The sequence below is a fragment of the Megalops cyprinoides genome, chromosome 8 (genome assembly GCF_013368585.1).
Source record: "Megalops cyprinoides isolate fMegCyp1 chromosome 8, fMegCyp1.pri, whole genome shotgun sequence".
NCBI lineage: Eukaryota > Metazoa > Chordata > Actinopteri > Elopiformes > Megalopidae > Megalops > Megalops cyprinoides.
This window is the reverse complement of record NC_050590.1, coordinates 17,992,793-18,136,971: the sequence shown is the minus strand read 5'-3', so window position 1 is coordinate 18,136,971 and position 144,179 is coordinate 17,992,793. Positions and strand designations below refer to the sequence as shown.

The following is a 144,179-nucleotide window of genomic DNA, read 5'->3' as shown; positions in this document are numbered from 1 at the left end:
AACGTCGATTTCGTGGGCGACAACATTAAGTCCGTCAATAGCGGCATCGCGTTGACTTAAGCTTGATGGCTCTTATCGGCATCTGTCAGCGTGTGTGTGTTTGCGAGTGTCGCGGAGTTCACACAAAAGGCAACTCGTGCCCAAGGAAGGCAGTGGACATGTGCGGTCTCTCCATGACCGTCACAGTTCTAGCTGAAATAATGTCCACAATAAAAGATATGCTGTTTGATTGTGGGAGGAGAGATTGACTATGGAGTTAATTGTCAAGTTTTCTGAAACATTACATTACAATTACATGTAAAATGAATCTGTACAGCTTTTTCATGCCTCATACACCAAAACAAACTGATATTTCAAAATACATGTTGCTGAAACAGCAAGAGGCTGTGTTAACTTTGTTGTATAATCTCAATTGTTTAAGACTGTGTTTTTCATATTCTTTTTCCTGAACATAGGCAATTGGTTTGCTTTCTTACAGACAAACAAATGGTCATGGTCCTATTAATCAAAGTCATAGTCCTATTTATCAAAGAAGCAAGCAACAGCCATGTACATATAGTCCATGCACATGTCTTTTAAATGTTCACACTCCCTTGCACCCACTATGCATATGTAACGGAGGTCGTCTCCCCTCTCCGTGGCACTCCGCGTTGTGTTGTGTGTGGAACAGGGACGCCACAAAGGACCTGATTTTAAGAATTTTATTTCTGACAAAACACAGGGAAGAAAACAAAATCAGGCACGGAGCGAGCCAGGCGCGTCACACTCCTCTGCCTCTGATAAGTCGCAAAAGAGCACAAAACGAGTGCAAACAATTTACACAAAATAAACAGAATATAGGGAAAACACAAAGCATGGCATACCTGACAAAACACAGGGAAGAAAACAAAATCAGGCACGGAGCGAGCCAGGCGCGTCACACTCCTGCCAACACACAGGCAACCACACTTTAAAATACTAGCATCCACAGTCGCATCCACTAGTAGGCTATGCAACGGAACTGTATAGTAATATCCCTGATACCTGCAGCTGCGCTAGCTAGCTGCAGCATGGCAAACTCAATATGCAGCTGAAAACTCTAAAACTCGCGCATATTACGCACAACATCCTGACATTCACTGCTGAAAATTTCCCCATGACAATATACAACAATTTAATGGTTGATTTATTAAAACAACAAAACAGCACAATGACACACGTACCTCTGCCTCTGATAAGTCGCAAAAGAGGCAGAGTAAGGGTAACCTTGTCATTTAGGGTGCCAGCGTGGGAAAACCACACCCAGTGTCAGGAAAAAGATACAATATGTAACAATCCTTGAGAAAAAAAAAAATCACCGTGAGAGGGGAAATTCAGGGAATCACATTGCCCCTGCTACACTCACCCCCACTGACTTCACTGAATTTCATCAACAGACTCCACATGACATAAAGCAAAACCAAAATCAATAAAAAAAATCATTAAGTATGTAGATAGATGTACCCCAAAGCAAAGACATACAGTCTACCAGCCAAGAACGCTGTCCCACGTAGGACTAGAGAGGTGAGGAGCCAGCTAGAGGGGTTAACTAGTCCCACACCAATCACAGTGAAGGTGCCATATACACCTTACAAACTGGGGATACACTCCATCATACAGTAACAGTCTAACGTGATAGACAGTAGATGGCAATACCACTCTCTCACAAAGAGAGATACAGAATGGAGAGGAGAGACTCAAGAAAGAAAAAAAATGAAAGGAACCTTATTATACTATGAAAGGAAACTTATCACAATACCCATGTGACAACCATAAAGAGAAAGTGAGCATTCTCTAATGAGTTCCTCTAAAAAGACTCCCAACCCACTGAGCAGACATGGTCTGTATGAGCCGGTTCACTGGCTTAATCAATCTACCCCGTCTGGTGCGAACCCCTGTCCGGCCTGGTGACACACATGTAGTGGGGACATCCGTGTATGTAGGGGAGTTAACAGACGGCAGGAGGTCAGTTGACAGAGCTTCAGTAGCACCCATATCAGAGGCAGCACATACAGGACTATCACATACTGAGGACACTGAGGTATTTCCTATTCCCACTCCCATCGAGTCTGGAACCATAACATCCCCTCTGTCAACAGCCGCTGGCCCAAGATCGTCCGTATCACAGCTACTTGTGCCCGAGCCACCAGTAAGACTGGCAACCCACCTCACAGTCCTGTCATCTGTGTCAATGTCCACACTGGACTGCAAGCTACCTGCAACACTCATGCTGCCCCCAGAAAATGACACATGCTCGTCCCCCTCATCTGTCTCAGGAAGTGGTAGAAAGTTAACTGGCATGATGAGGTTCCTGTGCACTGTCTTCACACCCCCAGATGAACTCCTGATTTGGTATGTGTGCGTGTCCTCGTTCTTGGAAACTACAGTGTACAGTGTGCCATCCCACTTATCTGCCAGCTTCTTTTTCCCTCGTTCCCCCTTATTAGCGAGCAGGACTCTGTCACCAACACTAACAGGTTGACCCCTTGCTTTCCTATTATAAAGCTCTGCTTGCCTGCGCTGCTGCTTCTCAGCATTAGACTGAGCTAAAGCCATGGCCTCCCTCAAATCCCTCCCCAGAGACTCAACACAAGTGTCCATGTCTACTGTATCCCCATCCAGCAGAACACTCTGAAACATCAAGTCCACGGGCAACCTGGGAGTGCGGCCATACATTAAAAAGAAAGGGGGAAAACCTGTGGTCTCATGCACAGTACATTTGTATGCAAAGGTAAGACTGTTAAGCATTTGAGGCCACTTGACCTTTGACCTGGGTGGAAGGGCCCTAATCATGTTTCCTAGTGTGCGGTTCATTCTCTCTGCTTGACCATTCCCCATTGGGTGATACGGAGTGGTGTGCGATTTTTTCACCCCAGCTAACAAAAGCATCTCTGCAATCAAAGCACTCTCAAAATTAGCCCCCTGATCTGAATGAATACAAGCTGGAAACCCATACACACAGAAAAATTTGTTCCAAAGGACCTGAGCAACCACCTTAGCAGACTGATTGGGACAAGGATATGCACAAGCCAGCTTGGTAAAATGGTCAGTAACCACCAAAACGTCAACAGACTTGTTATTAGAATCTTCTGCAGACCAAAAGTCAATGCAGACCAATTCCAGCGGAGCAGAGGTAGCAATGGAAACGAGAGGAGCCCTAGCCTCAGGTTCTGGAGCCTTGCTAACTACACACCTCATGCACCTGTGCACATAATCCCTGACATCTTTTTCAAGTGTGTCCCAATAAAACCTCTGTCTAGCCAGCCACAGAGTACGCTGCTGGCCCTGGTGACCTGCGTCGTCATGCACTCCTTTTAGAACAGTGGCCCTCAGTGCCTCAGGCACCACAAACTGGAAGGCATTCTTTTTAGACACAGGGTTCTTCAACACTCTGTAAAGCACACCTAACCGTGTTGTGAGTTTACCCCACTGTCTCAAAGTCCTTAGCGTCTCCCGGGACTCATGCACCCGCTCACGCCTGGACGGGCGTCGCCCCCTATCAACAAAGAACCTGACCCTGCTAATGGTAGGATCCTGACACTGTTTGTCATACAGTTCTTCATGACTAAAAACAGGCAAAGTATCCTGACCAGCCATGGACATGGTCCTCAACTCCTGAGCATGAGAGATAGCCCTAAGCTTAGCACCATCCTCCCAGTTACGAGACGACTGCAAAACCGCGGAGACCTCGTCACGTGAGACCCTGCCCCCCGCAATTTCCTGAGTGGCACGTGTGGCCCCAACACACGTGCCAACAGACGCGGAAGTCTCACCCTGACCAACATGCGTGGGCCCAACACACACATTGTCAGATAAGGAGGTTCCGGGGACATGTGTGGCCCCAACACACACACCTTCAGTCACAGAAGTCTCGCCCTGAACAGCATATGTGGCCCCAACACACACACCATCAGTCACGGAGGCAGCTCTCTGCTCTCTCATTTCAGCAAGCTCGGAGGATAGGCGAAACATGTCCTGAACTGAATCCACCTGCAAGTTCTCAGCCTCTTTAAGCAAGTCAACATAGGCGGATCTGGTCAGGCGATGCATGACTCTGTGTCCTACAAACGGCTCCCTGCTCAGCGCATGTGCAACCACATTCTTAGGGCCTGGAATATACAAAATATCAAAATCAAACGCCGCCAGCCTAGCCACCCAGCGTTGCTCACAAGCATCCAGTTTCGGCTTCGTCAAAACATACTTAAGTGGGTTGTTATCGGTCCACACTGTGAACCTGTGACCCCGCAACCAGTGACTAAACTTATCACAAATAGCCCACTTCATAGCGAAAAACTCAAGCCGATGAGCAGGATATTTAGACTGGGCATGATTCAACGACTTGCTTGCAAAAGCAATAGGCCGGGCTTTGTCCTCACCAGGCTGTAACTGTGACAGAACAGCCCCAAGACCACTAGTGGAAGCATCCACCGACAACAGAAAAGGCTTTGAGAAATCTGGATGTGCTAACGGCACACTACTCACCAGTGCAGACTTAAGATTCCGAAAAGCCTCTGCACACTCAGGGGACCAGTCCTGAGGGCAGAGCTTCCTCCTGTGCACAGGCCTACTTGCACCTTTACCTCTGCGCGGTCGCTTAGACCCACCTGTAAGCGCAAAAAGTGGCCTCGCACTCACAGAACAGTTCTCAATGAAGTGTTGGTAGTAAACGACCATGCCTAAGAAGGAGCGGATCTTACACGCAGATGGTGTGACCCCATCAGCCTCCATTAAATCTGACTGTGAAACATTCACAATAGCCTCAACCTTGTCCGGATCACTAGCAACGCCATCCTGAGAAATGATATGCCCCAGAAATTTCACAGACCTTCTAAGAAAATTGCACTTCGCTGGCGACAACTTTAAGTTGTGCTCTTTGAGCCGCTCAAACACCATGCGCAAGCGCTGCAAACTCTCTTCTTCTGACCTGCCAAACACTAGGACGTCGTCCAAATAGCACAACAGGCTTAAGAAATTCTGATCACCAAAGACAGAGAGCATCATCCTCATGAAAGTGGCTGGTGAATTACACAGCCCCTGAGGTAGCCGGTTGTACTCATGCAACCCTAATGGCGATGAGAAGGCTGTATACTTCCTATCATCCTCATGCAATGGCACATTGTAATAGCCCGACGTGAGGTCCATGGTGGAGAAAAATACATTACCACCTAAAGCTGCGAGGACATCAGCTTGGTGGGGGAGCGGGTGGGCATCTTTCACAGTGCGCGCGTTGAGCCACCTAAAGTCAGTGCATATACGCAAGTCACCATTTTTCTTCCACACCAGCACCAATGGAGAAGCGTACTCACTACTAGACTTCCTAATGATTTCCTTCTCCTCCATCTCATCCAAAGTCTCTTTCAACTTTTGGTAGTGGGCTGGTGACAACCTGCGATATGGCAATCTGAAGGGACGATCATCCGTCAACCTAATCCTGTGGCAAAACCCCCGCGCCTCACCACAGTCAAGGTGATGGCGAGAAAAGACAGACTCATACTCTTTTATTAGATCAACCAACTTATCCTTCCAATAAGAAGAGACCTGACAACCATCAATCGGTATAGCACTCAGCCCCAGACTCTGCAGCGAACAGTCACCATTACCTGCACCGCCGCCTGAATCACCCTGGACAGATAAGCTGCCATGAGAACTGCCTGAACTCACCTTAGCCACATGCTGTGAAATAAAATCCTGATCAAAATCCTCCAAAGCGACGCATGGATATACGTCAGCTATCTTCGCATTTCGGCGCAAAGTTACTGCAGCCGATGTAGGGTTAAAAACCTTGACTGGAAGCCACCCGTCTCCCCACATGGGAGAGACAACACGCCCTACCAGCATCTGTCTATTAATGCAGCGCGAAGTGCTGGGCTCCACAACAACCGTGCTGCCGACAGAGATGCGTGTCTTAGGCGGTAACCTACCCCACACCAGGTGCTCAGTCATGGGCTGTAGCGTGACTGCACTCCTCAGCCTCAGTGTGCCCACTTTATCTGGGACGGACCCCCCTCTCCACCTCTCCAGACTGGATAGCAGACGTAAAAATTGACTGTTATCATCCTGGCCTGCAACATCAGGCTGGCACACAACCCGCCAGAAAGCATCACTGGACTTAAACTGCCTAATCAAAGGCTTCAAAACGTTCGTGCCGATAATCAATGGATCCACCTGTCCCTCAACAATTAACACCGGGACCTCAAAACAGAATCCATACATTTCAACTGTCAAAACACATACACCCAGAGGACTAGTCTGCTTACCCCCACAGCCAACCAGGACAATATCAACAGGGGCTGGAGACTCACCTGACAACACACCTGCTTCCCTCAGACGCGGTACAGCTTCTGCACTAAGCGTGGTCGCCATTGACCCAGTATCCAACATCCCCTTCAATTCAACCTTGCCCTGTACTAACACAGACGTGTAAAACAGACTGTCACTCTGCGCAGCTCTCATGGTGTTTTGCATGACTATTTTACTCGATTTCGGCAAAGTCTCACACAAATACGAATAGACAGACTCAATATCATCATTTAAATTGGAGGGTAAACTCAGATGCCTGCCACTGCCCTCCTCCGAATGGAGGCTTTCTAGTTTCCCTGCGCTGGCCACGGCCTCTGCGCCGCCCCCCCAGCAGCAGAGCCAACAGCACGCCCAGCACCCTGAGTCCACTCTGACACTGTGAGCGTGTGTGCCCAGGACTGAAACACAAAAAGCACAACCTATGCATCCTACAGTGAGACTGGGTAGAGTGGTCAACACTCTCACACACGTCACATTTGAAAGAGCGTCTCCTCACCTGTTTAGGGTGGCCCTGCTGAGCAGCCTGGACGTTGCATGCTAATGCCTTCTCTAGCATGCCCAGTAACTTGTCTAGAGTGGCGCCCTCTGTAGTTGCACTCTGGCACGCCCACCCCCACTGAAGACTCACCAGACGACACATTGCCACTCACAGCCTCGTTTACAGGCGTGACAGCAGCAACAGTGTGCTGCGACACATGACCCCTCTGACCCTTGCGGTTTCGTAAATACTCATCCAGACGAGCCTGAACTTCACAGGACGTCCACTCACTCTGAGGCTTGCTTAGAAACACCAAAGAAAGATCACGATCAGGACAATGCCTAATAAACATGGCAGCAACTTCTACAGTCTGCAGCCACACTGACTTAGCTACACTTCCAAGGGCCTGTTCCGCCACTTCTGCCGCTTTATTCAACCTAATCCAGTAATCAAGCGGTTGCTCATTGGTATGAGGTGTGGTTGCGTAAAAATCCGCAAGAGGCATGCCAGAATGCACAACACTGTCAAAATGCTGTCTGAGGATGCAAAAGACAGCATCCACATCACCAGAGGTCGACACTTGGACATTACTACGGAGCCAAATCCGAGTTACATCCCTGGCACGGCCCAACAGTCTGCTCAGGAGCTCATCCACAAGTTCCTTCCCAGTGCAGCTACTCTTACTCAGATACACCCTCATTAATCCCTCCCACTCACACAGAGAGTACTTATCAGTGCTATCACCTCTAAAGAACGGTGGCTCCTTCCTCTCAGACTTTAGGACGAGATTCAACTTTGAAGCATCAATAAGAGTACCACCCAACAAGGAATGGTCTGCAGCGAGCGGCGTAGGAGAACCTGACTGAACATTACTCAACAGACTGGCAGTGACAGACTGACTAATATTGGCACTGATCTCCCTCACTTGTTCACTACTCAGTTTTACTGGAGTGTCAGACTCTGTGAAATTGAATGGCGGGACATCCTGATGCATGGGTGTAACTGGCACAAATCTAGGGCTACCCGGAGTACTACATGTGAGAAGGCTCCTCCCCCTCCCAACACTAGAGTACCCACTGTCCACCCCCCTTGCACCAGCCAGACTAGAGCTATCCAAGGTAAATGTCAGATGGCCCCTCCCAAAACTAGAGCGCCCTCGACTACCACCGCCAACATCCATGGTAATCTAACCATTCAAAACTTGAGAGGAAAAAGAAAGAAAAAAATAGAAAGAAAGGAAATAAAAATCATAAGCTATACACACATATACAGTGCTCTTTCGTATCACCTTCAACAGATGCACACTTGGAAAACTATATATGCAACATCAGTGTCTTTGCAAAAGATACGTGCACAGGAAGACAGTTCGTGCAGACGAAAGGCTCCGATGACGACAACAGCACAGCAGCAGTCAGCAACAGGTCCGGTGGAACGTCCCATCCAAGCAGCAGCAGCAACCCCAGCGTTCGGCTTCAGCTGAACAAACGACGGGTCAAACGGCACCAATGTAACGGAGGTCGTCTCCCCTCTCCGTGGCACTCCGCGTTGTGTTGTGTGTGGAACAGGGACGCCACAAAGGACCTGATTTTAAGAATTTTATTTCTGACAAAACACAGGGAAGAAAACAAAATCAGGCACGGAGCGAGCCAGGCGCGTCACACTCCTCTGCCTCTGATAAGTCGCAAAAGAGCACAAAACGAGTGCAAACAATTTACACAAAATAAACAGAATATAGGGAAAACACAAAGCATGGCATACCTGACAAAACACAGGGAAGAAAACAAACTCAGGCACGGAGCGAGCCAGGCGCGTCACACTCCTGCCAACACACAGGCAACCACACTTTAAAATACTAGCATCCACAGTCGCATCCACTAGTAGGCTATGCAACGGAACTGTATAGTAATATCCCTGATACCTGCAGCTGCGCTAGCTAGCTGCAGCATGGCAAACTCAATATGCAGCTGAAAACTCTAAAACTCGCGCATATTACGCACAACATCCTGACATTCACTGCTGAAAATTTCCCCATGACAATATACAACAATTTAATGGTTGATTTATTAAAACAACAAAACAGCACAATGACACACGTACCTCTGCCTCTGATAAGTCGCAAAAGAGGCAGAGTAAGGGTAACCTTGTCATTTAGGGTGCCAGCGTGGGAAAACCACACCCAGTGTCAGGAAAAAGATACAATATGTAACAATCCTTGAGAAAAAAAAAATCACCGTGAGAGGGGAAATTCAGGGAATCACATTGCCCCTGCTACACATACAGTATGCCAGCAGTTCCCAAACGTTTCACAATGCTGAACCACTACATGAGCATATTTACTGTATTTTCTTTTACAGGAACTACCTTGACACTTCTTACCACCCTTTCAAAATCACATGCTAAACCACTGTTTCATGCCTGGCTAAGAGCCAAGATGTTCCTCAAATAATATGTACCTCTCTCTGTAAGTGCAGAAAAGAAGCTGGGTCAAACATATTTACAATATTTCCCTACTGCTTTAAAAACAGCATTGCGATAATTAGCTTTATTTTAAATATAGAAATGCTGCACCCTTGATAGATGGGTTACCTGGGGGTAGTTTTTGTCAGAGCAATCATGGGAACACAGGGTCAGGCTCACATTACATCTGACACAATGAAAAGCTGGTCTGGTCCACTGAACATATCCAACCTGAAGGAGGAATAGCCACCACTCCCTCTGTTTTTTTGAGAGAGGACATGCTGTTAAGGTTTCTCTCCAGTGGGAACAGCTTGACCTTTCGCATTTACATTAAATATGGTCCTTTCTGATCATTTAATTAAAGATCCTTGGCAGTGTAAATTAAATTCACTCTTGCATTCACAATTCTGTGAGTGACGTATTTATTTAAATGCTAATGACCACAAATGGATCATCTGACAGTGTTGTGTGTGTGATATGAGTCATTATGGCTAGATCACTCTGTACTTTTTACATCTTTATGATGTTAGGTAGTATTTCCATTGATAGTTTTGTACTGTTATTGTGAGAAGAATCAAGAAGTGGGTAGCAGTTTAAATTGAGGACTTGGGTATCACGATCACATAGTCAACAATGTTACAATATGCACAATACAATATACACTAACAAATAGATAACAGAAGTGATTTAGGAGCAACACCTTGGGGGCGGCATGGTCCAGGGTGGCTAAAGTATGTAGGAGCAGAAGCCAGCCAGGCCTGACACCTGTGTGATGATGCTGTGTGATCCATCCACAGGGATGGGCTCCCTCTTTGACTTCATGGGGCTTAAATCTCCCTATCTGCAGTTCCTTGCTATGACAGCACTGGGCCTGCTGGTGCAGGGTTCAGGGGAGGGGTATGTTGCCATGGCAGGTGTGGCTATGCCCCAGCTCCTAGTGAGGGTACTGCACTCCAACAGGAAGGAGAATATAGTGGCTGCCATTAGGACACTGAGACACGCATGTCTGGGAGGAGGTGGATACTGTTTTTTACACCGTCTTGTTTCAGTAAGGGGATGTTGATGGCTTTGTTTTGGGGGTGTAGGAGTGAGGGTTCTCTTGGTCTCTCTGCAGGTTTTGTCCCCACTCTCTGATCCAGGATCAGGTAGAGGGGTCAGGGGGTGGGGCACTGCTGTTTTCCTATGTCTATGTATCCAATATCATGCATAAATACTGGTGTCACATCTAGACTTCAGATACAGGCAGGTTCTATGGCTCCAATGTCAGATCTTGATGTGCGTCTGCTTTTGGCAACGCTATGGCCACCTTTGCCTTCAACAGCACAACCAAGCAAACTGAGATTGCCACCTCTTGGGGGGGCGGGGGGGGTCGTCAAATGGGACCTCTTTGCCCCTCCCCTCTCCTTACTTCCAGTGACCCCTGCCACAAACTCCAAGTTGCCTTTCAAGTCAGTGGATTGTTCCTGTTGTGATTAGGCTTCAGCTGCTTACTCTGTCTGAAGTCTTCCCTGCTTTTTGAAACAGTGAGGTCTAGTCCAAATGAATAGGAGTCAACAACCTACACAACCTTCACCCACCCACATTTTCACTGTAGTAGGAGCTCTTAGCGAACAATGCCAAGGGGCCAGGGTTTCAGCATAGGAAATCAGTGGGGTGCAATTAAACATTCCAGATGGTAATTCCAATTTAAGAGGCCAAATGAACTGTAACACTTACAGGAGAGTGTTACTCGTCCTTTTTCATACCAGGGACCAGGTTACTACAGTGTTAATACTTTGAAGACCACCCAATCATATAACTCAAAAAAGGAAGTGTAAAAAAAAAAAAAGAAAAATCAGCCCCTGCATTGTCTCTCACATAAACTCAACAGCCTGCAAAACAGAAACAGAGGAACTGACCCATAACTTGGATGGTCATCTGTCCATTGTTCAGGGGTTCAGAAATGCCTTGATGGCAGGATAAGGAATGGTTAGAGTGAAGGAGCATTCTGAAATAGGCCAGACATGAAGCCTCTTCAATACACAATAATCTGTACCCGGCATTGAACATTTTGAACCTCTTCATCTGCACAAATAAATTTCCTTTATTGTATTATACTGCAGACAGAGCAAGCATATTTTGTATCAGCAGACTGTGCATCATTTATTTATATTCAACCCCACGGCATATACTGTAGGATTGTTCTTATTTATTGATGATGGTCTTCTGGAAATAGCAGTCCAGAAATACATTCTCTATTTTGGTCATATACATGGAAAAGAAAACACTATCTGGTAACACAAAACGGTCTTTAAATGGGCAAAAAGAATCCACATTGGAAAAGTGTTTTGTTACAGGTCGAAGAAACTAGATCTGTTGTGAATTATTAATGCAGAGGAGAAATGGCAGCAGTTCTGTGGCTTGAAAATTGTAATTTGGAGGAATCTTGGTGAGGGAATAATTAAATATTGGCACATTTATGCTATTATTAACTCTATTGACCTAATGGATCAAATCACTTACATACTCGGTGACATACAAGATAGAGTCCATTGACCTTTTTTCAGATCATAATACATAATGTGACACAAATTGACTAGGTCATTCATACTGACATTTAAAAATTCTGTTTGTAGTGAATCATGGAGTACTTACTGTATATATAAACACAATGTTAGACAGTTACAATAACTGTCCTAAAAGTAAAGACAAATAATGGAAAAGTAATGTAATTCTACCCTCTGTGTGGTCCTTGCTCCAGTGATCTCTAGGCAGGATCCTGCCTGCCACTCTGGTGGACATCCTTCAACAGCACTCCTCACTCACAGCGGTTCTGGCACTAGCCACAGCCTGTATTGGGGGTTAGCCCATGCAAGAACAGGTACTACAGCACCTCACACAACCCAAAAGGGTCTGCTTTCATTATTAGTACAAGTTTTGAAATGCTGCCCAATCTTACCATAAATGGGACTCGTGGATAGTACCAAAAGCAAAGTACCAAAGCACATGCCTGATCTATACAACCATGCATAGGACTTTTCATCTTTACCACCAAAGCATACAAATTAGAGCACTACATGAGATATTTGATACATATTTAGTATATATACTAATTAGAGTTTTAATTCCCTCTAGTCTAGTCATTACACGCTAGTACATATACACTTCAATTAATCTGGTGATAGGATGGTCTTTGACAGGAGCAGTAATCTCAGGCTTTAGTTTTTCTGTTCCTTCAATCTCCTTTGTTTGACCTGTGCAAACTTGTGTACAGGTGGCAGCATGTGCTCCAGCTGGCCACAGCTTTGCTCCCTTCCACATACAGACAAGTTCTCTCTCCACTTCCTGTCTGCTGGAAACATCTGTATGCACTGGTCCTGCCTTTCATCGTGTAGGTGCTGCTAATTTGAACAGTCTAACTGCTGACCACCACTTACTGTTACGGATATACTGTACAGCAGGCTCCACAATTTAGCTTCTGGGCAACACTGAAGTCACTGTACACCTGTGTATCACAGCTTGCTGAAAATTTAGTGTAATGTGGCATTTTAAAAATGGTGGCCTTTATCATATCCTCATTTAAAAATAGTAATACAACAACAACAATAATAATAATAATTCTTCAATAATAATAATTGAAGTTGTGGTGTTAGTATTACATGTCAATCTTCAATCCACTAACAGAGAACAATAGTACAGACTCAAAGCTTCTAGTGTAAATGGGAAAACAAAGGCCTTTCAGGTGTATTGTTTTGCGCTGTGCTATCTACAAAATCCAAGAGAGGTCAGTAGAAACCACTATCTACATAATTTTCTGGTGTCATACTTATTTAGATAATTTTATTCAAATATATAAAAAATAATTCTGCAAAAAAACTGCACCAGATTTTTGATTTCAATGTGATTTTCACCTTGCTTGGATTGAATGCCCATTATCATGTATTTTTTTCCTGCAACTCTTTGAACAATTATTCCATCATTATATATAAGTACCTCATATATTAGAAGTGTTTCTTCTGGGCAGCACACTCACAAAATCATGGAAAACTTCATAGCAGAGAATGGTTTCAATCCATTCACCTCTGGGTTATGGGCCCAGCATGCTTCTACTACACCATTCTGCTATTTGACAACCACAAGAAGAAGTGAAGTACTTAATGAGGAAAGGAACCAAGGAACAAAAAAAAAACAATTCTTCAGCTTTGCCACTTTAAGCCCCGGCGAAAAATATAAAGACACTACTGTTCAGCCTGCAACCACGTGTTTGTCAAGAGAATACAGATATATAAAAAAATTAAACATTTATTTAACGGGGTGTGATATTCAAAGGTTTCCTTTGATATTGCTGCTCTTTTATATGTATACTATTTGTAGTCATGTATGTCATGACTCACAGAATATCAAAAATGAATTGAAAACATCCACCCCCATAGCTGCTTGACTATGTATAATAATAAATGTAGGCCTACTCAATAACCTTTTTAGTAAGACACTGAAAATATCTGAAATGCAATGAGCAAATGACTGTGTATCCAGTAAAAGAAACTCCACAGGTTTTGGCCCTCACCAACACATACTGGGCAACACATTCTTCTACAATTTGTTTGATTATATATGATATTAAAACTAAGAGGTTTACTTCCATTTTAATAGGACCACATTGAACAGGTTCCTCATGACTGAATCTCCTTGACCTCTTGGGATGTGTAGCCTCCTTGAAGTGCTAAATTCATGGTTAGTCATCCTGTTATATTTACTGTTCTATCTTTGATGTTTAGTTGTGATGATGTAAACACATTCTGCATGCCCCACTAGATACAGGTTATGTACTGGACAGCTTCTTGGTTGCTCTAATACAATTAAAACCTGGCTAATAATTTTTAGTTTTCAATACAGAGATCAAGCAGGTCTTTCATCCTGTAAAGGATGTGAAAAATGTCTTTCAAAGGGGAGAGACTGTTCAGTTATTTATTCACAGGAATAATATATATTAATCCACATGTACACATGTGCACGCAGCACACACATACACACACACACACACACGATTAAGCAATAGTTATTTGTCAAGACCGTTCTCATTTGAAATGGAATAAACAGTAAGCATCTGAACACTTAAAACAGGATTTGGCAAAAATAATGTTTATTTCTTTCAAAGCTACAAAACAGCGTATGCATTTGCCTGTTGTAATCCATTGCATTTTAGAGCTAGGGCAGGTGATAAAAGGAAGAAAGGTCTTGTTGGTGAGAAGTGAGGCTCATCAGCTGTTCCACCACCTCACTCATCCCTCCAGCTGCGTGCAAAGAAGTCTTCCTCTGCTCTGAGGTCCCACACAAAGCATCTAATACCAGCAGGATGGCTGCACTTCCAGTTACCTCTCTGCCTCTTCTATCTTCACCTACAGTGAATTCAGAAAGTATTCAGACCTCTTCACTTTTTTCACATTTTGTTATGTTTCAGCCTTATGCTAAAATCGTTTAAATTAACTTTTTCCCTCATCAATCTACACTCAATACCCCATAATGACAAAGTGAAAACAGGATTTTAGAAATTTTTGCAAATTTATTAAAAAGTAAATAAATATAAAAATTATTAAAAATATAAAACTTAAATATCACATTGACATAAGTATTCAGACTCTTTGCTATGGCACTTGAAATTTAGCTCAGGTGCATCCTATTTCTCTTGATCATCTTGGAGATGTTTCTACACCTTGATTGGAGTCTACCTGTGGTAAATTCCAATGACTGGACATGATTTGGAAAGTCACACACCTGTCATATCTGTCTCTCAGCTGACAATGCAAATCAGAGCAAAAACCAAGGCATGAGGTCGAAGGAACTGCCTGTAGAGCTCAGAGACAGGATTGTGCCTCTGAGCTCTCTCTGTGTAAATGGAAGAAGTTTGGAACAACTTCCTAGAGTTGACCATCCAGGCAAACTGAGCGATCCAGGGAGAAGGGCCTTGGTAAGAGAGGTGACGAAAAATCCGATGGGCACTCTGGCTGAGCTCCAGAGATCCTGTGTGGGGATGGGAGAAACTTCCAGAAGGACAACCATCACTGGAACACTCCACTGATCTGGGCTTTATGGCACAGATGCCAGACAGAAGCCTCTCCTCCGTAAAAGACACAAGAAAGCCTGCTTGGAGTTTGAAAAAAGCACCTAAAGGACTCTCAGACTGTCAGAAATAAGATTCTCTGGTCTGATGAAACCAATTCTAAGCGTCATGTCTGAAGGAAAACAGGTACCGCTCATCACCTGTGCAATGCCATCCCAACAGTGAACCATGGTGGTGGCAGCTTCATGCTATGAGGGTGTTTTTCAGTGGCAGGGACTGGGAGACTGGTCAGGGTTGAGAGAAAGCTGAATGGAGCAAAGTACAGATATCCTTAATGAAAACCTGCTCCAGAACACTTAGGACCTCAGACTGGGCTGAAGGTGGACCTTCCAACAGGACAATGATCCTAAGCACACAGCCAAGACAATGCAGCAGTGGCTTAGGGACAACTCTGTGAATGTCCTTGAGTGGCCCAGCCAGAGCCCGGACTTGAACCCAATTGAACATCTCTGGAGAGACCTGAAAATGGCTGTCCGCCGACGGTCTCCATCCATCCTGACAGAGCTTGAGAGGATCCTCAGAGAAGAATGGCAGAAAATCCCCAAATTCAGGTGTGTAAAGCTTGTCGCATCATATCCAAGAAGACTCGAGGCTGTAATTGCTGCCAAAGGTGCTTCAACTAAGTGTTGAGTTAAGGGTCTGAATACTTACTTCAACGTGACATTTCAGTTTTTCAGTATTTCAGTTTCATGTGCACTAATGAAAGACAGTTTAACGCTGAAGACACAGCATTTTTAAAGTGCATGCATCTTGAATGAAAATGATTGTCTGAAGCAGATACATATTACAAAGTTAATGTCTATTATTCACAATACATGTCCCACAGTACACTACAGTGAAGCAATTGCCAACTGGAGAATAGGTGTAACTTTTACTGTGCCATGTATATGTGGTTTCCAGAGATATTTCTCACATTATCAGTATTGAACTTAGACACGGTTTTCATCTATTTGGCACTCTTCACAATATGGTCTTCTCCCTTCCCGGAATAGTCTATGACTATTCCGGTTTTGATTATTATAGGAAATGGATATGAATGAAAAGCATGTAGATGAGATGAAGACCCTTTCCTCAAAGTTTTATATCCACAAATGTGTTCAAAAACAAGTTGCGCTTATGAACTTATGTGAAGTGCCAGTGCATTATCTCCAGAAAGAGATAACTTCTGTAGAGAATTTTGTCCTCTACAGAAGTGTGCAGTTAGGCCCCCACTTTCAAGGGTGTTACTCGGTTTCATTTTTAACTGGTATGACTTCTGAAAAGCCCACACCATCATACCCATCCCTTTTAAGGTCTCCTAGAGAAGATGTTCAGGAACTGTTCATAGGCAGCAGAACTGATTTTTGGTACAGTATCCTCAAGGATTAACAGTATCAGAATTAAAACTGTGATCTCCTGCTCAACATATGCGAGCCTATACACAGCAAGAGTAAATAACCCTTACTATCTTGTCTGTACTGAGAACTGAAAACTGCAGCCAATGACCAGACAGCTCCCCAAAATGACTTGTCCCCGATGTCCCCAAAGGAGGAGACTCTAATGCTGGCTCTAAGAATTCCCTCAATTGCTTTAGCTAAAGGGAGGACCAGGACCACGACTATCTGAACGTGTGCCTCAAGACACTGGCTGTCTTATGGTGACAATCTACTGTAATAGTGCCACCCTGTGGAACTCAATGGGACTGAAAAAAGTGCTTATACTTCAGCGTATTTTTTATGTCAGAAATTAAAATAATAATAAAATGAAATCTGTTTAATTTTGAAACTGAAAGCTCTTATAAGAAGCAGAATGTCTTTAAGCCTTGATTTTTTTCAGCCAAACAACTACCTGTGGCTTTGACATAACTTTCCTTTTTTAGTTTTGTAAACAGCATATAGTCATAAGTTTAATGTCACAGCAACACTATGAGAATCCATAACAAATGGATTCCAGCGCAGTATCCGAGCATTCTGAAAAAATCAACTGAACTGTTTCACTGCCTCTCTACATCAAGGGTATGCTTCCAATTCTGTTCCACTCTATGAACACTATACCCACTACTGTCCCTCTGTTTATGTGATTGGTGTGTAAATTAGTGGTACAATTAGATTTTTCCCATTGGAAGAGTTGTTCAGCATTGCATTATTAGGTTAATTAAATCAAAATGAATTCAAATATCAAATCACATCAAATCATTTTTTTTTTGCTTGATTTTGTTTGACGCACAATGAGTGTCACACCTAGAACTGAAATGTGAAGGAATCTGTCATATTTGGCAATTGAGCATTATATGACTACTCACATACTCCACTAGTTGTCTTGTCACACAGGAAGTGCCCTACCCATTATTCTCTGATGTGGACAGATAGTAAATTCCTAGGAATTAGTCAGGCTTCCTTTCAGATGACAATGAAAATATGAACTCAGATGAAAAAAATAGTTGGACACAATATACAATAAACATACTGTGAAATAGACAATAGCTTGCAATAAAGAAAACATACATCAAAAGTAGTTTTTAACTTATTTTCTTTTGTTCAACACTCACAGGGGAAAATATCAGCTGTTTCAGCTCTCATAATTATCAGTGTGCAGGGCCTGCTACAGCTAGAGAAGGAAGACCTAACCCTAACCCTAACCGCTCTCATCACAGATGAACATAATTGTTATCAGTAAAGCCAATCAAAATATTGTGATCATTAATAACAGGAGAGACAGCTGCTAAAGAAATTAATCAAAGGCACTAGCTGTTGGACTCTAACTAACATTAACCCTCCCCATCTCTCTCCAGTGACTGCAAACCACAGTATACATCCATTTCAAAACCTGACCTACCAGCTCCCCACTACGTACAGTCAATCATAACACACTACATCACCATTACACACCAGCAATACTTCTTTGTTTAGGAATGTCTGGTGGCAATCCTCTCATGAGACCATGAATCCTGAACCTACTGCTTATTCTCATTGGTCCCACAGTTGTAGAATGAGCCACCAGCAGCTATCAGAACAGCAGACTCATTAATGATCTGTCATTGACTCAAACCCCTCTTGTTCAGGCTGCATCTTGCTTGAGACATTCACAATGTGTCCTCTGCCTAGACATGACTCCAATTAAGTACATTGAATGTTAAACATTCATTTGTTACTTGGAAGTTATAAAAAAGCTAAGAAAGGGAGAAAAACAATTATGTTGTATTCCTTGCTAGATTAGGTTGCTAAATAAAAATCTTCAGATAAATATTGTAAGTCAAAAAGTATTTCTTTCTGTACATATCTCCTAAGTATAAGTAGTGACCTTGCCAGAATGAGAAACTAGATCCCACTCAGGGTGAGCAGGGGGATCTGATGGTGTATTGCATCAAGCACTATGGAGTCACATATAAGGCACTATATAAGTAACATAGGAGGAGGCAGGAGGGCTGCTCTCACCAAGAGAAGTGCCTTACTCACAGAATAGCAGTCTCCATGGAGTGGCCACTGTAGAAGCCAGACTACTAAGTGTGCAGGAGGTTGCCCTGAAAAGCAAAGTTTGTCATTTAGAAAAATACAGTTCATTTAGGAGTTTTAAAGAGAAAGGCATGAGAAAGAAAGGGTGAGACACAATGCCCGAAGGCAGCAGGAACACAACCCAAGGCAAGGGGATATTAAAACCAGAGGAGATGAAGGAGAGCAGATCAGGTAGTGTAAAAGAGGGAGGAGAGGAAAGTATTCAAAATAAGGGTGGTCCGTTTGTGGGACAGCAGGATCTGGCAGACATCATTGAGAGGAGAGTAGAGAGGGGGGATGACCAGGTGAGGGCGATGCTGTCTGGAGGCTATGCAGCTGAGGATATCAAAGAACGTACAGATGTCAGCAGCTTTGTCCTTGAAGAGTGCTACAAAGTTATCAGCGTGTGAAAGGAAAAAGGGGAGCAGGAGGGGGTGAAAATAGAGGCCACAGAGAACAATTTGTATGAGTTAACAGCTGTGGCTTAAATTCATGCTGAGAAAAAGGATGTATATTATATGTGTGTACAATTAAGATTATAATACTATTTGTATGCATGCTCTGAGGGTATATGACACATGTACACAGAGGTTGTCACTAATCACTGAAATAAATTGTGCTGTTGAAGACCTACACTCATAATTCTGCCTGCACAAAATGCAGTACAATGCAATGAGTGGGTTGTTGTTTCTCTTATACTTAACTCTACTAAAAGCAAATTTACCATTTCCTGAGACTTCACAGATATGTGAAAAGGAATATGATATTTAACTGAAAGTGTAGAAACATTTGACAGGGCCTTAATCATTGCATAAAATCTGTATTATTTTCATTGGACTAAGATCCAATGAGCAAGGATTGACTTAACATTACATAATCAAAGGCAAGTTTGAACCTGATAAGAGGGCTTGAATATACTCGTATTACTTTCAATACTTTGTGGTTAAAAATGGAGACTTACTACATTAAAACTTTAGACTTGATCTTGACATCTAACAAACAGATTTGTTATGGGCATAGTGTTCATAGAGTGGAACAGAATTTGTTATGAAACAGATTTGTTATATTTATGAGTAGCATGACCAGCAGAACAAGTTCTATTATGTTCTATTATGCTGTGTCAGTAAAACACTGAGCCAAAATTCAGATTATACTGTAAAACCATTGTCATGTTAAATAGAAGACTAAATGACAGCCATCACATGCAAAAAGTTGTGATTGTGTGACTTCAATGATTAACTAACACAGATATCCAGTAGGAATACAAATAATATATTTGTTTGGTGATGAATCTAATTTTAAAGAAAAAAATACACATGTACAAATTACACATCTTCATCGATCAATTTCAGAGTTAAATAAACTGTATGCAATGTAAAATATAACAATGAAATATTCCATACATGTGTAACATGACCTCTCAGTCTGACTGTCACCAACTGAAAGAGAAATTTCCTGGTTTGCCTCATCCATTGCACAATAAGCAACTGTTGAAAGCCTAAGCTAGTTACAACATGAAATACCTGTTTAGATGGAGGACGATAACTCACCTTCCTGCCTCTGTTGGCACTTGCTGTGCCTCACTGTGCATGGATGCAAATGCCTGTAGTGCTGAGTTACAACATCAGCCCAAACTGAAATGTGTCAGGTAATGACAATTCCAGGTTTTTACCAAATTTGCAAATAAATTCCTCTCGTTCATTCACAGATGTATCCATATCCTACAAAGCAGCCTTTTTAACACATAACTGCAGACAGAGTGGGATTCTTATTCTGGGATTTATCAAAGCTATAGACACCCACACAATATATAGTCACAAACCTATTTCTAACCAAGTGTCGAGATAAAGTTGCTTATTTGTCAGCATTGACAGAGGGATTAGGTGGTGGGATGTTTACACAGGTGATCACAATATGCATGAGACACCTACAGTGTCAATAACAACACTCAAGGTATGTGAGTGCTGTTTATCTTTACTGGGTTAAATGCTGGCCCTGCCCCTAGGATAATGATCACTATTCTCTTTATGTGGATTGCACTGACCTGCTAATGTAACTCTTTAGTCAATGCAAAACAAAAGACATGCCAATGGAGGTTAGTCTGTAAATAAACAACAGTGCTTGCAGACAGAATGGGCTTCAGTGATGCACAAGTGGGCTGCTGAATGACAGCTCGGGGAAACACATACTGGAAATGCTCCTACTTCTACAGTGTAGAATATTCTCAGCCCTGGAACCATTGGACATGTGAGGAGTAACTTTTTTGTCTGTTGCTCATGCCTTCCCCATCCTGTTTGTCATAAGGAAGTTTCTATGACATCATTTGACCTGTGGTTGAGAACTCCCTCCAGGGCACACCTCTCTGCTTAACCCAATATTCAATATTGCATACCAAGCCTTGAGCAGTGGCAGGAGCTTTACTCTTGGACGCTTAGCAGTTAAAAAAGAAGCACAGGCGCCAAGTTGCATACAGCCAGGAAGTCTTTTTCTGTATTAAAACAGAGAAGGTCAGCCACATACTCCAATAAATATTTGCTGAACCCTATACAAGGCAGGTTTTTTCTTCTTACTAATTTAGTTCTACTAAGTTTAGCTTAAATATAGTCAAATCCAAGAAAGCCCAGCCTATAGGAATAGTGGTTGGTGAGACATAATTCTACTACCTGGATGGTAAATGGTAAATGTCTGAAGGTTTTGCAGAATAACCTGTTTGTTATACTGTATCCAACCCCTTTAACACCTCAGAATAAGCCACCTTCAAGCATATCTTTTGAATTGCCTTCAGTGCAAATGGTCACCGCCAAAAACCTAGTTAGCTCCAAACCATCATCTACAATACTTTCATATACTAGAGGTGGTGTAATTTCAGCGTTAACATAAGTTTCCTGTGGTGTAAATGTAGTAGGCGATTTTGCTGAGTTGGTGTAGGACATCTACATTCCATGCCTCAGGTATAATGGTGGCAGACCCAGCGCTACAGGGGTGCTTAGGGATGCATTGCACCCCCAGTTGTTTCCTTATATTCCAGTGTCTACATAGTATTTATTAAGGTTTTTTAAGACAATGTTTGCCACCTGTGCTCTAGGCATACTTCTTTATACATTCTGGAAATGCCCACAAATAGCAACGTTTCAGCAATATGTATTGTAATTCTTTCTAAATTGCTGGAGCTTGATTTAACTTTTTCCCCGGGACTTCTCCACTTTGGAGACGATTCTAATGTCCTTTTAAATGTACAAAGGAAGAAGCTTCTCATGACAGGCCTGACAGCTCCAAGACAGCAATTTTTAAAGGTTATTTCAACATTAGAAGGGTCCACAGCTAAATTACATTAAGTTTAGAGTTTGAATAACTGGTCAAAGTGCAAAAAATTTCATGAATGATTATTTTCATCAAATATAATGAGATGTAAAACCTTTTCTTCCATTGTTTCTGTCCAGTTTGTTGCTTTCAATCATGAACTCCCAGAATGACTATTGTATTGTATGTGATTAACTACATTTCTAACTGCAACAAAAAAAATATTAACATAAAATCACAGTAAAAGGCAGCTTAACAAGTGATCACCTTTCCCCCATTGATTTCCATCGTACCCTGTAATAGGCTGGAGTTACTCCTCTGAGCTGAGGTTGAATTTTCACAGGTGTTTCCAGTTAATTAAGTACAGTCCAATATGATCACTTTAAGAAGATTAAGAAGTTTGTAGACATTAAGTCTTTAGTTGAAAATAAGCCCCATCGGAGGAAATACATATAATATTCATCACCAATTTAGTAAATGAGCTGTGAAGTGTGTTTTTTTCTGCTAAAACAAGATCTTTTTCCTTTGCAAATAACAAGATGTACTAAAGGATAAAGCACTTTACATGTTCACCTTCATGTACTAATACTACATGAAGAATGCTTATGGAAGAACAACTGCATCTGAGATTTGAATTCATTCTTTGGCGTCTTTATTACAACTATTGTATAAAATGGAACTTGTGTTGCATAAAATAATTTGAGCATTGCTGACTTGTTTGAAAAAGAAATGACAACTTAAGGCGAAGACCTACACTGTATATCTATGGCTCTGGCATGGACCACGTGTAGATTCTAACATTGAGAAATATTCCCACCACTCACCCTTGCAGCAAGCTAACCACCTGGCCTTATGACACTGCCTGGGAAAGGAATTTCAGATCTGGTCACAGACTCTTCTCACAGTTACATGTTACTACAATGTTTGCTTTACAACTGTGATGTCTTTGTCAGTAAAGGTTGTGGGAGTGAAGGGAGTAATCCTCAAGAAAAGATAGCCCCATATCAAAAGAATTATAAACAAGAATTTTTCAAGCTTCTCTTCTGGCCAGATGTCACCAATACATCAGACATAACAATCAAAGGGAAATTCCATGCAAAAGTCAAATATGGACATGACGTGTTTTATCGTAACATTGTGCTATGTGAGAAATCATTGCTGACTTTTTTTGCCATTAGGAAATCATAAAATTTCATCCTCCGTAGTAATGAGTAAAAGGAGGAATGTCTCTCAGAAACAGAAGCGACTCTAGTGATGTTTTGGGTCTGACTCACGGGAAAGACAAAAACAAGACAAACAAGTGAACACAAAAACATAGACTGTTATTAAGGTAAGAAATATGAAACTTTGGAGGGATGGAATTCCTCTTTAAGAGCAGCTTGGGTCCTCTGGTGTCTGTCATTCTTTCCTCTTTTGATAAGGGAAAGACATTTTTCCTCTATAACAGGATAGCTCTGACAGTGAAATATTAACAGTAACAACTGGAGACACTCAATACATACAGCACATAGTGACAGTATCTTTCCTTTCTAATATGGAGCAAAGAATCTGCCTAACAAGCAATTGCTAAGGGAAAATGCAGTATGGGTGGTGACAAACACGAGTCAACAAACTAAAGGCAAATATTCCACCACAGAAAAGTTCACTCAGAAGTAATGGATGACCGTAAAGATAGCCAAGCTTTATCAGAGAACAATCAGCCTACTATCCACACAGTCATAAAACAAGCACATGATTCAGCCTGTGATTTGTTGAGGTCCAACCATGTCATTAAGGGATTGCTTCTAGGGTTCATAATTAGAATTCAGACAGACATAAACAACACAACACAGTTACTGTTTTTATATTAAACAGACAGGATTAGCAAATATCTTTTTAATAAACTGGGCACAAGAATAAAAAGATTAGCTCAAAAATGTGTAATAAGTCTGCTGTTTACTATAGTATCGATAGAAATGTCTTCACGCACCATCTTTCAACAACAGTATAATGGTTTCAATTCGATAACATCCCACGACATTGAGAACATTTCATGCTAGAAGTAGGTAAATTAGTGCCAAATTCTGCCAATTATTAATCAGATTGCTGTTTTAAATGCTATCATATAGGCTACTGTTGGTATTAGCACAAAACAATGTATATAGCTAAAATGACTAACAACACAAAATACAGGTAAGGAAATAACATCAAAATTTAAAATATTGTTTTGGTCATTAAGGGTATTAAGTCCATGTAGACGTCACATTGTCATAGCCTTTTCTGAGCAAGCTTTCCTCGTTCCCTACAAAAAATTGTGAATCCAGATTGGGTCTGCGCAATATTGATTACCGCTCGTGTGCTTTGACCGGTACTATGCAAATTAGTAAAACAGATAAATCTGGCGCGCTGGCAGAAGTTGAAGTGAGTAGCCTACTTTTCTAATATGGTAGCTAGCTAAATTAATATTAATAACTTTAATCAATACAGGAGAACACGTTGTTAAGTATCTAACAAGCTTCAGACCTAGTCACCTACCTATTTATCTGGTAGATTCCCAGAAAACGTTTATATGCCGTTATAGTTTAACTAGCAATGCAATACCAGGTAGCTACCTACAGCCCCTTTTTAATGTGAAAGTATCTCTTTATTAACAGAACCAGTTGAACCAATCCTGTTAAGAATTACTGCTTACTAATTTGTTTAATGTTAAATGATAAATATTGCTTGCAAACACATATGATAAGAGACAATCGACTGAAATAACTCGATTACCATGATATGTAGGCTACGTGTATGTAACAGTCTTATTTAATGTTGGCTAAGATAACTAGCAAAATGCAACACCACCACTAGGTAGCTAGCGAGCCTTTGCAAAATTCGTTAAACAAGGATGATTAGCGACCTAGCAAGAATTGGTGCTACAGCTAAAGTTAGCTTGTAAGCCAACAGACTGAAGGGTAGTAATTTAAACAGGCACTTCTGACCAGCGAATTGTGTAGTTGGTATAGTACAGATATTCATTAGCTAATTATCTGGTTAATTTACTGTAACAGTTAACTTTAATTTAACCCCAGAAAGATAGCTGGTTACCTAGCTAGATACGTTTTTGATTAATCAGTGGTGCTACAGCTACAGTTGAAAGATGTTATCTATTGATACTTATTCACATGTCACTGATCACACAAAAGTAAGCAAGTCTCAGGGCTATCTTGTACAGGCAGGCTAACTAAATACATATTTGGTTTATGCAGAAGGTCCCTCCACAATTGTCTGCCTGCATCAGGCCAGGTTGAGAGCTCTTGATGCATAATAGGAAACTTGGCAAAAACTGTGATGATTATAAATAAGATATTTGATGTTAGATTTCACCAGATTAAATGCAAATGTGGTTCATAGTTAAGATATGGTTGTTGTAATGTCAAAAGTAGACTGGATAATGAACCCAAAACACGCAGAGACCTGTGGTTTGGATTTCAAACAATTCGATGAGAATGGATTTAGGCACTGTCAAATGCTAGGGTAGGGTAGACAGGACAGGCAGATATCACCATGAGTAGAATTCAGTGTTGTTATGTCAGAAGCCTGTTTTGCCTGTTTTGTTATTTTATTTAGATTCTACACAGTATCTGCATCATCTTCTAGGGTAATGTAAAACCCATATGACATCAATTACAGTTGTAAGAAGGCCAAACGATCTTTGTCTAAGTGGGTAACAGTTTCTGATAGCAACTGATGTAAAAGCACCCACTGTTCTATAGCTATAGTCCTTTGTTGTACATGTTAAACATGCTTTATATAAAGATTTTGGATACAACTGGGTATTTTAGGGGATTGTACCACCCTGAATATATTGTCCATTGGGCAGGAAAATTAAGATATGCTGGTATTTATGTAGCTCAGTCCTAAATGGGACAGGCTTTAGGATCTTGGGGTCTGTGGTCAGAAAAAGGAGCTGAATGGTTCCTTTGAGTGCAGCAGTATGAGGGAAAGGCAGTATAGAGTTTCTTCACATGCTCATGGACTGAATGTCAAGCTGGAGGAAACTGGCAAAGAATACCGACACAACTTGTGGTAAACTGTCTTTTTTTATCACACATATGTGATTTGTAATATTTCATTTGTAAAATGGTGTACAAGTTTTCAGTTTAAACAAAGGGCAAGACTGATTTCACCTTAGCCTGTGCTTGGGGCATGTGACTGTAAGCCAGTACAACCTGAGGATGTGAAAAGCAATGCATGTAAAGCAGCTTACAAGGGTGTGACAGCTTCCTACTTGGAGTGGGTAAGGTTTCTGACAGAAGGAAGTCGTATATGGATGTTTATTGATGGATATGCCATATATGGGTGTTTATTTAAAGTTGACATGTGCATGCAAAGAAAGGGACATATTGTAAATACAACAACAGTACCTAGTTTTAACAGATAAATTAGAATTAAAGAATATTTCTTACTTCTCTTTGATGTGCTATTTGGGGTTTCTGTGTTCTACAAGTGTATGTATTGATACATGGCTCATTTTGATAAGCTCTGGTTGCATTTTATTTCTTAACAGCTGCCATCTTAAGGGGATTGTTCGATTTTCACAGTTGTCTTCCTGTCTTGTGATACACATTGATATATGCTTCATGTAGGAATCCTCTGTACTCTCTTTTTTCGTCATTGCAGTCCAGAATAGAATAGATATTTTTTAAAAGCTTTGAGTAGTATTCAACAAAGAATCTATTACAGAGGAGGTACAGAATATACAATAAGAATCTGTTTTTTAAAGTTTCTTCTTAATTTTGATGCCTTTACACAATCTTGAGATTTTGTTAGTTCTTGCTAATCTGACCATGAGAAAAAACAAGTTTAGCCTAATCAACCGCATTGAAATGCCAAATAGAAATAAGAATATGCTTGTGGAAAGTTGAATCGAGTCCATCTTCTCAAGTTTTGTGGAACATATTGAGATCACGCAACATTTTAGTGTAAATATTTGTTTGTCCATGCATTTCCCAGTTTAACCTATTTTCCTCTTGGGAGTGCGTTGTTACTGAGAAATAGAATTCAAATTAAGACTCATCTTACCACCAACATTACAACGTATTTTTAACGTGTTAGTATATGCAAGTTTCCGGACCAAAGAATTAGTCATAAATGTGATTACTGATTTGTCATAGCGAAATGATGAGTATCGAAAGTAAAATCACTTACCTTTTTAACAGGTGCGTAGAAAACAGATCCATGCGTTATCTTCAAATGGAAGAGACCGCCAACCCGCATGTGTCACGCCCCCCTACCTACTGCAGATCATTAATGTAGGTTGTAGAATTGCTCACTTGAGAGTGCTTCCAAACGTGGACTACATTTGTCACGAAGCGTAGTTTTGATCTGCGTTTGTTCAGCGAATATAGGCTCTAACAAGACTTTAAATCTATGGGAGGTCTCAAGAGTTTGGAGTTAACAGTAACCCTTCTCTTGGTCCAGGTAAGTTTTCTCTTCGTTTGGCGCGGTTTGCGCAGTACTTTTGTAATTTAGGCTTTAATTCCGCAGTGAATATCGGTCAGCGTAGTTAATATACGTAATAATGTCAACTGTTTGTAAACCTAATACGTTGTTAACCTGCTTTATTGTCAAATATGTTTAGTCTGTTTGTCATTTTTGATGCTTTCGATAAGTAAGTGGCTACGATGTCAGGGAATTGCTAAAATTACAATTTACGTATTTTACGTTAGGCTGTATGATAGATTATCTTAAAGCTGATTAATTTATGATAAACATTTAAAATACCTTTCAGTTGGAAATGTCTGTTTACGATTTAATGCATTTTAACGCCACAAATGTAGTTGCCTCTCCCAACGCCTACAATAGTTTTTTGTTTGAATTTTGTTTCAGTCGCACAAGTTAAGACAAGTTTGAGCTACGGAGTTCCATGCTTTGAGTTTAAATGTATATTTAAAGTTTACGTTTGCTTTGTCGAATTGATAATGCTTACTTGTTGCAACATTGAAGGTCTTCACAGCAGCATTTTGTGAAGGGGATGGACCGTGCCAGCCTGGCTTAATATCAGAACTTGAAATATTTAGAGTGAACAGAACGCATGGTCACACGGTCAAGATCCTGGGCCAAGGTAGGAAACCGTAACGTTCTATAAAAATTTCCAGACCACAAGGATTTGAATGTATGTAACCAGTATCATCCAAACACATCTGCAGGGGGCATTTTGACTGAGCAGTCAATGTTGAGATTTCCACCTGAGGAACTAGTTTGACGTTAATGCACTCATTTTTTATGCTCAGTGATTTAAATTAATGCTTTTGAAAAAGGTCATAAATCTGGTTTACACTATGGTAGACATCTGTGCAGGGGTTTTGTTTTCCATGAAAGCGTCCAGTGTGGGCACTGAACAGTGCCTGACATGCCCTTCCAAATATCCATCCTGTATTTTATCAAAATGTTTGAAATGCGCATGCCAACAGCATTTAGTCAAAACATGTTGTGGAGTGCTGAAAATGTAACAAATTGATTTTCTTGGCCTTTGGTTCAGTTATTCCCAGCGTTTGAAGGTTTTTGCAGTCTTCATCAGCTTGTTTTGTCTGCTTCCTTCACACAGGATACACAGTTTTCATACAGTGTCAAAAGGAACAGATTACATTCTAACCCTGGTAGCTCAGCTCTCGAGTGTAAAGGTCATCAATGCCCAGCTGTGAATAAACTACCACACAAGGCTGTGTGTGTGAGAGAGAGAGTGTATGTGTGCGTGTATTAGTATTGTGGATCCGGTGTAATTGTATGTTCATTTTGGGTTGAATACAGGAAGAGATTTGCAAATGGTTCAACACAACCCTTCACCTTAAGGCTGGTTACATGATGGAAAACTTCACATCCACTTGAACTGCATGGGAAACTCAGATCCAGGGAAATTTAGTCCTGGTACAGGAGTTTGTTTCCACCTAAGCAATTAACAAAGAAGCCAATGTGGTTGTTTTGACAATTTAAACTTTCTCTGAGTTCTGAGTGACTGTGTATACACACACACACACACAAACACAAACACAATTCAAACTTTGTTTTGCATAATATAGGTGCATAATATGAGTGAGTAGTACAAATTAAAATTTGGGCTGCTGATTTCAGCACTCGTTATGCTTACATGCATGTGAATGCAAATTTAGTTTGACGGTTATGAATTATGTGCAAGCCATGTAAACATCTTACTTTGATCATTTTAATGCAATTAAGTTCTTAAATGCAGCTAACAATTGTAAGAGAGGTGGAGTACTCTGATCTTCATATTATTTTAGTACGACTGGAACTTGTAAATGCCATAATCACACCTCTTAGTTTGTATTAAAGCTGTGCATGTCTTAGCGAAGAAGAGAAAAGACATTTTCTTTGTGGAAAAACTTTACTGCTGATGCTAATGTTAACAAGGCAGTAAGCTTTGTCTAAGAAAGTGCATGGCAAAAGCCAACATTTTTGGAGTGAACCAGAGATTTCTCAAAGGACATAATCTCAAAGGGAATTAGCTGCATTACGCACGGTAATGGTGACTTTAAGACGGTATGTGGCTGTAGCCGTCTGACCCGAATGAAATTGGTGGGAACAGTAGCATGCCAATTTTTTAGGTCACTCCAGGGCTAAAGCCTCTGTCCCCTCCTAATACCACTGTCTAATGCAGAGGTGTAAATGGATAAATCAGACTTGTTTTAATTGCAGTATTGTCAACAACCATGTTATTGTGTTCATGTTAATTGAGTCAGTGAGAGGTGCTGAACCTTCCTGTTAGTGTCACTGGGCATGTAAGCGCAAGCTTTCATGTTACCTGCCAACAGTGAGAAGTGACATTTTTTTGCACTTTCTCAAGAAAGCAGAAATTCTAGTTTGATTGTTGCCACTTCATGGTGGATGTTTAGAAATGCATCACGAGATGCATGCACAGAAAGAGCCTGAATGTTTAGTCAGAAGGTGAAGTCTGACCTGTGAGGAGTTGTATAGCTTTACCCATGAAATGTGAACATGTAAGCAAGGAAAAGCACAACATAATCCATTCAGAAATTTCAAACTGGCTTTGCTGTTATAGTATATGGCTTGTTGTGTTAAAAATGAAAACAAAGGCTTCAGATTTCATCATGTCATACTAGTACAACTGATTGTTCTATAGCGTCTTGAAACATTTCACAATTTAAAATGCAAGTTAAGGTGTTATGACAAAGGTCATTTCCTTATATTGTAAGCTATTACAAAATCTACTTTTCAAACATTTCACTCAGATTACTGAGCAAGAGATTCAAAGATTAAAATATCTTTGAAATACAGGGATTGATTGTGTGCCAATTTCTTCCTCTTATAGTTAACATGGAGAAAGCTAGTTTGTAGATGTAATTTCCTTAATGTAGCCAGCCTTCCCATGAAAAAAGATTCAACCTTTTATCAGTTTGGATAGATGGACAATATACATCTGGAGTATTGGGATTTCTGTGTGCCAAGTTTAGGTCATGAACCCTTTAAAACCCGTTTTCTTTATACATAGAATGAAATTTTAAAAAAAACTATGCTTATTTAACAACACAAGAATTCCTGCCAACACCTAGTGAAGAGCTCTACCAGAGAAATTGTGGCAGTTTTGCTGCAGGCTTTGGCATGTAAATTAGTTACATTTATGTACCTGAAATCTAGATTTCTGGGTTGTGCCCCCCTCTGAAAATGTGTCTACGCATCAACATCTACCCAAGTGGTTCAGATTTTTACCATTTATAGTACTGTGCTGTTATCTAATACTGATGTTTTTGCCTCAAGATAAACCAGCCCTCAGGGGCAGGTAGCAGTGTCATTGTTCACAGAGCTTACACTAGCTTTTTTAGAAAATCTTTTTTGCAGGCATCTTGAGTACTTAAGGAATTAACTGAAGACATTTTGCGTTATGACTTTGTGTCTCAGAAAATGGCTATTTAAAAGTGTGATGCCATTTCAGGTTAATTGTAGTGCTTAGTGTTTTTAAAGGGAATTAGCTGCATTATGTTGGGCATAAAGACCACTATGAATACATTGATCTTTACTATTGCCACTTATTTGCAGTGACAAAATTTGTCTGTTTGAATCCTTGCATGTGGTATGTTCAAGTCACTTTGAGGTTTTTGAGAGGAATGGGAGAAAATTCAGTTTTGTATAGAAACCTTTTGCAAGTATTCATTCTGTGTTAATGCAGCATATGATGGAAGTTTTAGTTCTGTCTTAAGCATGTGTGCAAGATCCCCAGGTTTTCACTTAATGAACACATTAGATGATAGATGTGTAGATTAGATGTGTATAGAGTTCACTTGCTGAAACTGTTAAAATAGTGCACTCTGCTTATTTGTTCCCAATTGTTTCCCTTGCATTCTTAAGATGCACCTCTTTTCTATTATCTAAGTCAGTGTAGAATGTTAAATGCCCATTTTTCCCAGCTACATATTTTTTGTTGTAAGACTTGACTCAAGTGGGCAGTGTATCTCATTTCAAGACATCTTTTCTTGCAGAATTGACTGACATCATTGCACTTAACTAAACCTCCCTTTTTTCCCCTAAATATTTTGCATGCTGTGGAAATTGACATGAGGTGAAGGATTGACTGCAAATTCTAAACATATTTTTGCTTATAATGTACCATTGCACATGATTGGATATTGCATTACAAGTTGTGAGTGAACTCAGTGATTATTATAAGTGCATTGCTTGATTGTAACAAGAGAATTATTTACTGTAGGACTGATTCTGTTCTAATTTTTTTGTCATGATAAGCAGTTTGTCAGTAATTTTCATATAGTGTGCTGCAGTTTCACCTAATAGTCAAGCACGACCATCATTGTCCTCTTGTTAGTTTAATGGTTAACTTGAAAATGTCAAATGTCTTCACAGTGAATATTTCTGACTGCAACGGGCAAAAGAGAGCCCAGATTCATGTGGAGGATGCCCATTTAAATGTAGACCAAGATGGAACAATCAGGCTGATGAGAGCTGTTACAGCCCGTGACCAACATGACAGCTTCTTGATCCATGCTTTGGACTCCAGGGGCAACAAATTCTCTGCCAGAGTGAGAGTTAAGCATGAACCCACAATCCACCAGCACCCTAACAATCATGACGACCACCATCGTCCTTATGAAGTGGCTAGCGTCATTCATGGTCAGGTAAGAAGACTGGATCTCCACTGTATCAGCTGTGGGGCTGTAGTGATCTAGTGTACTAACTGCTGTTGAAACTTTTGCCAGTTCTTGTCCAGGCTGACTTGGAGGTTTAGAAAATAAATAGAATTATGTTACACTGTTACTCCTCTTTGTCTTCATTTTAAGCCAGCTTGGATCCTTTTTTGTTGTTTAACCAAAACGTTGCACATTAACATTGGCTGCCCAGTAATGAGAAATAAAATATGGAAGGCCAAGCCTGAATTTACAGTGATGTTTTCTAGTACAGTGTGGTTTGTAGAGAATTTATGATGGTATCAAGTTGACTAGCTACTTAGGTAAAAACATTGGCATTATAATGGTTGTAGAAGGCAGATCTTATGGTCGACCCCTCCCCCCCTTGCACTCCCATTTTTAGTGTCTACATTTGTGTATTAGGCTTGTTTCACCATGATAACTTGCTGGAGTGCTGAGCATAGCAGATGCAATCCTCTGATATACTTAGTGACTTTTCACACCTCAGTGCACTATCGTGAAACAAATGGAAATCGGATGAAAGGTGTGTCTCCGTTGACATCATCTGAATGGCTCATAGGCACTTGACGTGTCGCAGGGTTCATGAAAAGTGTAACGAGGAAACAGACGTCAAACCCATGACTGTCCTGGTGGAACGAAGCCAATTGCATTGCTGTGAGTTCCCACTCATTGCTGGCAGATAACACAGCTGGGCTAAGCACACCATGCTGTAGGGCTTAACCTGCACTTGGAACATACACCTTAATTGACTAAGCTACCCGGGAGCACAGGCACGTCATTTCAGTAGCATTTGTACTACAAATCCGGAGCTTGATCACGTTTTTAAGAGCTCTGTGTGGGATTGCCTTTTGGTAATCACTGGAGGAAAGATCACTTTTTTATTATATGATTTCCAAATATGAACTTATGTTAAAAGCTTCCCATTCAAGATCACATGTCCATGGTATGTACTGATTGGCATAAGCTTACTTTTGTTCCAGTTAGCCCTATATCAAGAAAAGCTACCAAAGGGAAAGTGTTAAGATCTATTGTGGCAGTTATCCTTCTATATAGAACTCATTCTGTTGTATATAACCGCATATTAGTTTATCTTTAACTGTTTGTTTCATGAGTGTGTATTGATAGGTGATTACAAATTGCACCTACCAGAGGCTTTGTAGCCAAGTCAAATAGCAGAGGGACTAACAGGGGTGTCTTCTGTCACCCTGCTAAGTATAAATTTTGGAGATTTGATTGCTTGGCTTGGCTTTGGGGCTTTGTAGTTTTGTCCATGTTTTAAAACTTTTTCCTTCAAATTCTCTAATTTGAGAATTCAGTTTGTCTTGGTTAAACAGTTTCTTGAGGTTTGAGGCAATAACTATTGCTTTGTGGGAATTGAACCCATTTGATGGTTTTAAATTAGCTAGCTTTTAAATTGGTCTATCTGTGCTCAAAATGAGAAATCTGTAAGCTCCATCCTTTGGATCTTTTTTTTTTTTTTTTTTTTTTTTTTTGATAAAAGTAAATGGCCTCATTCAGTGTCTTGAGGAGATGATTAGCTTCATGGGTAAATGTTTTGTTGACATGAGAATATTTTGTTACAGTTTAATTCAGATGGGAAACCATCTGGGCTGGGAGCCTTGCCATTTCTGGGAGAGTTAATTTTGGGCTGGGGACCAACAGCAATTAACATCATCATTAGAAAATGATATTGTGATATTTGCTACTTTGTATTGTACCCTAATCTTGCCCAAGGATGCGCTAGTAACTAGTTAGTGCAAGTAGAACTTTACCTGCATATGTCAAGTTCACTTGTCTTTCGTTGCCCATTCACAACCAAGAAATATCTTTTCATTGTTGCTTTCGGTCTGAGCTAACGTTAGCCAAGGATGGTCTTTGCATTACCTATCATACTGGACCGTATCTCCACCACGTCCTTGGCAACGTATTTATGAGTAGCTAATGAAGTTGTGTAGAAGACACTCATTGTACATGTCCCTACAACGCCTCGACTAGTTGGCCTAGGTAGCTGATGTTCATTTCTGTCGCCAATTTGCAGATCGCAAAGATACTGTATGATGTACTTCTAGCCATAAACGAACTTTAGGTTCACACGTGATTGCGTTAAGCAAAACTCATTTATTCTCGTTAATGCAAAAACAAATAGAGTACATAGTAGAAGCAGATATAATAAATTTATACTTTGTTACTTCTTTCTTCCTTAAACTTGTAATTCGACCGAACCGAATTGTGAGAACTATATTGTCCCGTCCCTAGTCATCAGGAAGTCTGAAGAGGAGGAAGAGGGACTGGGTCATACCCCCCATCAACTTCCCAGAGAATGACCGTGGCCCCTTCCCAAAAGCAATGGTACAGGTAAGTTGGAGTACTGTTTGTTTGAATCCACAGCAGAAATTTCAGCCATTTTCTTTTTCATCCAATAATGGTAGATATATTTTGTTTTCAGATCAGATCAAGTAATGACAAATCAGTAAAAATGGAGTACAGTATTTCTGGAGCGGGAGCGGACCAGCCGCCAAAGGGACTTTTCACCATTGACAGAAACTCAGGTGTTCTGTACGTAACTCAGCCTTTGGACAGGGAGAAACAAAGTCAATACATGGTAAGTTGTCATTGCAGGACTCTGAATTTGAGAATAATCACAGCAAACATTGACATCTCTCTCCTCCCACTTCCAGCTTGAGGCTCATGCTATTGCAGTGGGTAAAGGTATAGAAGAGCTGCCCCTGGAAGTTATTGTAAAAGTAATTGATCAGAACGACAATAAGCCTGAGTTTACCCAGGATCCCTTTCTGGGAAGTGTTGCGGAAACTGCACCACCAGGTACGAAATTTCTCTTTTGCTGAAATCGTATAGTTCTAAGCAATGTGTGGAATGTAATTGACAAGGCAAACTGCCTTGTTACTATAGTTTGTTTTCAGTATATCTTGTTTGTGTTCACTCCAAATTTGTTTTTTATCTGTAGATTTTGAAATTGTGAAGATTTCTGCAACGGATGCAGATGAATCAGGATCACTTAATGCTGATATTAAGTACAGCATTCTGAGCCAAGAGCCACAGCTGCCAAATGCCAATATGTTCTCGATCAACCCTGTGAGTGGAATGATTCGACTTAGCTCATCTGGACTGGACAGAGAGGTATGTGTGTACATTTCAATAGTCTGTACTTGCACAAGTCTGTAAAAGTCATTTGCTAATTATGTATGCAATGTAATGCATACGTAAATTCCTGTGCACATATGCGCGCGCACACACACACATGTATAATAAAATATAAAATTATATAGATGAATTCAGATGTTTGACATTTGCATTCCCCTCAGAAACTTGCAAAATATACATTGGTAATTCAAGCTGCTGACCTGAATGGGGACGGTCTCATGAATACCTGCAGTGCAATCATCACAGTAACAGATAGCAACGACAATGCTCCCCAGTTTGAAAATGCTTTGGTAAGTTGTCTTTTGGTTGCATGAATGTAAGTATAAAATATCACTCATGAAATTGAAGTGAAAGCTTTTTTTTTTTTTTTTTGGGTGGGGGTGGAATAGTAGGTCTTCACAGTTGCTCTTTAATACTGTTTGAACTTGTTACATTTTGTGATGGAAAAATTTCTTTTGACAGTACACAGTGTCTGTCCCTGAGAATAAAGTTGGTGCTGTGGTGGTGAAAATGCCTGTAACTGATAACGATGAGCCCCACACACCTGCATGGTCGACCAGATACAAAATTATTCAAGGCAACCATGGTGGCTTCTTCAATGTCAGCACTGGACCCAACAAAGTGGAGGGCATTATTACTACAGTGAAGGTAGTATTGCATATCTCATATGTAGTATATTTGGAAAGGTTTGAAAAACTGTGATGGGCTAGAGTGTTTTTATTTGAAATGGATTTTGTCAAAAACAACGTGTTCCATTACTCAAATGCTATTTGTGTAGTCTAATGGGCATGTTTCATTCCCAACAAGGGCCTTGATTTTGAGAAGAACATGAAGTACACCTTGCTGGTGACAGTTGAAAATGATGTCCCTTTTGCCACTCGTCTGCCAACATCCACTGCCACAGTTATTGTAAATGTGGAGGATGAGAATGAGGCTCCCATCTTTAATCCAGTTAAGAAAATAATTGTCAAATCAGAGGACATGGCTGTTGACAGTGAGCTGACTCAGTACACAGCAACTGATCCAGACACGGCAAAGAAACAGACTGTGCGGTGAGTTCCTCAACCAGCCGTGCAAGTTTAGCACTGGAGACAGTCATAAGGTATAACGTGTACACCCCATGTTAACCCCATGCTTCTGATCAATACGTCTGCTAATACTATAACCAATTACTTGTCAACTTGTCAATCTCAGACTGTGAAATAGAATACAAGAAGGATCGGAAAATAAGAATTACGTTTTTTCCTCAGGTATCAAATTGAAAGGGATCGGGCTGGATGGCTGAATATTAGTAAGGACACTGGACTTATCACAGTTAAGAGCCCCATGGACAGAGAATCTGCCTTCTACGAAGATGGCGTATATGAAGCAATCATCCTAGCTATTGATAGCGGTACTTTTTAACCTTTTCTTGACATTTCTTGTAACACTATCAAATATAATTAGTTATGGCTTTTAAAGGGCTCGTTGAACTGCTCTCAGAAATGTAATTGTTTGAATTCTGTACACCCAGGTAAAGTGTGATATATCAAGCTGATGCCAAATCATCGGTCTTTACAAGGCTGCTGTCTGATTGCCTTGCGGGTTTCTTTTGGTTTGAATTGCCTGAGCTGTCTTAAAGTACTGTGAATAAATGCATTTGTGTTGAATTGATAGATGAAATCCCTGCTACCGGAACTGGGACCCTGCTGATTGAACTACAAGATGTAAATGACAACGCTCCAACGATTAATGAAAATTCATTTTCAATCTGCAATGAAGACTCTCAACCAGTCCTGCTGTCCATTGCTGACAGAGATGGACCAGGTTACACAGCTCCTTTCCGTGTGGATCTCCAAGGAACATCCAAGAAAAACTGGACTGCTAAAATGAATGACACAAGTAAGCAATACTGTACTTGATGGATGGGTTTGGCATGACTGATGGCCCAATTGCCATATATATAAAATAAAAATGTGTATGTATTAATGTTTTTTAATAGTCTAATGACTAATTTGATTTTACTTTTTCCCTGGTCATAGGAACAGGCATTTTACTGACACTTAGGACCAGATTGGAAGAGGATAACTATAGAGTTGTTCTAAAGGTCTATGACAGTCACGGTCTTGCCCAGGAGAGTACAGTTCTTGCTACTGTGTGCAATTGCAAAGGACAGTCTGTTGCCTGTGGGGGGAAAATTGCCAGCGTCTGGTTCCCTGGAATTCTGGGAATTTTAGGAGCTGTCCTATTTCTACTCTGTAAGTACCTCACCTTTGTCCAGCAACAAATATACTGTTACAAGTTACATGGTTATAGAAGACTTTTAAAAACTATTAAAAACTAGGAACAGAAAAAATAAAATTTTTCTATTGATAGATTAATCAACCATTTTACTGATTAGTCGATTAATCTAAACAATTAATTTTCCTCCAAAAAATCAAATTGACCATTTCATTTAAGTTCATTTTATTTTCACAACAACAAACTGTATGTCATTGTATAATGCAGCACAAAACAAAATGTAAACAAAGGTTTACATATTAAAGTGCAAAACTGTAGGTTTAAACTGGCAACTCCAACATAACAATAAATAAGAAAGAGGCCTGCGGCCTCGTGCCTATGACCAAATCACAGCTATGCTGATATTACAGTATAACAGCTCTCCCTCTCGCATGATATTGCTTAATTAACTTACACTTTTAATTATAGTGATCACAATTCAGATATTATCTACCGTATTTATGGCATTCCCTACACAAAGAAATGTGCTTAAAATAATGGGAGAAATAAAATAATTAGAAAAGCTCTCTCTACTAATGGTGTTTTAATAAACACGAATAGACAACACTTGGTGGTTTTCTAGCGGTCCATCATCCAGAATAGCGCCTGTGTGTTTTCTCTTCAGGTGCTCGTGCATAGCGCTAGTGCTGCTGTGGTATGCCATCGAAACATTGCAGTGTACAAACCACCTTTTTGTTTTGTGGAAATTGGAAGTACTCCCATACTTTTGAAGCCTTGGGTCTTTGGAAACTTTTACACTGAACCTCTTTTGCAACCGAGTCGGACTCTGCTGCAGCCGCCATAATTTTTTTAAAACTGTAGCATTGACTGGAGCCAGCCAATGACTGGAACCAAAAACGACTGATGTCATGCACACAACAATTACGTAGAGATATTGAAGGAAGACATTTGTTATAATGAATTGGAGCCTTTTAGAAATCAAAAAGGTAAATTCATAAAAATAAAAAAACGATACGTCGGTTTAAAATATTGATGTCAACGCATTTTCAGCATCGACGTCATCAATTACGTTGACTAATCGCGGCAGCCCTATTAAAAACAAAGAAGTTATTTGAAATGGGGAGCTGAAAATGCTTTCATTGCTTTCTAAAGCATCATGCTAGGCTTCATAGCACAGATATGTGGTGTTTATGGCTGTGTGTTCCACAGTGCTGCTGCTGCTGCTGCTCTTATTCCTGAGGAGGAGGAGGAGCGTGAAGGAGGAGCCTCTGCTTCAGGAAGATGATGTTCGTGACAACATCTACTTCTATGATGAGGAAGGAGGAGGAGAGGAAGACCAGGTGGGCAGTTTACACACAAACCAACCACAGACAACAGGATTACATTTGTGTCCCCAAATTTGGTCACCTGGGACATTGGTGTATTTGTGATGGCTTCAGTATTTTTTGCTTGACATTGATCTTGGTTTTCCCTCAATACAAATCTTTAAGGGAGGGGCATTATTTGGCCTCGGTAGTTGTCCTCTGATCCACAGTGAACTTGCGCATTATTGGCCCAAGGTCTGGCTGAAGTGTGGCCATCCCTTGAAGGCTCATTTAAAAAAAGCAAACACAAAATGAATGACTCATTTTTTATTTTTGTGAGGTATTTTGTTTGTTTTTTTTTTTTTGGTATTCTTTAATGTTTGTGTGTGCAGGGGCAAATTTGCATCTTTGTTTTCTCTTCAGGATTATGACTTGAGCCAGTTGCACAGGGGCCTGGATAACCGGCCTGACGTCTACCGGAACGATGTGGCACCGACGTATATGATTGCTCCAGAGTACAGACCCCGGCCCGCCAACCCTGAAGATATTGGCAACTTCATTGATGATGTGAGTGTAGCTTTTAGTCTGTTGCTACCAAACTAATAACAGCTGTAACTGGGGGGAAAGCATCACTTACTAGTTTCTATTTAGGCACTTTTGGGAAAGAGGAGTTATGTTTAAAAACTGTGAAAACGTATGAAATATAACTGAAAAGAACATTAGGAACACCTGTGCTGTTTCTTCATTGCTTGATTGAAAAATTCATATTCTCATCTCTTTCCTGTACCAGAACCTGAAGGCTGCAGACAGCGACCCTACAGCTCCCCCATACGATTCACTCCTGGTGTTTGATTATGAAGGCGGAGGCTCTGATGCTGGCTCTCTGAGTTCCCTTAACTCTTCCAGCTCAGGGGAGGACCAGGACTATGACTATCTGAATGAGTGGGGGCCACGCTTCAAGAAATTAGCTGACATGTATGGTGCAGATGACGACTAAAAAATCAACACGGTGTACTGAATGTGTGGTCCACCACGCTTTTGACAGGGTCTGCTTGGTTTTCTTGTGCCTTCACATCTGTTGTTTGAAATGGTGATTTGGGTGTAGGACTATTCTGGGTTCAGGTTCTGCACTCAGTTGTTAGGACAGGGAAATGTAATCTTTTGGAGCTGTCACTGAAAAGAATGTGGTCACTTGTGTTCAATGAATTTATTTCCTTCAGCTTGTATTTGTCTCGGTTGGAGGTCTTGTAAATATGATTTCTAATTAAGTTTTGTTACTGGATATGCATACTGCATGCTCAGGATTTCTGTTCTATTGCTGAAATTGAAACTGAGGTTAGGCATCAGTACACAGCTAATAAATGCATTTTCCTAAATGTATGTTTTAAAGCAGGTTTTGGTGTTACTGGCACTGTTTGGATTCGGAGTAATTTAATGCATGTTTAAGAAAAAATCAATTCATCAAACCTTTTTAATGACCCTGTGTCAGTAAATTACCCTGTCAGGCAAAATATCATCTGGGTCAACTCTTATATTTTGGGATGGGTATGTATGACACATTAATTTTTTTTAAATAAACGGACAGTGATACATGCCTCTGCGTTCATATCCCTGCAAAGAGGGATGACTGTCCACTTGCTACTGAGAAGGGAAAAAAACACAACAACTGGTGAACAGGCTCTTAATTTGTGGCTTTTATGAGCAGGCAAGTATTTTGCAAAATACTTTTGTTGTAATGTCTCATGCCATTCTGCTGCTACCTCAGTGATCCCTTCTGACTGCAAGCTGCTCCGACAACACTGGAGGCCTGTCCTAAAGGTCATGTAGTGCTTTATAACTCTACTGGAATGCAACTTCCTAATGCAAGGTTTGATCATTTTCTTCTGGAGTTGAGTCCAGACAATCTGCAGGCGCAGTCTTTTTAATTGTATGTGACATGTTGTTACACTTCAGTGTGTGCATTATCAAAGGATAAATACAGCAAAGGAGGGTCAGTGTTTATTCAAGAAAAATTCCTACAAAGACAGAATAAAAAGGTTTCTTTTTAAATCTCCACCAGTGTATCAACTTCAAAATCCACATTATTGTTAACGATCAATATTATTGAAAGATGCATAAATTGCAGGTGACATGCAGCCCCTGGCTACAGAGCTGTAGCCGTTGCCTCTGTCCTGCTCAGTGCAGCTCCATGTGGTGAGCCACTCTGTCTATCCTTCCACAGGCAACCCTACCACTCTGCAGCTTCAAGCTGTCCATTGCAGGGAAAGCACAGTGTTGCGTTCGCATGCAGCTTCTGTAAGGGCTGTGGTGACAGGTGATGTGTAGTGCCAGTATGGCACAGAATATTGTCCTGGGGGACAAGTGACAGGATAGGCTCCCCATAACAGCACTGCTCACACCAATGGCCAGCAAACATGTACAGGACATGTACTTGGCTTCAACCAAGGGCATATTGCTTTTCTTTCAAAATGGCACGCACTAACCTCTCAGACTTGAGTCAGAGCATATACTTGCGTGATCAAAGAGGGATCTCGCCATTACTCTACAGCTCCATATGGGGAACCCTCAGTCTTCCAGTCTGAATCACAGAGATACCTTAATAGTCTGCATTTGGACGTATGTGACATGGCACACAAAACTGCAGAGACAGCTTGGCCTTGTGATTAACACAGTATACAGTTAATGCAGCACAGCCTGATGGAATATAGCAGTATCACACTGATTTGGATTTAACAGACCTGGGTAAATGCATCTTGGGGCCTTTCACAAAGTTTGTAAGAACCTTAAAAAAATTAATACAATATCAAAAGTTAGAAAACCTACATTATATGGTACAGAGGTGCATACAACACACAAAACACAATTTAAAACAATATCAAGGAGTCAAAAGTGAGTAAATTAAATCTGAAGTTATTTGACATTTTGGTAGAGAAAAGTAGCATCAGTCTTTGCTTTCTGTTCAATTCTTCAGGTCTGTCATACAGTAGCTCAGAGTTTGGATTGGATTGGAGTTCGGAATTTTAAAGTACTGTTGCAACATCAAAAGGCATTTCTAAATGTTTGGTACCCAGTATTCTTAGAAACACTGCTATCACTCCAAATTAGTTTTAAGGGTCATCATTCCTGTCTGAAAACTTTCAATAAATGATTCCACACTTTGTGTTCATCTTTTTTTTTAGCATACTATATGTGGATAAATTTAATCCTAACTTTTGCCACCTCCAAGTTTTCTAAATTTTGACCATCCTTGTTCAACTTTTAAAATTTAAAAAACATTCATTTTACTGGACTATGTTTTATGTTACTCCTTTCCCCCAGTGTTTGGAAGGAGTCTTCAGTTATCTCCAATATGGGCAGGGGTCTAAAACACAGCCCTACTCTCTCCCACACACTTTGAAATGACCTCAGGGGTGATGAAGCTGAAACTTGTTTGTCACTTCTTTAAAAGATGACAGTAAACAGCAGACTGTCCTGGGAAATTAGTTTACTAAAGTGCAATATTTCAGGGTCATCCTCTGGAAAAATGACCTCTGTCATATTAGTCAATGAAGTCTGGAAAGGATCAGTTCTTTTTCTAGTGCAAGTTTTTATTATTATATTAAGAGGAGGAATCTTCCTATGAAAAATGCATATATGTAATATTTTCTATGATGAATTAGTACATTAGTATTATAAAAAAACATGAGATTATTGCAGTGGCTGTCATCTGAATCTCAGCTTTGATATTCATTACGACGCTTAATTTGCTTAGTGGGTGCCCTCATTAAGGGTAATCCATAATTAAATTTTTACATACAATCCACTGACACAGCTGGATGTAGTAGAAGACAAGCAGAGGTGCTTTCATATATGCCAGTCTGAAAAACTGGAGACCTTCACGAAACTGGCTGTGAATGAACATGGGCCGTGCCATGTTTCAAAGGTAGTACTGGAGAGCAATCTAGAGATACCTCCCACAGAGTGACTCTGGACCGTATCAATACTATAAAAACAGTGAGAACTGTAAGTAGTGAATAAGGAGCATGTGTGTTTTGGTTCTCTATTGCTGTATCAACGTACAAAATGAGCAAAAATTGTGAACAGAAATAGAATCACTGATTGTATCATGGGTAGCTGAAGACACCGAACTGAAGTTGGGGGCTAAATACACGTTTTACCTGAAAGGTTAATGTTGGCTACCAGTTGGGAATCGAAGGTAGCTAAACAACACAGCAGGGAGTAGATAAATCCAAAGACCTGTCACGCCTAACATGATGCATGCAAACGAGTGTGTTCTTGAGTCCAGCTCCGATAAATGCATGCACCTACAGTACATGGAACCTCACACTTAGCTCTGCAGCACTTTTTTAGCATGTGAAAGCACCCTACCCTGATCAAGAGGATAACAGACACGCCTCATGTGGAATTCCCACCAGAAACCCTGTGGTTACAAGACAATTTCTCCGATCAACTACATTACGACGACAAGCTCACAAAGGTGCTGCTATTATGAGGTGAAGCCTGACATTCAACTTGATCAGAGAAAAAAAATACATATCTGCACCAAAATGTTTCACATTCAGTGCCTGTCAGAAATGAAATAAAAACCTGCTATGTTCAATAGGTCACTGATCAACTGAAAGATATGCTCAGACTAACTGCTAATATTGCTAATCTGCATTTTATTTTCATACTTTTAAAACAAGTAACAAATAGTCTCAAGAGACAGGTTTTGATATGCAGTGATGCAGCTATTCAAAATATTTGACACTGAAATTTTTAGAATATGGAATATGCCTTCTGCTGCAGGGAGAAAAACAAGTTAGAATCTTTCTCATCGGCCGCCTCTAACTCCTGCTGTGTCTCCAGACCATGCATAAGACTGACAATAATTTATACCTCAGTGCAATAAGGATGTGGAGAGAGATTTTCCAAGATCGCTGTGCAAATGCTGGATTGTTCAGGAGCATGCACTGTGGGAACTGGATGGTTGTCATTATGAACTGGTCATAGGCAGCATGCATCCTGTTCTCCTGATTCAGCACTTCAGGGTCCACTCAACACATGGTCGCTATCACAGATATGCCCAAGCCTTCTGACAGCAGAATCACATAAAGCACTCTCTACCCAATGCATGCATTCACTCACGTACGCACACAATCACTCACTCACTCAGTGGATAGACGATTACTGCACAGTCAGAGGACAAACAATCCGTAGACAAAAACCAGTGACGTGTATAAAATATGTTTACCATTGTGAGAAATAGTGCAGAATAGTTTGTCAACATATAGTTCAGGTGGTTTCCAAGTCTAAAGAACAGTGAAATTGTTTCAAGCCAAGAGAGGTATGTAGTTCCCATGGCTTATGGCAAGAAACAAGAATGGCCTCTCAACCCAGTATTGGTTCCATCTAGCTTCCTCCATCTTAAGTAAACTGATTATTGGACAAAGAACAGGTGTTACTGTGTGTTCACAGTGCAATATTGTACAACTATGCACTCATGTACACTTTAACTTATAGTGCAGTAGCTGTTCATATTTATTTTTATATATCTCATTTATTCCATCCTTACTCCATGTATGTGTCCTGAACTACTGGTGTTTGTTGTATCACTACTGTTGTTGGCATTTGTTGTCACTGTGTAAATCATTGTGTGAACGCACTACAAGAGACACTGGAACCGGAGTCAAATTCCTTGTATGTGTAAAAGCATACTTGGCCAGTAAAGTCTGATTCTGATTCTGACATTGTAGACACACTGTAGACAGAACTGACACTAAAGGACTGATTTAAGCCAGACCACATACAACATGGTCACTTGTAAGACTGCCTAAAGACTCAAACTGATATTATATTTATTCCATTGTAAAACACAATAATGATCTTTTCTATCTGCATTTACATCTATACTGTATATATAGAAATAAATACATCCCTCTTCCTCAGTAAATATAAAAACATATTCAAAAACTTTAGGGCTTTCTTACAATACTGTACATATGGGCATTAAACACAGCAAGCTTCGGAGAAATGTGGATTCTTCTACATCAACCTAAAGCATGTATAGATTCTCAGGACATTATTTCTTAGATCAGGGTGCCCTCTGGTGTTTCAGCTGCATCACTACATACATAGGAATGGAAAAAAACTCCTCAGGTGTGCTCCATTCACTACTACACATCTATAACAACTATTTGATTGAGCAGTGCCTACGGTACATACAAACAATGTTAAGCACATTCCTAGTTATTAAAATTGAGTTTTACTATCTTATTATTAGTGCACCATTAAAAAACATTTTCAAAAATATATTTCTTCCTATCTGATGCTTCATAAAAATACTATTGTAGCAAGTTAAACAGATAACAGCAGTATGAACAATAGCTAAATGCATTACTGTTTGTTTGTTAGTGAACTATAAAATCAGAAGAACACAACACATTATGTAGAAAAATGTGGTAAGTGCAATTACTCAGAAAAATGAGGCATTTATACGCTTTGTGTTGGGATGGTGGCGTTCTCTGTATAACAGCAATGTAAATGTCAAAAATCCTCTCTGTGCTCGATTAGTATTGCCTTCTGCAGGAAGTGACATCACCAAGCCCCCAACCCAAATAATTCAACCCCCACTAAATTTACCAAGTTTAAGCCATTAAAAAAGAAAAAAACTTATTATCACTTAATTAGTTGAAATGAAATCAAATCATGTTGCTTTCTTTACAAATGTACATGTCTGATGTCTTTATGCATTGCAGCATTGCAGCATTTATGGATACAACTCCATAGCTGTGATTAGCTACTGACAGCCTTCCTTCTACGCAACAGGAAGTGAAGGAGCTCAGCAGCTGGGCAGGTAGACATGAGTCAGAGTCCAGGACAGACTGCGTCCTTGGATCTCTGACTGAAACAGGACTAAGGTAGAAAGGGAGAAGAGGAGAAGGGATCCTCATTGGCTGTAACACTGAGGATCTGAGAGGGACAGGGTGATGATGTAACCGAGAAAGGGGTCCTCAGTTCTCAGACAGCGAGAGGGCCAAGGCTGCTTGCAGCGCTGCTTCCTCATCAATGCTGTAGTCCTGTAAGTGCACACACACACACACACAGACATATACATACACATACACACACATGAACACACAGAGTCAGCTGATTGGGGCGAAGGGGTTATCGGCTGGCAAGTGATTTTAAACATTCAAGTTTAGGAGCCCACATTCTGTAGTGTGTCTGAAGGAGAAAACCAATGGTCACCTCTCCACCTGAACATCAAAACTGCAGCTCTCTAAATTCTGAAACATCCTATTAGACCAATAATGTTGTACAACTTATACCACAACTCAAACCTGTTAATATTTTGGCATATTAAATAACCTTGCTCACCACAAAAGTGTCATAGGAGAACTTGTGCCGGTGTAGGAGATGCTGCAGGAAGTTGGAGCTCTTATAGCTGGGGTCACCCCAAGGCATGGCTGAACATACCGGACACACCTATGATGAGACACACAGCCATGAGAGACACTCATTTCATGATCACATAGATTCACTACTGTACCTACCCCTGTCACATGTCAACATAGAGTCATTACTGTACCTGCCCCAGTCACATTTTACTATTGTAGTTATTCCTGCCGCATGACCACATTTGACTACAGTTAAGACACTCCATTTCATTGCTGTACCACACACAGATGAGCACCGTGTGTCCAGCACAGTGCTACCGTATTCAGCAAATTCTAATACATAGGCTGACTTATAATTAATAGGTTGAATATACTTGTCAATGATTGCTGCATGGAGTCATTGTTCCCTGCACCTTCTACCCAGACTCACCACTTTGTTGGGATCATTGCGGTGATTCTCCATGCAATGTTTGACCAATTCCTGCTGGTCCAGGTTTCTGGCCCCACAGTATGGACACACAAAGGTGGAGCGGTTTGGAATATTGCTGTAAGGGGATAAGGAGAGGCAGTTTATTAGTACAGGGCTGCCAGAAATGGCTTGCAATGGAGGCTGATGGAAAGGTAGGAAGGCAATCAACACTTAGCCATGCTTGTGATAAGCTGACATTGGTATTCAGGGAACATGGTTTAATTTCTGCAGTTCACTGTCTAGGCTACCTAGATGCCAAAATAGGAACATATATGCATGAACGGAAATGTAGGGCCTGTTTCTTTTCCCAAATTCCACACTAATCAAACTGTGCCTAACACTATCATAATGGGCAGGGTATGACAGGAGATGGGCAGGAAACTACTGAAACAAGACTAACTATCAGCAAACACACAACAACAGCTTGTCAGACACTGTCTTGTGGTATGTGGCATAAACACACAACGCATTACTTGTATAAACAGGTGACAAACACACGCACACAATAAGTAGCCAACATATACAAATAAAAACAGAGTAACAAAACACACACATATGCACGCGCGCGCGCGCACACACACACACACACACACACACACACACACACACACACACACACACACACACACGAACAACTATACCCACAGCTAGCAAGCCCACCTGTGATAGGAATAGCTGAGGCTGTATACACTCCCCCCTGTAGGGGAATGTTAAACATTCATTTCTGTGGATGGTGCATGTAAGAATGTGTTAGTGAAGTCTCTGTGCAGGGCCTGGGGCTTAATTCTTGGATAGCAGGAAGAGCAACAGACTGTCAATCACTGACTTGCCAGGCATGCCAGCTGGGCATGGTCTGTCATGTTCACGTTGCCAATAAGTGAACCCTCCATGTGTCTCTCACAGCTATGCCAATCCACAGCACAGCCAGGCAGGGACGTTCAGATGGCCACATACTGTACCTGGCTAAGCATATCACCAACATCTTCAAATACCACGCTGGTATTCAGTTTAATGTTTGGCTTTGTCCATATGGTATTTCCAAACAAAGTGAGCCCAGAGAGGGAGGGAGGGATAGAGAGTAAAAGGGGGCTGATACACAAACTGAAATGTGCAACAAGTTAATGGATCTTTAAGAAGTAAATGAATTCATTTCCATTTTGCTCACATTGGGCAGACTAAATGCTGTTTTCTTGAGCATCCATGGACAGCCGTTTGTTATCAATTCATATACTTCTGCTTCTATATGTCAGAGGTATTCTTTCTGTAACATTTCTGAAAGAGCAGAATGTTATAGTACCGTGTGTCCCATGAAGGTCTTTGTTTTCTTTAGCACAAAAACAGATTTTGCCTTAGCAGACGTGACTTTGTTTGTTGCTGCATGTGCTGAATGGATTCTTAAGATGCTTAACAATCAGTATCACTGCTTTTCTTTTCCTCCTGTAAGAACATTTACACCTTCTCAGGATATTTCACCTCACAAAGTGGCCAAAGCACTTTCCACAAGACCTGATCCAACAGCTTACCTGGGGATTGGCTGTGAAGTAGGTACAACTGGTACAAATTTGGGACAGTTAGCCATCTGTTCTTGAACCTTGGTGCATGATGAAATATGTGACCTCATTTTCACCAGAGTCACCTAGAGCCCACCATTAAAAGAGAGATAACCAGGTGAGTGAGAGAGCAGCACTCCAGTGCTTATGTTGTCTAGGTCAAACAGCAGTCTTTCTCACTCATGTTACACAGAACAACTGACACTCATTCAGTGGACAAGAGTAAAAATTGATTAAGAGTGAAGGAATAAGATGAGATTTGTAGAAATGAGGACTTCACCTATTGGGAGCCAAGGGAGTGGTAATGCAAATGCTGGGTGTAGCTGTGGGGAGGGGCCCAGGACATGGTAATAAGTGGGCTACAGGTTTGGCTGTGAGAAGGGGCCCAGGGTGTGGCTATGGGGAGGTCCACAGTATGGTTGCCAAGGCTGGGCTCACTCAAAAGCTAAAAATGTGGGTATGTGAGTATCTGCAGGGTGTTACTTTGGGCAGGCTCCTGGAACAGTTAGGGTGTGTTTGTGAGTATGGTTAGGAGATGGTTGTGGGGAACACGAGGCGATGCCTAACAGTGGTGCACTCTGTCGCAGTAACAAAATCACACCTTCTACATTTCTTTTCCAAACTTACCTTCTTACTGCAGCCCCGGCAGGGAGCCTTATAGGATGACAGCTGTTTCTCGACATTAGAGGACCTGTCCACCTTCTTTGGGTCGAAAGGCATACGACAGAGTGGGCAGAGAGGTGATGTCACCTGCAGGCATGGCTGCAGACACTCCCCACAAAACCTGGAAGGGCGGAAGGGCGGAAGGGGGGCCAGTGTTAGTGCTTCCCCTTCAGCATCCTCAGAACCTGCTGACACAACATCAGTGTGTTTGCGTTTCCCTCTCACTGTCCTCTGAACTTCTAGGATAGTACAAATATGGTTCATATTTTCCACCTATGCAGAGAACTTTTCATTGGTGACTTTCAGGTTAAGTATTTTTCTCAAGGGTACAGGAAAAGTATCCTATATAAAATGACATTTATGACCTGAATTTCAGCACCTTAACCACTGCACACTGTTTAGCAGTATCACAGAATAAGAATGGAAATTTTTACTAAGCACATCATGGTCACATATGATATTTTGAGTTCATCCTAATTGGTTTATAAATGGATGATTTCAAACAGTACAAGGGCATTGTGGTCACTATGACTGAGCATGTCAGTCTTCCTCTACAACTGCCAGTGCATTGTTAGTGATCTCATGACACATTTTTTGTAGTATTTCCCTCTGCCTGCATCACATCAGTGATTTGAAGCTTGACTGTGGTGCAAAAGGAGGACATGTTGGCACTGGTTCTGTATGCTGGCCAGATTCAACGTCAATAGAAAGCTGTGAACTGACTTATTCCCAGCAAGCTGGGCAGTCACTACTGATGACATCACTCAGCACAGAGAATGCAGGCATGTCACCACAGGCAAAGGATGAAGGGAGAAAACTTTCTGATCAATGGAGGCTCCTGGTCAGGAGGCCAGGCAAAAGTAAAACAGGGTGGTTTATAGCCCTGTCTACTACAGAACAAACACCCCGAACGCCCTGTCTTTCAAGAGTTAAAAGAGTTTTGAAAGAGAAGGAGTTGAGAGGGAACCCTTCACATCCTCTTGGAGCAGAGTACAGGTGGGGTCATGAGAGGAAACCGCTCTGTCTAAACTGCACAGCTGCATAGTTCCTGCAACCTGCATGTGTGGGTGAGGAAAGAAAGAGACAGATGGGTACTGAGGAGAAAAATATGGGTGTCTGTGTGATAGAGTATGGTGGCACTGAGGGGTTCAGGGGGTACAGTACAGCCATATGAGAGACTAGGGGGAATGACAGTTACATGGAAGAGACTGTCGGACGGTGCAGCTACGTGAGAGAGACTGTGGAGTGGTGCAGCATTATGGGAGAGATTACCACACTATAGTCCCCATGTAACCAGTCTTCATACATCTCTCTGACTGTCAGACGCAAGAAAACACACTGTATCTGAATTACAAATACACTGTACCTCTTTCAAGAATACAAACCTCCCTGCAGCCTGAAAGAGCCTTATGGCACTATATACAGCATATTGTTATTTGCACTTACCAAAGTTGTCTGCATATAGGGGGAATGAATATGGATCTGGGAACATAGAAACTTCAACTAAAAAGGAATATTTTTGACCATTTGGTTGAATTCAAAACAAATCTGGCCCAAGTTCACACGTACAGCCTTCCAATCAAAGCCTTGGAAACCCAACCCAAAAGCTAGGACACATAGTTTTATCTTTTCTCACTCCAACCACAAAGTTAATAAGTTCTAACCTCCTTGTAGCAACAACAAATCTTACAAGGCAACAAGTGACAATACACTCTGTAACATTTTCCACAAATGCCTTAGTTTTACTTTGTCTCTCTCCATCCAGGGCCTGTGTGGGCTGCAGAACAGGAGGCAAACAAATCCAAGTCCACACCACTTTCTTCTCTTATAACTTTTCTGGTGCTTCCCACAACCACTTTTCCCACGTAAAAATAACCTCTTTCTGCCATACAGCCATTTCCCTCCCTTTCACACCACCTCAGATAAATACAAATGGAGAACATTACACATTTTGGCCAAATATAGCTGTATCAAACTGCTTAACCTCTAGGAAGGAAATAAAGGAAATTTAACTCCATGATTGTCCTGTGTATTTAAGTTTAGTACTAAGTTAGGTTAAAAATATCTCCAATGGTATGTCTTTTTTTTTTAATTTGTCACTGTGAGACCACAGGATAACTGTTAAAATCCCCTGAAAGCAATCAATGTATGAATATGTTCAACAATAAAGGGAGAGTTACAGTGCTATATAGTTATCCAGTTCTATAGCAGAGTTACGGTGTTATATGGTGACCTGGTTCAGGAGTATGGGGAGATTTAGTGTTGTCTAGAGATCCAGTTGTACTTCAATATCATCTCCCCCATGGCTTCACAATGGTGAAAGCTGACTACTAATCTTACATGACTAACAAAAACACACACACACACAAGTGTCACAAGAAGTAAAACACATACAGAAACAGACAACTAATACCTGAAGCAGCTATGTGTTTGACCTCTATTTTCAAGGAGCATGGAATCTGTGAGTTAAACTGACATTCCTGTGCATGGCAAGAGACCCCTCAAGAGACCCCTCAAAAGGAAAAATTATAACCATTGCAGTTCATTAAAGGAACTATGGGGCTAAAGAACTAATAAGGGCAGCTGTTTATTGTGAGAAAGGCCTGAAGGAGCAGTCCATAGCATTTGCATATTTTTGTTCTTTAACTTCTGACTACACTGCAGTGATTAGATGTATGCCATTCCTAATACCTTTCTGTCTCTCCTGTGAGTATTTTCCCATGCTCATTATATTACACTCTCATTTAAAAGCAGACAGTACAAGGACTCTTCTAAGTGAAGACTGTCTACACTACTGCCTTCAGCTTAGTTCACAGACAACACATTTCCTCTCACATAACTTTCTGTGGCCTCCAAAAAATGTCTTTATGACTCTTTCTTGTCATGACATTTTTTTTATTAGGGAGTAATCAGAGAGGTGTCTAAACCTCAGAGCACAATCAGCTGGCAAAACAACACAACACAATAAATAAATAAGGAATAAATAAATATAATGATGAGGAATCATATAAAAGGTTTCAGGACAATACAGCAGAGATCCTTGGAATTTGATAGTAAAAATTTATTTATACGCCTATGGAAAAACCCAAAATGTAAACAGATCCACTAGTCCAGAATAAGACAGGCCACATAAGGGTCCAGAATGCCCCTTCTTTGTGTTCAGCCTCGCCTACAGCATTGTGTCACAAATGGGTTATATAATACAGGACTGCTGGAGGCACGGAAAGATATCACTGGGTTTGCTTGACACAGCATACACGGGGCTTACTTCATCCAAGCAAACCAATTATGCAAATGTGAATTACAACACTATTGCAGTGTGCACCCCTGCAGACTGCCTCTCTGGAAGCGTGGGCCAGCTTTCTTAGGGGCTCTGAAACTAGATCTTACAGACCAGGCTATAAACAATGACATCATCACCATGCACAAGCATACATTTATGCACTGCAAGAATTTTAATATGTGAGGGTTGGTGTGTAGGTGGTCAGAGAAAAAGCAGCCCTTTGACCGTGCTTTTGCTTTTCTCTGTTCTCTCAGATGAAGAACTGTGATGGAGGAGGAGGGCTGTGTTCTAGGCTTAAGCTACAGATGCTCAGTAATGTAAGTACTTGGTCCACATCATAACGTGCATCCACTATTACTATTTGATAGCAGTATTTGACTGCCTTCTGAAAGAAGCATGATGCAGCCCCTCTCATTCTTGGGCACTTCCCTCACAAACAAACCTCTCTCTCCATCCCACTTTTCAATCAAAAGTAAGAAACTAGTCTAGTCTAGTTTTGTAACATTCTCCATATGAATGCTGCTTCCATGTTACAGGTCGAACACTGTTCATGATAGAGTTCTCCATTTTACCACAAATGCAAAGGCACTTACTTGTCATTGCATTTTACATCAGAGGTTTGGCTGGACATCACTATACACCCATAGATTACATCATTGGCAAAGCATTATTTATAAGGAGGATTTGGGTAAACCCATTGCTACTTCTGCTATCTTCTCACTTTTATCCACCAAAAACTCTGCTCACAGAACTTTTTTAATGCTGCAAATCCAAATGATGGTCTTTGTGGAAATATCTTTTAATTATTATGTACCTTGATCTTCTAACATGCATTAAAAGTTAAAATCAGTTCAAATCATTACTACATTTACTTCAATAAGTTTAAGCATATTATTTACAAGAAGACTGTAAATGTTTTTAGTTAAAATATTTAAGTATTTATTTAAGCCATACTATTTTAACCACTGTATTCATTGATGTGTTACATGTGGGAACTTGTATGCCTTTGTCATCTCACCTGGCCAGATCTCTCTTGAAAAAGAGATTTTCTAATGGAACTACCCAGAGAAATAAATATTAAACAAAATATATTAAAAGCTATAAAATACATCAAAGAAATATATCTCTTCCTAAAACACACAGATCTGCTCTCCCTTTATGGCCCAAGTTGCAGTAGAGCAAATGTTACCTTTTAGAGCCACTAATAATCAGAGATGCTCAGCTCTAATGTCCCACTTGGTTACTGACAGCAGGAACTGAATGTCTTGTTTTACTGGAGGCGAAATGTTTCATGCTTATTAAAAAACTTTAAAATTCCCTGGAAGATGTTTGGGAGACTTGTTTGCTACCTTGTTTTCATACTTACATTATGATATTTTTAGAACAAAGCAGAATTTTAAAAGCAATAACAAATTTATTTTATTAAAAAGGGACTAAAAGCCCTTGAATCAGAAAGAATTTCAAACAGAATGGGCTGCAGAATGACAGGTGCAGCAACTTCTGTGCAAGGCCACCAATATCACTTTGCCGTAACAGACAGCTTTCAAATCCTGGCTGAGCACCTGTCACTCTGGTGTGTGATAACGGGCTCCATGCCAGCACCCCTGGAGCCAGACCAGGTGTACAGCGGATCTGGCTGTGTTCTGCGCCCTTGGAATCCAAAAACAGAAAGACTATCATTGGCGGTCATTCATGCCACCTCTAGCATAGGTAGTCATTCCTCTCAGTGTAGACATGTCACATCTCCATACTGTTTCAGTACACAGGACACATGGACAGAAGTAGGAAGGACAAGGAACTCTCTGTGAGCACCTCTGCTGTGGCTGCTTAACTCAGAGTCCATCCAGGAACATGCAAGCAAGGGCTGAAGAGAGTTGTGACATCAGGACACGAGGGGCCCCTTCAATGACAGAGAACAGAGCTCCTAAACATCAGCAGAAACAGATGGAGGACTTGTTGCTAAAGGATTAGGATTTGGATTTTTCACAGATTAGAGGAAATGAAAAAACACACAAACACATGGTCATACTAACGCACACAGCCAGTGCTACAGCAAGCAAGGCAAGTTCTCCACTTTGTGTGCCCCACAGCGACAGACTTGTCTGAGGTCTTGTCCACACAGGCAGAGGTAGAAACCTGCACACTGGAACACAGGATCAATTGAAAAGCAACATCAAAAATGTGGAATGAATATCTGAAATTCTAGATTTGAGATTTATCACAATGGTGGCAGGACACAGATGCAGATTGGTCAACAATGAAATAATGATGACACTGGCTAGAACTGTAGCAGAATAGATAAACTAGCAGGCATAAAAATCATATATGCTGCCACTCAATTTTTGATGTTTTTAATTAGTTACGGGCTGCTCCTCTGAGAAATAGAGCAAATTAACAAAAGAATCAAGATAAGGAATCTTTTAAATAAAGATTGAAAAAATTATGAATATCATGGGCCAACATTATAATTGTAACATCTATAGAAGGACAAAACTTATATTTTGTAAGACAATTAGGTTTTACACTTTAAATTCCGCAAACATGTTTTCTTCCATTTTTAGAGAGTGATAACACTGAACTGAAGACTGATGCACATGTATGATTTTCCAACATGGCACAAATAGGGTTGGAGACATAATTATGTGCTCTAAGCTGCAAGGGCATTGCAGTGTCATGAAAACTGCCTCCCCTAAAAGGACTACCTTCATTTGCAATTAATGCTTTGAGTGCTTTATGTTTGGCATGCCATATGGATATTGCAAAGTTCAACAGAACCGCAAAGTTTCCAGTAAGTTTTAAGAGGTTGTATTTTCTCTGCCCATAAACCATTAATATATTTGTGAGCAACACTAGTAATGTGATGCATGTGCATGCACAATGTTTAAGTGGCACACTATATAATTGTGTTCTGGTGTGAGTTTCAATAGTAATGTGATGTATATATGCATTGCATCCTAATATGCATCATATTGAGTTGAATACAAGGACAGATTCGCAAACAGCTCAACACAACCCTTCACCTTCACTGTGGTCACATGATGTAAAACTTCACATCCACTTCAACAGCATGGGGCAAAATCCAGGGAAATTCAGTCCTGGTACTGGAGTTCCTTTCCACAATTAAAAAAGAAGCCACTGTGGTTTGTTAAGACAATAAAACCGTAACCGAGTTACGAAAGAAAGTTGATTGTGGCCCTCCTGGATCAGAATTGGGCACATCCTGCTTTCAAATCATAGCATGGCAATCTATTGAATGGCAATCTATGTCTTCCGAAGAATGAAACCTGAGGGCTTCAAAGGCATAAGACAAAACACCAGGTCTAATATTACACTCGCATCTGAATTAGACTCTTATTGCCATGTTGCATATTTACCCACTAAAATCTACAGACTACACAAAAAAAGCAATTTTAAAACAGTAGGGAGAAGTTCATTCAGGTGTGTTTGTTGACACTGGCTGCTGAAGAATAGTGGTGATTATTTAGTGATCATTATATCAATAGACTGATTAGTTTAGTAGAATTAGTATACACCGGAACAATGATGATTGTTAGTTTTTAGGTTGATCACAGAGTTACGACCTGTGACCTACATTCCAAGTGATGTTGCTATGTCGAACTAATCATGCACACAGGCATACTGAAAATGTGTACGTGGCACATCCCAACCGAGAGGCCTATGATTTTGAGCATTCATATAGCTGTAGTTCAGTATTAGGTCAGTCACTCCATATTTGACCATTTGGGAATGCATATATCACAACCAAGATATCTTAGATCTTTGCTTCTTATATTAAAAGTTTTGTTCTTGGGTGATATAGGGATTCTCTACCTGGTGGGACTTTCTCCCACTCTGCCTCCCATGTCAGTGTTTGTGACAAAGAGGAGTCGGGTCAGTGTGTGCTCCCCTATCAACCAAGGACACCCTTGAAGCAATGTTTTTCCAATTAGGCGCCAGACTCTAGACGATGCAAGGTCAGTGATAATCAAATATCTGTACAGCTTAGGTCATCAGTTTCCCACTCTTTACAATGCTATAAGATGTTCTTTGTGAAGCAGAGTTGCCAGTTCCAGCACCAGCACCAGCAGCACCCGCAAGAGCAGCACCTGCACCAGCAGCGGAGATGGACTGGGCCGTGAGAGGTTGATGAGTGTGTAAAGGCGTAAGACTCTAAGTGTGAAACTTAGTGTGTGTAACATCTGAGACACTGCGAAGCCTTGCTGTACTGAAGATCATCAATAAACATCTTTTGCCTCTCCTGCAACTACGGTCCAGACTGAAGTTCTTTGTGTAACAGTTTATTAGTTAGCTTGCAAGTGCATCAATTTCATCGAAATCCAACACTGTGAAAGTGAAATTTTCACCTTCACACTAATTAACTAATTTAACTATGTTAAGCCTGCAACTGATACCAGTACAGACAACACACCCACGATAAAATACAATAAATCACCTTCATTCAATTCCACACAGTTCCTGAGTTTATGTACTTCTTCACATATTAAAAGAGTTTGAGCATCTGGAACCAAGGAGTCACTCAGTGCTGTAGAATTCTACAGGTAGGAAGAAGGACAGGAAGGAAGAAGAAATGGGGGATTTGGGGGGGGGGGGATGAGTGAGACAGAATAAAAGGCAAGGAAAAAATCAAACAGATTATAAGTGTTGTAAAAAAATGCCATCTGAGAACAGGGTAGCTTGTTGACACAGATAAGCCCTGGGTTCATTGATTTCTGTCAAGCAGCTCTGTAGTGGGCAAAGCACCAGGCAGCACTCCAGCAAATAGTGAAGTTTGTCTTAATGAAGTTTGGCATAGTATTTGCTCACTTGAAAGAAACAGCCCTTCTACAAAGCCATAATTAAACCAATGTTATTTCATATAGCTTGAATTGGATTTTGGGATCGATAAATGAAACCATTCAAAAGGATCTGATCAGAGTAGCTATCTGAACCACACAAAGCAGACTCTCAGAAATGTGCCACAACTGGACTGAACTTGTGCACAAGACATGGGAAGGAAATTCAGGCCCTCAAAGTATTTTTACTTGAGAGAAGAGTTCTTTCAACATGCATAAATTATGCAGGCAAATGAGAAGGGCAAAGTTAACATCCAACTTAAGCCAAGTCTGGAGGCTGTCTGTGTCATTTCTTTGAAGTAATTTTTCACATTGCCACAGCAAAGTTAAATGCAACAATTTTGTATTTTGAAATAAAAGCTGTCTTTCCAGAACAGATCCAAACACATCACCAACAGAACACACTATATTACTATTTACACTGGTTACTGTGCTTTAATAAATCTTGCGTGATAGCAGTGAATATTCACAGTGAATAGTTGCAATCATATTGCAACAGAGCATCATAAATGCTAGTGACCTAGTTCAAAATCTGACTTCTCTCCATGTACTGAAATGATTTATTTGCACTAAAAACTCATTTCCAACCAACATATCTGGAACATAGACCTTTCCAGTAAATGCCAATCATATTGCAAAGTAAAACCGTGTGTCTGTGTGTGTGTGTGTGTGTGTGTGTGTGTGTGTGTGTGTGTGTGTGTGTCTCAGTCTCAGTGGTGATGGATATCCGGTGTAATTAATGTTTATCACAATCACAGAGAGGTCTGTGAGACTGACTTCTTGACTTTGCGTGTGTTAACTGGCACTAAAACAGTGAGAACTGTTAGGTACTCAGTGGAGCATGGAGATGACAGAAAAAAAAAATCCTTTCAGGGCTACAGAGATACAGATACATTTCACAGAGAGCAGTGGAGGAGGCCAGCAAACATGCTCAGGTCATTCATGTCCAAGGCAAGAGATTTGCAAATGACAGTTCAACACAACCCTTCACGTTCACCCCAGACAAATGATGCATTACCTCATGTACACTCCTTGGACACTCAGGAGATACAGGGAAACTCAGTCCTAGCACTGGAGCTCCCAAGCAAATTCCACCCAAGCACTTAACAAGTGATTCACTTCATTAGCATCTGTGTAATGTAAGACAATTAAACCACTTCTCTGAGTTCTGGACAACTGTCAGTCATTCTGAGCGAGGTGGAAAATTTACTGTGGCCCGCCTGGACCAGGACTGAACATATTCTCCTCAGAATGTTTAACCTCTGAACTGGAAGCAGGTGTAAAAGCCCAAATCACAGCTTGGTGGCAGAACTGCTCGCCCTCCTGGTGTACTCCTTTCATCTTAAAATAATCATCCTAAAAGGGACCATGGCAGATCTGCAAGTTACTATCCACACGACCATGCAGAACACATTTCTAAGGGTTTTAAAAGTGTATTCCACATGTGAGCAGAGGTGGACACGCCAGCTTCAGAAAGGAAAAGTTCTACCATGTATTTGTTCTAGCCATTCACTAAACAAGGTGTTTCATGAGGTGTTTTCATGAATTAGCTCCTCTACCTGGCTGAAGAGTTGTGCTAATTAAATTCAGCTGGTGTAGTGCATAGTGCTGGACACCCCGGCTTTACTTTCCGAAGCCGGGGTGTCCAGCGCTGCATGTGAGGATGCATTTTTTTTTTTTTTTTTTTTGCCATCAGTAAATCCCATTAACCCATTAACATAAAATAAAAAGTTGTATGAATCTGGACTAGACAGTGGGGTGTGATTTGCCTAGGCTTCAGCTACAACTGTATCCTAAATTTTCCCCTTGATTTTATCTCAAGGGTGTAGGTCGAGAAACATCGCCAGTGGGCAGAACGGGGGCGTCAAATTTGACATTGTGATCAACATCTTAGAAGAATCCAATCGGTTCATGTTTTATACAGAACTCGGCGAAATAAAGCCTCAACACCATTAAAACATTAAAACTAGACAAGTGCTTCTACACAAATCATCGCTGTCGTGCAACGGGTTTTGCAGCTTATATTTTGCTTATATATAGCTTTGTTTCATCTCCCCCCTTCTTCTGAACAAGCCAACTAGCTAATGCTGTTATTAACGTTCCACTTGGAATTTTCTTTACAGACCCCAGTGGGCATGCTACCTTTCCATGTACGAGCATTTAAAGCGCCCTGGCTTTGTTCTTTTCCATTAGCCTACATCTGTTTTTGCCAAAATGCGTTGCTCCTCTTGCTCAATGGCATCTATAATAATAATAATAATAATAATAATAATAATAATAATAATAATAATAATGCTAATAATAATATCAATGAGAATTCGGTATTAAGAAAATATCAGTAGGAATGCGAGTTTCAGGTTTTACTATTTTACCTAACGTGTGTAACAAGCTAGCCTACGCTATTTAACTGAGGACATACACAGTTAACAGACTTTTCATATAAACAGAAATGACGACCAAAATGTAACAGAAAACTCAACACTCTGTCCAGACACTTGTTTATTCCTTTCACGATCATCGCCAGCAAACTTGCAAGCTTGTTAACACAAAAAGTGACCTCTTCACCGGTACAAAGGATGTTTCCCTGTTAGTTCAAAGGACCGGCAGTTGATGTGAAAATATTTCAGCATGGGATTCAGTGTCTTCATCGCGCATATGACAAGTGGACAACACAGACTAACAAAATGTTAGTTGTGCATTTGCTCATCTTTATGTGACTTATCATATTTTATCATATCGTAAATTAAACGCTAACGTTAACGATAGAGATCGCAAAACTCATCTTGCCAGGAAATTGTTTCAGTTCTACTGTCATGCTTAAATAGTGATGTTTCAGCAAAATTATTGTCTCAGCTTCTCAGTATCTGCACGTTTTAAGTACAACAAAATTATACGGAGCCCGTCAAGATAGAGAACCGAACAGACTCACGTGTGTGTGCAGCTTGCGATGCTGACAGGTTTGTGGTAGACCTCCAAGCAAATGGGGCAAGAGAACTGGCTCTCGATGCTCTCACCGGGGGCGGCCGCGGCTGCCCCGCTCTGCAGTTGATGTTGATGGTGATGCTGCTTGAGCTGGGTAGCCGACACAAAACTGCGGAACATCGCCATCATGAACGGATTTCAGCTGCCACTTTACCCTCGATTACCAGTGTAATTGTCAGCGTACCACAGATCCGAATAAGCTCTTTGCTAGCTGACTGATGCACTGTAGTGCCGTGTACAAAATTATGTAGAGCAGGGTTAACGCTAGACACGACATCAACCTTGCGACGAAAATGGTTTCCGTTGAAGAAGACACGCCGGACACTAGAGAAGTAAACATTAACCAAAACAAAAATCCTTTAAAGCCGCTTCAGCTGAAATCTTTTGTGGGTATTGCAGTTCAATGGTATGTTCCGTCTGGAGAATAAGCACACATTTAAACTACAATACCCAAGAGTCTTTACTACATCGTACCTAACTTTCTGCCCTCGCTAGCTGGCGCTGTATACATAAATTAAACTTTCATTTCTCGCTTTATTGAATATTGAGAGTAGGCGTTTTGGAAAAGGTACATATAGTGCATATGGAACATAGTGGTAACCAAAATCTTTGCTGTTCTTCATCGCCGTGACTTCTATGTTGTTTGGCTGGCTACGTCATCAACGATAGCGGCACTGTGCCAGTGAGAGTTGAGTTGATATGCTCTAAATTTAGAGTAACTTCGAAGTTCAGCTGCAGTTTTTCTTCGCTATATTTTCTTTTTTTTTTTTTACTCAACATTTATTAAGATATTTTGTCACACGCAGTATTTAGACACGTGACATAGAAAATGTATGTCTTACAATTATTATTCTGTTTTCTCCATTGCATTGCCTTCAGTGCAGCTATAGATTTATATCAGCCCAACAAAAATGGATCCATCCGTGCTGCTTCGAAATTAGCTACCCTCTAATACCCTACCCTAGCTAATTATCTTATAAATCAGGACCAGTGAATGGGACAGACAATCTGAGCTGATTTAAGTTTTTATTATGCTCATCAGTATTATTACAGTTACATTTTATTCAAACCTTTTTTAACCTGCACATATAAAATAATTTTCTTTGCACTCATTACAGATGCATTTAATCCAAGCTGTCTTTTCACCTGTGTTATCCATGGATGAGAGGCTTACATAACATTCTCTTAAATGAATATTGTACTAGTGGTCATTACACAGTAGAATGTTCAGGTGGGATATTTCAATCCAGGCAAATGCTAATTCCCCCAAAGAACATCTTAAGACAGCAATGATGGAGGCAGAAATTTCTCTTTGATCGTTAATGTGTTAATGTAGGTCAAGTCCTCAGGGAAAGCTTTGAAGTACTGCTTGAGTTCTGTGTTTCAGTAAGTAACTACCAATAAGTGAAAAATACCCCAAACCCTCATGGTATTGTGAAGTATTTGGTGATAAGGACATGTATAGTAGCGCCGTCAGTTGTGCCCGATTCTGGGCCCTTTCAGTGAGGGCGATAGTATTTTGGGATGTCTCAGCACAATATTAGTGCACATTTATGGGCGATCTTATAACTGCATGTGATTTGGGGCTGACAATATGTGTTTTGGTGTGGTCAGTAACAATGTATTTTAGAAAGGGAGTAACACATGGCAAAAGCAGAAGTCTGCTTGAAGGTGATAGTGAGAGTCACATCTCTCTGGGTGGATGGACAACACTGAACACAATCATGGAGAGGGGAAAGGTACTTTCACCATTACTTACAGTCTAAGGAAAATGTATTTTCAATCTTCAGTGTTTAAGGCTACCTTGCTTCCTAGTATAGAGATAGTTTTTCCATCCATCCCATGAGTAATGACTCCTCAAAATAATTCTTGCTCTGTAATAAACTATTAAGCATTCCATCAGTTTTCATTCCTGGCTTTGACACCAAGGTGAGGCTTTGTCTCTAGACTAAGGCTCATAATTATCTTATAAATCAGGACCAGTGAATGGGACAGACAATCTGAGCTGATTTAAGTTTTTATTATGCTCATCAGTATTATTACAGTTACATTTTATTCAAACCTTTTTTAACCTGCACATATAAAATAATTTTCTTTGCACTCATTACAGATGCATTTAATCCAAGCTGTCTTTTCAAAGCTATGGTATACAGTTGTAAAAAAAAATGCTCTTCTTAGTGCTTGGCACAGGTGGGTTGAGAAGAGTTAGTCCAGCCCAACTCTCCTACACCAGTGACCTAATCCTTGACTGCTGTAGAGTGTCCTGCCAGGCTGTTGCCAAATGTGGACACTCTGGGCATTCTCCTCTTTTTCCATTCTTTAATAGGATACAATACTCCAGCTGCCTGCGTCTGGACTAGAGGAAAAACAGAGCTGACAGCATTCATTACTTTCAGATCTTCATCTCAACCTGCACAGTGCTGTGATCATGAGGGTGAGGCCCTGGAGAAAGAAACAATTCATCATCACTGCCTGTCTGCAATTAGTCTTCACCCATTAGTCTGTACACCCAAATGAATTTATTTAGGATATGTATTTTTGTGGAATTGCATAACATGTAGCAATTCTATACTTTTTAGTACCTCAAACAGAGAGCATGCACAGGACATATATATTATATTTTGAGGTCATTCTGTTCAGAGATCACGCCTACAGCATTTTCTTTGACAAGTCATTCTGTTTGTTTAGTGAAGTCAGTCTTTTGAACCTTGTTATGCGCTGGTGCACAGCTACTCTGTCAAACAAATGTGGAGCTGTTCCTGGACTGTGGCTGCTGCAGGACCATGTGTCCTAAAAGGTGCTTTTGTGGGAGAGGAGATACAAACAGTGTTTAACTACATTATTTTTTTAAGCACATATGCTTATCTCCTGTGACTCCACAGTGTTTACAGTGTCAGTACACATTCTGTAACATATTAATGTAGTAACATGCCAGACATCTTTTTTCATAAAAAGATGTGACTTGGATGTGATTCTCCTCTACTTCTGCAATGAAGCTTTAAATGATGACAATCCAGATCTCTGGAAAATATCCAACATTATCCCTGTATTCAAATCAGGTATTCTCAGTGACCCAGGCAACTACAGGGGAATAAGCCTTACTTCACTGGTGGCAAAGCTGTTCAATAAGCTCATTCTCAATAGAATCAGACCATTAATTGACCATCATTTGAGGGTTAACCAGGATGGCTTCACAGCAGGAAGAGCAACAGTGAATTACGTCCTTGCACTTTGATGATTGATTGAAGGAGTCAAAGAGTTCAGGCTCCCTGCTGTATTGATCTTTATTGACTTCTGCAAAGCCTTTGACTCTGTAAATCGTCAGAAGATGATAAAGATACTGAAAGCATATGGTCTACCCTCTACGATCGTTAAAGCCATACCAGCTATGTACAGGGGCACAAAGGCTAAGGTTGACAAACCTGATGGTCCGACTGTTCTCTTCAGCATCACTGCCAGAGTCCTTTAGGGAGGTACACCTAGGTCATATCTCTTTGTTATAGTTCTTGACTATGCACTAGGAGGAAGAGTTACGATTCATGATGGAAAGGAGAAGCAGGTGTCACGGCCCTAAAATGTTGACTGACATGGATTTCGCAGATGATATTGTCCTAACTTCAAATGAGATCAAGCAAGCACAAGAACTCCTATGCAGAACAGAACTAGCGACTGGTGATATGGGACTCTCCTTGAGAGCCAAGAAGACAAAGTTTATGTCTTACAATCAGAAGGATGCAAAAAGGATCATCACACTAGAGGGGAAAGATCTCAAAGAAATTTATGACTTCAAATACCTGGGTGGCCATGTAGAAAACGCTGACAGGGACATATCCATCAGGAAGGTCCAAGCTTGGCAAGCATCAAAGAAAATGAAGTCTGGAAGTCTAAAATGAGAAGGGACCTCAAGATCTGCCTCTTTAAAGCCACGGTTGAGAGTGTCTTGTTCTGTGGCTGTGAGTCATGGACTATCTTGGCTGCTGCAGCCAACAGAGTAGATGACTGCTATACCAGGCTGCTAAGAACAGTGCTCAACGTTAGAGTAGATACTATGCATCACATCTCAAATAAAGATCTCTATGTTGAGCTACCACGTCTCACTGACATGATCAGAAGGAGAAGGATGAGGTTCGCAGGATAAAGTAGTGAGCGACCTCTTGTTCTGGATCCCTACCCATGGAAGCAGACGACAAGGGAGACCAGCATACAACTACATTGACCAACTAAAGATGGACACAGAACTTAACGACAAAGAGATCCAAAGTGTTATGGGCAACCGTGCTGTTTGGAGGACCATCATTAATCGAGACCAGAGGATGGCTTGATAAAAGTAAAAAAGTAACATGCCAGGTGGAGGAGGAGTTCAGCAAGTTTCTGTTGATGGAGGAAGAGGAGAAGAAGATGCTGGAAACTAGTGCATTTTAGGAATAAATTTTACATAACCACTGACATGAACAACTGTGGAATTATATCTCACATACAGAAACAGAAGCAAATTGCACTTTTCAGCAGAGCTTGATCAATGTTCGAGGGCATGTCAAGTAAGAAAAAATCATTCAAAGTAATTATAATGACAAAATTGGTAAGTTTGTCTTAAACAAAATGTTTTGGTTGTAAGAGTGGACAATTTAACTGGTAATTATGCTATCAACAGCTACAATATTTCCAATTCACCCTTTTAAATGGATTTAAAAAACTGCTTTTTGGATATAATTAACTGAAATGAGCACTGATAGACACAGCAGGATGGTACACAAGGAACATAGGTCAGGAATACTTATTGCCATTTATTATTGTGTTGATGTACAATATTGACACTGAAATGACTCGCACTGTTAATGAGAAAAATATATCCTTGCATGTGTAATTCTACAACCTAGAGGACTGCAGCTCATGATTTCCATTAAAGCAACTCTGAAGAGCAAGCAATTTAAAAAAATAAAAATTTGTATTAAGTATAAAAATGTTTATTTAGTGTATGTATTTATGTATGTAAGTGAGTATGTGAGTATGTATGTATGCATGTATGTATGTAGTGTGTGTGTGTGTGTATGTGTGTGTTTACACTGGTAATTGTTTAGGGAATAGCAATAAAAATATTGTGACAATTTGGAAAAAAAACAAACATTAAATTAGTCATAAAATTTGGCACTACAACAGTGGAATTGTGCTTTTGCTGACCAGAGTGTCATTATTTATAAAACTATTCCAGCAACTTTCTATAAATCACATCTGTTTTCATCATCCCTTCATATTACATATACAGTTTCCCAGCATGGCTCTGGATAGTTTACTGTTCTGGGTCATCATGGCCCATTATTCTTTACATGAAACATCAATGTTTCTGTACTTTGTCATTAAAACAATTACATTAGACAGTAAATAGATTTTTCTTTTTCAGTTTAAAAGAATTCAAGTCTTTGATTTTTCACTTTTGTCAATGAGCGTACAGCCACATACAACATACAAAATGTTTGTTTTCATCCTATCTTAAGTACTATGTGTAAATGTGTAAACAGTTTTTTGCAAGTGATTACTCAGACAATCTTTTACAATAGTGTTCTGACTGTCAACAGCATTACCTCTCTTCAAAATCTCTCTTTTCTTTTCACACCACCCTCATTAAAACCTTTTATTTGGCTGCTCTAGATTTGTCAGATAAGAGAAATGATACAATCCTTCTTCCATGATGTCATGTGGCCTAGTGCTACATGATTGTTAGAAGGGATGGGAGTCTCCAAAAGTTTGCACAGCCTTGATGTTACAGAGAGAGATACCAGGCTGTTGTTATGGTAACTAGCAAGGCCTTGCCTTGAGAAATCAAGCAAACTGTCAGCAGCTGTGATTCACCACCGGTCAGTCCAGTGCAGTGGCACCAACAGGAGCAACCACCAGGACTGCGTTTGTACATATACAGACAACAAGTCCCATTCCTTGTCAGTGTTTCTTGCCAAAGGGCTTCAACTCACTGGAGCAAGATGTCAGTGGCAGGAGGTTCAGATTACTGCACACAGCAGAGGGACCTTGAACTGAGAGAGGGGCCCTGAACTGAGCTGCTTAGTCTTTTTCCCGAGTCCACTTGATCATGGTCTCTGGAGAGCGGTAGAGGAAGATGAGTTTAGAGTAGAGCTCTTCCTCCAGCTCCAGTTCGCCCGTCTCCCGCACCAGGAAGATGTCGGTGCAGAGCTTGAGGATTCGGTCCACACAAGGTAGCTCCTCAAACATGATGGAGTGGGAGATCTCGCTGAAGAACCCGCGAACAAACTTCCCGATCACCAGCACCACTGACACGTACAAGCCCATGATCCTGCCGACAGAAATGCCAATTTGAACAGTCACACTCAAAGAATAATGGGTGTTACGCTCAGAACTGTGTTATTGATGGAGAGAAGGTAAGAAGGCAAAACTAAAAAGTGTAGTTTTGGTTACAAATTAATAAAATACAAAGACTGATTTCATTTTATGAAGGCAAATATGCCCTGAACCTGTAGGTGACTGAATGGTAGCTGTATGGTGTGAAAGTAGATTGAGGGGAGCTTCTTACCCATATCCTGCCAGGAAGCCCAGGCTGGGCGGGCTGACTTTATCATTGAAGATGACCATGGGGAGAACATCACAGTTCTCTGCACAGTCTGCGATGCTGATGTCCCACCACTCCAGCATCCCACTGCCGTTCTGCAAGTGGTCCTTCATCAGCGTCAGAGTCACATCCTGGTAATCCTCATCACCTGAACAGAATAGGGTAGGGGAGTGAGTGGGTGTAAGATGCTCCTCCATTCTCTACCTGAATGTAGAGACAGCATGGCATATGCTGTTTGATTCTCCCAAACTCCACTCCTAATGCAGAACAAGCATATGCAGATATGCAGACAGCATCCACATCCTCCCTTATTCCACAGGTTACAGAGTAGAATGTGGGACACCCTACCTGACGAACTCTGAAAAACCTAGAACCAGATCTAATGATTCCAGTAATGGTTCCACATGGCAACATACTGAAACATAATTCATGGCTGTTATGTAAAGCATCACAGCTCAAAATTAATTGTTGCATTCACCTTCCTCTTTACTGGGATGTGTCTCATGTATTATGTTCCAGGCTTCCAGATTTCTAACAAAATGTGTCATATGGGAAGGGGGATGGTCTTCTCTCACCTTCATACAGCTGACTGACCGGTTTGGCCTCTGCACCATTTGGGGCCCGGATGAAGTTGGGGAACATATGAGGCACACGTCTGCAGAACAAAGCACATATTACATTACATACAGTGGAAACTATGTGTGGCCATGGTGCTACTGGGGAATTGATCAAAGTGATCTGACGTACACTGCTTCTGTGCGGTTTCCCACAAGCAGCGAGGCCAGGTCTGCCCGGACTGGGTTGCCAGGCTCCAAATTGACAGAGTGCTTGTCAAAAGTGTGTTCCACTGTGCCACCTTTCCCCAGGTCCCTGAGGACAAAAATGGTGTTAGAGATATAGGAGAAACACAGGCAGAAACACAACTGTTTAGTGTCCCGGGACAGCTCACTTCATATGCACACATAATATGTGCAACACAATAATCCAAACATAGTCATAATTAAATACCAGCAGTGGTGACCTTGGGATACATATAGACACAATCTAACATGACATGTGTATATAAATATTAAAAGGAACAACAGTAACAAAAACAGCCAGACCAGAAGAAAGAAGACAAGCCCAAATGTACTCAGAACTGAATCAATAATCAAAAATTGGCCGTTGTGTGAAAACTCAGCTTTACGTCACAATTTTCTACAGTTTAAATAACAAGGCATATTCAAGATAGCTTCCACCTTATACAATTAACTTGTACTATCATGGGCAGTACTGACCAGTAGTCAAAGGTACCACACTCAAGTCCTGAAGGTTGTGGGGCCTTGCTTTGTATCTTTGTTACACCTTTTGTAACCACTTTTTACCCTGTTGCCCTTGTAAAAAGAGAACAGCTGTGCAAGTGGGTTACAGCATGTGAAAGAAGCTGAATACCCTGCCCTGGATAAAGAAGTGTGCCAAGCCAAAAAAAAGGGCAGAGGTACCCTAAATGACTATAACTATCTCTTACACACAGACCTCTGGAAATTCCAGGATAAGCGCAGTGTCATGTCCACAGGGCTACCCAGAAGCTCCTTAATGACTTCCTGTCGGCTAGGAGGACTGATGCGCCACACAGATCCTGAGCTGCCCTCGATTTTGGCTGTCACAATGTCCTCGTAGCTGTACAGGGTGATGAACTGCATGGCCACCTGAGTAGACAGACACAAGACTCCAACTCCAGGAATTCACAACTTAAGGAAAAGGGTTTGGATTGTGAACACAACAGCATTACAATGACATCTCTCCATGTCTTCAGCAGGGTGTGCTACCACATTTGAAATTACTTAATAAAATTACATTATTCATGTTTTTTGATCTTCTGGCCCCTTTTCTACTGGATAGCCTCCATTACATAAACAAACAGGATGTCCAGGTGAAAGTAAACAACTGACTGAACTCAGAAAAAAGCCTGCACTCACAGCATTTTTTCCAAACTGGCTTGTCAAATCTGTGTAGTCCTGCTCAGTGAAGGGCTGGATGGACTGCTGCTGTACACTCATTGTGAACAGGGGCTGTGGAGAGGAGCATGTGTGATTAATCTCTAAGAGAGCTGTACAGATCACTGATAGTCAAATTTCAGACTTTACACAGAACAGACATATATTAGGTAATCAAAAACAGTAGTTAATTGTGGACCCTTTTCATATACATTAATGATTCCACAGAAACAACAGTCACACCACCACTAACTGTTATTCCAATGGTTTTGAAGTTTCCTGTACTCAACTTAACTGCATTACCATCTACAATCTGAACTGTAGGTGACAAATGCCAGTGTGATATTTTAAGATGCAATGCAATGGAAATGGACATCCACAGCTATGTGATTAACAAACGTTTGAAATCAAGCCAGTGTGCTATTGTAATCATCACCTTTTTAGGGAAGGGATACCACGCTATTTATATTTATGGTTGTCTTGATGAAGACAAAAAAATCTGTTGTAAAAAATCTGAAGTCATATTACTGTGGATTGCAGTTCTCTGGATCCTAACTATATGGGGTAGAAAATCAAAATGGTTGAAAAAAAAACAACAAACACTACTCATGTCTCATTTCTTACCTCATAACCTCCTAGCTTGACAGTGACGGTAACATCCACTGGATGGTTGACAACTCCCACAACAGATCTGACCAATGAGATGAAGAGTAGTGGAAACCAGATGATGCAGATCAGGAAGAAGATGATAAGCCCTCCCATCCCATATTTCACAATCTTCTTCTTCTTCTGTCCCTTTGGCTGGGGGTATTTCTGAAAGAAACACACAACAAACATGAGACACACCATTGGAGAGCAGAACCAGATTGCAAGGTTACAATCAGAGAAGACGATCCAATGCTAAAGGGCGGAACGACTCAGAGAGTTGAAGATGAGAGCGAAACCCTACAGATTAAAGAGCAGGACCACAGGTCAGAGAGCAGGTTGACAGACTGGAAACAAGTGTCACTATCACATCACTATCACAAGAAGTTTTACAGGTCAGAGAGGAGGATCATGGGTCAGACAGCATGATCACAGGTCAAATTTTGAAAATCACAGGTCAGAGAGTGGAGTCACAGCACAGAAACCAGGGACACATTTCAGAGTGAAGAACTACAGCTTGAACAGAAAAGTCAAAGGTCAGGGAGCAAGGTCAGAGGTCAAAAGATATTGCCAAAAGCTTGTGAACCTTCTCTGTCTCACGGCTGCACTTTATGATGAAGATGTTGGCATAGATGTCCTCCACACACATCCAGTTTGAGAGAGATAGGGTGGTGTCAGTCCAGACCCAGTCCATCACTGCTCGAAGCTCCACTAAAAACGGGACCAATCGGAACCTGGAAAAAAGTTTAAAACACATCAATGTGGATAGCATTTCTGATGTAACTGGATACTGTCCTCCCTGTGACTGTAGGTGGTAGAGTAAGGAGGATAAACAGACAGCAATAATCACCCTTGAAAAAGGAAGAGATTGAGATGGTTGTACTTCTTGGTGAGGAAGTTGCCGAGAATGCGAGTGGGGTAGCCACAACGGATCTGATAGGCGGAGAGGGCGAAGTAGATACACTTGACAAAATACCAGAGTTGGGCCACCGAATTCTGACTGAACATCCTGTGGGGACAGGAAGTCATGTGTGGTTATTCCTGGAAGTGGTAACTGTAAGAAGTGACAACAGCATGAGGTTTATTGTCAAATGTAAATGACAATAATGGCTATACACAGAGGACATCTGCATTTTGAACATAAGTGATTAACCTGGGGTAACAATGTAGGTCTCACAGTCTTACCACTCCAATTAAGAGCATTTTGTAGAGGAGAATGCAGCATTTTTCAAGATGGGCAGACACTATTAGCACATGTGAGTTTGTTCCAACACAGAGCCCTTGTGAATACAGCTACCTGATGCTGTATTGGACCTGACAGTTGCAAGAGTGTAAAAAAGCCTTTTTCACCTCTCTGTGACTGCTGGCAAGATGAAAAACATCCAGATGTGAATGCCAAAGACCAGGATGATCTGGAAGATCAGCTTTCCCAGAACAGTCTTGCGCAGGTACAGGGCACGGTCAATGATCATGGTGCTGAACTGAATGAGCAGCATCACAAGGAAGGCCTCAGGCACTTGGTCCTCTGACAGTGTGGAAGCGATGTCTGCAGCTGCAGAGTGTTTCTGAGGGTGAATGGCCATTCATCAGATATATTAGAAATGTTACATTCAGATATAGGCTGATGATCACCTCACATGCTTTAACAAATGAATGAAAAGCTCAAAGGGAACATAAAGTTGATTTGTCTGACAATACCATCAAGGCAATGTGGGTATAGCCATAGATATGACTGAGGCAAAGAGCAGCTATGGACTTCATAACGAGTGTGGTGTGAAAAGCTGTAGATGTGCTCACCCCAAAAGCCCAGAATCCAAAAACGATAATGATGAAATCCACCACATCAGTGAGGAACATCAGGGCATACACGTCCGTTGTTGCACGATACTCTGCGTGTAGGATGTCATAGAAGAATCCATAGATCGGTTTGTAGACCTTACGTACACTGGAAAACATTACCCAGAATCATCAACATCATCCACTGTCAGAGATAATAGCTTCTTTCCATTAGTTGCGCCAGTAGATGTATCAGTAACAGCAGCTTCATGTACATAGCATGCAAGTATATTAATATATATAATATATATATATATTATATACAGTTGTGCATACTTCTACATATAACATTCTCTCACAGCAGCGGCATTACAAATTACTTACAATAGATTCTATAGTTAACATACATATACTCTAGTTTATAATGCATTTGCAGAAATGCTGAATGATCCAATTTGCCATGAATTTGCCATCAAGGACATCAAAACTGACCAAAATTCTTCAATGATCAAAATAATGAATAAAATGCCATCACCATGGTATTACCAATAATATAATATAATATAATATAATATAATATAATATAATATTACCATATTGCTGATTTCATTTTAAAGATGATTGATCATTCACAATGGCACTACTAGAAACATGATATTGTATCTCTCAGTATTGTACATATAATGGCTTGCACATGCCATCAGAGACTCAAAATCTTGGTAACATTTAAAACATGTTGCAAGACCGTAACCACTGCTATCTCCCCCTTTCTTTTCCCTGTTCATGATGTCCAAAAAGGGAGTCAGTAGCCTCAGCCCACAGCCAGGTGTGATCCCTTTCTTGGACTCCATGCCAAATATAAGTACTACTATGACCACATTAAATGCAATCTTCACACGTTGATTGTAAGGAAATTCATATCTACTGAATGATTATTAGTAAGTAACATTGCTGCTGTAGCATTTTGTGCCCACAAAGTTTCCCATGCCAGCATTCCAGACTCATTCCACTCTACTAGGGAGAGTACATGCAGCAGTGTGGCTGAAGAGTGTTACTTGTGTTAAAACTATCCTTTACATACTGCATTTCACCGGTTAATTACATAGATAATTTCACTGGATTAAATAGACCAGTGTTGTTCCCCTCATTTTGGACTCCCCTCTATCCATTTTTATTAATTTCTTTATCAGGTCATGGCAAATATAGATTTAGACAGCAGTATACATGGCATATCTTTATACCCACATAGAGACAAAGAGGAGTTTCAGTTTCTCCCCCGCTGCCTTCAGCTTCTTGCTCACTGCCTCTCTGCGTTTTGCCCTCAATTTCTTCTTGGACTCTTTGGTTTCTTTGGCATCTGTTAAGAATTGGATGAAAAAGATCAATGAGCCCTTAGGTATTCATGCTTGACCGTCATTTCACTCACTGTTTAATAGATGGTCTTCCTCACCTTCACTCCTCTGCTTCTTTTTGCGGAAGCGGAGCAAACCACTCTTCTTCTTCTCAGGCTTCTCTGCAGGGGTAGGGGCCTCTGGTGTAGGGATAATATTTTGGTCCTGCTCAGACTCTGTCTTCTCATCCAGGTCTGGCTTTATGTCGTCCAGTTCAGTGAGGCTGGAATTAGGGCTGAGGTGAGGCTTCTCCTTCTCAATGCTACCCCCTGATGGCTGGCTCTTCTCCTCTATGGGACCCTCCTCGTCCCATAGGCCATAACGCTGAGTGGGACAGAAGCAGAGTTACAACAGAGTTACACACATTGAATATCACAGACAGAAACACCATCGGAGTTAATTGAACACACTGAACACCACACACAGTCAAACAGACTGTCAATCACAGTCAAATAGACAGATTAAATTCTCAAAACCACACCAAAAACATTACTCAATGGCAGATAATTCCATATAAACGTGAAGGGTCGAAAGGTGTTTGGTAGACTGTAGCCCCATACCTGCAGCAGAGAACGGTGGAAGAAGAGGGCTAGCAGCTGCAGCAGGTCATACCGGATGTAGTTGTCAGTCTTCTCCAAGCCCAGGATGCGAGGTGGAAAATAAGGCTTGTCTTCATTCAGTTTGGTTTCAAACGCACTGTTCCAGGGGAAGAACCCAAACTGGAACATGTACTTTACCACAACCATTACCTATGAACAGACCAGGGAAAAGAAACAACTGAACTCAGTAAGGAAATTAAGCAAAGCAAACACTTAACATATACTTGTTTAACTGTAAATGAGTATAGTACAGCTTATGCAGTTTGTGACCCATTTTTGAAAGTTGTATTTTTGCTAGTTATGGGGGGCACCTTGTTCAAAGGTAAAGTGTCACATTCATAATATCTTGCACATTTCCCCTTTTTCACCAAACTTTCTTTTTGTAACTGCCAGTTGTACATTAGGCTTATCGTGTGAGAACTGAGATCTAACACAAGAACACTATAATGCTCTATACTGGATCCTCTTTTGACAGCCATACCCTCCTGAAGAGAATGAGAACAAAGGAAACAATTAAAACTCTTGATTTCCTCTTTTGATTTAATCAGACTAGTCACTGAGCTAATCTAATCTACAAACTGAATGTATGTTTTAAATATTAGCAAAACTGCTCCATCACATACTTTGAATAATTTAATTGGTGTCTACCTCACTTTCTTGGTCACTAGCTATGTATTTGCACATGTCAAGATAGCCCATTCTATCAATATACCAAATTCTAAAAGCTATCAAGACATACAGTACATTGACATTTTTTTACTATTAGTAAAATAGTTACTAATAGTGTTATTATTAGTTTGGGTGTAGCTTTAAGAGTGGAATTTTCAGGCTAGTCTTGCCTATGTTATGTATGCAACTTAACTGTACTGATGAAGTTTTAGTTAATGCTTCACATCATTGCCTGTAGGGGGAGGAATGCAACTAGTAATCAAACAGGAGTCTGTAAAAGTGACTCACCTCAGTGTAGACGATAGCAGTCATCCAAAACTTTTTGGTGGGGCGAGGCACTGCCAGCATAGCCCACAGGAAGACGAGAATGGGCAGGACCAAGGAGATGACGGAGGCAGTCACCACATTATTGAGCACGATGATGAAATAGCACACCAGCTCTGAGTGGGCTGCCAGCAGGTTATAGAGAGCAAACAGTAGCTTAAGAGCCCGGTTCTGAGAGGCGTAGAACTGTTGGCTCTGGACCAGCTCCTCCACAAAGAACTGCCTAAAATGACACAAGGAGACAGGAGAAGACAACCTATGAGCACTTAAATTTGCAAAGCAGAGAAGTGAAGCAGGGTAGTAAAGTCCCAAGTAGTAGAAGTAAAGTTCTAATTGTGATCTGCTATTTCAAATTTGTGAATTCTGACATGATGTATACCTGTCCGCTAGTATCTCACTGGCAGTCCTGGTGTGTCGTGATCGCTGACTGGTTGGAGGTTGTGGTTCTGGTTCCAGCTCCAGGGTAGGTTCTGAACAGAGAGTAGTGCTACTGTTGTCATTGGTCTGAGGAGTGGTCTGCTCTGTGTCCATCAGCTCCTCTAGCTCCAATCCACTGTGGAGGAAACATAACTCATATTATTCTACCACTCACATTAATCTTTTTGAAAGTTTTTGAAAAAAATAACTCAGTATTATAGGAGTCAAAACTGATTTAGTGTAAATTAAACTGCCACGGAGTGTGTTGCCAGGCGTACTGACATTTGGATGCATGTTTAGGCTCTTGCTGTCTAAGTTCACCTGGTTGCACTGCTAGTGTTGATGTTCTCAGCGTCCAGCTCATCCAGACAAGTCTCCACAGTGGGGCTTTCACTGCCTTGGGACGCCAGGTCCTCCTAGAACAGAGCACAGTTCAGAAACAGGTCTCTCTCACATTTTTCTACCACTCCTGCATGTTTCCTCTAGTGGCTATGAAAGGCATTAAAAACCAAGAGGGCAGCCACCTGGATGATGTTATGGGTGATGAAGTAGCGCTGATTACAGAGCACAGTGGAGGTGTCCACATACTGCTTGGTCAGCAGATTAAGCCACTGAGTCACACCATCCACCATGGCCAGGAAGAGCACCCAGAGGAACTTCAGGATATCCAGGATTCTCTGTACAATGTCACTCCTCCCTGGGAAAAGGCCGGGCCAGAAATGAAATCGTAATCATTACATATGCTATTACGCATCAAAAGGAATAAGCTCTCATAACAGGTGAAATTACACTGCAGAAACAATACACATTCTAGTACTAAACCAATTTCGTCATATACAATAGAAAGGACCCACATATTGGTTGTTACCTGAATTCTCTTCCTCCTTTGCCTCCTCCTCTTCCTCCATGTCCTCCACTTCATCTCCCTCACCTGTTGCCCAGAGCCAAAAAAAGAAAAGAAGAGTAAGCCATATCATAGAGTGTTGTGCTTCACTAGTTTCCTGTTGAAAATCAAGCCCAGCCAAGGTAAGTATGGGATGACTGATGGAACTGCCTGTGTTGCATGTTTGACCTGACGTCTGGAAGCTTCTCTCCCTCTCAAGCCGCTGCAGCTCCTTCTGGCGCTGCTGACGCTCCCGCAGGGCTGCCTTGGCATTAGTCACCCAGGCCTGGTATGCCAGCTATAGGCACAGGATCAGGGAGGATTTAGAACAGGTATGCAGCCAGCAGCAAACTTGTGTTCATTCACCAGCTAAGACTTGGATATGGACAGTGAAAACAGTCCTGGGCTATAGCCCTCACAGGACGAATTTATGTTGCAACCTTCCAATAGCAAAAATAACTGCATCTCCAAGGTGACTTAATGCTACCTATTTTAGAAATGTACTTTTACTTAACTGGCAATGTAAGTGTATTTCCTAATCATGACCTTGACCACCACAGCGACCTTCCATTGTGACCCTGGACATCTGTTGACCTTGGCTTTCTCCTTTGAGGGAGAGAGGAATAGGGGTGGTGGGGCTGTCGCTTACCTGAGAGGCACTTTGTCTTGGGGGTTTATGGTCCTCTGCCAGTGGCTCATCTTCTTCCTCACTGTCTGACTCAAACAGGTAATACTCTCCTGAGTGCAGCACTGCAAGGAAAAGCAGGTGTACAGACAGAAACATACATTAGTGAATTGGTTTCACTGGTTGTCACACAGCCAGGGCTCATCAGTACATCAGAAAGAAATTAAAGGCCAGGGAGAAATCTGTACAACCAAGAGGAAGAAATTAACAGGAAAATTAAAATATCATAGACCATAAGGACACTTATGCACACGATAGCAGGTTTTCTCTTGATTTGAAATCACTTTCTCCAGCACACACCCGTTGTCTGTCTGTGAGGGCTTTAGCAAATTTCACAGCATCACATATAATGGCATTCAGCATAGAAGGCTTTATTAGCATGTACAATCACAGAGTGACTTTGCAATCATAACAGCTGGGGAAATGGCCACAGCCGAACATATCTAGGGCACATAGGAAATACAGTTTGGGCTGGAAGACAATAATGACTGGAAACATCCACTTCTTTCGACTGTATGAGATATAATAGTATCAGGACCAATACACTGACATACAGAAACTGAAGGGCAAAGTGACTGACATAATGTTTGACTTAATGTCTGTAGTATACTTAGCCCTGTGCTAATGTCAACATCTCTGTAAATATGTGGTATGTAAAGATTTCATGGCCAGCACACATTCTTTAGACACAGGGATAAACCAAGCACTGGCAGGGAAAATAGTACCTCTCAATATCAAAGAGAGTAAATCCCACTTCTCTGTATAAAGTGCACTTCATGGTTCCAGCCCGCATAATTTGACATGGTATTTCACATGAAACACTGTCATCATACTGCCTGGATGTGTATAAACATGGAACCCATCGACTGAGTAAACACATACACACACACACACACACACACACACACATACACACACCACTGTAGTTTTTACCTTGAAGTTTGCCTTTACAACTGCACTAATTGTCAACCTGGGTAAATTCTATTTCAGGGGAACAGTCTCTGAATGGCAGCTAGGGGACCTGTTTCCATGAGGGCAGACAAAGGGAGACAAAGCTTTTTGGATGTTTTGTTTGGGAAAATGACCTCCAAAACTGTCCCTCTTAGTGTGGATGCACATAAGTAATAGAGGCTGACACAAGACTATGTGTGGACATATATACCAGTAGCATGGTCAACCCAAGGACGCCACCACATCTTTTCTTGCTTGGAGCTCTTTTTGTCTTCATGTGATTCTGTCAAAGAAGAGAGGAGCAGTAAGCCCCACACAGACCCCGCTGTTCTCACAATGTAGCACAGTGGCATCGACTTCTACCTGCAACACAGCTCAGCAGGGATGCCCTGCAGTGGGATGTTAATTCACTCTAAAGGGTCTCAAAGTGTAAAGGGCCAATATAATGTTCACAATGACATCTCAAATCTAACTAAAGACCCGCTATTTCTAAATGTATACAGAATACATTTGTGTGTGTGCGTGTCCATCTAGGGGAGTCCGGATGTCTTTTCATCACTGTGCTATTTTGTGTTTTGTGCCATGATTATTGCATCTTTGTTTTTTTAAATATATATTTGTTTTTTTTTCTAAAATGTTTTATACTACATATAAATCCATAAAGGTTCATGGACAAAGTCATAGTTTTTTGTGAATAAGAGGGTACATAGTGAGAATGCTGTAATGTAAACTATTATGGCTTCCAGTAGATGCTTGCATGTACAAAGATCTTGCAAAAAGCTATTCAGTTTACTGGACAGTGAAAAATGATGATAGCTATGTATATGTCAAATGCTCATGTAACACTAATTTTGGTAGAGATCAATGGCCATAGGGGTGTACCTGAGAACTCCTCACACTTACTGCTGGAGGCACGACGGCTTTCTTTGTATTTCTGCTGTTTGGCTCGAATGCGTTCCATTCTACAGAGACACACATTACATTAGATTCTGCTTTACTCATGCTGTGGTATTACTTTACACTCAGCTTCACCACAGTTACTGATACTTAATCTGATTGACATTTCTCTGAGCCAGGGCTCGGCCATCTGTTTCCCAGAGATTGTTTATACAATTAGTATAGTGTCATAAGCATATACAGAAAGAAATGACTGGACTACAGCTTAATGTTGATCCTGGAATGAAATTAAATAGCATGATTCACTTTAATAGGACGTTAGGTTCAGTTGCTATGTGGTTGATGGGTATAATCTCTTTTTTGGCCAAAGAAAGTTTAAGAAACTTTTAAACAGTTGCATCCCAAGGTACTCACGATCTCTTGAGCTGTGTGAGAGACTTCTGCTCAGCCTGTTGGTGGAATCTCATGCTCTTCACAATACTGGCTCTGAATAGTTCAAAACCCCTGGTGAGAGACAAAGAACCATAATTACTACAGCCCTGCAGACACACATACACATACACACACACACATACAGGAAGTTCACAACATTACAGTAGGAAAGACATTTAGCCACAGTGCAAAAAACACTGGGATCATCTACAACCTGGAATAAGCAAAGAATAGAAACAGACTATGCACAACTTAAACAGAGACCAATACACAGGGATCACAGTGAGATCTAAACTTACCGGGAGGCCTGGCGAGCTGAGGCTTGTAGATCTGCCATGACATGCAGGAAGTAGAAGCTGAGGAAGACTCTCCTCTGCAGCAGTAGGAAAAAGAAACAGATGCTGTCCCAGATGATCCCGGCCTCCTCCACTGGCAGCACACAATCCTTATCACTCACATCCTTGGCTGTGACACACAAACATGTACAGTCAGTCCCTGTTCATTCTGAATAAACATACAGTACTTTCTGTCAAGCAGCTTTATGGATCACTACAATGCCTTGTCTCCACTATTCAATTTACAGACTGACTCTTGATGAGCTGACACAGTTTTTTTTAATTACTTTTATAACTTGCTTTTACTTAGTCAAACAAACCTGTTCAGTGTTCGCATGTCAGTGACAATATACTAAAAGTGGGTATGGTTTGTTGAATGTCTGGCAAGTTAAAGTTAGTACTTTAGTAAATGAAAATACAGTATTGTGATATTATGATTATACCATGCTTATTTAAATATTCAGTTCCACTTTAAGTGGCTGCATCACCTTCCATCTTAACATATCAGCCCATTTCACATTCAATGTCAATTGATCATTCTATTCACTACCAAAAATAATGGCAAAAGATACAAGTTAATAGCAATTGTAGGGAATTATGTCTGTTGCAAGTATTGTTAGCTGTGATAGAGCAGAATAAAGCACCAATATATGTGCTCTTGTAATGAATATATAATGAATAATTACTGGTAAATCATAATGTTTTGCAACACTAATGTTACACAAATGTGGCTCTGTATCTAAACTTTTAATTTTGTAGTCTAAATGGTGGCAGAAAATATAAGTGAAGAGCCACTTCCTTGGTGCAGCACAATGGAAATCCCGTCCACTTCAGGCTTTAAAAGAGGATGGTTGCATAACCTGAATGCATGAACACTTCCATCGTGGTGAGCGAAGACAAGCCATAATGCACACAAATACACACAATCAACCCCTCACTGTTTGAATGGAAATCTACCATGTGACAATGCACTCATGTTTTCCTTAGTAGCTGTTACCAGTTCAGACATGCTAACACCCACACAAACCATATGTGCACAGACAAATATACAAACCTACAGACATAGACACAAACATACATCCAAGCACAAACTCCTCTACAATGCTATCTACTTGCTGAGGAGTAAATGGGGTAAGTGTTATACTCACGGTCATAGTAGCCCTTGACAGTGCACACCAGACTGAAAAGCTGGATCACCCAACAGAAGTTAGCTTGCATCTGCTTAACAAACACGCAGGCCAGGATCTGGGCGAAAAGAGTGCACACAATCTTATCATCACAATGAGGATGGAGTAGACACACTATGTGTGATTTTAAAGAGCCAAGGCATGGCATGATGTGGCCTACTTCGCTTTTGAATTGTCTAAGTGTTTTGTAGGATGCATGGGGTTGTCAAGCACAGAACAGTGGCCACAAGGCCAAGTGAGCACATAGATTAATTCAATGCTAAACACAACACTCACAGACAGCATGTTCTTGGAGATAATGACGCCCACGTTGTACATGATGAGGCAGTCCCAGAGCACCAGCCTGCTCTTGGAGGGTCTGGTCAGCATTTGAGTCCCGAAGAGCAGGAAGTAGAAGCAAGCCAACAGGTAACCCAGGCCAAAGATGCTGATACGCGTAGCTCCCGTCACAAACACCACGGACAACACAAACCAGAACATGTAGCGGAAGGCCAATACCTTAGCCATGTCCAGGTAACACCTAAGATAGCATGAGACAGGGGTGAATTGAGAGTGAGGTCATGGTTGACAACAGTCAACAGTCTCCTTCATCAATCCACTCTAAGACACAACTCCAAAGTCATTTAAATCCAATTCAGGTCTTTCCATGTTATCATCCTGTCCACCATCAGAGGTAAGCTAACAGTATACTTAAGCATAACATAACAGGCCCATAACCACCATAACCTGGTGAGCATAAGTCCACTGAAATCAAGAGTTGGTCTCCCATCTGAAGATACTGTCTTACAGATACACCTAACTCCACCTATTTTGGTAAGAGTACACAGGCATACATACAGTTGGTGAAGCTGGGTGAAGACACAGGCATACCTGCAGTTGATGAAGTTTGGTGCAGGGTTGATGGGTCTACCCTCCATGGGGTTGGGGTCATCAGTGTTTTCTCCAGCCAACACCATCCACTCCTCTTTCTTCTCATGTTCAAAGACTATCCACTGCTGCGAAGCGCACATGAGAAGCAGGAAGTCCGCTACACAGAAGGAGCACACAGAACATTCCATTAGTGTCTTATCTATGACACCTGTAGCACTAACAGTGGCCATACTTCCCCTTGATCAAAATGAGACCACAGACTCACCAATGAGGTTTTTGGAGTTTGGGATGGTGTAAAAGTCTGGCAGGTAGATCCACTTGATGAGGGCAGAGTTGATGGTAACAGGTGTGTTCCACCGCCAAGGGTAATCTACAGGATTATGGTGAAACACACACACTAACACTCAGGAGGGTTCAGTAATACCCCTCAAAACACATCAAGCTTATTGTAATTGTTGTAATTGTTATTGTTGTATTGTAATTGTTATTGTCCTTGTATGGGTAGTAACAACTTCACACTGGTAAGAAACTAATTTCCTTTGAGGGATTTAACAAGCTCTGTTTTATTCTATTTTTAATTACACATTTACATTTACATTTATTCATTTGGCAGACGCTTTTATCCAAAGCGACTTACATAGGTTACAGTTCTTTACAATGTTATCCATTTATACAGCTGGATATATACTGAGGCAATTGTGGGTTAAGTACCGTGCCCAAGGGTACAGCAGCAGTGTCCCAGCGGGGATTGAACCGGCAACCTTTCGGTTACCAGTCCTGCTCCTTAACCACTATGCAACACTGCTGCTGCCATTACACAATGCCGGTGCTGAGATGAAACCCAGAAACATGCAGTTAAAGCTATCAGTCACCTTTACAGAGGACCGGAGGGATCCCCACACACAGGATATACTGGTAGATCATGAAGATGACCAGGAACAGGCAGTATTTGGGCCAGATCTTGGCGATGGCAGCCCGGCGACGGCGTGTCAGGATAACCACTAGCCAACAGCCATGGATAATGACTAGGAAGTTCATCCGCTGGCCAATCACATTCACTGTCATCAGGAAGCAGATCTAGGGGCAAAAAGAGAGTAGTAAATGACATCACCTAAGGGGACCAAATAACACAAAGTGCATTCTTATCTTGAATTATTTTAGAGCTTTATGCAAAACATATACTGAACAGAATGGGGCTGCTGTGCAAGCAGTACCTCCAGGCCAAACTTGTAGAAGAAGTAGTTGAGTAGGTACTTGATGCAGCCCAGTAATCCCTGGTCCAGGTTGTCTCTGCAGGCATCAGGGAAGATGGCTGGGATAGGAGGAGGGGAACACTGGTGCTGCTTGTAGTGGTGAACTTGGTGGCGGTACACTGTGGCCTCAAACACCAGCAGGAGGAGCACCAGGAGGTGGTTCTGAATGAGGCAGAGTCAAAATGACACTCTTGTCAGCACAGTGCAGTCACTTTAGCCAAAAGGTAATCTGTCCATTTGGTAAGATAGAATCACAATGGGGATTCTGCCACTTAAATCACAAAACCACAGGAATGCTGTGATAGTTTAATCCCACAGTCAAATTTAAACTAAAAACAGCACAGCAACATTAAGCAGCTGCAGGTACAGTACATGGTGGCAGTATATAACTCTATACAAACACAGAAGCCCAAACTCTGATGCTCAATCTTACCTTACTGTATCCGAGAGCTGTGGCATCCTTCCGGAACCCAAACCAGTTGGCTGGGTCCACTGGTTCTTTGTACAGTGTGGAATTAAGGATTTCACTCTCCCTCAGGTTGGTTTCATTGGTGAGAGGCTAAACAAGGAGGTACAGAAACAGTGGGTGGTGATTATTAGTTGATAATTATGGGCTTGTAAGTCCTACAAAGTAAAAAAAAAAACACCAACATTTTTCTCAAGATCACAATGTTTCATTAACTTCATTAATTCCTCCCTATTAAACTAATACAGAGTTTGTTCATTCACTAGCATTAAATCCCATAAATACAGTCACAGCCAAACTAAAGGAAAATGACAGAAAATCAAGTTAATGGCTATTTTCTTTAAATAGCTGTTGACTGCACTGTTAAACGTGTCAACAAAATCAATAAATCGGAGCACCTCCCATCAGAGACAGTGTGTTATCTTTGTATCTGTGGTAATCTGTTCAAATTGTGCCAGCTAGATTAACACTGGCAACTGGAGTGTGTGCCTCAGAGCGTGTTTGGCTTCAACTGTGTGTGCAGTTAGGTGTGTCTCTGTGTCACAGTTGATATGAGAATGTATGAGCTATTGTGAGTGACATTTGTGCAGTGTGTGTCAGTATGTGTCAGAAGGTGTGCAATGTAATGTGTGAATGCATGCATACGCCTGTGTTTCTGTGTGTATTGTGTGTGTGTGCGACAAAAGATGCATAATGTAATGTGTGAATGGATGAATATGTCTGTGTTTCTGCGTGTATGTATGTGTGTGTGTACTGTATGTGTGTAGATGGTACTTGTGTCTCTGCCCTACCACAGTGCAGTTCTTAGAGTACTCGATGGGGTTGACAATGCTGAGCTGATAGAGCATCTTGCAGACGATGATGATGCAGACCCAGATGGTGGACAGACATGAGGCCATGTGGCGGAAACGAGAGTATGGCATGGAGAATGCCCACATCACCACTAACACCAGATTCATCACTGAGGGCTGAGAGCACAGAGAGGGCAGTGAGAGAGACAAGAAAGAGACACAAAGAGAGAATTAGGTCAATATCCATTACTAATCAACAGAGAGAAGTTAAAAAGAGAAGTTAAATTCTGGTAACACCTACATTTACAGTCTAGCAAACCACATTCATATCATGATGAGGTCTTGAAATGCCTTGAGCTGAGTTTGCACAACAGTACCATGGTGCTGAGGCTTACAGCACTAATGCGTACTAATGTGGACAGCCCCACAGCAGTTAATACAATTAAAGTTAACCAAATTACAGCAAAACATAAAACTGTATCACCCATTGGGAAGCACAAAAAAGGGAAATGGTATGCTATCTGTTCCTAGAAATGATAATAATGTGGTAGACTATCTGACCGTAGTAAAAATGTGTTTTATTGATATTATTTATTATGTATTTGTAAGATACAAATTTGTTTTGCCACTGTGGTCATTTTCACGTCAGTCATCACTGGTCATGGTTACATAGTCAACCCAAAAATACAGCCTATATTCTACAGTCACTATGATCTTTCTGAAAACATACTTGAGGCTGAACACATTGACCTTATAACCTACGTTCAGAGAACTAAGGCACTGACCTCTCCCAGTGCCACCCAGACAATGAAAAAGGCCACAATCTTGAGGATGTGCAGCTCCAGGACCCTCCAGAGGAAGACCTGCACCTGGGTCAAGATCTCCAGGAACTTCCGGAAGAGCACCACCAGGCGGTCCATCACCAAACCCCACTTAGTGGGCATCATCACTGGATGAAGGACACAAGAGAGAAATGGACAAAAGATTTACCAGACTAGAAAGACAGACAGAAACACAGAAAGACAGTGCACGTCTAATAATGCACTGCAGAGAAATACAGAGATGCAGGAAAACAGGTTCCCAGCATGTGTCACATACTACAATGCCTGCCCCTAATACCTCTCTCAGTCATAGGCACTGTCCACCCATAACCTCACTACATAATCCCTTGTAGTGTTCCTGCACCGATCTGGAGACACAGGGAAGAACACACCCCTGATACATCAGCAGTTTCAACATGCTCACCTTCATGCTCTGATTCATCATCTCCCAGATCCGTCTCCACAGTCTCATCCTCAAGCCCCATGCCATCTGCATCCATCAACACCAAAACCTCTGTATTGTTTACACTTTCCTTCCTGTAACAGATCCCAACCAATCAAAACATGTTTATTCTGTGTTTGAAGCAAGCACAGTGAGAATTTTGAATGTTATCAGCACCACCCAAAGAGAAGCAGCTGAACAAGCAAGTTTAGAGAGAGAGCAGATCGTGTAAGGGGCAGATTTTAATCTTCTTTCAAAGCATGTAGAGCATTGTAGAAAGACACATAAGGAGGTGTGAGGATCAGAAGGATATGAGATAACAGGAGGTCTGGGATTTAGTGGGGTATGCGATAGGTTATTACAGGGAGGTGTTGGGGTTGGTAGGGTCTGTTATAAGGAGGCGTTGTGTATACTACTGATTCATCAAGCTTAACTTTCAATGTATTTTTCTATTACTTACTTGTGGATTGGTGTGACATGCTCCAGGTCAGTGATCTTCATGAAGGGCCGGTGGAAGTAGTGCAGTTGCAGTATGCAAGCCAGCAGGAAGAAGCCGGGGATGAGGATGCTGCTGAAGAGCTCTGACAGCTTGAACGTCTCCAATCCGATGTCAGCTAACCTGCAGGGAGCACACTGACTGCATCATAACCAGGGTCAACCCATCTTAGACAAACTCTCTCTGCCCCACAACAAGAGAGTAAATCCACAGTGAATATATTTGTCTGCACCAAAACAGTACCACTACTGTTAATCAGGTGTGTAAATCAGTTTGCTACGTACTGCTGTTCTGTGAAACCAGTGAAGTTCTTCCAGTACCCAGGGAAATCCTCAAACTGGAAAGTATAGATGGTGATGAGAACCAGCATGGTGTAGGCCACCACTAACCACCAGAAGGCCTTCAGCAGCCTCCTCCACAGGTTGTAGTACACCTAAGGGAACACCAGAGATTAGAGGCAGGGCACATGGCTGTTGACCAATTTCTTCAGCTTGACCATATAATAATTAACTGTTATATCTTTATGTAGGAAGGGGAGAATAAGGGAGGTCAGTTATGCAGTTATGGTGTAGGCTGGATGACTACTTTAAAGGGGTTTTCGAGTATGCCAGGTACAGGGTCATACCTGGTAGAGACAGAGGCAGAGCAGGAACAGGAGCATGTAGACAATCTTGTAGCCCACCAGCTTGCCAGCAAAGCTGACCATGATGAACATCCCAGCACACACGTAGATCCAGTACTTAGCGTAGAGGCTCATAACCATCCCACCCAGAACCCTCAGAACTGACTCCTTCTGCTTGCTGCTCTCTGTGACCCAACAGGAAGATGATAATGTTAAAAATAAACAAGTTAATCTACAACACACATTTACAGTGTGGCTATGATGTAGCCAAATCACTAAATAGTTCTAACAACCATAAAGGATGGGTATAGGTTAGCTGGGAAATTTCATGTTGATAAGGTGATCCTGGGTTATCTGTGGAAGGGTTTGGGTACAGGAGTAACATATCCCACCTCCAGTGGTGACCTCCAATAGTGGGACAGTAACACTCTTCTTCTTGCTGAAATTGTCTTTCACTGACTGTCGCAGCAGCAGCCAGAAGGTTAGAGTAAAGAGCAACTGAGAGAGAAAGAGAGAGAGATTGGAGAATGATGTGAAATATACTGCTACTCATTCACGGCACCTTTTGGGAAGTACTCATGCAGCATGACTACACATGCTCAACCACTGCTTGATTCTTTTTTTACTGGGTTTGGTTTTATGCTCTTTGCAGTCTTAGATATAGTCTAAGGCAATGATGTTTGACAAATTGTCTACAAATCTTCAAAGATGTGTTGATATTTTGTTCAATGACAAACTCATTCCACTGACACATCTGCTGACCAATGTTATGAACATTCATGTTTTTATCAGCCATGTGTAATGCCTCTCCTCCAGAAGAGTGAGCTCCTTACCATAGCTCCCAGGCGCAGACATGGGTAGGGGGCCCGGTCCAGACCCAGTTGCCTGAGGCTCATGGTCCCCCAGTACTGGGGAAGCTCAGGCTCCAGGTCCATGGCCCAGATATATTGCAGGCTGCAGAGTGATAGGCCATACAGCAGAATGAAGGGCGAACACAGAGTGGCAAAATGCCGTCGTGCCCGCACCATCCAAATCAAACATGCCCACAGAAGCAACACGAAGGTAAGCCAACTGTGGTAGGTGATACTCCACACCTGTAGGTGACAGAGTGAGGGAGACATTTGGCATTAGAATCCCCAGAAGAAACACGCGCTAAATATAATTATTGCTGGACGCTATATTATTTATAGATATGCAGCTGCCATCATATTAGGCAAATGTACCTGTACTCGTTCAAGAAAGTAATTAGCATGATCTAAGGACATACTGTATAAGAGCAAAGACAACTGATCCTATTATACTTATGTGATAATTGAATGAAAATTAGAGATGAGGCCTTACCATCATTGCAATGAGAGCACACACATAGCTCTGCTGCATGACCATTCGACCCACAATATGAAGAGGGTTGTCCCCATCCTGTCCATCAGGGGGACTACTGAGTTCTACTGTATAGAATCATCAGGAGAATGGAAAGGAATGACAGGGGAGGGGTACTGTTATTCAACCGTTAATTGGGGATGATGGGGGATGATGGATTCTGTTTCATTGTTTATTAACAGACCCTCTCACCTTGATCCTGGTGTCTGGAACAGTTGATCTCATGACCTGCGGACTTCTCAGATTCACATTCTGGTGATTCCGTGGTTGAGATCAGCATTTGCTAAAATAAACAAATGAATGTAACCTCCAGCATTTTATTATTAATAATAATAATAACAATAATAATAATAATAACAATAATAAAACAATTGGATTTATAAAAAGGCATTCAATTGAAAGTTCTGCAAGAATGGACAGGAACATAGTAGTGTCTAGACTGACCTTGGTATCATCACCACTGCCCTCCCTCTTTGATTCCCATGCTGTTAACTCCAGTCCATTCCCATCACTGAGCTGTGCTTCCTCCTTATGCTTCTCAAAGACAAAGAACAATAATGTTATCTATGATTCCTTACCCAAAAAAGTAACAGACAGTGAAGTCCCACAAAATTGGGTATGGATGCCATGTGCAAGACTCAAAGTAAAAGAAATGTTTTCAAATTATGAGTACCTTTTCAAAGGAAAAATGGCTACCCATTTTAAGGACAGCTGCCACTGAGATGTAGAGAAGTAACAGGATACCAGGGTTGACATACACTGGCCAATCCTGTTCTGTGTTGAGGATGAGGTCATAGGAAGAGGAGCAGTTGCCAGTCTTGATGATATCCTTGAGACCAAAGAGTCTGAGGAATGATAGTGGCAGATTGATGTAAAAATGCAGATTTTGAAAATGATGCATATGTAGCTGTGTTTATGAGGGTGTGCTTTAACTATGAGGAAAGCTATGTATAGTATAGAACACCTTACTCTCAGTTTAACCTCACAGTACTGCCTATACATCATTGGGTAAACAGTATGCCTGGTACTGGACAGCTTGGCAGGGAACAACAAAAGAAACCCTTGGGACAGGTATGAAGGTGGCACTGTAATGAATCAATGACAAATTCCTGGGAGAGAGGTGAGAGGGTACAGATGGGGAAGTCATGCTGAGTCAATGACAGACTACAAGGAGAGATGTTAACAGGGTAATTTCGCTGAGCCAGTGACAGACAGTATCGGATCACAGAGAAGGGGATCATTTTGTCATTCTGTTCGGTGAGAGGCCTGAGTGCAGGGTCCTGAACACCAGGGGAAAAATTCTGCTGACCCCATCTCTGCTGGTCTGGCATTGCCCTCTGCCAGGTGATTGTCCTGAGGGCAGTTCCACCCCCTCTACCATGTGACAGGTGCAAGAGGATGCTGGCCTTTGCCAGAACTCCAGAAAACATGCATTCCAGAGTGCTTTCAGCCAATAACATTCCACACATAGCTCTCCCTCTAACTCCCATCCTCCCATCTCTGATCTGTGATAACTCTGTCCTGATTTTGCTCCCATTTCAGAAAAGGCACAAATACTCACTTTAGAATTCCTTAAACACTTCACAAAAGATTTAAATTTAAGCATTATTGACACTGCAAATAAAGACATAATGCATAAAGTTCATGCATTCCCAGACACCACTATCAAATCCCAGTAAAAGTAGAGAGGTACAATGGCTAAACATCACTGGCACTTTAAACTCTACCTTTTCAACCTGACATGTTGAATGCACATTAAATATCTCATCTATATGTAAGAATTACTCTCAGGATTGATGTTACGTCAACAGGACTAAATTTGAGAGATTCTGCAAAAGTAAATGACCCACAAACTGACCTGGCCCACAGACCAGCTGGGGGAAAGATTTCCTGGGCGTAAGGACTCTGATACAGGTATAGACAGACTAGGTGTCCTGCTGTGAAGACTCCCACCATCACACAGAATGCATTGAAGCCAAGCAGGCTGATGGGAAAGTGGCATGCCCACCAGGTGCACACTCCAATGAACAGTAGGTAGTAAACTCCAGAGAAGACTGAGGGTAATGTAATTGCTGGAAAACAAAGGCCAAACAAAGAGTCATATAGTCAAGTCAGTATCATCTCTTTTGTATTCTAAAAATCTTTGGCTGAAAGATCCTCATTTCTACAGTAAACAACTCTGCAGTTTACAAACACTACATTTTTGGTAAAGGTAAAAAACACACACACACACAGCACTACAGGTGATGTATGTTCAGTGATCTTGATGTGTGCATGGTGTACCCTGTGTCCAGGCTCTTACCAGCTAGTGCCAGCAGAATGATGGTAAGAACCCTCCCCAGGTCTCTCAGGAACCTCTGTGCTGTGGCTCTGAGCCGGGCTGCCAACAGGGCTGCACGGTTAGCTGTAGAATTATCTTCCTCTGGATCACTGGAGGATGACTGGCCCTCCTCTCTCTCCTCCTCTTCCTCTTCTGCGCCCTCCTCTGCCTGAAATACATAATATTCCATCAACAACTGCATCACTGGTCAGGAGTGCACCCCCAAGCCCGACACACCTCATGGAAGTAATCAAGAATAACACCTATATAATCCCTAAGGTAGTATATTTCAGAGTAATGAAGCCATTAAAGTAGTGCTATACCATGATATCATAGGTAAATTTGTACAATGATATCATAGGTACACTACTGCAGTAAAGTGAATTGTACATCATACCTATTATACAGACGAAATGGCAAACAAAACAGTATTTCTATAAGCTATGCATACTGCAACAAAGTGATACATTTTTTACAGGTTTAATTGAACATTTACTTTGCAGCTTGTCATTAAGAAAGTCTGAACAGTACCCTAGTTTGTCAGCAGGGGGAGAAAGTTCAGGTACAATCAACTATGAGGAGAGACTGTATGGCACCTTTACCATGATGAACACCAGTTAAACAGCTGATAACAACAGGAGAATAAATATTTGCCTTGTCTACAGGGATACATTTCACAAAATTATATGTTAGTTCAAGTTACTTGCATTGTCACATCTTGACAGCATGACTAACAACAGATGTTCCAAAACACACTTGCCAAAACTGATTAAACAAAAACCCACTTGTGGCATACAGTCAATATGAACTTTGGTGCTATAGGTGACTATGAAATTGCAGGGAAAACCTACAAATTGATATAAATTACTCTAAAGGAATAAAACTTCTTTTTTTACAGCACCCTCTCCTCTCCTTCTGTGTTCCCCTTGCTTTGTTATTCTTTAGTACCCTCTTCTGCTAATTTTAGTATCAAGTATCAAGACCAGATCTCTGTTGTAAATGAGAAACATTCTGGATCAACCAACTTGATTAGGGACAAGTTAACAATAAACAACAGAATACACATTTACATTTATTCATTTAGCAGACGCTTTTATCCAAAGCGACTTACATAGGTTACAGTTCTGTACAATGTTATCCATTTATACAGCTGGATATATTTACTGAGGGTTAAGTACCTTGCCCAAGGGTACAACAGCAGTGTCCCAGCGGGGATCGAACCTGCAACCTTTCAGTTACGAGTCCTGCTCCTTAACCACTATGCCGCCACTGCCGCCCACACAAACAACTGAACAGTCTGCAGGGTTGATAGAGTTGAGTATGATTTCAGTGCAACTTCTGAGATTCTTGGAGAGCAGGGTATGGAAGGAACCACCAGCCACCCACGGAGTAGCGCACAAGTACACCACAAAAGACACTGTCATTAAGTTACAAACACACCCAAGCCACATAAAGTTATCCGACTTAGCTCATGCATCACCAATTGTCAACATCATTTCCTCATTCCTGGCCTGACAGTGACCCTGTAGTATGGCATTGTAGCTGCATTCAGTGTGTGAGGCAGTGAGAAAAGCATCATATGAGACCACAGCAATGATGAGAATGGATCTTCCAGGACGTGCACTACTGCAGCACACTGCACTTCAGATAGTGAAGTCAGAGAAGGGCTGATTTCCACATTGGAGAGGGTTAATATTGGGCTGGAGTTTGTAGCTCATTGAAAATGAACTTCTAAATATTGATTATAGGACTTTCGCCTGACTATAATCTTCATTACTATTTATTATGATTATGACTATAATTATTGTTATTACGATTGATATGTAAAAGTCAGCTTGCTTTCACAATAATATGGAGAGACAGAGGCACAGACACAATGAACACAATGATATGGGCAAATATAGGCACAGAGCTACTTGTCTCTAGCTGTCCATATTGATTGATAGATTTTCCATAGTCTGTGTCAGTCATACAGTAAGAATTACACAGAAGCACAATGGTCTGCTTTAGGAGCTACAGGGAAACACGTGGCCCACAGTGTGTGTATCCATGGACACCCGCACACATGCTCATGCACGTCCGCACACACACACACACACACACACACACACACACACACACACGCAAAGGACAGAAGAACACAGAACATGACCAGAAATACAGTAGCATGCAAACAGGCAAAACAGCAACTAAAAAATTCAGAAAGTTCTGTTGGAAAATTTTCCAGGACATTTTAATAGCATGAGCAAAGGTCAAAAAGGGAGAGGGGGTATAAGAAATAAACATCTTGAAAAGATCAATGCTTTTTTTCCACCTTCAAGAAAACCACTTTGTAAACTTAACCAAGATTTTTTTCAAACCATACTAAATTATTGTGGTAATACTTGAGAGACAAATTCCTTTTAAGTACACAACAGTAAGCCAAAAGCATTTTCACCAGCCACTATTATGACAAAGACTCTTGTGTACTGTTTTTAAAACAAAAAAAGAAAAAAAATTAGAGGCCTACATAAATCTTTTTCTCACTGATTTTGTTGATGTGAAACATTAAGGCACTGATATCTCCATTACACTCAAAGAAGAATAACAGGTTTTGGAATTTAAGTATATGATCTGTTTTATATGTCTGTGTTAGACAGACAAGGGTTGTAACAAGGGTATTATGTAGCCTTGGCAGATGACTGTCTGAAAATACCCAAACAACACCAGCCATGGCAAAATACAAGCTTCAGTTTATCTGAGCAAAAACAATGGAAACCAGATACAACTGATCATCGAACCCCCTTAGTGAGAATGTGTGCATGACTAGCTGACCTTGTGATCAACTTGGAGTTTAGACTGTTTTCAGCAGCTAGCATTCCACCAGCCCCAGAGAGCCCATTACTGCTGTGTTTCATTCCACTGAGTAGCATTTGTTTTTATTATCACCAGTGGGAATTTCATAAATCTAACGTAACAGTCTCAATAAAGGGACAAGACCATTATCACCCCTATTATGATGGGATTAACATTACTGCAACCATTGATTTTTATTAGTTTTTCACAGCCATAAAAATCACCATGCACTCCTACACATGACCCTTACTGGACTGGAAGGATTGTGGAGTTGAATGCTTAACCACTAGCTTTTGGGAGCAAAACATTGCACTGCTTGGCAATGCACTGACTGTAGTGATCAATTATCCTCAGTAGCAGATTACAGAAAAGGGTATCTCTCCTGCTCTTCCCAGCAGCCTAGTTTCTCCTTGTCCTCTCTTGACCAATAGTGCCTCTCCATTTTAAGGGATGGTCCCAGAGCAGTCTCATTAGTGTATCAATTCTCAATTCCCCTTGTTATGTCATACCAGCAGTAGAGCACTGTGGAGTGGGATGGGGCAGGGTTGGGTGGGTCAAGGTGGGGAGTACCCATCATGCTAGGGATCCTCCAGCAGGTTAACCCACCTCCCCTCTCCTCCACACATCCTTCTTCATACAGCTCGCCTCTCACCATACCATGTCTACTGTTCACAAACTCCAGTGTAGTCTTTCTCAACAATTAATCAAAATGCATTTGTTACACCTAATTCATACAACTAAAAAAACTTGTACTGCCACAAAGTGGGCAGAGTGTGTTTCCCACAGCAAACCAGATAAACCAGAGACTCCAGGGCCAATCAGCTAGAAGCTGGAAAATTATTCCCTGACCCCAATAAATGTGGTTGAGACTCATGGAAAACTGTGACAAAAGAACAAACAGTGGAAAAAAGCCTAGTAAATGAACACATCCATCAGTTCACAGCAACATCCAGAGACTGTTAGGAGGGCACAAGGACACTACTGGTGGGTTCTGGCAGGCTTTGTGTGGGGGCTTTCTCTCCTACAGTGGCTGGGGCAGAGATGTCATCCTTGCTTGCAGAACTGTGACTAAGGAACAGCCATTTTTAAGACTTCCTGAGTCATAACCATTTGGAGGGACTGAGAAAAGGGGTCTCACAAATGTGGCACACTCACTGCAGAGTTACATTTCCCCATTACCACTATCTTCATTCCTAAACCATGTTACAGGGGATTCAATTAAAGGCAGACACTTAACAGCACACACTCAAGATGAAGGCAACAGATTAAATTGTCTAAAATGCCAAGATGACACAATATAGTCATTTACATTGATTAAAAAAAGAGGCTGAAAAACTGTTTCCCTGAAATATGAGCCTGTTCTCAGCACACTAATGTACACACAGGGGAAGTTATGAGGTGTCTCTGACAATTTGTGGCTGAAGTTGAAGGTCTACTCATTGTACAAAACATTCTACATCAGAACTTGGCAAACCTTCTAATAAGAAGAATGCAGGGGGATTGAAAAATGTTAACTTTATATCCACACTCAGTTTAAAGTCTCCCAGGGTGCAGTGGCTTTGAAAATGATATCTTCTTTTCGTGGCTCATCTCCAGTTAGACAACACGCACAAGTATAGTTCTGTCTGGTAGCTGCTTAACTGCTTACCTGCATTTTCCTCACCTCATCAGCAACCACACAGGATCTTCATATGAATGTAGGAGTTTGTAACTAGATTAAAAATACTCAAAAACTATCTCTCGTCTTCAGAAACAGGCATAACGTTTTCTGAATATTCAGTGAAATCTCATCACAGACACTTTATTCAAATGAGAGGCAAGTAGTTCATTGATTAACTGTAGCATTAAATTCCTTTCTAGTTTTATTTCTAATTCTTTTTTTTTTCTTTAATTCTTTTTTAAAATTTTTTTTTTCATTTCCCAGCATGTTAGCTGATACAAATTGTCTAGTTCTACATGTCTAGCATGTCTAGTTATACAATATTGGAGGGAATATTAATCACCTAATAGAGAATTCTACTGTGAATCATCATTTATCATTCTAGTATGCTCTTCCAACAGTTTAAAAGAGTCATTGCACAATTTTGTGTCAAAAAACGATTCCAGTGTTATTGAAACCGTCACACAGTGCTATAAAATGGCTCTAGCTGATATGTCACAATTTAAAGGGATATGCAGTTTGGGGGTTAGACAAATCAATTCCAGACATGAAAGAATGTGAATCATTTTAAAGAAGATACAGAATACCATGTCAAATTATTTGAGAAATTATATTTTATATTTTATATATTTTATATTTTTAGGATGTTCACTTTACTCAGTTTGGTCATCCCCTGTCCAGGGAGGGTACAGAAGAGCTTAACTTCAGGCAGATAGGAGCGAAGCAGATGCAGTCTTGTAGCATGTTCACCAGAATACATTCAGATCATACAGACCCTCTCACCTAAAACTCACTTGAATCTCTCATCACACTTTTCTGGATCTCAGCCAGAATGAAACTATCTCCTAATACTGTGATAGTGCCCCAATTGCACAGCATTTGACTGATATGTCTTAGTATGACTCTCTTGAACCTGCCTCTCTGCTTCCTTTGCCTTTGCCTGGGAGTGTTGCTGGACCATGATAAAAGCATGCTAAAGTGCTATGCTTTATTTGTGTGTGTGTGTGTGTGTGTGTGTGTGTCTGTGTGTACGTGTTTGGAAGGGGGCTGGGGTGGGGGATTAGTGTTGCATGCACAAATTCTGGCATGTCATGCTACAGTGGGTGGTTCAGTGATGCATTTTCTGCAGTTTTCCAAGCACCTTTTCAGCACATGGTGAAACACATCCTCTGAACACGGATTCAGCCTGCACTTTCAAATACACCCAGCCTGAGCCTGATCTGGAAGGATTTTACAACAGGAAATAAGCAGACTGCAATTTAGACCAAAACAAACAAAAATGATTATAACTGCTTCCATTGCAGGCCCATTTCAGTTTATAGTGAATGAGGCTCAAGAAGAGCTAGGCCCCATATGTTAATTCATGTATAAAAGGTTCTATGTCTCTGCCCTAACAATGCTTGGAACAGCCTGTGTTTGTTGGTGTGGTTGCTGTGGTGATGGAGTAGGAGGCTGTAGTGCTCAGCTGCACAGAGCACATATGAAGCACTTGGCTGGTGCAGAAGGAAATCGAGAAAGAGAACAGGAGGAAGAAATGCAGAAGAGAAATGAACGGGGGCAGGAGAGTGAAGATTGAAAGGCAGTCAAATCTTTCAACAGCAATGAACACACACCAAAAAAAAAAAGTGATGAATCACTTGCACTAACACCTCCGCCCATGCATGGGGAGGTGCCTCTCTGAGTGTGAGGCCCAGAGGTAAGGAATTTAGGAGTGGATTTAGGACTACGAGGATGGTCTGTGTATCTGGGTATGACTGTCTATCTGCAAGCATGATAGTCACTGTGCTAAAGTGCTGGAAGCTCACTCAGCAGTCTTAACAATAGCCCTCTGTTACTGAGCAACATGGATCCACCCCATTACATCACCCTTCCTGTGGCCCAGTAACAAACTCCCACAAACATATGACAGTAACACAACAAAAACATTGTTACTGTAACACAAAAAACACACCACAACAGCAACACACCACAATAAATACATCACTGTAACAAAATGCAAAATTTCTCCCCCTAGCCCATAATAAAACATGTTATATTACACAACAGAAAATATATCCTTCAACTAGCTCTGTGTCTCAGTAAGAAGACACTACAAATGTCACTACACAAGAGTAAAACAAACAACACAATCCAATCAGCCAAGTGTGTCTCCTTAGTGGACAGCAGTGAGGGATAAATTCTCTTCATTTCAGAGATGAAACCACAGGAAGAAGCTGAGGCTTTGTAAGGTCTGTTGATTTGACTGTTCAAATTAAGCCTGTTAACCATCTGCCTTTGAACAACTTCACCACAGACTTACTCAGAGGAAAGGGCCTGACTTCTACAATTTCTTTTGAAAGCTCCTAATACCACAACATTAGATTTGTTTCTCACCACAAGCACGCTATATGCTAATTGAGTCTGACTGAGTCTGTAAAAGGCTTTGAAACTGGCAGAATACAGACCCACATATAGATTAGTACTATCTAGCACACATTGCTTCCTGTTAACATTTTTTGCTTTTATACTACTCTTGCTGCTGTGTCTTTATCACAAAGCAGATGCAGGTGTTGCATCCTTTAAATACTCTTAAAAAACTGTTCTATTTCAAATCAAAAGTGATACCCAACTCAGGCCTTCTCATCTGTTTCTCTCTAGACATGTTGTAACTGAAACTGTTTGCACAACATTTGCAGTTACAGCCCTAATTCTGCACTGAAACAGAAAAGCAGTCAGTGTTTGGCCATCATGTCTTGTGAAATCTTATGAAAAAGTGAAATATAGTTACAGAATTCTAATGGCATAAGTTGGTTTTTACCTTGCAAATTTTCTTTTCCAGTATTTGCATAACCACATCTTTCAACTGTTATATACTGCTATATACTATAGAGGCATTTAAGAAAGCTTGTTTTTTTTCAATGAATACTCCCTGATAGCTAAACAACATGCTCTTCATACTCAACGATACCCTAAGAGGGCACAGTGAATCTGACTAACGCAGTATTTTATATTTCATAATATACAAATTATGTAATATAAAATTTGGTTAAGCTTCACATGAACATATGTAGAATCAGTACTTTCAGGTAAGTAGTTATTTTACAACCAGTTCAATACAGTGAACCAGCTGGCAGAGCATGCATAAATATAACAAAGCAAATATGATCCCATTTATTCATTTTTCAACATTCTCTTAATTTGGTATTTGCATTCAGTAAAAACCCCTGACATGTGTTAAAGTGATTCTAAGTGATTCTGCACACGAGCTGCTCAGTGTTTGGGGACGTGAAGCTGCCTTTTGGAGTGCAATCACCTGTGCAATTAAACCTGAACACAGAAGAAATGCAGACCTCCAGAAACCTTAAGCAAGTCTTGGAAAACACATTCTGATTTCACATCATTTTCATCGTAATAATATTTAAGAAATTAAGATGCTTGGTGGGATGACATACCTTCAGACAGTTAATCTGATTTGTATTAAACTTCCGTGTTCTCCTCCCTCCACATGAAAACTTCATGGAGCCAACACTGGAGTCTATGGTATGATGTTTTTTGTCGCTTAGGTCCATATGATTGACGCACTAACCTTTACTATCTACACATACCTTAAGTTGGACAATACATATTGTACAGTTGCAAAGTTTCTTTCACATAAAAAATGTGCCTGTAGTTTGAATACAACACTGGTATTATAATACCAAATTACCCGCAGACTTTGCCAAAGCAAAGGTTTAGAAGATGCGAGTGCAAAAAGTCTCAAGACTACAATAAGGGAGGACAATTGTCCCTTGGATAGAATTTTCCTGAAATGTGTAACAGAAATACCATGCTGTACTTCTGCATATGGAATGCAAGGATTCAGATATTTTAGACTTATCAGACATAGGAAACTGTTGATATTGAGCCAATATACATCAACAGCATTTTAGAGTGTGTGTGCATGTGTTGTCTGCTTACGGAGCATTAAACACTAATTAGCTTGATTAAATTTCACTACGGATTTAATTTTATTCCAGGTTCAGTTTTGTCAATGTCACTGCATAACTATATAATTGTGTGATAAGGACACAGATTTAATCATACGCCCAGTGTGTCCCACTGTTCCCACAGGTCAAGCAGAACGGCCCAAATGTCAACCACAGTTTTTTTTTTTTTTTTTGTGAGAAACAGATTCCTCTCACCTCCTCTGTGGGCTCAGAGTCCTCAGTCTGAGACTTGTCTGGTTCATTGTCTCTCTTCTTCAGCAGCTGATTACAGAGCACCAGGGTCACCAGTGAGATAATGAAGATGCCGATGTCAGGGGCCAGGAGACGGAGCATGGTCCAGGTGTCCTCCAGTGGCAGTCTACATGGAATACATATAGACATGGGTGCATATATCTTACACTGATTTCTCTTTCTCTCACACACATGCATGCACATATGGACATACACTCACGCATGCACACACACGCATGCACACACATGCACACACACAAAGTGTACTGCTTTCTCTTAATCTGAGATCTTTCTCTCAATTCTCCTGAATTCTTTGAATTTCTTCTGTGAAGATAAGTTGTAAACAGTAAACATTTCCTGTGCAGTCTGTCCAACAACAGTGGCTCGATAAACAAACACAGCCTGCTTCTACGCACTTACAACATACCTGGACACTCCAATGTGTCTTGATAAGGTCTCCCATGAGCTGCCTGCAAAACAAAAAAAATAAGCATTTTGCAAATGTCTTTCTTGGACCTGCTGTCTGGGACAGAAATCAGGATAAAGGAGCACCGTGGGTCACCAGTGTTCAGTGAACAACCACAACACACCATAATCCCATGCCTTTACCTCAGATACAAGGTCCTCATGCCACCAGAGGGAACTATGGAAAGGGGCTAGAGTCAAGCTGGTGATGCACAAGATCAAGGGAACATATCAATATAACAGCTGTGTATTTCTGCTGTTAAAGCTCCCTGAGGGCATGTTAGAAAGAAAAATGTATACATTGTACATGGGAATCTACTTCAGCTCTATTAGCATTCCATTGTTCCAGAAAAAGAAATGCACCATGCATGGCAATGACACAGTAAATCACATGAAAGAGGTTCTCATTTCACAGATATTTTTCAAAACCTAAACATTTTTACCTGCTATTCATGCAAACTGTAGACCACTCCCTTTAAATTACAGAAAGTAGGTGTGGCTACATCAGAATTTTGGCTCTTTTTCTCAGCAAGGGAATTTCACTCACAGTTGTTTCCCAGCTCATTGTTTAGTCCCGGTATGGTGTACAGGCAGATCTGGAATGTCACATGAGCCAACAAGAAGAGCAAGCTGGTGCTGAAGAGGGCCTTGATTAATCGTCCAGTGCGCCCTGCAAGACAATCACTCCTAGATGTCACTTTCATTAAAATGAATGAGTCACAAAAAAGTCAGATGTGTAGGCAAGGTGGCCTCTGAGGAGTTAGAACACCGACAGCACATATTGCAACAAATATGAATGACATTTAAGTAGCTAAAAAATCTCTTTCCAACAGCTCGGTCCACAGAAGCTATGCCTACATGCATATTGTAGATTTTCACTGTAGTGGATTAATTGATTACAGGGAGAAGATTTTTAAAATTCATAGCTTGACTGTAAGATAAAATACTGAGTACTCAAAAATGACGACGGTGAAAATGGAATTTCCTACGGTGCTGGATATTACTCCAAATTACCTTAACAATGCACAGCAAAAAGCAAAGAACCTTGAAAACAGTGATTTGGTGAGCTACAGTGCTGCCCAATGGAGGATGTGGAATCACTGCGTGTGCCAAGTACTGCTGCCCACAAGAGGACCCTGCCTTCGGTCTAAGCAAAGACACTTTGATACAGCTCTCCATAAATCTGTCAGCCCAAATTGTTAGTGTGAAAAAATAACTCTAGTAAAACCAGACACACAAACAGTCTTATTGTAGCAGCAGCAAGTTGAGGTTATCCTTGTAAAACTGTGTGATTTTTACAAGACTTTGTCTAGCAGGAGAAAATTAGCAACTTCAGTTACATGTGTTTGCCTGCACTTTAAACGGCCATGGGTAACACCAGTTTTATGGATCAGTTGGGTTGAACTCACTTCAATTAACAGAGGCCCCTTCACATTGCAGATTGCTGAAATTTATACTTAGTTGGCAAAATGTTGGCAAAAGACATGAATATTCTATTATGTTGTCCATAGACACAAATTGGAATTAAAATAAGTTGTGATATGATAAGGACTAAAGTGGCTAATTTATGGACATTTTTCTCCAATCAGAGACCTTATATTTCATTCCACATTGAATGCTCATTCAATCTTATTTCATTCAGAGCTGAGAGTATTCAAACCTGCTGAACTTCACAAAGTTCAATGCTATTGCAGTGCAACTCCTGAGTACAGCTGATCTTTTTAATGGCCTGTCTGTGTCACATGTGTTCACGATTACATGGAAAATGCATCCTGTGACATTGATAGATGGCTCTTGCAGCACCACCTGCCCCCAGGGATTCACACATGGTGTAAAGCCAGCAGGCTTTCAGGCTGTATTTTGGAAAAAGAGGTAAGGCCACAAGCAGTCTAAATAACTGGTCACACTCAGCCAAGACCCCAGCGGAGACCTACACTACAATCACTTTGTCTTACAGAGCACCCCTCAACTCAGCCGCAACAGAGACATGCAGATGGCAGCCTCATTCAGATGGGAGAAGGAATCTACAGAAGAAGCTACATCTTCTTTACGAATACTCTGCCACTGCTGAGGGAAAATCTGAGTTCAGAGGAAATATCTCTGCTGTATAAATCACAATGGAAAAGAGATATTGATGATCTTGTTTATTCTTTAGTGTCTAGACAAGACAAGACTACTGAGCTTGATACCTTTCTTGTTTTTTTTTTTTTTTTTGGGGGGGGGGGGGGGGGGGGTGGCGGGTGTGTCTGTTTTAATATTTACTCTCCTTGAAATGCTGCCTGAAGGAGCAATCATTCATAGATGTCCTACAGTGACTTTATCTCACCTCACTGCATACTGCTTGGGATAAAACCTACTTTTAAACAGAAGAACAAGTCATTAGGGATCAGACTAAGTTGAAAAACTACAGACACATGTAGAATTGTCAAAAACCTTGCAAAAAAGTAATGTTTGGTCAAGACTTTGGTACTGTAACAGCATAAATGCTCAAAATGTCTGAGACTCAATTAAATTAGCTAATTACTATTACCTATAAATAGTATGTGTACAGTAACATACTGAAATAAGAGGAAATAGTACCTCAACCTTGTAAATATCAAATGAGAGACAGCTCTAAATCTCAGCTGTGCATTGAGAATATATAAGAGAGTACTCTGTGCAGTTAATTCAAGTTTCAGTACACTCAAGCAGAAAAAACAGGGCTGCACAAGCAGCCCTTTACAAATCACTGAATCCAGATGTAACCATTTGAGCCAATTCTGTAATTAATGACTAATTTACTTTTGTTATTGCAGAAAGCAAAGTGCTTTCCAGCTCATTCCATCGGACTGCCTTTAATCGGACCATTTACGAACTCGGTTGCCCCTAAGCTTATGGCTTTGTGAAATTTTGCTTGTCCATCAACAGTACAATAATGATGGTCTGTTATCATTTTGGTCCTAAGGCCTTTATGAAAGTCTGCAGTGTGAAGCTCCCAGCCAGATTTCCTGGAGGTGAGAAAGCAGTTCAATTAATTTGATGTTTCAATATTCTATAGCTTCCAATACAATACAATACAATACAGTATCCAATATTCAAATAATTAAACTCTACTTGTTTCACTATATGAAATTTCTATTCATTCACACTTTTAGGCAGGGGAATGAACGTTACTGAACTAAGTATGTAATAAGCAGTTATTATTTTGCAATATTCTTTGATGCTCGTTCATGTATATTGGCAAAAAAAAGAAAAATGCACTTCTTAATTTCACATTAATTACCAAGCATTGAAATACTGATCAATGAGTGATCACAATCAGTGATCACATGGTAATATTTTGAAATGATCAAATGTTCAGTATCATTCCTTGAGTAGAGCTTGTGCATGAAATACTCTGAAGGATAAAAATAATAATACAAAAAACCTGAACATAGTATTTCCAACACCTCAGTGTGCCCATAGGGAAACAGACTGGAATTTGCACGGGTGATGTCTGCAAATGCAGCTTCAGTGGTCCCGCAGGTCTCTTTTCCTTGGCCTTAACCATGTGTGTCCTTTTAAAGCAAACAAAATCCAGCAGGACCACTGGGATATTACAGGATTTTCCATGAAACATGATCTCAGAGGAGTTTATGACAGGGGCCATGAACATTGTTTTAACAAGTTTGCAGCTCTTGCACACCTGACATTGCACCACGTCTTTAACCCTGATGGGGTACTGGGTTACAGAAAACTCATGGGGCCTCACGGAAAGAAAAACATACAGTGCTAAAGACCAAGGCAGCTAAACTCCACAGAAGTTGTAAAGCAATTGCTGGGTGTTATCCCAGAATAATTTTAATTATCTACAATTTGAGAGAGGCTGGGATGATACTGGATGTTTTGCTTTTTTACTGCTATAAAGCAGACACAAATGTGAAATGTTTCATCCTTGAAAATGAACCCAACTCACAACCAGCTCTCAAAGCAACACTATTTGGTATTTCCATTTCAAGCTGATATAAACTAATATCCCTCCATTACTAAGGGACATTTCTGAAAGAGGAGCACGAGGCTAATGCACTTGTTTTTCCACCACCTGATGAGTTGCTTGATTTGCTAATAAGGAAGGAGCTTGGATTAGGATAGGTAAGTTTATCTGGGAGTAGCTGTTGGTGGCAAAGTACCTGGAGCTTCAGACAACACTCTATGCTATGGTCCATGCTTCTATAAGCTGTACATGCATCTTAGTGCAAGCCCTCTGCTTATATTTTCCAATGAGCAGGTATCAGTTCATATCATCATACTGTACTGTGTTGTACTGCTTTTGTTTCAGCGCAGTACACATACATTTCAGAAACCTAATGCAAAATTATAACAGAAACAACATTAAATGTAACACAAAAAAGACCAATATTTGAATGACTACTGATGATCCTAAAAACAATAAGGTGCGAACTAGATTTTAGATGCTCTGCTTTGTAAACAAAGATGTCATGACACCACACTTTTACATTTATATTGTGAAATGGGTCAAAAAAAGGAAAATCACTCACATACACATACACACACTCACAAACGCACACAACGCATACACTCAAAACCTCTATTTGCATAAATTAGCTAACTGTGAGGCAAAAGGCAACCAGAGAAATATATAGCTCCTGTCTAGGGATGACTAACTTGGTTTAAATATAGGCTACTACTTCTTCTGCCAGTCATCCTTTTGAAAACAGTTACAATTGCAAAGATATCCTTAAAAGACATTTTAATCTAATTCTATTTGCCAGCACTAAAGACAGCTGTAATTTTGAGTTTTCTTTGGACCTTCTTCTGGAGACAGACACACCTCAATATTGTCAAACAGACATTTTTTACATACACAAAGTAACTTCCTGTGTGGACGCTCGTGGCTGTGTTTGACCTTGATTATATTTTTTGGCCTTTATTTCCTGCCAGCTCCAGTAGCTGCAGCCTTGAAAGAAGTTTTCCATATAAAGACTCCTCAGAAATAACAGAAATGGGAGGATTCTCACTTCATTCTCAATGTGGAGGGAACAACGCTTATAAGCCCAGGAGACCAGCCCCTGTTTGGCCTTTTCCTCTTTCCTATAATCAATTCATCTGAACAAGAAGACGCACACCACAGCCCCTACCCCATTCACAACCAGCTAAGGTCTGTAGAGGAATCAAACCTCCATTTTCTTGAATAATCTGTGGATTGGAACCAGTTGACTTCTCTGGCAAAAGGGGTAGGGCTATATATTTTCCATTGTGAATTACACAGTTACACTTCTTATTGATTATTAAGGAATCAATACACACTGTTTATAAGGACAGACAGCAGCTGTACTATGAGCTGATGCTTTTTTACATCCACAAAATCCCCCTAATAACTCCACAACTCAAAGCAAGCTGTAATCATTTCAGAGTTTCAGAAAATAAAACATTGCTATCACTGTTAGTCTGGATCAAATGAACATTACTTCCCTGGAGGAAAGATGGTCAAACAGAATGAATTCATCTTTTAAAAATTAATAAACTACACCCCTCTCACCGTGAAAGAACAAATATGAATAGTTCTTTCTATGTGCATTTATTCAGAGCTTGCTGTCATATTGTGTACAGATTGGCTCTCTTTGCTTCTGTCATTTACTTCCTTTACTCAAGAGTTATCAATATCTAACCATTTGGCAGGGTATTAATCTCTGTTGGGAGAACAGTGGTGTAGTCACAAACCAGCATTTTCTGACCTGAGGGGAGACTGTGTTGGGCATTCAGATTCTGACTGTCTTTTTCCATATGAAAATAAGAGAGTATACATTCTATGACATATTAAATGTACATATTACCATTGAAAAAGGCTGTAATCTTTTCAGTTTTCAGTGCTATTACGATCAGAGAGCTTGGCTAAAATCAAGAGAGGGACAAGATGTCACGCTGAATATGGGTGTCTGTTAAGCACACATAAAGCCATGTAATTAGTGAGTGCCTCGGGTTGAAGCTACATCCGATGCAATAAGGCATTTGATAATAAATACATACATAAATAAACAACACGGGCAATAACACTGCACTGAAAAACTGCTGTCTATTGCACTCACAGACTTCCTTTAACCTACCCGTAATATTTCCTCTCTTACAGGCCACCATGAGCCTTCAGCATTCAGTTTGTGACAGCCAGTCCTGTTAATATTTTGTCATAATGAGCTCTTCTTTTCAGCCCACTGTTTTATTAATCCACATGGGCAGTATCTGATATTAAGGAGTGCAATCAGGTTAAGTCAGGCTAAGAAACCAAATTTGGCCTGACACAACAAAACACATTTAACTACATCAACCTGAGTAAATACACTTTCTATTGTGAGTGAAACTCTTCAAACATTCTGCATTTCCATATAAATAGAAAATCTGTGTCAGTGAAAGTGAATATGACAAAATTCCACAGTCTCAGCACAGATTAATTTTATACAACAAGCAAATCCTCAGAGCAATATCAAACAAAGGAAATGTGTTTGGACTGCAGCAGAACTCCTGGTGATACCAAAAACTGCCATGAATATCTTCTCTGGCAAATACCTCAATAGATCTGATCATTACTCAGACATCGAAAGGAGAACACTATCAGCTAGGTCTATATAAATACAGAATTATTATTATGTTACTCTACTCAGATAAAAGGAGAATTCCCATAAGGAATCTGTGGTGAATCTAAAGTTGATCTCCTTAGGTTCCTGTCTAAGGGCTATTAAAGTGGGACACTAAGCAGGTTGTTGTTATGCTTATACAGCTCTCCCTTCATAACAGATAAGAGTCAGTTTTCCTGGCATCAAGACTCAAGGAAAAGCAAATGTTTTGTCTTCTTCATCCACAGAAGAAATCATGGCTGTTAGCAAAATAAGGTCTTACTTCTTAAGAAGATGACTGTTTCCTGGGGTATGAGAAACCCTGAATATCTTGCAGGTCCAGGTTGACCCTGCTGATGTTCCCCAGTTTCCTCTCGTAATTCAAACCCCCCCCCCCCCCCCCACTCCATAACAAGATCCTTCTGGACTGCTGGGGTCTAAGGCTAACAATGCCAGTACTTCAGGAAATCAAACAATCAAGATGACTTTTATTTAACCATCAATATTGTTGCAGTCACGTTTCAGTTTATAGACTTGGCAGCTCCCTGGATTTTTCATCTGGGAATTCTGTCTGCTAGTTGCTGACCCTGAAATAAATCTCTCACACTTCAGATACAATCACCTCAATTCATGTGTCCCACTCAACTCATTATGGGCAGATTCATTTCCCCCAATTAAGTGGAATGTGTTGAAATCTATGGCACGGGTACTGGCTCATGATTACAGGCAGAAAAACCTCTCCATTGAAGAAGAGGTTTCAACTGTTGAGCTTTGTAACAATCTATAATTAGCTAACTTCCCTTTCCATGTTTATTTTTAAGAGGCAGGAGAACACAATAGTGTCCAGTGGATTATGGGGCTTATTGCAAACAGGATCTGATAGGGTCTGCACAGTTTTATAGTGTGAAAGGCTTGATAACCAGGACAAACATTCAGGGTCAGGCAGTGCACAGCACACATTGACATGTGAGCTGTCAATTGTTGCTCTAGTAGCAGCCCTGGACCCCTGTGTTAGCTGTCACTACAGCAGGGAGAAAGAGGGTATTGAACAAATCGCTTCCAGAAGAGAGAATATGCACAGTTTATTAGTATTTGATTAGCAGCATGAGGGGAAATCTGTCTGCCTAAACTTAAGTAATAATGAGATTCAATAAATGACTGACTATCTAAAGTCATGCAGATTAAATGAAAACTCAAATGAAAACTGAGTCAAATCTTTAATGCCCTTGTCCAACATGTTTTCACATATCTGTTAAATAGAGTAATTCAGTGAATTCTGCCTATGGAATTGTCATATATATGTCTGAAAATAGAAAAAAAATTCTTAAGTCTTCCATAGAAGGTACTGCCCAAAGAAGATTATGAATTTTCAAATTCATAATGCAAACTATCCTTAACTGGGCCACAGGTAATCTGAATAGGACAACTACATTTTTATGGAATACCCAACTGCTAACCTCTGCACAAAAGCCAAGTATCACAAAGATGCACAGCCAAATATAATCCTTCAACAAATATTTTCCCCTTTCACACACACCACGTCAGTAGTTGTTTTAAAGTGAAAAGTCGAGAGCAATACCACTTATGCAGCACACGCCCTGAAATGTTTAGTTTAGATGAGACTACAGAACTGTGGTCAAATTACAACATTTTACTGCTTTACTTTTGAATTGGAGCACTGCTCCCTTCCTGAGTCACTGAAGAGAGCCCTAAAGCATGATGGCTTGATCATACAAGAATGAGTATCGTCTTTATTTAGGATAAACGATGATCCTTTAAAGAGAGCGCAGACAGAAATTCCTTGGTTATTAAACCAGCTATTATTAATTTTTTGGTTTAAGAGAATCACATACCATTTCAAGACATTTCAGTAGAAGCCCCGACATTGTCCATTGACTTAGCAATTCTTCATGGACTGAGTGTGACATACTTGTGATATTCTTAAACCTAATTTTCATCAAACAAACGTAATTATTTGAAAAGGTTTCATGCTAAAACAAATGTCTTTCAATGACTTCTGTATTACCTCACAATGTCCTTATATGTTGCATAACATTTTCACTTAGAGGATTTTTTTTTTAATTTGAGCGGCAGGGTAGCATAGTGGTTACTAGTAACAGAAAGGTTGCCAGTTCAATCCCCGCTGGGACACTGCTGCTGTACCCTTGGGCAAGGTACTTAACCCACAATTGCCTCAGTAAATATCCAGCTGTATAAATGGATAACATTGTACAGAACTGTAACCTATGTAAGTCGCTTTGGATAAAAGCGTCTGCTAAATGAATAAATGTAAATGTAAAAATGTAAAATGTAAGGGAAAAAAAAATGTTCTCTTACCTTGTAGTGTGTATTTGTTGGGCCATGGAAACCATGGCAACAGCAGCAGGTACAGAAGATAGATGAGCGACAGAGCATTGTAGCGAAACAGGCAGGCTGGGGAGACATGAAGGCCAACATGGTCAGTCACCAGTTAGCAGCATTTGAGACATGACAACAGGGAAACACAGAAACACAACACATTACTGGAGTGGGGGAGTAACAGCACCCTGTGGGGGTTCCTTTTAACCTATACAGTTATTTTCCTCATACTGTTAATGACTGTCTTCACCTAACAAATGTAACCATGCCTAAGACTAATACTGGTGCTAATTTAAAGACAGGCAGAAAACCTGCAGAGTTTTGGCCCTCCAGGATAGATCAGGATCTCTGGAAGAGAGAAATTAATTCACCAGGACTGAGGCTGTGCACTCCCATCTGCACTGAATACAAAGTGAACATGCCCAGTCCCATCAGATTTGTACCTTCCCTGATTTCTCTTTAATCAGTGGGTGCTTTAATCCCCTCTCTGGCATTGCTTTGTAACTCAAATCTCATCACACATACTGAGTCAATTTTGTTTCTCGCATCGGTTACTGAGAGGTTATGGAAAATCTAATTGCTGGTGCTCTGTGCCACCCAGAAGGCCAGTTCTCAGGCCTCTGTGAAACCACAGACCGTCATTAACACAGAACTGGATGGGAGAAGAGTATGACATGCGGCAAAGCACCACAGAATGCATTCTTTTGATGATGACGATGATGATGACACGCGGGGAATTGTGGGTGAACTGCTAGGCCCTGTGATCTGCTGCCAGGGAGCTTCAGGCCGGCACTTTCACTTGAATCAGGCTCTGCTCTTTTCATCCGCCACTGACCTTGTCTAAGCACTTTCCTTCTGATCAGTCTCACAGGGTTTCACTGATACTATACTCCCTGCAGGAGGGCCATTACTCCCACACACGTGGTTAACCAGCATGGGATGGTCCAGCCTCCTTATAAAAAAAAGTTACTGCAGTGTTTTTACATGTGAAAATATGGCATAAACACTATTTATACACACTTTTAGCTGTAATTCTTTCATTACCTTATGAATATACTGTAGTACATTTCGAGCTGTATCATGATTTCACCAATATTAAAATCCTAACCCATCCATAAATACTGCAGTTATTCATTTCACACATGGACATATACACAGGGAAAACCACATAACATTCTCTCCACCTACTGGTGGCAGTGGTATATATGTTCCCTTATTATTTGACTTAAATAATAATGCTTTTTTGAATGGGGCAGAAGAGGAGAAGGGTGCGTTTAAGCGCTTTGTCTGTACTTGTCCATGTCAATTCCGCTACTCACAGATGTGGCAAAGAACAGTAAGTGTGCCCTGTTAATATGCACTCTCTTTCTCTGGACAATGTTAACTGCAGTTCTAGAGTATCCACTATATTTTAGTTAAGGTAAGCTGAAAATCAAAGACACACTTTATTCTGACAAATGAATGAGCCAGTAGTTGCCATTTTTGATTTTACAAGCCAGTAAATTTGCTGTGTAATTCAAAATTAGTAGTACACAGTAGTACACAGCGGCAGATTTTTTTTCTTCTGCTCATTCTTCTTTTTCTTATACTCACATTTTGCATATGCAGTTTTTATGGAGTATGAGTGTTTTAGGGACAAAGGAAGGGCCCTGGTTTCCTTAACCCCTATGTTTTCATTAATCCTGATTCTAGAAATATAACAACCAGTAATACTCCTACTATCAGCTACTACAAAAATTAGCTCATCCTCACATTTGGAAAATGAGTCTTGAATACCTTTAAAGAGAAATTAATTAACAGCTGCTCAGTACTCTTGGGGATTGCTGAAACTGGCTACAAGGGCCTAACCTCTGTTCTGAAGTACATGTTCCCTGCATAACCACAGACTACGGGAATGCAATGTGTGCAGCCCCATCAGTGAAAGAGTCCATTTACAGAGGATGCAGTCATTAGAACTGGATCCATTAATTTTTTCACTCCTCTGATTTTAAAACAGCCTTGTCTGTGTGTTTTCTATGTGTAGCTGAAGTGTGACCTTAACTTTCTCATAATAGCATGAATATGACTTAACCTACTTGTTAACACTCACATGTGCTCTCCAGACAGGCCAACAATTGCTGAATTTTTCTGTAAGCACCTCTCTGATATAGACACACCGTTTTCCATTTTCCTTATTTGCGGCTTACTGATCCTTCCTTTACCACTTCTGTCTTTATGTGGTTCTTCCTATATCACAAAATAGCACACTGAGCCACCCATCCAGCCACAAATCATACTATAGGTCTCACATTCAGTCTAACCTCAATGCATTTTGCCCCTAACTTTGAAAAAAGTGCTACATATACTACATTATGAAACTGACAATATCTAACAGAGATTAGCAGAAATACAAGAAAAGGAAATAACAAAAAATATAACTAATTAATAGAAAAAAGTAATGCTTGCCAGTTAGTGGGAAAATATGCAATGGAAAGATTCTAATCTATAACTAATGGTCAATACCAAAACTATGGGTTTTTTATGTGATTTTGCAGATGACATACTTGTGAAATATAACCTAAAGCTAAGTTTACATCACATAAGTTGCCCATCTAGCAATGAAATTGTTTGGCATTTGGCCATAATTATGAGCTCATAATTTCTGGAGTGCAGAAAATGAAGCTATTGGGCATTCGGCGCACTGAATGCAGTTAACACAATACAATGTGGTCACTTCCTCCCTCCTGCTTCCCTTGACAATAGAACCAATCCCTGCTCTGCTTTGTTCACATTGCAGTACAACTTTAACATGCAGCAACATAAAGTCTCTCAAACTCCATATAAGGATGGCTTCAGGATATTATGTTAATTTTCCTGGAAAAACCAACGGTATGCCACAGAGCAAAAGCCATGACATGCTTCTGCAAAACAAACTAGAGGTGTGCACATGAGTGCATGCTGAAAGCTAGTCTGTTATGCCCCAAGCATTCATTTGAATGTAGTGGTAAAATGTGTCTGGACCAAGTCCAACCTTACAGAAATATTAAGAGTTTTAATTTATTTTCAACAGACATTAATTTGAATTAAGCCTCAAACCAAAGTCTGCCATCAATGGATTAGCAGAACCTGTCTCACACAGTAATACGGTTGTTTCTGGGTAATGTATACAAGTGGATACCTGTGTTAGTATTCTCTGGACAGTGCATAGTCAGTACCTCAGGCCCATACTGATCTAACTACACACACAGCAAGGCATTTAATGTACCAGCAATAGTGTCCCTGTCTTTCTCAGTCTTAACCCTGCCTCAATCTTGCAACATCTTCAGTGTGGAGAAGCTTCTCAACAGTTCCCACAAATCTGAACAGAAAGAAAAAATGGTTAAAAAAATTACAAACAACAAACAAAAGGTACCAACCTAAGCACACACAGTCAGCTGAAAAAAGTGAGCTTTCTTCTCTCCAGCCACATCTGTGTTTAATATTCCTTTAATTAGGCAGGTGTGGCTCATTAACCAATGGCTTGCTTACCACAAGTAAACACATACTGACAATTATGATTAACAATTAAACAATTAACTGGTTCATATGAAACTAACTGATGAACTCTGTTAATGAGAAGGTTGAAAATGGAAAGACAACAGTCCTTAAACATTTAGCCAAGTGACAAATGAACAGATAAACAGTTTTGAGGAAAAAGTGAAGGTTCTTCATATGCGGACAAAAAACAATTCTGCCTCAGCCCTACAACATCCAAAACAGAACTCAACTTTCCCTCACTGCTAAATCATCCACAGAAAGAGTTTTAACGATCCTACGCTTCATACACAATGTGCCATTGAACTATGAGAAAAGATTTCTCATTTCATAATCACAGTTTTAAGGGCACATTATTACAATGTTCCTAATTCATAAAAAAAACTTCCATGACAAGTTTTTTTGTTTCCCTTCAAGTACAATTCTTAAAATTTGATAAAAAGAATGCAAGGGAATCAAATAACAATGTTTTTATGTAACAACAAAATACTTGTAAATTTGGTCTTCTATATTCTTATTGTAGGATAAATAATTTCTCATTGAGAAAATTACTTGGTGCTTCAGCTCTACTGTGCCTGAAAAAGATGTTAATTCCTTGGCTGGATTGCACCATAATGGGCAAAGGCTCAACCCAATACTGTAATGTCATTAACATTCATTCTGTATTCCAGTGGTTTTTCTATAAGTTGGTTAATGACCAGCCCACTGTAAAACCTCCCATGAGATATACCATTACCTTATGCTTTACAAAGAAACTACAAACTCTGGAAATGAGCAGAATTTTCCGCTATTACTCAAGAGAAAACAATCTATTCCTTTTTGGCTGGCAGCGATATTATAGGGTGTGCTCAGATATGTATATTTGGAAAAGCCTGTCAGAAATACAATTATGCATTTATATTCTCTCAAAACCACGTCTGACTATTTTTAGATATTGTCTGTCCAACAAAGAGTATTAATTCAAGATCCTTTTGCCTATAGACAGTCATTTATTCCTCATCAGGATCACCAACTTTAGATCAGTAAGACATAGTACATCTCACATTTAGCCACTTGTCAGAATAAAAGCAAGCCTCTTTTATCTCAAGAGTAGCTTCCAATGAGATTAAGAACATTCAGTCATAAGTAGTATGCTGGCAATATATCTGTATAATATCAGCTCTAATAGATTACAATTCTTTCCACTGAAAATGCTCTGTTCAGGGCATGTGTCTGTGCTGTACACCATAAATAAATTTGTAACACGTACCACTAACAGGCTGAACCCCAGACCAGCCCTGCTGCCCACTTAGCTCTCACACAGCAGCATTTATGAATACTAATAACAGAAATAACAGGCAGGGGTGGACCGATAGCATCTTTACACACCATTTCAGGCTGGCTACCCTTGTAGTGAGGCCAAAAGCTTTGGTATCTGATGGGAAAGAGACCAAGTCACTGCCTCATTCAGTTAGACCTTAGCTCTCACTTCTCTGCTTGATTAGAATATGTAGCTTAGCATTCATAGCAACATGAAGGAAGTCCCCGGAGAATGACTCTACCCCACGTGTCATTTCCTCCCTGTGCAGTTATGGGCTATCCTTATACAAACAAGTCATTCTATATGAGGCAGAGACCTCACAGTCCCGTTTACATCAGCACAAGGTAAAGTGGTGGGGTCTGTCATGTTGGTGTTAAATGAAGCAGATGTTTTACCCTCAAAGGAGCTGTTAGTAAGCATTATGCAGCCTCCTCTGTTAAGGAGATAAACAGCTGTGTGACATTGCAGGAAAGAGACCACAGCCCTGGTGTTTTGCACAGAAAACTGCATGCCTGTTGAGTTGTTATATATTACCACAGCAAATCCCAGCTGTTCAGATATTCATTAGGATATCCTCTCTTCTTGCTAGTTTGAGCAACAAAATATCTTCATTATCCAAAGCAGGAAGATGCAGGCGTACCATTGCTATAGGCTGCTAGTTCAATCCTGTATGTTAACCTCACATGTAAAAAACTTTACCAGACTGGTTGGCACTAGACAGAAACACTACACAGAATACATTTGGAAGCAACATCAAAGATTATGCAAAATGACAGGTAACATTAAGCCAAAAAAAGAAAAAGTCAAGACACCAACTCAGGCTCATTTGGTTTGCTTCTCAGCGCATATGCTCCTGCGACCAAAGCTAGATGGCCTGAGCTCCACAGCTGGCGCTGTGGTGACCTAATTCTGCAGGTATTCGGCACGGGAAGCCCACTCTGGGAGAAAGAAAGGTCTTCTAACTATCAAGCAAGAAGACTCCAAGAGTCCTGAGACTTACCGAAATGCAATGTTAACAGGCAGACTCTCAGGCTGACCCAGCTAAAACCTTAAACCACAAATTGTTCACAGTGACACCAGCTATTAATAACTAGAGTAATGAGCATGCCAGTCAGTACTGTAATTGCTGGCAGTGTGCACTTATGGCAACTGTGCAATGCAAAAATATTGATTACTGCATTGTTTCAGTGCCATGAGATGTCACCAGCAGCAATGACATTAAGCAGTGAATGATCTGAAATTTTGAGGAATTTTATTTTCTCCCTCCAGCTCACGTCTAATTTGACCTAAACTTACCAGTTACTGGAAAGACAGATGTGTGTTTCTAGGAAACAAGAGAAAAACAGATCTCTCAATATTGCCATCATATGTTGCTGCTTTTCATTTCTTGTGGATTGACTCCACAATGGAAACTTGTTTTCAGAGCCATTAAATGCCTGCAATGTTTGTCTGGAAGAGCCCATATTGTCCAGCTTTACCCTGGATGTGAAGTTGTCAGCTGTAGATCGCTCAGATATCTGGTTCTGATCTGGAAGTGAAATAGTCACCCTGTCGAAGCTGTTGATCAACCTGGGTCTCAAAGTTCTGGTTCCATTATCTTGTAGGAGTATACCTCTTCTACGTTCACCAGAAATAAACCACCCTGAATCTGTCACTTCTAATCAGTTCTACATAACCAATGAGTTTCTGAGACTGTTCCATGATACAGTCACTCTTCTCAGTCATATCAGCCACAATTAATACTCAAAACAATTAACTCTAAAAGAAGAATCTCATCACACTGGCCAATCACTTAATAAAAGGGTGGCAAGAAAATTAAACAGAGGAACTGCCAGGATTTGGATTGCTTCAACTGTGGATTTTACTCCACACTCTACCATTGTGCTGCCAAAGATAATCCAAGTGCCATGCCTGGTGTAAGTCTCATCTTAACTATCTAGTTGACTCTGATTCACCAGTAGAGAACTATGATAACCCAACAGAAGAAAGGACAAAGCCACGACTCTGCCACTTTAAATCACTATGATCTGAGTCAATAGAGCATATCCAGCATGAGCCTGTTACCAGTGACAGCACTGAATTATGGGTGCCTGCAGGCCCCTCCCTCACCACATGCCTGTGATGCAGTTCCAGGAGCTTGTCCCATGCCAAGTTCTCAAACCCTATAGAGCAGATCTGGCAGGCTCCACACAGAGCCTGTAGTGAAAGCAGCATACAGGCACCGCCCTGTTTCTTCCAGTTGTGAAAGAGATTAAGAAACAAATCGAAATTTTAGAAATCCACGTTGCTCTGCCTGCTGGAACTAGAAAGCAAAGGTCATGTGGAATCTCAAAGTACAACCATTTCTGTCTCTGTCTGTCTCTACAGGCCCTTTAGCCTCTGTAACTTCTTCCATCTCAGCTCACTTTTGAACATCTACAAGATTCTTGTCAGTGACAATGCATGGTTTGTGTCATCCTCTTAAGCCTATTTCTATAGAAAAAGACTTTATCTATTTGAACATTATCCATGTTACAATGACAAGCCGTAGCAGACAGAAGGGCAGGAAATGGGATATGTTGAACAGTAGCTCTCTCTAAGCACTGACAAATACTTCTCAATGATGATTGAGAGTGTGGGTGTGTGAAGATCTGCTCTCAATGGCCTTTTGGGACCACTTAGACAGATAACACTGCTGCTTTTGCTTCCCATTTAACCTACTGAGGCCTTTCCAACACAAATTCCAATTCAAGTCAAATTGGCCAGATAAAAAAATATTTGCTGCCAAAGCAATACTAACAGATTAGTAATACAGTTAGTTGCAGTCACTGAAATAAGAAAATAACAATAGTAAAATAACAATAACAATAAAGAATACTGTTCAAACTATTACTAACGACTACAATACATCAAGCAGTGTTGAAAATAATCATTTAACCATTTTACCTTTTCTTGTCCACTCATTAAATGCCTCTTCTTTAGAGGGAAGGAGTAGCAGTACTTACTCTCCATCTCTCAGGCTATGGCAGTGGATCAAGTGGCCATTCTGTACAACTCTGTTCTCATTGTACGTTTGACATTTTTTAATCACAGGTCTCAAAACACAGGGCACAGTCTTCATTGTAGTAAAATATGAGTTCTCTAGTTTGGTTATATTTCTTACGTTTTCATAAAAACACATATCTACGTCTCCAAGGGCAGCCAAATGGGCTTGTGGTGTCATGTCTCAATTACTGTACTGAACAATTCTGTTTATTTCAGCTACAAACTGCTTAAAGGGATTCTGTTGTGTTATATACAAACATAAAGTGAAAACCACCCTAAAAATGCTACCTATCTCTACAAGCCCCTTCTGTACATCTGACGCAGAGAGCAGAGAGGGCCAAGTGGTCTGTGAAGATAACAAAAACAAGCGGCAAAAAAAAAAAAAAAAAAAAAAGACAGAAGCATTCCTAGCCTCTTTGCCTCCAACGGGGAGGGCCACTGTCTTTCACAGACCAGCTGGAGCAGGCTGGTGCTAAGAACAGAGCAGTACACTGCATCTCCTCAGATCTCTGGCACAGATGTACGATGAAGCAATTTGTCATAAAATGGCCCATAACAAAAGTAGCATTCAGCATGAGGAACAGACTGCAGGGCTAGCCATAAAAGTCAGGCAGCATCTGATACCCACACAGCAGCAGGATGAAGCTGCAGGGTGCTCTGCTCCTTACACATTTCAACACATTTCTATATTCTTTCAGGTGATCTTTTTGCTCATCCATTTTAATTGGCAGGGAGATTGAGGTCAGAATATTCAATGATTTCATAATATCTTTGGTTTGGTGAACTGAAATCAAAAACTAAGGCTTGTTGAGGCAAGTGAGTGAGGAATGCTTAGAGACTTAGACGAAATGCAACAAGCGGTATGACACATGTTTAAGAGCTCACACCTTCCTTTCATTCCTCTAAGGATAGAGAACTTTTCACATTCAAAGGGAACTGACCTACTGTTGACTTTATCTAGAATGACCTTAAAAACTGACCTTGAGGCCAAGTAGTGTTACATATGATAAGAGAATATGTCACATATTTTAAATATAAAAAGGTCTCTCTAGAGACCTACATGCATTTAAGCTATAAAATATGTCTTTGGGTGTGTGGAGGTCATCTGAGTTTTACCATGTCACAAGACACACCATGCTGGTTCACATTACTCTAAGAAATACTACAGCTCAGCAGCTGACAAAAAACGTGACATTTTCCCACAACAAATGGAGTCGCACTGCAGTCAGGTTTACGCAAGACACAGCGACATGGTGCAATACAGTGAAGTTCCTCCACTCAAGCAATATGAGTTTTAAATGGATCCATTTAAGTTAATGGAGTAATGATTTCTTTTTTTTCATAATCAACCAAAGGCCCACTTTAAAATAAAATGAATGGCAGAATGTCTTGGACATCAGTCAGATCTGCTGGACATTTTAGACAGAATATTGCATGATTATTTCAATGAAAAACAAAAGAAAAGGTGTAAATAATGAACAGCGAAAAGGCAGGGTGCAACCCTCTCTCCCACAGCATCAAACATTCACATGCAGATCATCTGCAAAATGGACACAGAGAGTGATAGAACTGGCAGTCAGCATACGGCAGCAGGCTGCAGCTGGTTCAACATGTCAACATGCAGCTCAGTGTGTCCACAACAGCTGCTGACCACCCTGTTCCTCATTAAAACATGCTTTAATGCAGCTAATACAAGTGATGCCAAAGCATTATGTCCACCCATTATCTGGTTTGTGCTGAGCAGCATCTTCTGTGGTCTGTCAAATTCCAATTTGATTGCTGTAATTTCCGTTTGCATTATATCGTGTAATTCTTGACCAAATAAAGCTCAGAGTGCAATCCTTTCTCACACCTGTCTTCTGCTGAACAGATTCAAATTTGATATGATTTTGTCTGCAAAAGGAGAAGACTATTTCTCCTCCAAAGTCTTGGGTTTGTGTGGTAATACAAATATTTACTCATGGACATGACAGTTATCTACAGGGTGGATGGGAAAAATAACTATTTTAAAATTACTATGAAATCAGGCAGCCCTTTAATCTCTTCATGTCTCCACTCTGACAAAGCAGCAGAGAAACCATACTATAGGTACAAGGGGATGCCACGTGGATAGGTTTCTTTAACATCATCCTTGGACCTCCTGTATTTGCTGTGGATACTGTGTACTCTGGCCAGATGGACTGCTTATCTTTACTGTGCGCCAAGGCTCCCATGAGACGTGAGTCACAGTCAGTCTGAAAAATGTTTTGAAAAGCTTGTGATTAAGCGAATTAAGTCTTCCAAATACCTCTGTCACCACTGGTAAGATCCACTGACAGAAATGGCTTCTTCTTGGCTTTGGTGAGAGTTTGAGTCTGCTCTGAGGACAGGACCTCTCCCTCCCCTGCCACCAGGTTCACAGCTCCCCAGGAACGCACCTGCAACAGTTCATTGCGCTCTGGGCCAGGGCCTGGCAGTCTCAAGCTTGGGGAATGCAGAGACAAACCTGTCCCAGAGGGGGATTATCACACCTGCCCTATCTCTCGTGCCAACACAAACACCTCTCTTGGAGCTGTGATTCTGGCAGTTCTGGCTACAGTTTCATACTATTCATATGAACTGAAAAACTAGTCTTAGCAACCTTACAGCCCCTACACTTCATCCTTTTCCAAGACTGTCGCACATACTTTAATATCTTGTGATAATGCAATCCTTTTAGTCAAAGGTTCCACTTTGGCAGTACAATGGATTTTCCCCTACATTAACACGATCATTCTAATTCTGTCTGATAAAAGTCCACTGTTTTACTTTGTTTTGATATTGCAAATCAAAATTATATGGGTAATCCAGTTTAATGTTACTATGGACACCAACAATACCTGGTTATCGGTGGTGCTAATCTGGCACAGAGAGAAAGATGACTGAGTCAGGCTCTTGAGGCTTACGATTGCCTAATTTATAATCAACATACTACAGTTATGATGTTAGTCATTTTTATTTCAAAAGTGTGGTTGCACAAAAACCCCCACCAAAAAACAAACAGCTTTCAATACAAACATCAAATTGTAATGGCTGGTAACTCAATGGTACCTACAGATTCAAACAGGTTATTACAATATATAAATTCAATTAAAATGTAAAGGTATTCACAATTAAATGTTGCCAAATCTGTGTGCCACTAAAGAGGATTATGTATATTATTCTTTCTGCTCTGAGTCATACTTGAATGTGTCTCAAAATGTATTACTAATTCATCATATTATTTAAAAACCTGTACAGTTCTCCTGTCAACAAAATCTGTCTTCACCCTCCATACTTCACATCTTCACTTCTTTTGTTCTATTTAACCCCAACACTTACATTTTGGCTGCGCTGCTTTCTCTCTGTCTATATTTAAAAGCAGCAATTCTGACTTCCCAGAATGCTCAAGAGGCGTAAGTGCTCTAGAGGTTTACAAATACCACTTCTTGCCTTTTTGCCCTTGATTACAGGCAACACAAAAACCATGTGCCTTATTTTCCTAGCTGGACCTTACACTGGGTTTGGATGCAGTCAGAGGGAGGATGAGCGCACCAGCCTCCTTCCACTGGAGATATTACCTCTCAGGAGCTCACATGGCCAGAGAAACATGTACATGCATATCCACCAGTGACACAGGACACAAATGGCTCCAGGTGGGGCTCCTAGCCTGTACTGCTGAGTGGCCTTGGCTGAGTGGTTCCAGGATGGAGCAGTGGGGTCAGACAGCCTAAAGGAGCTGAAGAGTTTTCCGTTCCCTAAGAGACAGCTGATGTTCTCTGGTTCTTGCTTACTGGGATACTGACAGTGGAGTCCCCACAGCTCCAGCCCAGCTCGATACACAGGTATGCTCTGCCTACTTCACAAGCTCTCAACAGCACCATTTATACTACCACTGTAGAGGTCCTGCCCTAGCTCTGCTGCAGGCCCAGCTGAAACCTCTTTCTGTCATGGACTCGATAGGGCTCTTTTATTGTGATATTGTTTGGCCTCGTTAAACAGCAGAGTGACAGTCACTCTTTATCCATGAGGGCCTGTAGGTTCAGCACATCTATCTCACTGAGCACATGACGATTAATCTGGAGTCTGTAACCACTCCAACTCATCACAGCAAACTGACCTCGAAACACAAACAAAACACTCAAAAGCCACGAGAGGGCTGACAACTAAATGTAAGATATTACTGAAATATAACTGATATCTGAAATGATATCCAAGTGAACATATTACAGCCATGATTCTAAACTGGTCTTTGTTCCCTTTAATTGCAGAGAATGGTCCATTTGTTTAAAGCAGTCCAACTATATAGTTTACGAATATTTTTTCAGGACTGCAGAGAAAAAGTACAATAATGTCTTTTATTCATACGAACAAAGAATGTGTACAGGTATTCTGTAAAATCACTCAACTGACAAACAGGATATGACTAACTGTGTTGCAGCCAGACATGCCAAACCCTTGAAATGCCAGCATTCTGAGACTATGAGGCATCAAGCATTTTTATAATGAGTGAACCTGTGTATGATGTACCTATACAAGTGATTTTCCCACTAAGGAAACTACACCAGCTCCAGGACATTATGTGATACTGGAAAAGTATCCTTACTGCAGTCATAGAAAGCAGTCAGCAAACCTGTTGATTGCAACAGGAATCATCTATAAAAGAATCTCTGAATTGTTCTAAATAATACAAAGTACAGATGATCCTGGTATCACCTTGCTTAACATCACAACCTTCTTAACGCTATGTCCTTTTAAAAACAACTTGCAACTAAACATTGATTTAATTTCAACTAAGTATAAATAACTGAAGTATAATATCACAATATTACACACTGTCGAAGTGTTGCAAACAGCCAATTAAAGTTGCTGAGATGGTGCTGCAAAGTGAAACTCCAGGGCTATAACTGGCTAAAGTAAAACTGGTTAGCAAGCATAGCATCACTGCAGTACATGGCATCTCCGATATGGCAGAACCTGTGGACAACGCTGAAAACTTGTGAAAATCACACCCTGCTTAATGTCACATTAAGAGAGCAATCTGCCCTCTAACACATCTTATCATCTGAACTCCTCTACATGTCTCCTGTCTAGGGCAAAAATGCCTTTGGTCATGAGTCCTTTTGCCATTTGGAACCCTGCATGTGGAACACATTACTGCCTTTGAGCGTCTAAATCCAAACCACTCTCAGAATTGATGTCAGTACATGCAATCTCACTGACAAAGTACCTCATTATAGTGACTACTGGGTCATTTTCATCAGTATGAAAGATAACCATTTAACCTCTGAACATTAATACTGACAATGATAGATGTCTTTGATGTCTGTTCACCAGGAATGTGCTCCATAATGTCATGTCCAATTTTAAAATCAGGGCTACCCAGAAAACCTGGAGAACTGCAACCATAACCCTACTCATTGTCCTGAACATTATTTGACAGAACCATTGACAATGATTTGATATTTTAGTTTCTCCTGTTACATTTTCTTGCATTAATCCAAGTTCTAGGTTTTTAAAACTTGTGAAATGTTTATGTTTTATGGCTCATTCTTTGTTTCCATTGAAAATTGTATTATTACAACAATTTCATTTTGGATGGCAGCTATGTCATCTGGTGAAGGTATGGGCTAGGAGTATACTACCATAACAACATGGTAAGATACAAGACTTAAGGCTTTCATGGGATTTCTTGCAAAATTAAGCACAATAATTGAAGGTCTGAATCCTTACAGACAATTATTTCCATCCCGTCTAACCTACGTTAAACACAAAGCCACACAGTAAATAACCACTTTGCACTTTCCTCCATATCTACTTCATTTTTTTCAACTTAAGTTTTGAGACAATTATATCATTGGAAATAATCTCCTACTCCCTCATAATATATCTCACAACAACAGAAAACTGACAATCACAGGGGGAAAATTACATGAACTAATTAAGACAACATTGTGTCACATTCTTTTGGAAATGCCTCTTTAGTCTGGCTGAGATAATGTGGATAGAATTGTTATAACTTAGCATCATATTGAGAGAAAGAGAGAGAGAGAGAGAGAGAGAGAGAGAGAGAGAATACTTATGGGGAATTTATGACTTTTAAATGTGAGTGACCTGACAAAAACCTTTTCTTGATGACATACAACTTTACTTAAAGTCACCCAGTACAGTCATTTTCAATTGCAATTGCTTCATAATAGCTACCTAGTGTGCTTCTTGTTCTAATCTTAATTTAACCCCTTTTGCCACACATTCTTCTCATGTAACCTCTATGGCTTCCAAAACATTATTTGAGAATCATTATTGATTAACTGAACAGGCATTACACATCTTAAGACAGAAATAAACATTGAAAAGAGTAACATATCTTTTCAGTTCAAGTCTGAGGAATATCATTTCATTCCCCATTTCCCAAGTGCTCATTTATAATCCACCATTAATTTCAATCATTACATCTAAGTATTCAAGGTGTCCCTGAATGGCAACAGGGCTACAGCTACAAGAACAAATGGAATGTACTGTGTGAAAGGTGTAGCAGTGCTTTATACAAGAGACACCTTTCTATTGTTAGTGGGACATGAGGCTTATCCACTAGCCCTACATCCTGTTTTTATGGAAACATGGCTACCACTCCGCCAAGCAGCAAAGCCTTGCCCAACGTCTCGGCATGCTGAAATAAGCACTGCTCTGAGACTCCCAGTTGGTGTGTTTCACTAAATTCATTTCACAAGCAACGAATACACAGGCCTCCTCCTCGTCTGGGTAAAAGCACTGATCATGAGGTCTGAGTAATTAACAGTGAGAGAAGACATTTCTAACTGGGCTGTGACTGCGCTCTGCCCTGCTGCTGACTCCCTCACAACGAGCACCATTGTAACCCTCCTTTTCCATTCCTTCCAGAGAGAGAGAGGAGCTGTGTGAATTACTGTACTGCTACCATAACATACAACCACCTTTCCTTCTTTCCATTCTAAAAAAGAGAATACATAATATTAGGCACTGCAAGAAAGTGAATTTCAAGACTACAAGACTGAATTAACTATGGTGACACAATGCATAGCCCATAATACAGAGTACAACAGCAGAGCTGTTTACAACTTTCTACCTTAGGAAACACAAAATGTATAACATGCTGAAACTTGAAGGTACTGTTGAATATCTGAATATCTTTCCTCATCCATGCCACATCACAGTTATCTTCAACTAGCTTTTCTTATTGACTTCTTCCTGCCTTATGCTGTAATTTTGCAACTTGCTTCCATATTGCTGACGGATTCTCATCTATAATGATTGCAAAATGACCCGAAATTAATTACACAAACTGACAAAGAGGAAAAGGATAGGATGCAAAGCTTTCTGACAAGTAAAGCCACAGCACAACAGTGTCAAAATGTCAGAAAGTTTTTTTTTGGTCAAGCAAGTGCTAAAAACTATTAATTACACCACTGGAGGAACAGTGACAATGTGCATGTTCAAACAGTGATTTTCACTTAATCCCCTCTGTTTACACTCACTGCTGCCAGACTGCATTACCTGCTGTGTAATGTTAACAACGTTGAGGGCATAATTCTCTTTAATGGGTGTCATTAAACAGTGATAGAGCGTGAGGCCTTTGACAGGGTACAGGTGTTATAAGCAACCTGCTGCAACAGGGAGCATCTACAGTGTGATTTTTCAGCCTCTTGCAACAGGCTTGATGATGTTCATGAGGTGGAAAAGCTTTTCAGGTGCTTGCACTTGTTGCTGTAGTGCACACAACACATGCTCCATACTTGGGGCTGCTCACTCACTATTCCTTTTCATGCTGGCACTGAATTTACACTAATCACTAATTATTTCATCACACCTGGATAGGCAGGGACTATGCTGTAAGGATGATGAGGTTAAGATGAAAAGGGAATTCACATTCACCCTTTCTATTATGGTGAAACATTAGGTTTGGAAATGTTCCTTTATTCTAAGACAATCTATGTCAAGAAAATGTGCAGAAAATGTGACAATGAATTGTATACAATGGTTACAAAGTACAAAGGGGTTTTCAGTGCAGTGCCAGTGCCTTGGTCAGTTTCTATATGAAACAATCTTGCTAAATGATTCATATCGCTAGCTAGCTACAGTGCATTCATGCAATTGTTTCAGCCATCTTAGGGGCTCAAACACAGCATAAGTAGATTGCATGCTTCCATGCAAGCAAAGATAGCCTTTGGTGACAAAAGCAGTTTGGAAGACAAAACCGAATCTCCCATTTCCTACATCATTTGTCCTATCCATGCTTTGTCATAGTGGTGTGGTGGAGTCTGTGACACAGGAGCGTTTGTCCCATAGTGAATACAACCTGTACTGTGCTACCGTTTTCACTTTGATTGCCAATAATATGATGCTTTTAATTAAACTGAATTGAATAATTTCAAACCTACTGTACAGAGGCTGCTGGGGACAAGCAATTCATCAGATGACAAAAACTCTGGAGCCAGAAAAGAAATGGTCCCTATGGTTGTGTTCATGTCCCTTATATCAATGCACCTGAATGTGATATAGACATTTCCTTCTACAGATTAGATGTGTCATTTTTCTCACAATCAGAGTTTTACTTGGATGTTATTATGTCAGTCTGTTTGCATCCATTTCAAGGCCCCCATTATACCATCACTTAACTGTCCAAAGGACCAAACCATTCTGGACGGCCCATCTCCTCAATTTCACATTATCAACAAAAATACTGAATGATCAGGGACACGTGGGCTTACTGTGAATTACAGCCCTAGCTCTAGAAATAAATGACAGTGAATTTCACCTCCTCTCTGGAATTTCCCTTCCATGTTGCACACATTCCAGCTACTAGTCAGCCACAGAGTAAAGCAACTGACATATCGTAACAGGCCTGGCATTAACATCTTCTGATCCTACGTGTCACAGTACTCTTAAATTGACCTCATTGGAGTCTCAATTCACTGAATTAGGCTGGAAATGTCAAAGACAGCCAAGAAAAACCACTCACCTACACCAGCCTTAGTATCTTTTATTGGTGGCTCATATTAGAAACCTCATAAAGTTGCATTTACAGAGATGAAAATGGCACAGAGTGCGTAGTAAAATGGATAAAAATGTGCGTGACAGTCTTGTCAGTGAAAGAAGCAAGCATGATGAACTTCAACAACTATAGCAAATCAGAATCCCTTGGCAGACCACATTTCTGAGAGTGGATGAGGACTGAGGTGGCTCCAGAGGCACTCTTGGTTTCCTGTGAGTCACACAGAACCCATGTGACAGAGTTAGCCACATGCTCTAACGACATCCTGCCTGAAACATCAGCTTTTTGGGGGTTGTTCGTTTTACACTGGTTGAAGAAAACACACTTGGCAAACCTAGCTCATAGAATGTGTACACAAAGACTGTACTCCAAAGAGTAAAATATTCTAAGCCTAACGCTTAGAAAAAGGGAAGCCTAAGAAGAGGAATGAAATTACTTCAGTGTTTGGCTGTGAATAACGTAAAATGTGTCAGATGAAAAAAGAGAACTGAAAACAGCTAGACAGAAAAAGTTTCACAAACCTTACAAAGACCTTAATATCACAAAGACCTTAATATCACAATATTAAGTTGTTTTAGTCAGTTGCCCCCCTAAAGGAGGCAACTGACTAAAACAATGACCACAATACAATTAACACTACTATCAACTCATGTAATTGTCCCCTGTCCTCACATCGTGCTCAGCTCTGATACTGAGCAATAATGTGAAAAGTATCCAAATATCCAAGCAATGTATCACTCGAAACTGTACTACATCCAATACTCATGTTACTTAAGTTATATTTACAGTGTTGACTGGGCCCGAGCTCGTTATCTTCCTTTATACTCCATTACCGTCAGACTTCCCAAGCTTAGCTCAGCTATTAACACAATTTTCAACTTTTGTCCAAATTTCATTTTAGGTCTTCTGTTGGGGACCTAGAGAGTACTAGCTCTCTTAAATCACCAGATTTAGACTTCAGGTTACTTGCAATTGCTCTGAAAACAGGACAAGTTTATATTATACACTGAAAACACATTTCTAACATGATTGTGTTGCACTTTTGAAATCCTTCCAGCAGAGAATTTCCATCATTTTACAATACCCATGGATTGGTAAGGCTCCTTTCATACAAAGACCTCAAGGTTTTTAAATGATGAGGTAACTTGACCGTGTATCATGGAGGAGTCTATATTACAGTGGGAAGGAAAAGTGTGTATCTGCCAACTAGCAGTTTGCTCATCATTATCACAATAAAGAGTGATGACAGTCCTCTGTACAAGTTCTAATACATTTTGTAGCTAGGCTGAGTCCTAAACAGAAAGCCACATGGCGAATCAGATACAATCCCTGATTGCTAAGGAGGATCTACACAGACTGACAGCTTGACACAATCATACACATATAACTTTTAAGTAAAAAGTACCTACCTAAAAATTGCATTAGACATCACAAATTGCATAAGTTCATTTGTGAAAGTGTAAAGGTATTTACAAGTAATCCTATTACTGTACTCTCACACTGCATTCACTCTAGATTAAAACCTACTGGATGTTAAACTTACCATATTAATTATGAATACACCTGAGCCGTCCGCCACAATGTTTACATACGCACTATCAACTACACTACATGTCATAAGGCATACTAAACTCGTGAAGGTGCATTACACTATGAAGACACTATTTTTTCTGACTGACTGATTATGACTGTAACGATCCAAAGCCGGTGATCGACATAAAAAATACCACGATGCTATCTCAAAAGTGGAGCAATGCTAATAAAATTATACACCATACATTGTGGCCACTTCAACATATATCTTATCAGAATCTAACGTATACAATGTAATGTTAGATAATTTTGCTAAGCTTTTATTCACCACCTTCATAAAAATGTGTTGACATGCAGCCACTGAATGTTAATAAAAGTAAATGTTAAAATGTTTTTTAACATTAACATTTAACATTTTAAAACATAACAACATGTTTCAAAAATGTTGTAAAAACACTTCTTACCTGCTAATAAGAATGTCGGCAGCAGAAAGCAGTAGAGCAATCCACACACTACCTGAAGTTCCATAAGCGCTTCCAGAACACACCGTTAGCTCCACCAACTACAGTTCCAGCAGCATTCCTCAACACAACGGTAAATTCCAGTCTCTCAAATTAAACATATCTACTCCACCACTAAAGTTCACGTTAAAAGATAAAAGCGATATAAAAAGTCCAACTTGATGGAACCCATAGAGTCACTCCAGTTTATTGAATAAATTATTCAAAAGTTGTGTTAGCTCCACAGCTTTGACGATAGTTCTCAAATCCAGTTCACCTTTTAGTGCACCCCGATGACATTTCTATTTGTTCGCGTTTCGATGTGTGACATATCCATCTTCACTCAAGCAGAACATAAAAACAAAAAGTTCCAAAGTGCTCCTGTTGATGCTACGTCCCACAGTTTTCAACAGCCGCTTCTTGGGCAGGACATTCCCTGTAAAGCAAGATCTTCGTGGAAAAAGTGATTCACCAACATGAACACTGTAATCGTCAGTGTTCTCTCAGTTTCACATGCATTGCTTCACCGTAATAATCGGACCATTTTCCTTTTCTGTTACGTACAACAGTTGTAAACCTAGGCGGGTCTTCTAGCTTAACCCCCCAGGTTGGACTTGTGAATACATCTGCTGTCTACATGTTCTCGTCTTGACAGGAATAGACTTACCTGCAGTAACTCCCACTTCGATTATATTTAACTACACCCACTACGACCAGGACTCAACCAACTTTATTTTCTAAACTAGCTCCATTTCACGCTGCGTAAATGAAATGGGTTCTGCTTCACTTAGATCAATTATGTCAACAAATTATGTCGACAGCATAGCCTATAGCCACTGGACACAAAATATATTTTAGTCTCACTTCTTACTCAGTTAGCTATGTGAAGTAACACTACGATACTGCCGTTTGCAAGATTAAAACAGCTAGAAAAATAATAATAAACGGAAATCGCAATGCTAACGCCAACTCGATTCTTTTCACATGTTATGAATAACTTTACTTGTTTATTGTACTCGTATATTAAAATAATAAAAAAATAAACAAATGTTACTAAACATATGTCGCTGCGTTGTAGCATATTTCCACACATTTTATCAAAAACATTGCTTTCTTGCAGTAGACGCTTACCTCTGCTCCAAACGTCTTTTTCTCGCTCTCATTTGTTGAAACAAAACTGCAGCGTTATTCCTGTTGAGCGGCCCAACCCGTGGACCTTGCCGTCTTTTTAGATCATTGCTGGATAATTTCACCAAGTGAAACTACTTTGAAACAGAAGTATCAGCTTTTGATAAATTCCCTCCAAGCCTCAGTACCAAGAACATTTGCGAGCGTATTGAGAAGTTAAAGAAAGACCACGTGCCCTCAAAATGACTTGCTACTTCATTTATGATTCGTACTTTCATGACTAGTGTGTCCAGTTTAAGTATTACACATTTGGAAAATATTACCCCACATATCAGGCCCAGGCTTGACGTAAAGAGCCCAAGGGGACAGTAGTGGAGACCCCCGTTTACTTTCCTACATGTTCTCAACCTGCTTCATCACGGGCGAGGAAATTCAAACTAGTTGATATTATCATTAGCTTCTGTTATTAGATAACGGTGTCATCTAGTGGTGAAAAGTAATATAACAGCAACAACGCTGCAATTTCCAACCTTGCTTCCGACTTTTTACATCGATTTATTGTCTGCTTTATGATAGCACATTACCGATGTGCAACTAAAATAAATTCTGCTAGCCTAATGGGCACGTGTTTTTTTTTTTTTTTGCGGGTCTACAACGAAGGAAGCCCAGCCCACAAAGTTTATTAGCTCTACAGTGTTTGGACAGGCTTAACTAGTTTTATTTTATGAAGTTATTCAAATCCTCACTCCAAACATGGTTCCACAACCTGTATTTCCGCACATCTGCACTGATCAGCAATAAAAAAACAGTTCACAATTGTTCCAGAAATTTGATTATATTGTCTATAATTAATTGTAGCCAATGGTAAGAACATGGTCAATTTTGTATATTATCAAACACATGTTTAGTTGCTCTTCAGTGGAGGACTGTAACTGTTATCAGCAACTCTTAAGTGTGGCTAAATACCTGTTTGTCGTCATTTTACGTCATTTTCTGCAAGCATCATGTGGGCTTGATTTACCTGAGAATTAGCAAGTGTGCATTGACTTGCAAATGTGTCAGTGCTGAGAATAGATTGTAATATAACCTGACGAAGTTCACCAGCCACTGTATATATCCTTGGAAGTTTACTGGCTTAAAAGACAGCTTTGTAGACACATGATTTGTCAGGCTCAACATAGTGCTTGACAAGGATGTTTCCCACAGTATGACAAGAGATTGATAGGGTTTGGCTGGTCAAATGACAAAAAAAATGTTTCTGTTGTAATAGAGATGCTTTGAATGATCATAAAGACAGATGGCAAAGAACAGTTTGTTCAAACTGCTATTTTTAATAACAAAATCAAGATCAATGCATTTGTAAAAGTAAATGACGTATTAAGATGTTGAAAAGAGTCCTGGAAAATGTTGGATCAAAGATATTTATGAGAACTTACTCTTTTGTTAGAACTGGACACTTGTTTCCAATATTTTAAGGGTTTGTGGTGACACAATATTTTAATTGAGCAGTTTTATGGCATTGGAATGTATTTGCACACCTTAAAGCAGTAACAAATCATCTGTCCTTAATTGAACAGAACCTTTTGTCTAGGAAATTTTCTCTTTAATGTGGTTTAACATGTTGGCATAATTTTGATGTTTAACAAATTATAAAGCTCTCTTATCTTGCTAAACTATCTCATTATACTTCATATCTTCATCATATTGTTTACAAAAAGTACTACCTGACCAAAAGGCTGCAATGAAAACAGTTCTATTGCCCTTTTGATTAATTCTGTGGGACGAGTTCCAAGCCAATGGTTTCACTGGCTGGCAATAGTTTACTCTGCTTCAGGAGAATGAGTTGATAAATGCTCTGTGTTCCTGGTTCAGCTACTCTCACTGCACTAAAAAGTGCCTGCTTCATCACAGTGAGAATGTGACAGCTCACCAGAGCTATCACACACTTGCCTATTTTTCCTTCTAGGCCTGTTTCTGCCCTACAATTACAAGATGTTGGCTGAGGCATAGCATGAACCCCTGGGTGGACATGCTTTTCGTTAGAACAATAGGTCCAGGACATATTGAGAGAGAGCAAGGGATTGAGAGAGGGCATAGGGCTCTACATGGACAGTTTCAGCGACTTCCAGCACAATAGAACATAAGTGTATCTATTCAAGTTAAATGAGTTGCAGTGTCAGACCAGGCTAAAAACAGTCCCAGACCAGTGAGTGTGAGCGTAACACCATTCAAGCCCTACCACAAGTTAACTTGTGGCAATGGAAGCCAAGTATACTACGATACATCAGTCACTAGAACATAGAGTCCAAAATACACCACAATGCTACGCGTCAAATAACCATCAAATCCTAGAGGTAGCAGGTGTTAGGGGGCGGGGATTGAGGTGGAACCGAGATGCAGTGTGAAGAGGTGGGTCTGTGTCAGAACACATTGTTTCATGCAGTGGGCATGTAAAGTAGCAATATTTCCAATTTAACTCCCTGATGAGAAACTATCTAATGAAAACAGAATCCTCTTCCTGACCACTAGTCCAGCTGCAAGGTACACTGTCTCCACCAGATGGCATATGCAAAAAGTTGTATACAGCAATATTTCAAAGAGTTTGTGGATCTAATATGTAAAAGTGCACATTTTTGTTGCCTCCACTTAGAAATAGTTAATACCATGTGTAAAAGGAATATCACATGCAAACAAAATTTTGAGCAATTTCAATTTATAAAAAATTACCAGTTGGTAAGTTTTACTATTTGCAATACACTGAGGTACCTTGTGACCAAAGCAACAGCACGCAAGAGCATATTAAAACTTTAAGACCTCTTCTTCTTGTGAGCACTTTGCAAGCCCAAAGACCAATCAGTGCAAAGGTACTGAAATATATGCCTGAAGACACTAACAGCTTCCTCCAAAGAGAACCACTGCCCCTTTGAAAATTTCTCATGTTTTTGAAGTCATAGCTGGAAAGGGTCTACCTCATTGTTTGCTAACAATGGCTGAAACATAGAATACCCATTGAACAGCAAGAGATTGAAAGTGCTTGGTGTCTCAGCTCTGATCAGAGCAATAGAGGCTCCAAGCCACCATGACCTGCATTGTTCCTTATAAATCATTCATAACCTATGCCATCTAAGACAAAAATATTTATTGGAATTCTGTTATGAAAGCACCCAATTTTGAATGTCTTAAGATTAGAAAGGCCCTGTCATATAACCTTCTCCACAATACATCCTTTATTAGTTCAAACATTTTGAGTCAATCTGCCCCTTTGGACTCAGCTCAGCACCTTTGAATGCAGTTTCTATTCAAGTTGTCAGGCTGATTGAGGCTGTGTACAGGGCCACCAGAAAAACTGCCTGTTTTAAACTCTCATGTCACTGGCACTGGCACAGCCCTGTCTATGATCCCCCTGGGCTTTTGTCAAACGTCATGAGAACATTGAAGCACTGGACAAACAGCTAATGTATATTTCCCTGCTAATACAATTTGTTTGTTCTTATGAAATATATATTTATTGTCCTTTAGCAGTATACTATACATTTGGTGTGTGATGGTTTTTGCTATAGATGACTATGCCAACATTAAATTTACCACTGGGAGTAAGAATACAGAAGTTGAACTGAGCCACTATATTAATACAAAATGCAGCAAATGCATGTTAACTGTTATTCGTAATTTTTTTTTACCACAACACTTGTAAAACAATGTTATCTTATCATTTGTAAAAATATAGATCCAGAAAAAGTTCCTTTGTTCTTCTACTTTGGGATTCATGCTGAGGTGTATTTTTCCTTTTGTTTAGTTTAGATTACAAAGATGATACTGCAGTGGAAAACCATGGAAGCCTATTTAGACAGGCCCAGATAGATTGTACATCTATAGCATCTGTGTCAATTAAGTAGTTTCTTAACAGAAAAATTGAGCTTTCCTCTTGAGTCTCCTACACTATGGCTTTCACATATTTAATCATGCAAAGCCAAGAGCAGGGTTTCAAATTCTTTTCAAGGTCATGTGGTAAGTTAATTCTGAGGAAGCCTATGTTCTCAGTGCCATGAAATATTTAATATAGCCCCGAATGATTGGACCTAATTGCACCACTGGCCTGTGGCACACCATTCAGGCCATGCATACAGTGAGACTACACACACACACACACACACACACACACACACACAAACAAACAAACAAACAGACAATGCATACAGATAGGAGTTACTCACAGTACATAACACATTGGGCATGGTATTCAAAATACATGTACACTTACAAACATACCTCACCTCAGAATGTTTATAATTCATTGTTTACCTCCCTCCTCTTATTATTTGATAGGGACTGTTGTTAACAAGAACATTGTCTTCAGTAAGAACTGTAAGGTTAATAGATTGTGTGTGTGATGGGAGCTGAGGTTGCCGAAGTCACAGAGGCACTGGCATCACCTGTACCAGTCCACTGCTCCTCCTATTTCTTGTTCTCTGATTGACCACTGGGGATGATATTAATGTGTTTGTATGTATGTGTGTGTGTGTGTGTGTGTGTGTGGCATGTGTGTGTGCATATGTATGTGTGTGTGGTGGGGTGGGGTGAATGCTCCAGGCACTGTCCAGATTACACCTCCCCTCACTGCTCCAACTGAACTCCCAGAAGGCCATGGGAATTCTTCCCCCTAACAGATCCTGGGTGGAACCTCTCAGCCAAAGAAAGTCCCTGTGTTCAGTCCCTCTGCACTTTTTACAGTTATCCCTTTGCTGACAGGTGCACCCCTCGGCTTTCATGTACTTAAGGGAAAGGATATAGTCAAATATGAGTCAAGTCCAGTTGTTTTAGAGTTGAGGTCACATCTGCCTGCTTCACGATAGACATTCACACCATCTTGTAGTGTCTTCAGACAACCTGTAATTTCTGGGTGTGTGCATGTGTTGCCTAACAAAGCAAAGCAAACTCCTAACACCTTAATTAAAACAAAAATCCTGCAGAGCTCCTGAGTAGCTCAACCGGTAAAAAGTTAAGCACAACGGCCTGGGTTCCAAACTGTGTCATTAGTCAACAATGACTGGGAGCCCACAGCGGCAGAATGAATTGGCTTCATTCCACTTAGGGATATAGCCCACATTGACAGTAGAGGTTTCAGCCACAGGGGCAGCATCTAATGACATAATTAGGCATTCCAAATTGGGAGAAAAAGGAGTGAAAGCAAAACAAAATCCTTAAAAACATATACTCATTTATGATTAATCCTTTGTATGTATACCTCTTTAGCATTAACATAGACCAGCCATATCTGAAACAATTTACTGTAATGGTTTTATAAAGGACAGCAAGAACAATATAGGTCTGGAAATTGTAGAGGCATTCATTTCCACATAAAGCACACGTTAGTTCATGTGTACAGACAGACAGAGGTGGCAGAAAATCCTTAACCCTAAATCCTCCACAAATTATTGACAACGTGTTTATTTCCCCTTGCTAACTAGCTAAAAATCCAGTCAGCATGCTTCATTACTATAACCCTCAACTCATTTCCCAAATGTAAAAAAATGTGAATAATAATAACAGTGAATGCAAATTAATTCTTTTGATTTATAATGCATAACACCCACAGGAAAGGGAGCATTGTTCAGGTGTGCAACTGAACTGATTAGTAATTCACACCTCCCCCAGTGACAGAGCACACACACAAACACACACACCGCACAGACACACACACACACACACACACACACACACACACAAACACAGACACAAGGACACACACACACACACAAACACATGTGGAACAGAGCTTAAGAGACAATCAAATACACCTGCCCCTATTCTCTCTCCTGTGAAAATTGTGCAGTTTGGTGAAGACTACTGTTTGGAGACTGAAGTGCTTGTGAGTGTGCAGGGTTGGCTGCGACATTAGCTACATATAGCCTTAGACTGAAGTGCTTTCACAAAATGAGGTGGGAAAATGTGCAAGCATGACCTATAACAGCAGGGAGTTCCCTCAGATCCTATTAGTAACCTGGCTAATCCTGTTTTGAACTCTTGGTAAGTTAAATGACTGCAAGAGCATTATGTTCAAAACCAACATAATGAAATACTAATCCATCAAAACTTTTCTATAGTGTTGATAAGGTATATTTTGCTGCAGAATATAACTTTAAAAGGACTTAAAATTGTATTTAATTCATAATAAATGACAAGCGAATGATAGAATGAATCTGTCATGATTGACTATTTCTCATCATGAATATAAACTAAGAAACAGCAGCCTTTCTCATACATTAATGGGCTGGGTTAGCCACTATGAAGTGTGTAGACGTGTATACTTAGAAATGTGTACTTCTATTAATTTACATCAACCTTGATTGTAATGTCTTTAAAATGATCTGTTAAGGCCCCACAGATCTCTGAGTCTGAAACTGACACTTGTGAGAGATATAGGAGTTCGGGCAGATTCTGTCTGTGCTACCAGACTGAAGGTATGTGCAACGACAGGCACTACATCATCTAAAGTGGCTCTTTAAGAGACGACAGTGAGTAATGACCCATGGTCAGACCAGCTGAGTGCTCAAGGAGCACACAACCAGCAGCTTGACGGTGGGCCAGCGACCAGAACGGTGGACGCCATATCAGGGTGGGTAGCTATAAATTAGCTCAGATTGGGCTCCTGAGAGGAGACACTGATAGCAGGCGCTTGAAACTCAGTCATACTGCTGGCCTCTGCCCACTTCCACCACACACCTGGGTCATGACCACATAAAGACAGCACTGATTTCTTTCCCTGGAACTTGTATTCAAAAGCTCAAAGAGTACAGAGTGTTAACCTTTTATCAATCCATCCTCCCTCTTCATAAAAAGAAGAAATGAAGAGAGAAAAGAAGACTCCATGATTCTCTTCTTAAATATCCCCTTGTACTGTAAATATGTATTCATCAATAAAATGTTGTTTACATGTCTGTTTTGGCCTCTTTCATGACAGTACATAGATGTCCTTCAGCTCTTTCAATCACATGGGATGGTAAAAAAGAAGGTAAAAATGAGCACAACAACTCAGAGTACATATGTCTACTTGTCTGTGCTGATAGACACAGCCAAGAATAAAGGTGCTGCACAGAGAAATGAGATGAGTAGGCCACAAACTTTCTGTTAGATGTTTACCTTTCTTAAACTCCTTTGGGCTGAAATGTCATTTTCTTACACATTAATAAAGGTTTGTGGGAGCAATGGAGAGTGAGGGATTTCTATATCTTGATACATCTTTATATTTTCCTATAACCCACTAAAAGTTTAGAAATGATTCTAATTGCATCTTCAACACATTTAACATTTTCAAACTGCTTACATCTTTTAGCATTCACAGAGACAAATCCCTTAAATACCAGTACCAGATCTTGCCTTCCCTGCAAAACTGAGAGAGAGAGAGAGAGAGAGAGAGAGAGAGAGAGAGAGAGAGAGAGAGAGAGGGAGAGAGAGAGAGAGAGAGGAAGAGAGGTCCATATGTGTCTGCTTGAGGGGAGCTTGTCATTGACCTTGAACATGGTGTGTCATGAGTATAACATGTGAACATGTTTACTAGATACACGGAAACTATATTGAATTCTTGTGTATCATAATTTTTTCCATTGGTGATTAAAACAGAGAACAGTAACTTTGGTAGATCTTGTTTCCAGCTCAAATTTGTAATTGTAATTCACCATGCAGTTCTGTCTCACAGTTTGAAATCATATGGGGAATTGTATTTTTCCAGCCTAGCCTGTAGAGTGTGATCAATGTTTGAAAGAAGTAGATCAGCACTGATCCCACTGATCAATCCTTGCAGACATCACAGGCATCTTGTTTCCTTACATGAGTCAAAGATGGGCAGCTATGAGCAGCAGTACCATATAGATGGAAGATATTCTTTGGGTGTGGTGGTTAGCTCAGTGTCCCTTTCTACTGTATACCACACAGAAGCAGTGTCAGTGATGCTGCAGTGCTTTCACAGCCTTCTCAGGAATAGTAACATGTACAAAACAGGAACTCTCTTGATGGACAGTCCTTCATTCTTGATGCACTCCCCTAATTGGACATTTCTTCTTCAGGGTCCAAATCAGGCTCAAGGTGATTGCCTGTACGGTGTGTTCTTGATGAGTATGGTCACACCTTCCACATCTCACTGAGGACAGAAGATAATTCTCTCTCTAGATGATGGACACAGAGAAAACAAATCTTTAGATTTAAGCAGATCAACAAAAGCCACTCAAGAACACTTTACAGATAACACCTTTTTAAGGATCAGGTGAATGGGTCCCTCAAGAGGAAAATCGATTAGAAAAGACAATGGATAGCAAAATGCACTGAGCAGAGACCAATCACCCCCTTGGTACTTACAACACCGCCCAGAAAAGTATTTCCCTCACCAGATACAATGGATTAAAGCACAATGACAGAGAACAGCAGCCTTAGTTGCTGTATTTCTCAGGCTGTACTCCTGTGTCAACCTGTGCTGTGACCTGTGTGTGTGCACTATGCAGCCCTGTGCTACACAGGGCAATGATGGAGGACATGTTCCTCAACCACCCATCACCTCTGGACACTGGGACACTACAGGACCACTACATACTACACACACATACATACAAACACAGAAACACACACACACACACACACACACACACACACACACACACACGTCCATATTCACAGAATAACATTAATGAAAAGGGCTCACAGATTCACACTTGCAATCTATACACGATTACACACACACAGACTATGCTACTGCACACTCATACCCACAATACAAGTCATGCACACAATGCAATTTGGAGCAGACTTTGCATACTGAAGCTGCCACTGCTGTAAGCAGTGTGGCCTTGGAGGTGAAAAGCAACCTAATTGCACAGGATCCTTAGATACCACTTCTGAGCATCTCCATCTGAACCCAAGGAGGTTGTGTGACAGGAAAATTGAATATTTGGATGAGACGTGCCATTAACAATGCAGTAGAGGCTACACTATTTATTGAAAGGGCACCATAGTTATCATATTCTATCAAAGTACAGTAGCACAGCCTTGAGAAATATTATATAAATCTGACATTATCTGAAAGGCAATTATTGCGAAGAAGCTGTGTCTGTGGTTACTTGATGCAACCTTTGACTTAATGCATTTTCTAGAGCAGTTCTACATTCATTATAAAATGATGTAGTTCAACAATTAGTATGATCATTATAACTGATCTAAAATTAAATATTTGAAGCCAGTTGAATTTGTGAATTTGCAAACTCTGTTTAAAATAAAATTAAACGGCATGATATGATTATCGGTTCAATTTATTTACGAAATAACATATTTAGAAAGCAGTTATCATGGTATAACATGCATAGTTTTAATGGGCACAATACAGCCTGGCCTTGATCGAGATACCCCACAGATTACAATATTTCCCATCATGACAGTGAAACTGCCAGAATGAGCACTGTCATTGCCATTTAATACAAACCATTCATGCTTGTGAAATTTCTAATTTTACACATCACCGACTCAAACAGGTTTCAAAAGAGAAGCACAGTACATTCCACAGATATTAAGACACAACTTCAGCTAAGCACTCAGAACTTTCTCTCTTGTTTTTTATACATAAAGATGACAAGAGTTAATCTAATTTAAGAAGGGAGATTAGAACCTTGATGATGGGAATGTCCGCTTTATTAATGTCTCATTGTCTGTCATCATTACTGATTCAATTGCCAACACACTTATTTACATGTGACATGATAGGCTGAAAAATCAGGTCACAGGTGAATAGGTCATAGGTCATGGGCTTGGTCATAGGCATGGCCTTGTTCTGCTTGCTACACCTTTAACATGTTAACTGTCTGGAAAGGCTTGTCCTGTCCTCTCCCTGCTCCTCTCTCCCATGCCATCCGGTGTGTGCTGTCAATCGATAGGCAGCTCACAGGCAATCAAACACCATTATTTGTGAAGTTCCACTCCAGTTAACATGGGCTGATAAAGGAGGCAGCTATTGATTTGGGGGCCCTCCAGGAGAGCGCAATTTAAGAGACCGATGGGGCATAAAACAAATCTCCTCATTTGAAAAAGAAGGCCATGAGCTCCAGCTCTGAAGAGCACAGGGAGGTCTCTGTGTATTTAAAGAGTGTGGCCATGAAAAAGTGAGCTCTTGCATTCCCTAGGAAAGTCTCTATTAACACTTCATAAGAGCAGGATGCTTGGCTGGGGGCAATTGTTTTCCCAGTAGTTTCATTTCCTCTGTTGCAATATTCAAAATGAAAAAAACTATCTCAGTAGGGCACTCTTCAATCTACTTGACCTGGCTTTGTAAAACACAGGAGAAAATTATTTAGTGCAGTGAAACTCCTAATGTGTAGTCATTTCTAAGTAGTGTGCCTGTGGCATGGAAGGGAATTGATTTCAAAATAAAATTGACTAATCCTTTACTGAAAACGAGAGGGAAAGATTTCCTTTTCATTCTGAAAGTTGTGTTTGCCTTTGATCAATTTTTCCCATGAATGACAATGTCAGGCAGTGTGCGGTCCCACTCTCACTGCTGGGATAATATAAGCTGGAAATGTTGGATATGAAACAAAGATTGTGACTGTAGGATTTTTCAGATAAGGAACACTTGCTTTTTCCTCACAAGAAGTCAGACCAGGTTCCCGTGTCTGATCCCATTATGTGCTTGGCGGAGCACCTCAACCACATGGGTGGCCCCTCCCTGTGGGCTCCCTGTCAACACTCACTGGGAAGTCGGCTCCTAATCCTACATCTAACATCTGGAAATATGAGAAAACCTGATCAAATGCTTTGAGTGGGTGCACAAATCTGAGAGGTGAGAGATCTTTCCATGTAACTGCTGGTGAACAGGTCCATCATGGTTCCCTCCGGGAACTGCAACTACAATGGAACAAAGTTCTGTCACCGGAACCAAATCAAAGTGCCAGACAATGACTTCCCCTTTTCTGTCAAATTGTGAGGCCTTCTTAAAAAAATTATATGTATTCACTTGAAATTCACTGTGATGGTAAAGGACATCACAAGGTGCCAGCCACAGAAATCATGTTAATTGAAACTTTGGATCTAAAATTCTTGTGTGCAGTTCAATCACCAGTGAGGGACTAGGAAGCAGAGCAAAGCTTGTGGAGCGTACAGTGAGTCATGGGCATGTAAACTGTGATACACTGCAGTACACACACTTGAAGGGATCCCACTCCATGCATGAAACTCAACACGACAGCACAATGCTGCAACTCATGCCTTGCACTCATATGAACGCATTGCTTTTGGTTGGGGGGGAGGGGGGTTTGAACGTGTTCCAATGATGTATTTCCTCAGCCTCCCCTATAATCTGCACTCATGGTTTTATTATAAACCACACAAACGTTTCTGTAAATTAGAAAAAAAAAAAAAAGAGGGACAGGACTGGAGCTGTGGCTGTTATCTCACTTTCCCAGCCCCACGAAAGGCTTTATTTTATTTATAAACTTTGAACCTTTTTCGGATAAAATGCCATTTTTTCACTGTCATCCTTGATCTTTCATTCCATTCTCTCCTGAGCGGCCCTTTGAGGGGAAACGGCGCTCTCACAATCAGATAGCACTATCAGCCCCAAGCAGCTGCCGTCGCTGCCACGCGCCACTATGCTCTTCTCCCCCCACCCGCACACCGCCAGTGCCACCATAATGCTTTCCTTTTCTCCCGCAGTAACTGCACAAGTAAGAGATGGCCTAGCAACATTCTGTTATCTACACTTTCAGAATTGACACACACACACAAAGTCATGTGCACATGTGCACATACTTACACACACACACACACATACACACTCACTCACTCACTTACTTACAAACTCTGACAGACAGACAAATCAAAGAGGATAATTAATAAAGTAGACCACATTTTACTACCAAGAACATCTATCATCATATATAAAGGAAAAAAGCAGGGTACATTCAGAATGTACAGTGAAAATATTTGCAAAGGCATTTTTTCTCCCATAATTTTCAGTTTACATTTTCTCATATTTTCTCTTTCTCTGTCTGGCTTTGTTTCTGTCTTGAGTAAATCCTGGTGGTAGTTATCTGGCAGAGCACACCTGTTATCCCTGTCTAATATACTCAGGCTCTGTCTCTCTCAGCTGATAAACACAACAAAAAGGATTGTTACAGCAGCTTTGGGGTGATAACTTTCTCCCCCTCATTGCCCCAGCCCTCAGACACCAATGGAATGCTGAGCACATTCGTATTCCATGCGAACCCCCCCCCCCCCCATTTATTGCAGGTCTTATCGGATCCTGAAAAGGTACAGCTCTTTACCTCTGTGTTACTGTGGCAGCATGCAGGAAAAATAGCTGCAACAGAATTAAACATATGGGTGTGTCAGATGTGGCAGAATCAGACTAATTGCTTCTTACTCACATTTTCAGTCTGTATGAAAATGTAAACAATCTGCTGTGGTGAAAATCAGAGACAGCTGATGAGCCTTTGGACAATTCATAGGTTATTCATGAACATCTTTTCCTACTCTGGAAGAAAAGTTATGTCAGCTGTGCTACACCTGTGCTGAGAATGTTTGTGTTTGATTCCTCATGAGAATAGTACCTCACTTGTTGCAGTGATCTGATGAATGTAAAGCAAATGGTGATTAGTCAACTCTGCCCTCTTCCTTGGCTTTCTTGGCAATGGAAAGTAGAGAAGGATGACTACAGCACCAGCTACATTCCTCTAAATGCAGAGGAGAGTTTTTGCAAAGCACACAGTGCTTCATAAATCCAGACCGCACACAGAGACAATCTCTATTCACCATGGTCACACATTACTATACTCACAGTGTGTCCTGTGGAATGATTTCTCTCGGTTGCATCAGCGCAGAGCCAGGTGCTGGACAGGAGGAGAATGGAAGGGTGGCTGGCATGGCACAACCAGGCAAAGGATGGCAATATGTAAGTATGTGGCTCATTGGCATTGCCAGCTTTTTCAGCATCCTGCCCCCGCCCCCGCCTTTCGTCCTTTATCCTGCACGCCTGGCATATTCAGATATGGAAGCCCTCATTACAGCTCAATCCAACCTCAGCAAACACACAAACAGATTAGCTGCCTAAGACTCTCCCAATCCCCCTCTCCCTCGCCACTCGGCAGTGCTATCAGCACCCCGCACACCCCACAGATATGAGCCGGGGGCCGGGCTTAGTTTACCCACAGACTTGTTCCTCCGCTCGCTCCTCCAAAATCCGCCCACAGTGTGGCCCCGTGTCACAGCTGCCCCTAATACAATTAAAAGTCATTTGCGGAATGCACTAGCTTAGTGGATCAGGATGGCAATATTCCACACAGGTGCTGGAAGCAAGGAAAAGAACCTTACTACTTGAAAAGAGTTCCCAAAGATGGTCATGTGCGCACACACAGTCATGCATGCACGCATGCATGCACACACAAATACAAATACACACACTTTGATATCCATGACTTTTAATTTGAGTTCATGTCAAATTGTATCAATTGTACATTTTATTGCTCTTAACTAAGGATTCCATTTATGTCATTATACAATTACAACAAAAGAAACACTTGTTTAAGTGCAAACATTTTTTTTCAGGACTTTCCTTGACAGACAGCAAACTGCAGACTTCTTGGATTTGTGAATTCCTGTCCCAAGAGAATGGAAATTTGCCCACAGTGACATACTGAACCATTGGTGGCTCTGTGACACCATCTCCCTCAAGGAGAGTCTCCCTTCCCAGACAGGAAGCACAAACCCTACTCAATAATGGAGCTTAGATTTAAAATTAACACAATGATTTGCTCCCCTTGTGACTTAAAGGATCCTTGGATCCTTCAAGATCACCCAACCACCGTGGCATCTCAATATCCCACTACCTCACCATGTCTACACATGAGGGCCAATTACAGCACACAGCAACACATCTGATAAAACTTTACCAATGATCTTGGAGAAGGCAGACAAATCCAGTTCAAACAATCAGTTTAAATCCTAACAATGCATCCTGAAGAAAAAAAGAAATATCACTGTTTTAGATACTTAAAACAGTCCTATGAAACCAGAAGGCAGTTCTGATTTACTATTAAGCATATCAGAAATGTCTGTCACCCTCACACATGCCATCATAATTGTGACTGTGTGCACTTTGCTTCTTCAGTGCCCATTTAACACCAAAATATCTTGTCACCACAAAGTCTACAGATGATTGTGTGATTATGTGCACCTGATTATCTGAGTGAGTAAGAAGAATAATCAGACATTTGAGCTGCATGAAGACCACCAATTTATCTCTACTATCACTGCTACTAGACATGTGCAAAGAACACAGAAGTCAGCATGTAGTGAATTAATATCCTCCTACACATGTACCTACATGTACCTTTCATTTATCATTTCTTCCATGTGACAATGTTTGATTCCGATTTTCCAAATCAAGTTTCTCTTTCACAGTGCCTAGCAATTTATCACATTTCAGAAGAGGAAAGAATCATAAATCCTCTTTCAGGGTATGTAATCCATGCAAACGTATTTGTTTCCTAAATGAAACAACAGCATTTCCTCCACTTACAGCCTGAATAAGTTAAAATTGGAAGTTCAAAGAGATATGGAAGAACATTCCAGAATCCTGGTAACATCACAGGAAAAATGTAAATATACTGCATTTAAATGTTTTTTTTCCGAATTTCATTCTTGACAATGAATAAATAAGAGTGTTCAGTAACATCAAATTTTCTAGCATTTTCTGGCTAATGATTTTTCTGAATTAGAAAGATAGTGTGCCCAACAGAAGTGGTTGGTTTTTACTCTAAACAAAAGACAAGTTTCAACAAGTGAGGACTTCAGGAGGCGCTAAATGAACACCAGTGGTTCTCAGATTGACTTGGTACAGTATGTGTCCTGGCCTTACTGCCCTCTCTGACCTTTTTCCCAGGATGTGATTATAATCAGAGAGACGCATGAGTGGCGTACAGAGTCAGGAGAGAAAGGGAGAGGGGCATACAGAGTACTAAGCATGCCAAGAATCAAAAGGGGCAAAAGACATAAAAGGTGTTAATACAGTATTCAGCTGAAAATGTATCCTACACACCCACCTGCCTGACTAAACTAATAATGTTCATTTAAAACCAGGTTATCCACTCGTCTCAGTGGATCTGTATTCTGTATTGCAATTTTGATGCCTTGTCTCATTACTATGGGTTTTCCCAAACAACAGCAACTCAAATACATGATTTTTAGACTGTGATAATGTTTGTTATGGGAAATGCTCCTGAACAGCCTTCCATGCTCTGACTATTCCAGGTGTCCCCACACACAGAGCAAACACAACCTGCTGTCTCCTGGGTGTGCGTCTGTCCAGGCTCAGGCATGGTAATTAAACCCACGGCTAAGCACAAAACGGCTCGCCTGCTCTTGTCTATGACCCTGAATACACATATGGTCGGTTTGGGGAAACAAATGGGTGGAAAATGAAATACACAAGCGCAGCTGGTACAAGCGAGAGTGAAACTCCCAGCTCATCCGGGGAAGCAGCCAGCCGAACCGAATTCTGAAAGCTGGAGAGCACGGGGGATTGTTCACTTTCTGTTGCGCGCGCGCGCGTGTGTGTGTGTGTGTGTGTGTATGTGTTTGTCTATGTGTGCGCATGTGTGTGTGTGTGTGTGTGTGTGTATGCATACAAACAAACAGATATTCCTGATCTAGCCTTTCTTTCTCCTCTGTGGTGATGCCTTCCATTATCTAATCAGAGTAAAGGCAGGGAACTGAGTTCTGAGGCTGAGATATCCTCTTCCCTGCAGCATCAAGGACAAAATTATTCAGAGACCGTAGAAATGATACATTTACCAGTGTTAAAAGAAGTACTACTGTTTATATAACTTGTGAGTTCTTAATGTGCTGTGAAGAATATATAGCAGGAAAAAAGCAACATCTGACATCCAAAATTATACAAAATATAACTTAAATCAAATAGACTCACAGACATCCAAACACCATGAAGAGACAGAAGCAGTACAGAGAGCTGTGAACAGTCCACACAGATGATAGCATGAGCATTTGAATGCAGTGCTGATCTGGGGTGTGTTTCTAGGTAGCAACTACTTTGGAATACAACCCCCCGATTGTTTTTTAAGTTGATTTCACATAAACTCAATGCCCCTTACCAATATGCCAGCATTGACATATTCCAAGTTTTCTTTAAGGCACATTGGTGCAACAAAATATTGTGGTGCTAAAATTAAGGAGGTTATCCCAAATGTTTATAAACAATTAAATAAAGAACATTGCTGTAATTTAAAAATAAAAATAACACTGCTGTTATTTTTATTTGATAGATTTCTTAAGCCCTTTGACTCAGTATTGGTTTGCCCATAACTGTTCTCTTGGCTAAATCCAGGAAACTGTCAACAAAACAAAAAATTTTCCAATGTTGACTTCAATTGGAAAAATTGGTTTCTGGCCTTCAATCATCTTCAGAGAAATAAAATTAAAAAAAGATCTTCATGAACTCTCAAACTATTTTTTTTACCACCAAACCTAAGCTAAAACTGCTGAAAACACCCTTTCAGGACATGCTGAAATTTGTGTGGCACACCTTGGTGCAACATTATTAAGCAAATTGTTTCATTAAACACATGTCTCTGCCAAGCTAACCCATGCTGAATTCCAAATGAGACTGACACTCTTCTGGAACAGTGCTTAATATGTGTCACAATGATCCCTG

At 40.7% G+C, this 144,179-nt stretch overlaps 3 protein-coding genes and 1 long non-coding RNA gene across 4 annotated transcripts; 1 reads left to right on the top strand and 3 right to left on the bottom strand.

Moving 5' to 3' along the window:
- Positions 1 to 673: 673 nt before the first annotated feature.
- LOC118781540 lies at positions 674 to 1,352 on the bottom strand. The gene is made up of 3 exons (XR_005005108.1): positions 1,203 to 1,352; positions 864 to 924; positions 674 to 707 (listed from the first exon to the last, which is right to left on the bottom strand). It is a non-coding gene; the product is annotated as an uncharacterized LOC118781540 (long non-coding RNA).
- Positions 1,353 to 27,436: 26,084 nt separating this feature from the next.
- LOC118781712 (B-cadherin-like) lies at positions 27,437 to 40,111 on the top strand. Its single transcript, XM_036534715.1, has 16 exons — positions 27,437 to 27,568; positions 28,094 to 28,211; positions 31,979 to 32,250; positions 34,537 to 34,635; positions 34,727 to 34,882; positions 34,959 to 35,103; positions 35,246 to 35,418; positions 35,604 to 35,732; positions 35,905 to 36,090; positions 36,250 to 36,494; positions 36,693 to 36,835; positions 37,099 to 37,323; positions 37,464 to 37,679; positions 38,872 to 39,002; positions 39,390 to 39,533; positions 39,757 to 40,111. The coding sequence occupies exons 1-16, from the start codon at positions 27,518 to 27,520 to the stop codon at positions 39,961 to 39,963; spliced, it is 2,640 nt and encodes an 879-aa protein (XP_036390608.1). The 5' UTR covers positions 27,437 to 27,517; the 3' UTR covers positions 39,964 to 40,111.
- A 5,690-nt stretch (positions 40,112 to 45,801) lies between these two features.
- LOC118781715 (E3 ubiquitin-protein ligase RNF166) lies at positions 45,802 to 60,462 on the bottom strand. Its single transcript, XM_036534721.1, has 6 exons — positions 60,093 to 60,462; positions 48,992 to 49,148; positions 48,338 to 48,450; positions 46,776 to 46,890; positions 46,326 to 46,433; positions 45,802 to 46,024 (listed from the first exon to the last, which is right to left on the bottom strand). Exons 1-6 carry the CDS (start codon positions 60,272 to 60,274, stop codon positions 45,959 to 45,961), a joined length of 741 nt encoding a protein of 246 aa, XP_036390614.1. The 5' UTR covers positions 60,275 to 60,462; the 3' UTR covers positions 45,802 to 45,958.
- Positions 60,463 to 65,837: 5,375 nt separating this feature from the next.
- Positions 65,838 to 126,495, bottom strand: LOC118781716 (piezo-type mechanosensitive ion channel component 1-like). The gene is made up of 51 exons (XM_036534723.1): positions 126,314 to 126,495; positions 107,431 to 107,526; positions 99,054 to 99,176; positions 98,469 to 98,511; positions 98,006 to 98,168; positions 89,333 to 89,519; positions 88,889 to 89,102; positions 87,704 to 87,875; positions 87,475 to 87,564; positions 87,223 to 87,313; positions 86,992 to 87,098; positions 86,484 to 86,744; positions 86,043 to 86,148; positions 85,654 to 85,835; positions 85,313 to 85,461; positions 84,993 to 85,151; positions 84,515 to 84,627; positions 84,055 to 84,218; positions 83,270 to 83,446; positions 82,446 to 82,571; positions 81,974 to 82,174; positions 81,632 to 81,836; positions 81,025 to 81,129; positions 80,760 to 80,916; positions 80,166 to 80,409; positions 79,851 to 79,947; positions 78,667 to 78,832; positions 78,350 to 78,439; positions 77,921 to 78,000; positions 77,250 to 77,321; positions 76,052 to 76,152; positions 75,592 to 75,700; positions 75,388 to 75,450; positions 75,044 to 75,216; positions 74,841 to 74,935; positions 74,482 to 74,655; positions 74,067 to 74,325; positions 73,071 to 73,259; positions 72,570 to 72,834; positions 72,365 to 72,476; positions 71,141 to 71,288; positions 70,694 to 70,908; positions 70,194 to 70,352; positions 69,930 to 70,077; positions 69,323 to 69,511; positions 68,681 to 68,773; positions 68,238 to 68,410; positions 67,470 to 67,592; positions 67,298 to 67,377; positions 66,687 to 66,870; positions 65,838 to 66,449 (listed from the first exon to the last, which is right to left on the bottom strand). Exons 1-51 carry the CDS (start codon positions 126,375 to 126,377, stop codon positions 66,200 to 66,202), a joined length of 7,506 nt encoding a protein of 2,501 aa, XP_036390616.1. The 5' UTR covers positions 126,378 to 126,495; the 3' UTR covers positions 65,838 to 66,199.
- Positions 126,496 to 144,179: the final 17,684 nt, after the last annotated feature.

Excerpts from the sequence above, each read along its gene's own strand:
- LOC118781712 (XM_036534715.1), top strand. The coding sequence starts at position 27,518 with ATGGGAGGTCTCAAGAGTTTGGAGTTAACAGTAACCCTTCTCTTGGTC. Across the intron at positions 35,733-35,904 it reads CCCAGTTTGAAAATGCTTTG|TACACAGTGTCTGTCCCTGA; the intron begins GTAAGTTGTCTT and ends TTCTTTTGACAG. Across the intron at positions 37,324-37,463 it reads TGCTAAAATGAATGACACAA|GAACAGGCATTTTACTGACA; the intron begins GTAAGCAATACT and ends CCCTGGTCATAG.
- LOC118781715 (XM_036534721.1), bottom strand. The coding sequence starts at position 60,274 with ATGATGGCGATGTTCCGCAGTTTTGTGTCGGCTACCCAGCTCAAGCAG. Across the intron at positions 48,451-48,991 it reads GCCGGGGCTGCAGTAAGAAG|GTGACTCTGGTGAAAATGAG; the intron begins GTAAGTTTGGAA and ends GGTGGGCTCTAG. Across the intron at positions 46,434-46,775 it reads GCAATGATCCCAACAAAGTG|GTGTGTCCGGTATGTTCAGC; the intron begins GTGAGTCTGGGT and ends GTCTCATCATAG.
- LOC118781716 (XM_036534723.1), bottom strand. The coding sequence starts at position 126,377 with ATGGAACTTCAGGTAGTGTGTGGATTGCTCTACTGCTTTCTGCTGCCG. Across the intron at positions 74,326-74,481 it reads AGTGAGATACTAGCGGACAG|GCAGTTCTTTGTGGAGGAGC; the intron begins GTATACATCATG and ends GTGTCATTTTAG. Across the intron at positions 70,909-71,140 it reads TTGGATTCTGGGCTTTTGGG|AAACACTCTGCAGCTGCAGA; the intron begins GTGAGCACATCT and ends ATTCACCCTCAG.